General features: G+C 39.9%; 9 protein-coding genes and 1 pseudogene across 11 annotated transcripts; 1 reads left to right on the top strand and 9 right to left on the bottom strand.

Annotated features, from left to right (window-relative positions):
* Positions 1 to 4,192: 4,192 nt before the first annotated feature.
* LOC136279145 (ATP-binding cassette sub-family C member 4-like) lies at positions 4,193 to 11,845 on the bottom strand. Its single transcript, XM_066162637.1, has 6 exons — positions 11,315 to 11,845; positions 10,425 to 10,807; positions 8,396 to 9,744; positions 7,415 to 7,985; positions 5,379 to 5,515; positions 4,193 to 5,061 (listed from the first exon to the last, which is right to left on the bottom strand). Exons 1-6 carry the CDS (start codon positions 11,843 to 11,845, stop codon positions 4,193 to 4,195), a joined length of 3,840 nt encoding a protein of 1,279 aa, XP_066018734.1.
* A 9,955-nt stretch (positions 11,846 to 21,800) lies between these two features.
* On the bottom strand, positions 21,801 to 36,759 carry LOC131779739 (ATP-binding cassette sub-family C member 4-like). 2 transcript variants are annotated; one of them, XM_066162518.1, is made up of 11 exons: positions 36,631 to 36,749; positions 36,069 to 36,226; positions 34,270 to 34,308; positions 34,064 to 34,113; positions 32,666 to 32,793; positions 29,401 to 29,941; positions 28,515 to 28,897; positions 26,565 to 27,913; positions 25,415 to 25,985; positions 23,994 to 24,130; positions 21,801 to 23,547 (listed from the first exon to the last, which is right to left on the bottom strand). In XM_066162518.1, the coding sequence occupies exons 6-11, from the start codon at positions 29,929 to 29,931 to the stop codon at positions 22,679 to 22,681; spliced, it is 3,840 nt and encodes a 1,279-aa protein (XP_066018615.1). In that variant the 5' UTR covers positions 29,932 to 29,941; positions 32,666 to 32,793; positions 34,064 to 34,113; positions 34,270 to 34,308; positions 36,069 to 36,226; positions 36,631 to 36,749; the 3' UTR covers positions 21,801 to 22,678. The 2 variants fall into 2 exon arrangements, with proteins under 2 accessions (XP_066018615.1, XP_066018614.1); XM_066162517.1 differs by lacking the exon at positions 36,069 to 36,226 and having other exon boundaries at positions 36,631 to 36,759.
* Positions 36,760 to 44,750: 7,991 nt separating this feature from the next.
* On the bottom strand, positions 44,751 to 52,044 carry LOC136279097 (ATP-binding cassette sub-family C member 4-like). The gene is made up of 6 exons (XM_066162535.1): positions 51,514 to 52,044; positions 50,681 to 51,063; positions 48,681 to 50,029; positions 47,556 to 48,126; positions 46,129 to 46,265; positions 44,751 to 45,682 (listed from the first exon to the last, which is right to left on the bottom strand). Exons 1-6 carry the CDS (start codon positions 52,042 to 52,044, stop codon positions 44,814 to 44,816), a joined length of 3,840 nt encoding a protein of 1,279 aa, XP_066018632.1. The 3' UTR covers positions 44,751 to 44,813.
* Positions 52,045 to 58,564: 6,520 nt separating this feature from the next.
* On the bottom strand, positions 58,565 to 59,676 carry LOC136279019 (uncharacterized). Its single transcript, XM_066162358.1, has 2 exons — positions 59,569 to 59,676; positions 58,565 to 59,026 (listed from the first exon to the last, which is right to left on the bottom strand). The coding sequence occupies exons 1-2, from the start codon at positions 59,674 to 59,676 to the stop codon at positions 58,565 to 58,567; spliced, it is 570 nt and encodes a 189-aa protein (XP_066018455.1).
* Positions 59,677 to 64,145: 4,469 nt separating this feature from the next.
* Positions 64,146 to 75,855, bottom strand: LOC131776039 (ATP-binding cassette sub-family C member 4-like). 2 transcript variants are annotated; one of them, XM_066162439.1, is made up of 7 exons: positions 75,715 to 75,855; positions 70,822 to 71,354; positions 69,945 to 70,327; positions 68,010 to 69,358; positions 66,869 to 67,439; positions 65,448 to 65,584; positions 64,146 to 65,014 (listed from the first exon to the last, which is right to left on the bottom strand). In XM_066162439.1, the coding sequence occupies exons 2-7, from the start codon at positions 71,350 to 71,352 to the stop codon at positions 64,146 to 64,148; spliced, it is 3,840 nt and encodes a 1,279-aa protein (XP_066018536.1). In that variant the 5' UTR covers positions 71,353 to 71,354; positions 75,715 to 75,855. The 2 variants fall into 2 exon arrangements, with proteins under 2 accessions (XP_066018536.1, XP_066018535.1); XM_066162438.1 differs by lacking the exon at positions 75,715 to 75,855 and adding an exon at positions 73,520 to 73,696 and having other exon boundaries at positions 70,822 to 71,362.
* Positions 75,856 to 81,947: 6,092 nt separating this feature from the next.
* On the bottom strand, positions 81,948 to 93,619 carry LOC136279095 (ATP-binding cassette sub-family C member 4-like). The gene is made up of 7 exons (XM_066162527.1): positions 93,515 to 93,619; positions 88,658 to 89,190; positions 87,780 to 88,162; positions 85,810 to 87,158; positions 84,669 to 85,239; positions 83,250 to 83,386; positions 81,948 to 82,816 (listed from the first exon to the last, which is right to left on the bottom strand). The coding sequence occupies exons 2-7, from the start codon at positions 89,186 to 89,188 to the stop codon at positions 81,948 to 81,950; spliced, it is 3,840 nt and encodes a 1,279-aa protein (XP_066018624.1). The 5' UTR covers positions 89,189 to 89,190; positions 93,515 to 93,619.
* A 3,114-nt stretch (positions 93,620 to 96,733) lies between these two features.
* LOC131776049 (uncharacterized) lies at positions 96,734 to 97,660 on the top strand (annotated as a pseudogene).
* Positions 97,661 to 101,272: 3,612 nt separating this feature from the next.
* Positions 101,273 to 108,556, bottom strand: LOC136279076 (ATP-binding cassette sub-family C member 4-like). Its single transcript, XM_066162482.1, has 6 exons — positions 108,026 to 108,556; positions 107,196 to 107,578; positions 105,196 to 106,544; positions 104,071 to 104,641; positions 102,779 to 102,915; positions 101,273 to 102,332 (listed from the first exon to the last, which is right to left on the bottom strand). The coding sequence occupies exons 1-6, from the start codon at positions 108,554 to 108,556 to the stop codon at positions 101,464 to 101,466; spliced, it is 3,840 nt and encodes a 1,279-aa protein (XP_066018579.1). The 3' UTR covers positions 101,273 to 101,463.
* Positions 108,557 to 115,523: 6,967 nt separating this feature from the next.
* LOC136279018 (uncharacterized) lies at positions 115,524 to 116,111 on the bottom strand. Its single transcript, XM_066162355.1, has one exon. The coding sequence runs from the start codon at positions 116,109 to 116,111 to the stop codon at positions 115,524 to 115,526; it is 588 nt and encodes a 195-aa protein (XP_066018452.1).
* A 4,896-nt stretch (positions 116,112 to 121,007) lies between these two features.
* On the bottom strand, positions 121,008 to 128,304 carry LOC136279066 (ATP-binding cassette sub-family C member 4-like). Its single transcript, XM_066162452.1, has 6 exons — positions 127,774 to 128,304; positions 126,899 to 127,281; positions 124,929 to 126,277; positions 123,788 to 124,358; positions 122,364 to 122,500; positions 121,008 to 121,930 (listed from the first exon to the last, which is right to left on the bottom strand). Exons 1-6 carry the CDS (start codon positions 128,302 to 128,304, stop codon positions 121,062 to 121,064), a joined length of 3,840 nt encoding a protein of 1,279 aa, XP_066018549.1. The 3' UTR covers positions 121,008 to 121,061.
* Between the last annotated feature and the right edge of the window lie 3,421 nt (positions 128,305 to 131,725).

Raw genomic sequence — 131,725 nt, 5'->3', positions numbered from 1 at the left:
TCCTTCCCTCATTTTTGTTTGAAATTTTGCGCGGGATATTTGCGCGCGGCCGGCCAAAATTGATCCCCTCGCCTGGGTGAGCCTGTTGAGTTCCAGGCTCCCTCTACATGGAGACCAAATAACGGGTGAACAATATCTTGCAATTATTTGAAGAAGCGGCGTAGAGCCAAATTTCCATTCCGAATGGAGTTTCAACAATTTTTCGCGATTCCGCTTTACTTCTAGTCTCCTATAAGCAAGAACTTGTCACATACATGACAAACTTATTAATCACAAAAATAAATCAATAATTGTAACTAATCAACGCAAACATAACCAGGAGAGGAGTGGACCAGAATTTTTGACTTTTTGTTAATATAAAGTGCAAACATTAAACTCCTCTGTTTCCTGCGTCGACGCCTGGTCTTCTAATTCTTCACCTTCGACCACGAGTTCGAATCACTTTTTGACCTGAGAAGCCACAGGCACGGAATGGGTTTCATCGGTCATTTAACGTCCACCGAGACGTAAAATAGATTTCATAAGCGAGAAAACGTTTTATTTCTCTCACGCTGAAAATGACCGCGTAATATTGCGTGATAGGTCATGAATGAATTTCTCAGTGTCTCGCGAACTGAAACATTCGAAATTCTCGAGCGGACAAAGCGCGGTTTGCACGGTCTGCAGTCTGCAATCTGCAATCTACAAGACGAAAAATGTCGATACAGAGCTGTTATCGGCCGCGTAATAGTAATCTATATGGATGGAATCCTACTGACAGTTTCGTGTAAAAACTATTAAGTTTGCAAGTGGCTGTGCGATAAAAATTTGAGGAAGCTGCAACTCTCTGTAGCTTACCTTGCAAATTTGCCTCATTAGACAGGAATTCGCCAAAATACCGGTAATATTGCCGTTCCTTGCTATTTACAGGCCACACCTACTGCACGAGCGAGGAGGTTTAGACAGATTTCTAAATATAGAAAAAAAATCGATTAGACGATGTTTAGTGAGACAGATCAGTCGTATTTTGAAACAATAGGATCACAAAATTGGTGTTTACCACATTGACTCCTTCTTTTCCCAAGGGCCCTATCTTCACCACGCTGAATGAAAGGGCACTTGTTTGGAAAGTTTTAGAAGGGCATTTTCTAAATACATTTTGAGACTGAGGACGGAAAACAAGTCGAAAACGGAGCACTTCGAAAACGCTATGACTAAATGTCCGGCAGCCGGACACGGTCTCAAGAAAACTTAATGCCCGACAGTCAGAATTTCTCACAGAATTTCCACCGAAATTAAGGTTCTTTCAAACTTCTTAGGAATATCAGATGTTTGCTCAGAAATTTTAAGCCTCTTAATAATTCCAAAAATTAATTTGGTCCTTTAGTGGACTAATTCTTCGAGCTTGTGTAAACTATAATATCGCTCGGTTGTCGACCCTTCTGATCAGACTGCAGGTCACGGTCTCGAAAATCCTAAATGCCCGGCGGTCAGAAATTTTCTCCAAAGTACCACTAAATTGCTCCTTAAAACCTCTAAAACTTATCAGATATTTGTCTAGAAATGTCAAGCGACTCCAAAAATTAACTTGGTTTTTTAGTGGAAAAATTATCCGAGCTAGTGAAAACAATAACATCAATGCTCTTTCAATTTTTTGGCGGTTTAACTAAGATCTTGTTATGCACATGATTAAGGTCCATTCAAATATCTCTGCTGCCTTTGACGACTGTTACAGTGTGAGCGGAAAATATTCCTTGCGTTTTTTATGTTTACAAATAATTTGGAAATGTTGTCTGGAAATTTTGTCCATTGAAGAATGGACCGTAGCGCGACTTTAATTAATGGTTCATAATTCGAACTTTCAAGTTCAGTTGTTATCTCAATAATACCGCGCCATAGATTCTTTCGCTCTAAATAAGTTTGACAAATCATTCATTATGAGTCTGAAGTCCTGTCCATAATTTTCTAAGAGTATAGTAAACTTAACCTTAATTTCAATCGCACTTAGCTTGACTTGCGCTGATTCAGGACTCAACCTCGCATAAGAGTAATTTAAAACAAAAACGTTTCTCAAAAGTGACAGAAGCCTCTCGACGTTTTCCCTTTATTCTGAGGCACCACTGCTTTCCATGGGAGCGATTACAACTCACCCTACGCTTTTCCTAAGGTTTCCTCGTCTTATCATAGGTATCAATAAACTCCCTAGTGCTGGGATGCACTTTGAGAGTGAAGTGTATCCAATGCACAAACGCAGAAACCAAGCACCTTAAAGACCCGTAACTTTCAGGGCGCTAATTAATCCCATTGATTAATGTATGCTACTATAATTTTTATTATGGTGAGGGTTCTTCGACAAAATTTTTAATGATGATCAACTTACCAGGAGTAAGCCAACTTTACAGGCTCCGCATTTAACTTCGTTTGCGTAAAGATACCTCTCTGTAATGCCGCTCGCTATGACATAACCGACAGCACTATTAAACATTGTTTGCGGTTGAATGAATTTCCGAATGAATTTCTTTCCCGCCAGTTCAGTTTACTCACTGTCCTTATTATCGGCTTGATAATGAAGATAATCTTTATAAGTGAGCTACGCACGCTACGCTACGATTACGAGCAGTTTATCATTTGATCACTAAGTTCAGCTGTATGAAACCAAAACAGCAACTGCAAGAAAGAGTTGATTCAGTCACTGATCGCGTGCTTTTTAACATTGCATGTCTTTTACATTGCCTAAGAAATATTCAGGCCCAAAATACTATTAACAATGATTCTGGGAGATAAACGTTAATTTAATTTTATTGAGAGATTTTTCTTAGTCTTAATCAAGTGCGTATTAAGACGAAAAACGAAACATAAACTCCGACGTTTCGGAGTGTTCATGACCCCTTCATCAAGGTCTAAATTGCTTAGGGTTATCCTAACCCTCGCAAATATTTAAGATCATGCAAATTACAGCATTTAAAGCGATTTTGGCGCGAATAATTAACGTGAAAGAATTAACATCAAAGGGTGCGAAGATTATGAAAATACTTTCGCCCGAATGCAGTCTGATTGCACGTTGAGATTTGGCTTTAAAGCTGTTCTAAAAAGCATTCCGTACATTAAACTGTCAAATTTGTTTCTGCATTTCCTGAGCACTTCGACACGCGAAAGCAGATAGTGCACGTCACGCTCTATGGTTAATGCAATGCACATTTGAACTAAAAATTTAGTTTATTTGCTCGCGGCTTTCAGATGTAAATAATAGGTTTTCCACTCATTTCCCACACCTTCAAAGCCTATGGTTTCCAACTATTTAACCTATGGTTACTACTACTGTTACATTGTTGAAAAGTTCTCTGAGAAAAGTTAGTTTGGACGCGTCTAAAGTCCGCGCGAAAGCAGATAATGCTATGTCACGCATAAGTGATTATTCATCTTTGAGGTAATATGTTTAGGAGAGACTGTAATGAGTTATTTATCTTACATGGAATTTAACTAATCTGTGCTGCTATCTCGTAGACCTGCATCTACTCTCATTCTATCCGCTTGTCCAAGAAGACCTTAATTTATACCTAACGTGAATTGATGTTTATATGCTCATCCGAGGAGATCTAAATTTACACCCAAAGTGATTGTTGACATGACAACCTGTTACTCTGATATACGGCCCTAAATCTGGACATAGCTAGGCTGCTGAACGGTTTCCCATTTCTGAATAAACTGCTATCTTGTTTTTTGAGTGCATTGTGTTGGGTGGTGAGCGGCGCGCGTAAATTGGTCCTAAGGCATCTGCATTAGTTTTTTACATATGATCAGCTGGGGGACAGACGGATAAGTGACGTCCACATGAGAAAAATTTTGCTTTGTTTATCACATAAAACAAATGTAATCTGCGCTATGGTGGGCCTGTTCATTAATAGATCACAGAGGACGTCATAGAGCAGTAGGAACATCAGTGACACACTCGCCTGCGCCTAGTGTGCAGGATTTTCTGTTCTTACCATAATTTGACTTCAGACCCACGGAAAATGGACGTTGCGTGACACCCCGAAACATGACAGCGAGAGAAATTTTAAAAATGCATAGGAGTCAAAACCGAGCAAAACATCAAATGTAATTCTTTTCCAATATGTAAAATTAGAGCTCTGGAGAAGATTATAATCTGTATAACATCTAATGTTCTGCAAGACTTACGTGACAATCGAAGTATTTCAACCTTGGCGGCATATCACTTAATGTTAATTATTGACTCAAATTTGTCAAGTCCTTTAATTTTTCCATCTTTCAAGACCAAAATCTTCTCACAGTCTTTTATCGTGTTCAAACGGTGGGCTATAGTGATGACAGTGGACTCCTTCAGTTTGTCCCGCACTACATTCCAAATCGTCTGCTCTGTGTCTGGGTCAACATGTGCAGTTGGCTCGTCCAAGATGACGATTTTACTTCGCTGTAGCAGCACACGAGCCAAGCAAATTAACTGCCGCTCACCGACACTCACATTAGCGCCATGTTCCAGAAGTTCGTGATCCAGCTTGGCGTCAAGCCTCCCGACAAAATCTTTCAGTTGCACATCCTCTAAAGCCTGCCATATTTCAGCGTCTTGAAACTTGTCTAAAACGTCGAGATTTTTCCTCAAAGATCCGCTAAAAAGAACAGGACTTTGGCCAAGAACCGAAATACCTCGTCGGGCTTGTTGGAGGCCTCTCTCTTTAATTGGAACATCGTCGATGATTATCTCTCCATCACCATCAGGCATCCGCACGAGAGCTGCTACAAAAGATGACTTCCCAGCTCCCGTACGGCCGGCCACTCCGATCTTTTCTCCCCCTTTAATGCTAAGATTGATGTTCTTCAGCACTTGAGGCCCCCCCGGATAGTGCGTTAATGACACATTTCTCAAAACAATACTTCCTCTCCGAGGCCAGTCTTTTGGCGGCGTTCGTTCTTCCTTGTATCCAGGCTCCCGTTCAAGTTTAGTGTAGGTCATAACTCGCTCAACTGACGTCATGTACTTTTCCACTTCAGAAGTTTTTCTAACAGCGTATTGAGTCATGGTCAGAGTTTGGATGACGTAAACAAGAGCGAGACCAGCGTAAGCTGAAAAGAAAAATTGGAACTTAAGTCCATAAATTCCGGACTTGTTACTTATTTCCTCTCGATAGCTCAAAACATATAACGAAAACATTACAGGGCTAGGTTACCTAACCTAGACACTTGAAAGTTTTCTCAGCATTTAAGCCACCCGAGTGACTCTCACGTTTCTGTCGTGTTTAAAAACCACCCGTTAATGACAGAGCACGTATAGTCACAGTTATTTTATTATTCAGCTGTTCATGCTTTGTTAATACACGACTATATAGATTCTTACTTTACACAGAAAGACTCAAAATCGTTACAAAGAATCTTGAGCTTACCGGCATCTTGGGATACCAAAATTGCAGCCAGAGCAACTGCACCGACTAACAAGGAAGCGAGACAATCCAAACGTGCACCAAGCCACCTACCGCTGGCCATCACCATAATGTACGCCTGATTATGAACATCTTGATATCTGAGTGGAAGAGTTTTTATCACAACAAGTTTTAATAATGGAGTGATTTTTTTAGTTGACTGTTGAAAATAAACCGAATTCTATCAGCTTTGTATTACTTTACTAAGTGATTTGTCCAGTAAACTTGCGCAAAACCAACGGCCTACTAGTCGAACGCGTTTTTCTGCGCTCAATGCCGTTTCCTTGTTAAAAAGTTAAGTCCTCTTTCACTACCTGTGATCTTTTCTTTTGTTTTGATTATCTTGTTATTATCAAATTGTATTTTTTTAAGACGATCACTCCAAAAAACCCTCAGAGAGATTACATCGGGTCTGCACACTGAAGTGAGACCAGAGTCTCCTTCGGCCTGACAATGTAACGGAGCCCTTCAACAAATACCGCCCGACACCCCACTCCCTTAAAAAAAAAGATGTTACTCTCCAAGAAACATCCGTAAGCTTCCAGCTAACTGTCCGAAAGATCATTTCTGTAATCACATCTCATTCTTAGGTATTCTCCATTCGCCCAGATAAAGTAAGCCGCTAGAGCCGCATTTGTTAACGATATGGATACTTTTCCATTGAAAATAGTAAATTCTCCAAAAAAGCCAATTCTTAATTGTTCACTATCACAACTACATCTTGCATATTAAGTATAACATTTATCAGAAGGAGAAGACCAGTGGCACTTGTCTGTATTTCCGGTTAAACTCATAATGGAGTCCAATTTGGTCAGTAATCAAACGAGTGTATTAACAAAATTGGACGACTGCCAAGCGGGAGTCTGATATTTTTAACCACGAGTACTATTAAGGACAGAATTGAACGACATGACGTTGTCTTTATAACTAATCAGAACTATGACAAAATTAGAGAAAGAAACTAGACAACAATTATACGTTTTCATAAAAAAAAACTCAGCGAAATTCGCGACAACAGCGCGCGCATACACTTACACGCAGGCATGTCTTGTCAACTGTCCTATTAAAATAATTACGAGCATGACACTTACACTGTCGGACCGGTGATAACCATTCACATTCGATAGATTTGTTAAAGTTTTGATTAATCGTGAAATTTCTGCGTTGCGCGATCCTAATGATTGACCGTCCATATTATGCGTCTGTTTAAATCCTGAGAAGGACGAAAACCACTGGTAATGCCCTTCATGCTTCTTTCGGATAGCTTCGCTCCGCGACCGTGCCTCGTATACGGAAAGGTCCACTTGCTGATCAGAGTCTCAGCACATACCAGACAGGATCATAAGAGACACGTAATACAATTTCGTGTATGGGCGGTATTAACTATTAAAGACAGAATTGAGCGACATGACGTTGTCTTTATAATTAATCAAAACTATGACAAAATTAGAGAAAGAAACTAGACAACAATTATACGTTTTCATAAAAAAACTCAGCGAAATTCGCGCCAACAGCGCGCGCATACACTTACACGCAGGCATGTCTTGTCAACTGTCCTATTTCAATAATTACGAGCATGACACTTACACTGTGATAACCAACCACATTCGATAAATTTGTTAAAGTTTTGATTAATCGTGAAATTTCTGCGTTGCGCGATCCTAATGATTGACCGTCCATATTATGCCTCTGTTGAAATCCTATCAGAAGGACGAAAACCAGACAGAGCAATTACTGTAGTCTTACCACTGGTAATGCCCTTCACGCTCCTTTCGGATAGCTTCGCTCCGCGACCGTGCCTCGTATACGGAAAGGTCCACTTGCTGATCAGTGTCTCAGCACATACCAGATAGGATCACAAGAGACACGTGATACAATTTCGTGTATAGGCGGTAGATAAAGAATAAATACCTCATACAAAATGAGCAATTATAACTCATTTGTGCTCTGTGCATTTATCGGCTCTCACACCACACGCTGAATCAATGTCTCACACATACCTGTACAGTGCATCCACAAAATCTCTCTGTCTTCCTCTCGTACGAATCGTGTCCAGTCCTATCAGGGTCTCCGAAAAATGAGCGAACACTGGGCTTCGGGTTATCGACTCTAACCTCTTTAGTTCTCTGGCAGTCTTCAAGTAATAATTGGATAGAAAACCGACCAACATGGAAATTGGAACAACAAGAAACATCAGCCAAACATTTGTGGCAACTGTTACCAGAATTTGGGCAAATATCACCAAGAGCATCTGCACTGTCGTCAGGAATGTTTTGGGTAACATCTCATCTACGCAGCCAATATCATTGGAGAAGCGATTTAGGATTCTTCCCACTGGATTTGAATCAAAGAACAGGACAGGTGCTTGTAAAATGGCCACAAGCATTTTATCGTGAAGGCGCTCGGCGCACTTTAGACAAACATGGAAGAATCCATAAGCCCGAACGATAGTAAATATAAAACACGCGCCAACCAGACAGGCGAAGACAGATAGATAAGTCTTGTTCTTCTGATCCTCTTGGTTTAGCCTTGCAAGAAACGAAAGCCACAAGTCTGGAGCAACTATAATGGCTGAAAGAAACAACATTAATATGTAGTGGTTGAAATGTATTTCTATATGATCACTCGGTTGTACATTGTAAGATTTATTGGGCCTAGACACAACTAGCCTTGATTTTTTTTTAACTTTTTCAGGCGAGTGGAGACAAGTGCAAGGCAAACGCGAGGAGAAAAACACCGGCTCTTCCTTTCGCGCGTGACTCGCCATTCACTCGCGCTTTGTCGCACTTGTACGAGCAAGTGAGATATCAAGAACATGGTCAGAAATTTCTGCAGTGTCTCTTAACTCTACCGTCTAATCTCAAAAACAACGCGTATTCTTGGTCAAAACCATAGTCATTGTGAAATGATTTGCACGAAATAGAATAAAAGAAATTAGGGCTTAACCCAAGGTTTGTAACTCACTCTAACAATAAGTTTACCTTGAGTAATGAGACTTAAACCAACCATTCCAGTTATCATCAAAGGATGTGCTCCACTTCTGAAATAGTCCCAATAAAGCCTGGATGTCACAACTCCGATTGCCCGATCCTCTTTTGCTATCTCCAAACTCTTCGCCTCATTGGTCAGGGGATGTGTTATCTGGCACTTTTCAGTATCATCATGTTCCTCCTTATATTCCCAGCAGAACGGCTTAGATGAGTCCGTTTTGTCCTTCAGAGCTGCTTTATAAAGCGGGTCAACGGTTGAATTGATAACACCTTTTTTGTGCAGCTCAGTAAAGCGTCCCTTGTCGAGGATACGCCCTTTGTACAACACAATCACTTCATCAGCATTTTCCATGTGCTGTTGCTGATGAGAGGCGAACAGAACAATTTTATCCCCTAGTAAATCTTTGATGCACTTGTTAAAGATGTGTTGGCCAACTTTAAAATCGACAGCACTCAGCGGATCATCCAATAGATAAATATTTCCTTCAGCATAAACTGCACGAGCTAAACTTACTCTCGCCTGTTGTCCTCCACTCAGAACCTCGCCGCGTTCTCCAACAACTGTTTGATCACCATCAGGTAGCCGCTGAAAGTCTTCTTTCAGAGCGCAGACGTCGACTATTCTTTCGTACTTGGACTCCTCGAAGGGTTGACCAAACAGAACGTTTTCTTTTATCGTTCCCGAGAACACCCAAGCAGTCTGAGGCAAGTAAATGACAGAGCCTTGATAATCAATCGTCCCACCGACGTTCGAAATTTCACCAGCGATCGCCGAGAGCAGAGTAGACTTACCACTTCCAACCGGGCCGGTGATGACTGTTAAACTCTTTGAAGGTGCAAAGAAGTTGATATCCTCAAGAATAAATTCATCTTCACGATGCGTTTTTGCGTAGCTTAAATTTGACACACGTAGAATAGTAGGTCCTATTTCTGTTGCTTCACGAGACGGCGAAACTTTCTCCCTATTTTCCTCTTCTTTTTTCAAGTAACTGGGACTTTGGTTAGTTAAGGTCATTTTCGTTTTTTGTTGGGGCTCGTTGCTTTCATCACTCTCCGAGGCTTTTAACAGATTTTCCAAAAGAAGGAATTCTTCGATTCTTCCGAGCGAAACGTAGGCGTCATACGTTACCATTAAACCATATGTCATATTCAACGTGCCACGCAATTTTATAACATTCATAAACGACAGAAGCATAAAAACATTGGCGGGCGTGAGGGTCTGACCAGTAAGTACCATAATAATTACTGACACCAGAGTGGCCAGTGGCGTTACACTGTATAACAAGGCATCGATACTTGACTGAATGGTCGTCCTCTTCGAAATGACCCTGATTTCATTTCTGAAGATAGAAGGTTATCATAAGTTATGTGGGCATTCTGTCGAACCAGCTCGTCGTCAGTGTTCTCTTTAACTTGAAATATTAACAAGGTGAGCGAGCGGCAAGTGCACCCTTATAACAGCGTATAAAAAATAATACTAACTTGAAGACAAGTTAGACTCGACGAGATGTTCTACCTATAATAATGATCGATTATTCTCTGAAGTGGAGGTGATATCCACCCCCTTTCACCGACACTGAGGTAAAAACGATTACAATATTTTTGGCGCAACTCCCGCGCGAGTCGATCGAAGGTGAATTGCAAAGGCTATTCGGAGTTTGAGTAGCCAATCATGTCAGAGTGCACTTTTAACACTATCTACTCAGTATATACTGGTATTTTCTTAACTGACCGGCCAGTTTTTCGGTTATGATATGGGTTACAAGAGACAATTAATATTCTTGAAAAGAGGCATTCTGCTTGGCTCATACAGCGGTCCAAAGAGGGGGGGAGGGGGGGGGGCATGTTTAAACTGCCTAGCTATCAGAAGCTTTCAGTGGAGACAAAACAGATTTGTGGTTATCTATTTCCGAGGTTTGAATAATTTGGGTCAACAATTACGGGAATGAATCACAATTACAGGAATGAATTAAGCTAGTTGTTGGAGCCTACTTCTGAATAAAAATGATAATTACCTTACCTTCTCACATTTTTTATCTTCCGTCCATATTCGTCTTCCCACGCATGCATTTTGACCGCGCGGATCCCGGAAACTACTTGATTCATTAGGGAGATTCGCTCATCGGATACTACAGCTGTGCGCAAGCGCAGCTTAGCATTAGCATAGGACAAGACGGCAAAGTATGGCATGAGAATACACAGGAGGAACACACCCATAACAGCCTGCCAACCAATCAGATTGTAAATAAGGAATGTGGCCCCTGCATAAACAGGGACTGCGAAAACGGCTGAGAAAAAAATATTGACTGTCTCTTCTTCCATTCTTTTAACATCATTGGATATCAGATCGAATAAGCGTCCAGCAGTGAACCTCAGTAACGTCTTCTTACTGAGTAGAAGCGTCTGAAAGAAAGTACAGGTTAGACATTAAAGACGAAATAAGTTCCAAAAACTATCTAAGCCTAATCTCCTGCATAAAGATATTCGTGACTGCGTTTCGAGACGAGAGTAACCAAACCTCTACCAAATTATCTTTAAATGTGTAAAAAGGGCGACAACTCAGGCGCCATTTTGAGCCTCGTTCATAAGCGCGGCCGTATACGTTATGGTTTCTGTAGCCTGCTTAACTGCAGGCTAAATAACTGTTTGTTTCTTTGATTCTTTTGTTGGTGAGCAGGATTGCTTGCTCCCGCAGAAGCAGCAACCAGCGATGATGTTTAATAACCCTCTCCTTCTAGGTCTCCATGGCATAAGCCGATGGCAGTCGATCAGATTTCTAGAAAAATCATTTTATATCGGATAGATACTTGTGTTCAAGTTTGTTTGGCTTAATTTGGGGTGTTAAGGATATTAGAAAAATCGGTTGAGCCTTTGAAAAATGCAAAGAATGCTCTTTAGGATCGTGCCTACCTTGTGGTACACCAGTCCCCTTAGGGCGCTTCCTATTTTGATCCCCAATATCTCACATCTGTAGTCTCGCTGGTGCATACCAAAACCACTAATCAAACCATTGAGACACATAGCTAATGCGCAGGTGTAGAGCCGATGAGTATTCTCTACCTCAGTTGACATTAGCTCAGAAACAAGATACCCGAGAAACAGTGGAAAGAGAAGGCGAGAAGTTGTAGACAATATATACCCCGTCAAAATGATGATAACATCTTTGGCAGAAAGCATATCAAATACGCTTTTCCAAAGTTTAGGCCTTTTCCCATGCATCTTGCAATGATGTTTCTCGCTTTCCCAGCTTTTTCGAAGCTTGTCGGTGACAAAACGGCCAGAGTTCTCGTCTGACAAGGGTAAAAAGTCATTTTGATCCAAAGGTCTTTGACTGCCCTTTTCAAGGACTTCGTTCATCCAACAAAAAAAAAGTGAAGATACAAAACTGACTTTTTTATCTTCATCACCAGAGATTTTCATGTAACCGCTTTTTGCTGCCATCACTTGAGACCTACAAAATACATAGCCATTATTAGCATGTTCAACGCAATGACCAAATGTCTTTGCATGTTGTTCCAGGATTTCAGAACCAACTTGCCCTCTAAGAGTTGTAAACTTACATAAAATCGAATAAGTCACGGTGTTTTGTAGAACCTCATGACTTTTATATAGCCTAAAATGATGTAGCCTAAAACAAAATGGTAAATAATCAGGATACCCGTCATTGAATAAGTTTTGTGCTCGAAGAGTGTCGAGTTTTGCTTTCTCTACTTTTTATGAACGTTTAATTTTCTTGGCATAGTTTCCGTGACATTGGTTGCTACCTTTGTTTTTGTTTAAAATTTTGCGCGGGATATTTGCGCGCTGCCGGCCAAAATTGATCCCCTTGCTTGAGGGAGCCTGTTGAGTTCCCGGCTCCCTCTAAATAGAAACCAAATAACAAGAGAACATTATCTTGCAATTATTTGAGGAAGCGGCGTGCAACCAACTTTTCATTTCGAATGGAGTTTCCACAATTTTTCGCTATTCCGCTTTCCTTCTTGTCTCCCATAAGCAAGAACTTGTCGCATACATGACAAACTATTACTCATAAAAATAAATCAATTTTTTTTTACTTTCATTTCACGTCCACTGAGGCGTAAAATAAAATTTCATAAGCGAGAAAACGTCATTTCTTCTAAAGCTGAAAATAACCGCATGATACCGTAAAATTGGATACCTATCGAAGTCGATTGCGTGATAGGTCATGAATGAATTTGTCAGTGTCTCGCATAATGAAACAGTTGAAATTCTGGAGCCAACAAATCGCGGTCTGCACTGTCTTCGCGGTCTGCACAGTTTGTAGTCTGCAGCATAACATCTCCTGTGATCTAGCCCACTCAATCAAAGCTTTTAGCCAAACGATACATATATAAAATGTCAACACAGCGCTGTTATAGGCCTTGTAATTACAATCTATATGGATGGAATCGTACTGACAATTTGGTGTGAAAAATTTTACGTTTGCAACTGGCTGTGCGATAACAATTTGAGGAAGCTGCAACTTTGTGTAGCTTACTTTGCAACTTTGTCTCATTATACAAGAATTCACCAAGACACCGCTAATATTGCCGTTCCTTACTATTTGCAAGCCATATCTTTTGCACGGGCGAATAGGTTTTGAGAGATTTCTAAATATACAAAAAAAAATCGACTAGACTGTATAATAAATCGACTCCTGTATAATAAGACAGATGTCGTAATTTGAAACGAGAGGATCACAAAATTTCCCGAGTACCCTCTCTTCACCATGCTGAGTGAAAGGGGGCTTGTTTTGAAAGTTTTGAAATGCAGTTTCAAAATAAATTTTAAAACTCTGGGGACAGAAAACAAGTTGAAAACGGACTAACTGCCCGGCGGCCGGACACAGTCTCCAGAAACGTAAGTACTGAAACATGGAATGACCTACAACCACCTAGAACCACTTACAACCACCTAAAACCACCTACAGCTACCTAAAACAACTTAAAATCACCTACAATAAATGATATTTGAAAATATTTGAGCCTGCGACCCTCTCGAGACATTGACTGGTCAGAAGTCGCCTTCTATCATGAAGGAACAGCGCTCCTTTCCAGAGACTTTTCGCGCGCCTCAAAATGAAGATTAACCGAGGCACCCAGGGTAAGCCGAGAACTAAAAAGGGAACAAATTTATGCCAGCATGTCGTAAGTTCTGATAGCTGATTGACTCGATCTATTTCGCGTTTGGGACTCGTAAGGATACTGCTTGTACATGCACCTCGCGAGATTTGCAAGTTCTGTTTATCACACATCGTTGCAAATGTCACTGTTCTTTTCGTGGTATCCTGTTCTCAGTCAATTTCCTTTTTTTTCTCTGAATAATATCAACTTATTATAAAATGTAATTTCTGACGGTTGAGTGACTAGGAACGAATTAGTCAGAAATTACTATTCTGATGGCACGATTGAGAGGTTTTAGTATTCTCAGGGGAGAGTTTTGAGTATTTAATGTTTTAGCGGGGAATATTAATCATTCTAGCTCAGTCAGTCTTTCTGTTTGCTGTTGTCAATTTAGTTAAATTTTTTCTATGGAGTTATGGGTTTGTTTGTACCTCTTCCCCGAGGTTCCGTGCCACTGTATAAGATGGGGAATACGTTTCCACATATTTTTTGGCCACATCTAAAGAGTGGTTTTTTAGTGGTTTTTCGTATCTGGCGTGGTACACTTAATTTTTCAAGCTTTTCAAGTTAGACTTGCTAGCATATTCTATGTTGTAATAAGTATATGTTACGATACATTGTTGTTGTCGGATGACTGACTGACCATTCCTCAATAAACTATTTCACATTGAATGTTTCGTGATAGTGTAGTCAGAATACTGTTTTGTTTTCTTTGTTGTACGCTCGCTTCACTGCCCGATTTGAAGCAATTTCAGATGGTTAGGGTCGCTCGGATTTCCCTGAAACACGTTACCCCTGATGTTATATTACACAACCTTATCAGATTTCCCACTACCTGCTTGGTGTCCCGTTGACCTCTGTCAGACGCTGAAAAAAGCAGACCTCAAAAACACTGACCTTGAAAACGTAGTCTATGTATTACTCGAAAAGCCTTGAGGTTCTCAGTGCTGCTCCTGTGTGAACAATTTTCCTTGTGTTTTTCCTTCTTTGTATTTTTCCAATGGTTCATGTGAGCCATTGGATGGGCAAATGTCGCAGACAGTCACTTTATTTCAGGGGTATTAGTTTTCGCTACCGCTGGGAACTCAAAAAACAATACAACATTTCCCGTGTGTATTAACATTTGTCAATCAAATTGTCTGTATTTAATTTTTCGATAGGGAAAATACCTTGACTGAATTTTGAACGGTATGTTACGCCATAGTTTTAGGTGGTTGTATATGGCGTAACATATGGCGTAACATACTGTTCAAAATTCAGTCAGGGTATTTTCCCTATCGAAAAATTAATTTTCGTGTCGGAAATCAATTAACAGGGCCCGTTATTGTTTGCCTCTTTCAGACCTCCTCATTGTCTGCTATTTTCCGTGTCTAATATTATTTCCCGTGTCTAATATTATTTCCCGTGTCTAATATTATTTCCCGTGTCTAATATTATTTCCCATGTCTGTATTTACGTAATGGATTTCGACTTATCGCCGAGCCCAACATTATTAATCGAGGCCTATAATAACCTACATCACTAATCGAGTGTCTGATCGAGTTTGATTAATTCCTCAATTCCAAGTCATACTATCCAGGGTTGACTCTGTCCCAGACCTCCCACGGTACACCGTTGGCTAGGGGTAGTTGTTCACTTAGTTTACAAAAACGATATGCGCCACTTCTTCGCAAGTATTGAAGCAAGCTCTGATTTGGAGGTAGGGTTATGACATCTCTACTCGTATATACGTAGTACCCATACGTAGTATGGGTAAAATTTCCGCCCAGCCCCATACTACATTATGCATTCAGTTCTTGGATAGAAAAAACAATAACAAAAACAATACATTGCAATTTGGAATACAGATTTGTTTTACAACAGCATGGGGCTGTGCGGAAATTTTACCGTAGTATGCACATAGAATTTAGCCACTAGTTATGTTATACCTTTGTGTAGCAAACTCTTGAACTTTGTGTACCTGGCACACGCGGTTACACAAGCTGATAATTGAAAGCCGAAATACATTAAATGTACGAATATTGTATGCTTGTACACTAGTTTTAAACCAGAAAAATTTTCGTATTTTTCACAAATCTAGCCTTCCACGGTACAACGAACGTCAAACTAAATATTATGCATTTGCTGTTGCTCAGTAAATGCGTAATTTGACAGCACTATTTCAAGCACGGTCCACGACAATGCTACATTCCGGTCATCATTACGTGTTTCCATCAGTGACCCCTTAAAACCCCAAAGTGCGACTGGCTTCTCCTTTCTGCTTACAGTATCACCCTTGGATCAAATGTAAAGGTCAAGACAATAGTGGAAATTAACTCCAATTTAAGAGGCTCCTGATTGTCAAACAAATTCTCCTTGTCCGTACTATAAGAAATGGGATCCAAGGGAATGCAAAGAAGACAGGGTAGAGAATATAACTGACAATGTAAGAGTGTTAAGGGTTAACCACTTGACCAACTCAAACTAAGCAAGGGATCAGTAACCACTCAACCGGAATTCATTGTATAAAGCCCATCTTTTATTTTAAAACAACAAGGTTATTAATGACATGTTATGGTCTCTCTGTCTTTTGTATTAATGGTTACATATTTAAAGCAAAAAGTTGTCTTGCAAACAAAGTACAATTCAGCAGACATCAGGTAAAAATCTTGAATTAAAAGAATGACATTAAACATCATCATCAGTGAAAAAATCTTAATTTACAACTGTTGCTTTGAAATCAAACTAAACAAATTATGCAATGACATTCGGTATTTTAGAGTGGTGATGATAAATTAATTCCCTACAAATGAGATATGAAAACAATGAATGGACCCTTTAAGTGATTCACATAAGACTTCTCCCTACAATATTCATACATTATTCAGCAAACAGATAATGAGAACATTTAATCTTATCAGTTAGAAGCCACTATCTTGATCTAGCAGCAAGTTCTCATAACTAATTAACGAGGAAATGAGTAGCGGCTACAGGGGAGAATTAACTATTAGATCTTGTGAGTAAATGGGTTAAGACTCTTGATTTCAGTTCATTAAATGTTGTAGCCAAAATGTGAGGAAGCAAGTCGCAATGCGACTCGTTCTCTCACATTTGTGTTGCGTAACTAGCTAAGGTCCATAAAAAGCTTCCTTTTTTCAAGTTTACTTTAGAGAAAAATAGCTAAAAAATATGTGTTCATGGAAATACATATATATATATATATATGGTCACTTGTGATAAAACCTAAGATAGATTTTCCTACTTATTAGTTTTACTTTTCTTTTTTTCTTTAGCTCTTAACCTTCTCATTTGATGTCTACTTATTTTGTTCATTTCAATATCATCTTCTTTGGCTTTCATTTTTTTTGCATTTAAGTTTGACTTGTTGTTGCCTTCTGGTTTTCTCTTTCTTTTCCTCTTTTTGTCATCTGTGTCTTTTGATTTCCCTTTTGTTGCCTTTTTGTCCAGTTCTTTTATTCTCCTCTTCATCTTCTTAACTTTCTTTCCAATGCTCTTGTTACTATCATCTGCTGAATTGAATTTTTAAAGTATTGTTAAACTAGTAAGTAATGTTATTAACTTGTATTTCTTCAATCAAGTCATGGCTATTGACCACACTATTTTTGTGGTCATCCTGATTATAGAAGTTTGAAAAATTGATGACCTGAACTTCGAAATGATGAGGACATTCTTTAATTTCTTTAATGTCTACCAAAGTCAATTAATATTCCAATATTATCTGCAGATAAATTGCTGCCAACTTTGTACAGTTGATGGTTTTCACTTGGCTTTGCTTTGTAATAATCAAGGTATCTACAGATAAAAAGCACAGGTACCAAGATGACTTATTAATAATATGTAAAAGCAATCAAACCAGTGAACTTACAATCAAACCCTGAAGACAGTAGAGACCCAACTAGTTAAGTTTTTAAATAGTATTTATCACGCATTTTAAACATTAATAGAAGCTACTTGTAGACTTTATTTTATTAATTGTAGTATTTTAAGTTTTCTAAGTAAATGTATTAATGCCTTATCTAGTTAATATTTTTAGATTATTATGGTATTGTTTTTGTAATTATTGTATTTTTTTTTCTGATGAAAAATTGTACTATTCTTTAAAAAAAGCGTAGTATGCAACGAGAGAGAGCTTGATACGTAATCATGCATAGAAAGAGGCTGTCTAATTAGTTGGTTGGTATTGACACTTGGAGTTGGTGTTCTATGGGATTAAATATCACCTAAACCTCAAGTTTTTGAAAAACTGTTACAAGGGCTTATATTCAGCATTGAATGGAAGATCAAATTAATTAAAAAAAGAAACGCAGACGACGAAATTTTGTTGTCCATTGATCATCAAAAACCGCGGTCTAAATTGGACTGCACTTGAATGACCCTTCGGGTCAGCCATTTACACTTTATTTTGCCCTCTTGACACTGCCAGTCACAAAAATTAAGCCTACTTCACATTGATCTCTCGACTTAAGAAATCTCGATTTAATCCTCAACTTTGTGTGGTTGTGAATAACGGGGATAGGTTTCTATAGAAATTTTGGTTTTGCGTCGTTAGGAGAGTATAACAGGGTAATTTAGTATCATCAACTGAGATGCAAATCAGTTTATAATACTGAATTACAATTTTGTGTGGTTATGTTAGGATGATTGTCTGGAAATTGTTGAATTTTTTGCCGGCGTGTTTGATTAAAGACTATTTTGTTCGTAGTGTTTTTTCAGGTTTTTCAGGTTATCTTAAAATAAGAGTTTTAAGTCTTGTCAAATGAAGTTATCGTAGAATAAAGGTTTTAAGTTTTGTCAAATGAAATAAATGAGTTTGAAATAGACTTTATGTTAGTAGCGCAACCCTCTCATTGATTTGCGGTGGAATCCCTGAGGAATTCACAGACGCCCCTATGCTGGTCTCAAATGTAACATCAACATCATATCCGAAATGATGATTACTGGAGGTGTCACATTTCTAATTTTTCTTTTTTCATAATAACGTGAATTTAGGATCCAAGGCTTTGCACGAGCTGGTTAACATTCTTGAGATTTTATAAAATTACACGTCAGTCATTTCAGATTCGATGAATGGATTTTATGAATATAATTTGCTTCCGTACTCCAAGTCAGAGTTACGAGTTTGTAACTCCAGGAAATCGTTATGTCACTTGTAGTTAATTTCTTACAAAGAGCTGAGGCACAACAGAGAAAAACCTTTTGTTTTAATTTAATTTCACTGCGGGACTTGTGCTATGAATCATTCACAAGGTCCCCGTTTGTTAAAATTATAGAAAACTCGAAGTACAATTGACGATAAATTGTCGTAAAATTAAAGGGAACTATAACTGCCCGTCTCGTGGAAGGAAAACCTCTCTTTCAACGCTACGATGCATGTAAACAAGTTTTCCTGGTATAGATTTCTTTCCTGGTGTCTTGTAATTGGCATCCTTCAACCCGCATCAGGTAGGTAATTTACATTGCATGCTTGACTGTTCACTAGTTTATCAGGCTTCTTTCCAAGAACACTTACTCAAACGCCATTGTGGTCATTATGTGAATAGTATTCGTATTCCACTGCTTCTTCTTCGATCTACAAGGGCGCAAATTATTTTGATCGAGAAAACAAAGGACAAAATGTATTGAGCGGCACGCCAACTTCATGCAACCCAAGCTTCTTTTTGAAGGGAGAAAAAGAGGCGCAAGGTCATTTTCATTAATCGTAGACGAGCAGATGCGCACAAGCTTAAAACCGGTTAGGCTATCTGGGTAGGCTGCTTATAAATTAGCCGCAGTTGTTAGTTTCGGGCAAATGAAGTTCCTAGTGTTAACCTTAGGCCGGAAAATCAGGCTCTTGGCGTTCGCTGATGATTTATCTGTGCTTTCGCAAATCCTTTCAAAATGAAATTACGTGTCAGCTTTTCCAAAAAAGGCTATCACTGGACTGTAGATGCGATATAAACTGATAAAGCAGTGTTCCTTGTTAAATACTGCTCTTTCAGCAATATCAATGATCGTTTGCTACGCAATCTTGTGTTTTGGTGATCATTTCCTAGTCACTATTAGGGGTTAAAGGATTAATTGGTGGCATAACTGATTTGTAATATTTAGAACGACAGAAGCAGTTAAAATGCTTTAAGCTTTTTCCTATTCACCAGTGAGTTAATTAGATTTTGGATTCTACGTTCAAACTGGGTGAGATTAATTTATTCATGTCATGTTTCATCACATGAAATGGTTTTTTTACATGGAAAGGTAATTGTTATTATAGCTTCACAGATGTTTTGATTGTCGTCGCAATTAACATTCGTAAAAAAGTTTTTTTTAACATAGAATGTTTCAAGAACTTTCTTCCTTTCTTTTCAATACCATTTGCTATTTCTGGAGCACAATTCAGGGAAGCAGGTTATTCAAATATAACTTTTAATTCAGGTAATTATTTGATTATGTGAGTAACATTTGATGTTTCCACATATAACAGGATGATCAAGCTGACGATAGGTTCCAAAAGGAGCGAACTCCACTGTGACAATTAGGTGGCTAATTTGGAAGCTTGAGCACTTGATAAATACGTCCTTGGCTTGCAATTCTGATGATTACAGTTTGCTGAGGTAATTGAAATGTCAGTCTCCATGCAGGGAATCTCCACTTGACCTGTACAGTCATATGCTATGCGATAACTTTAGAAAAATGCATTTGTGTCAATAGAACTATTGTAAGTATGGTACTACCTACTTTAGTAGCGACAAAAATTTACGATTTCCTGTAGGCATGAACATTTGAGAGAAGTTATGGTGGTAATTGACCCTTTCTTTGCTAGGATGCATAGGGCATGATGATTATAAAGTATATCTTTAAGCTTTCAAACTTTCAACTTTGTATTAATTGTAACTGTTTGCCATATTTATTTCTCTGTTCCCTAAGCCCTCAAAGTTGAAGCAGGTGAGTCAATAACCTGACTTCTTTTGCTTGGAATTCTGTGATTACATAATTTTCCTGTGTTGGTTAATGTAACATGTAATTTTATTACTTAGATTACATTAAACACTCTTGCTCAAGCTTTCATTAATGCATTCTGTTTCTTTCCAATGCTCATGTCCAAACTAAACACTGATATAAGGAATTGGTCTCAAGATATGTGAGTTTTAAAGGGTTGGAATCTGGAAAAGCAAGGGTCCTCCTTTAATTAGGACTGAAATTACTGGGGGCCCTGTTATTTTCATTCATGTTTTTTCTTTGACCTGCCTTCTCCCCCGTAATGTTTAGGGCACATAGATGAAGAGAACATTTTTTGTATTTTAACGCATGAAAGTTAAATGAATTGGCGTCCACATAATGCACAAAGCAAGAATATAAATGCCTCAGCTTTATAGGTTAAAAAATAAAAACAAGAGGGCTGTGCAGACCATATCTTACTTTTTAGCCCCCTCTGGATATTTATTCAAATAACATAGTCACTATCGGTTTCATTCACTCTCACTTTCCACTGAGCTTGTGGAAAGATGATAACCTCAGTATATCTTTGAATGAAAAGAGGAAAGCCTGCCCTCTTACCACAGATAGTTCTTTTGTAGAAACCTGGTCTAATTTGTAGACGAAGGTGATTGCTCTAGGTAGGTTAACCTTATAAATTGGTTGTGGAAATTTCTTAAATCTGTCGTCCTATTACTTTTTTTTTTTCAATTTTACCTCACTAACCTAAACTGAATAAATAGAAACTTGAAATTTATTTGTCATGCTTTTGAGGTGTGCATCAAAATTCGAAGGCTCAAACACGAGTTGAAAATTACTTCTCTTTTCAATTTTCTACGCTGAAGAGAGGAGGCTAAGACGTTACGGAAAAACGGTGGGGTAAGCGGTCATACCTGGTAATTTCAAGAGAAGATATGAGACAAGCCCGTACGATTCAGCCGTTGTGTTTTACTGACTCGCTGTCCTCACTCTTCAATCGACCAATCGTCTTAACGCAAAGTAGTTTACCGTCGTTTCTTTCGATTTTGGCTCAATTTCCCAAACGAAGTTATAAGTCACGCTCAATAGAATATAATTTCGACTGATTCTGACATCATACACTTCATCTGAAGAAGGAAACATTCCCTAATCTTCGAAAATTTGCTCAAAACACCAGGAACAACGAAGGTCCTAAGCTGTTTGAAGATACCGCTGACTAGCATGCGTGTTGATCGCCTTGCAAGTTGTGAGAACATCATCCCCATGTTCCAGACTTCGTCAATGGTTCCCCCGTCCCCAACCCCCGGACTGGTCCCTATTTTCCCTGGAAGAAACTCTTCTACAGCTAGTGCTAAGGAGTTTTATTACAGTTTTTACTCAGAATAATGAAGGGCTGGAAAATAAATTGACGAGAGCTCCGCTTTTAGGCTTGGCTAAATCTATATATTAGAGTTATTATTTATCTTATATGGACTTTAAAAAATCTGTGCCGCTATCACGTAGACCTGCATCTCCTCTCATTCTTCCCACTTGTCCGATAAGATCTTAATTTATACCCAACGTGAATGCTGACATGCTCATCCGAGGAGATCTAAATTTATACCCAAAGTGAATGTTGACATGACAACTTGTTACTCTCTGATATCGGACCCTAAATCTGGACATAGCTAGGCTGCTGAACAGTTTCCTATTTCTGAATAAACTGTTATCTTGTTTCTTGTGCGCATTGCGTTGGGTGGTAAGTGGCGCTCGTAAGTCGTTCCCAGGGCATCTCCATTGGTCTTTTACTTATGATCAGTTGGGGAACAGACGGATAAGTGACGTCCACATGAAAAAAAAATTTGCTTTGTCTATTACATAAAACAAATGTAATCTATGCTATGGTGGTTCTGTTCATTAATATATCACAGAGGACGTCATAAAGCAGTTGGAACATCAGTGACACACTCGCCTGCGCCTAGTGTGCCGTTTAGCTGTTCTTACCACATTGTGACTTCGTCCGTGATCTAATACTAAACAGAACCAGGGAAAATTGGACGTTGCGTGACACCGCGAAACATGACAGCGAGAGAGATTTTAAAGATGCATAGAAGTATAAAGGAGCCAAAACCGAACAATAACATCAAATGCCAGCTCTAGAAAAGATTATAAACTGTATAATATCTTGAGCTCTGCAGGATCAGACCTGCGTGACATTCGAGGTATTTCAAGCTAAGATCGCATCTCACTTAATGTTCATTATTGAGTCAAAATTGTAGAATCCTTTAACTTTTCCATCTCTCAAGACCAAAATCTTCTCGCAGTCTTTTATCGTGTTCAAACGGTGAGCTATAGTGATGACAGTGGACTCCTTCAGTTTGTCCCGAACTACATTCCAAATCGTCTGCTCTGTGTCTGGGTCAACATGGGCAGTTGGCTCGTCCAAGACGACGATTTTGCTTCGCTGTAGCAGCACACGAGCCAAGCAAATTAACTGCCGCTCTCCAACACTCACATTAGCACCATGTTCCAGCAGTTCGTGATCCAGCTTGGACTCAAGCCTCACGACAAAATCTTTCAGTTGCACATCCTCTAAAGCCTGCCATAATTCAGCGTCTCGAAACTTGTCTAAAATATCGAGATTTTTCCTCAAAGATCCGCTAAAAAGAACAGGACTTTGGCCAAGAACTGAGATACCTCGTCGAGCTTGTTGGAGGCCCATCTCTTTAATTGGAACATCGTCGATGACTATCTCTCCATCAGCATCAGGCATGCGCATGAGAGCTGCTACAAAAGATGACTTCCCAGCTCCCGTACGGCCGGCAACTCCGATCTTTACTCCTCCTTTCATGCTAAGATTGATGTTCTTCAGCACTTGAGGTCCCCCCGGATAGTACGTCAATGATACATCTCTCAACACAATACTTCCTCTCCGAGGCCAGTCTTTTGGCGGTGTTCGTTCTTCTTCGTATCCAGGCTCCTGATCGAGTTGGGTGTAGGTCATTACTCGCTCAACTGACGTCATGTAGTTTTCAACTTCAGACGTTTTTCTAACAGCGTATTGAGTCGCGCTCAGAGTTTGGATGACGTAAACAAGAGCGAGACCAGCGTAAGCTGAAAAGAAAAATTAGAACTTAAGTCTATAAATTCCGGACCTGTTTTTTCGCGATAGCTCAAAACATATAACGAAAGCTTTACAAGGCTAGGTTACCTAGCCTAGTCCAGGCAGTCACTTAATAAGAAGGAATAAATAAAGCGTCTTTTTTACATCTTTCTCAGTATCGTTGTTTTGACTCCGAGCTTAGTAGGTGCAGAGGAGTTATCAGCACAATTTTCCTGTTTTGAATCACAGAAGACACTTGAAAGTTTGCTCAGCAATTAAGCCACCCGAATTGATTCTCACGTTTCTGTCGTGATTAGAAAACACCCGTTCATGAGTGAGCACGTATAATCACACCTATTTTATTATTCAGTTGTTCATGCTGTGTTAATACACGACTATATAGAGTCTTACTTTACATAGAAAGACTCAAAAATGTTACTAAGAATCTTGAGCTTACCGGCATCTTGAGATACCAAGATTGCAGCCAGAGCAACTGCACCGACTAACAAGGAAGCGAGACAATCCAAACGTGCACCGAGCCACCTACCGCTGGCCATCACCATAATATACGCCTGATTATGAACATCTTGATATCTGAGTGGACAAGTTTTTATCACAATAAGTTTTAATAATGGAGTTATTTTTTAATTGACTGTCGAAAATAAACCGGGTTGTATCAGCTTTGTATTACTTTGATTGGTGATTGGTCCAGCAAACTTGCGCAAGACCAACCGCCCGTTGGTCGAACGCGTTTCTCAGTGTTCAATGCCGTTTCCTTGTTTTTGAGTTAAGTCCTCTGTCACTACTAGTGATCTTTTCTTTTGTTTTGATTGGCTTGTTATTATAAAATAATATTTTCCTTACGACAATCACTCTAAAAAGACCTCAAAGAGATTACATCGGGTCTGCACACTGAAGTGAGACTAGTGTCTCCTTTGGCCTGACAATATAACAGAGCCCTTCAACAAATTCCGCCCGACGCCCCAGCCCCTCAAAAAGATTTTACTCTCCAAGGAACATCCGTAAGCTTCTTGCTAAGTATCCGAAAGATCATTTCCGTAACCATATCTCATTCTTAGGTATGCTTCATTCGTCCAGATGAAGTGAGAGCCGCTAGAGCCGAGTTTCTTAACGATATGGTATGGGAAAATGGTAAATTCGCCAAAAACAGACCAGTTCTTAATTGTCAAATATCACAACTACATCTTATATGCTAAGTATAACATTTATCAGAAGTAGAAGACGAGTGGCACTCGTCTGTATTTCCTGTTAATTAAACTGATAATGGTAATAGGACTGAGTGGAGTCCAATTCGGCCAGTAATCATACGATTGATTAACAAAAGGGGACGACTGCGGGGCGGGAGTCTGGTTTTTTTAATCACGAGTATTATTAAAAGGCAGAATTGTACGACATGACGTTCTCTTACCAATTGATCAAAACTGTGGCAAAATTAGAGAAAGAAACTAACACTGATCGCTTATACGTTCCATACATTTGTTATAGTTTCGACTAATTGTGAAATTTCTACGTCAAGCAATCTTGTTGATTGACGGTTTATATTATGCGACTGTTGAAACCCTATCAGAAGGATGAAACCGCACAGAGCAATAACTGTAGTCTCACAACTTGTAATACCCCTCGTGCCTCTTTCGGATAGCTTCGTTTCGCCACCGTGCCTCGTACCGAAAGGTCCACTTGCTGACCAGTGTCTCAGCACGTACCGGATAGGATTACAAAAGACACGTGATGCCATTTCGCGTATTGCCGGCAAATTAAAAAAAAATAGCTCACAGAAAACGAGCGATTATAAGTCATTTTTGCCCTGTGCATTTATCGGCTCTAACACCACAAACTGAATCAATGTCTCTAACATACCTGTAGAGTGCATCCACAAAATCGGTCTGTCTTCCTCTCGTACGAATCGTGTCCAGTCCTATCAGGGTCTCCGAAAAATGAGCGAACACTGGGCTTCGGGTTATCGACTCTAACCTCTTTAGTTCTCTGGCAGTCTTCAAGTAATAATTGGATAGAAAACCGACCAACATGGAAATTGGAACAACAAGAAACATCAGCCAAAAATTTGTGGCAACTGTTACCAGAATTTGGGCAAATATCACCAAGAGCATCTGCATTGCCGCCAGGAATGTTTTGGGTAACAACTCATCTAGGCAGCCAATATCATTGGAGAAGCGATTTAGGATTCTTCCCACTGGATTTGAATCAAAGAACAGGACAGGTGCTTGTAAAATGGCCACAACCATTTTATCGTGAAGACGCTCGGCGCACTTCAGACAAACATGGAAGAATCCATAAGCCCGAACGATAGTAAATATAAAACACACGCCAACCAGACAGGCGAAGACAGATAGATAAGTCTTGTTATTCTGATCCTCTGGGTTTAGCCTTGCAAGAAACGAAAGCCACAAGTCGGGAGCAACTATAATGGCTGAAAGAAACACTATTAATATGCAGTGGTTGAAAACTACTTTTCTATAATCACTCAGTTGAACACTGTAAGATTTATTGAGCCTAGACACAACTCGCCTGGATTACCTACTACCGTTAATGTCTTGGGGATGTTTATGCAAGCACCACAACGTCACAGAATAAATAAAGAAGTCAACCATGTTACACATAAATATTGTTAAGAAACTGCTTTTGGTCTCAGAAAGTTAGTCTGTAGAGCGAGTGATTTTTTGACCTTTTCATGCGCGTGGAGGCATGGTAAGGCAAACACGAGGAGAAAAACACCAGCTCTTCCTTTCGCGCGTAACTCGCCATTCACTCGCGCTTGTGCAAGCAAGTGAGATATCGGGAACATGGTCAGAAGTTTGCGTAGTGTCTCACAACGCTACCTGCTAATCTAAAAAGAACGTTTATTCTTGGTTAAAAGCATAGCCATTGTGAAATGACTTGCACAAAAATAAAAAAAAGAATAGAAGAAAAGAAATATAGAAAAAAGGTTGCTCTATTCCCTATTAGAGCCTGACCCAAGGTTTGTAACTCAGCCTAACAATAAGTTTACCTTGAGTAATGAGACTTAAACCAACCATTCCAGTTAGCATCAAAGGATGTGCTCCACTTCTGAAATAGTCCCAATAAAGCCTGAATGTCACAACTCCGATTGTACGATCCTCCTTTTCTGTCTCCAAACTCTTCGCTTCATCGGGCAGAGGATGTATTTTCTGGCATTTTTCAGCATCATCGTGTTCCTCCTTATCTTCCCAGCAGAACGGCTCAGATGAGTCCGTTTTGTCTTTCAGAGCTGCTTTATAGAGCGGGTCAGCAGTTGAATTGATAACACCTTTTTCGTGCAGCTCAGTAAAGCGTCCCTTGTCGAGGACACGCCCTTTGTACAACACAATCACTTCATCAGCATTTTCCATGTGCTGTTGCTGATGAGAGGCAAACAGAACGATTTTATCGCCAAGTAGATCTTTGATGCACTTGTTAAAGATGTGTTGGCCAACTTTAAAATCGACAGCACTCAGTGGATCATCCAATAGATAAATATCTCCTTCAGCATAAACTGCACGAGCTAAACTTACTCTCGCCTGTTGTCCTCCACTCAGAACCTCTCCGCGTTCTCCAACAACTGTTTGGTCACCATCAGGTAACCGCTGGAAGTCTTCTTTCAGAGCGCAGACGTCGATTATTCTTTCGTACTTGGACTCCTCGAAGGGTTGACCAAACAGAATGTTTTCTTCTATCGTTCCCGAGAACACCCAAGCAGTCTGAGGCAAGTAAATGACAGAACCTTGATAATCAATCGTCCCAATGGTGTTCCAAATTTCACCAGCGATCGCTGAGAGCAGAGTAGACTTACCACTTCCAACCGGTCCGGTGATGACTGTTAAACTCTTTGAAGGTGCAAAGAAGTTGATATCCTCAAGAATAAATTCCTCTTCATGATGCGTTTTTGCGTAGCTTAAATTTGACACACATAATATAGTAGGCCCTAATTCTCTTGATTCACGAGAGAGGGAAACTTTCTCCGTATTTTCCTCTTCTTTTTTCAAGTAACTGCGACTTAAGTAAGTTGCGGTACTTTCCGCTTTTTGTTGAGGCTCGTTGCTTACATCACTCTCCGAGGCTTGCAACAGATTTTCTAGAAGAAGGAATTCTTCGATTCTTCCGAGCGAAACGTAGGCGTCATACGTTCCCATTAAACCTGATGTCATATTCACCATACCACAAAATTTTATAACACCCATAAACGACAGCAGCATGAAAACATTGGCGGGCGTGAGGGTCTGGCCTGTAAGTACCATAATAATTACTGACACCAGAGTGGCCAGTGGCGTTGCACTGTATAACAAGGCATCAATCCTTGACTGAATGGCTGTCCTCTTCGAAATGACGCTGATTTCATTTCTGTAGATAAAAGTCGTTCATTAGTTATGTGGGCATTCTGTCGAACCAATTCGTCCTCTGTGTTCTCTCTAATTTGAAATATAAAGGAGGTGAGCGGGCAGCAAGCGCACCCTTCCTCATCGTTCACTTCTTTGTGAAGGTACGTCTTTTGCGAACCCACGACAGCGTATGAAAAATAATACCAACTGAACTCATTTAGACTCAATGAGATGTTCTACCTATGACAATGAACGGTTATGCTCCGAAGTGGAGGTGATAACCACCCTTTTTCACCGACACTGAAGTAAAAACGATTACAATATTTTCGGGTGCAAATCCCGAACAGGTCGCTCGAAGATGAATCGCAAAGGATATTCGGAGTTTGAGTAGCCAATCAGAGTGCACTTTCAACACTTTTTACTCAGTAGATACTGATATTTATTAACTGACCGGCCAGTCCTCCGGTTATGAAATGGGTTACATGAAACTACTTAGCTAATAAAGCTCTCAGTGGAGACAAAACATATTTGTGGATTTTGAATAGTTTAGGCCAATAATTAAGGGGATGAATAAAGGTAGTTGTTTTAGCCTACTTCTGATGAAAACTGACAATTTACCTTACCTTCTTACATGTTTAATCTTTCGTCTATATTCGTCCTCCCACGCATGCGTTTTGACCGCGCGGATCCCGGAAACTACTTGATTCATTAAGGAGATTCGCTGATCGGACACTGTAGCTGTGCGCAAACGCAGCTTAGCATTAACATAGGACAAGACGGCAAAGTATGGCATAAGAGTACACAGAAGGAACACACCCATAACAGCCTGCCAGCCAATCAAATTGTAGATGAGGAATATTGCCCCTACATAAGCAGGGACTGCGAAAACGGCTGAGACAAAAAACCTGACTGTCTCTTCTTCCATTCTTTTAACATCATTGGATATCAAGTCAAATAAGTGTCCTGCAGTGAATTTCAGTAACGTCTGCTTGTTGAGAAGAAGCGTCTGAAAGAGAGCACAGATTAGACATTAGAGAAGTATGTTCCATAAACCATATGATTTTAATCTACGGCATTAAGACACCCGTTCCTACGTTTCGAGACGAGAGTAAACAAACCTCTAACAAATTATCTTTAAATGTGAAAAAAAGCCACAACTAAGGCGCCATTTTGAATCTCGCTAAGAAGCGTGGCCTTATGCGTTCTGTTTCTGTAGCCTACTTCCCCGTTAACTGCAGGCTACATAACTGTTTGTTTCTTCGATTTTTTTTGTTGGTGAGCGGGATTGCTTACTCTCGCAGAAGCACCGGCAATCATGTTCAACCACCCTCTCCTTCAGGGTCTCCATATGACATAAGCTGATTACAATCGATCAGATTTCTGGAAAAAATATCTCTGGATCGGATAGATAAAGGTGTTTTTTCGGCTTAGTTTGGGGTGTTTAGGGTATTAGAAAAATCAGTTGAGCATATGACAAGTGCATAGAATACTCTTTAGGATCGTGCCTACCTTTTGGTACACCAGTCCCCTCAGGGCGCTTCCTATTTTGATCCCCAATATTTCACATCTGTAGCCGTCCTGGTGCATACCAAGACCACCGATCAAACCATTGAGACACATAGCTAATGCGCAGGCGTAGAGCCGATAAGTATTCTCTGCCTCAGTTGACATAAGCTTAGAAACAAGATACCAGAGAAACAGTGGAAAGAGAAGGCGAGAAGTTGTACACAATATATTCCCCATCAAAATGATGATAACATCTTTGGCAGATAGCATATAAAACACGCTTTTCCAAAGTTTGGGCCTTTTCCCATTCATCTTGCAATGATGTCTCTCGCTCTCCCAGATTTTTTTAAGCTTGTCGGTGACAAAACGGCCAGAGTTCTCGTCTGACAAGGGTAAAAAGTCATTTTGATCCAAAGGTCTTTGACTGCCCTTTTTAAGGACTTCGTTCATCCAACGAAAAAAAAGTGAAGATACAAAACTGACTTTTTTATCTTTATCACCAGAGATTTTCATGTGACCGCTTTTTGCTGCCATCACTTGAGACCTACAAAATACATAGCCATCATTAGCATGTTCAACGCAATGAACAAATGTCTGTACAAATGTCTGGGTCTTCGCGGTCTGCACAGTTTGCAGTCTGTAGTCTGCAGTCTACGTTTTAGCATAACATCTCCTGTGATCTAGCCCACTCAATCAAAGTTTTTAGCTAAACAATACATATATAAAATGTCAACACAGCGCTGTTATCGGCCTTTTAATTACAATCTATATGGATGGAATCGTACTGACAATTTGGTTTGAAAAGTTTACGTTTGCAACTGGCTGTGCGATAATAATTTGAGGAAACTGCAACTTTGTGTAGCTTACTTTGCAACTTTGTCTCATCATACAGGAATTCACCAAGACACCGCTAATATTGCCGTTCCTTACTATTTGCAAGCCATATCTTTTGCACGAGCGAATAAGTTTTGAGAGATTTCTAAATATACAAAAAAAATCGACTAGACGATGTTCCTGTATAATAAGACAGATGTCGTAATTTGAAACGAGAGGATCACAAAATTTCCCGAGTACCCTCTCTTCACCACGCTGAGTGAAAGGGAACTTGTTTTGAAAGTTTTGAAATGCAGTTTCAAAAAAAATTTTAAAACTCTGGGGACAGAAAACAAGTTGAAAACGGACTAACTGCCCGGCGGCCGGACACAGTCTCCAGAAACGTAAGTACTAAAACATGGAATGACCTACAACCACCTAGAACCACTTACAACCACCTAAAACCACCTACAGCTACCTAAAACAACTTAAAACCACCTACAATAAATGATTTTTGAAAATACTTGAGCCTGCGACCCTCTCGAGACATTGACTGGTCAGAAGCTGCCTTCTATTAAAGGAACAGCGCTCATTTCCAGAGGCTTTTCGCGCGCGTCAAAATAAAGACAACCCGAGGCACCCAGGGTAAGCCGAGAACTAAAAAGGGAACAAATTTATGCCAGCATGTCGTAAGTTCTGATAGCTGATTGACTCGATCTATTTCGCGTTTGGGACTCGTAAGGATGCTGCTTGTACATGCACCTCGCGAGATTTGCAAGCTCTGTTTATCACACATCGTTTCAAATGTCACTGTTCTTTTCGTGGTATCCTGTTCTCAGTCAATTTCCTTTTTTTTTCTCTGAATAATATCAACTTATTATAAAACTGTTTTGTTTTCTTTGTACGCTCGTTCCGCTGCCCGATTTGAAGCAATTTCAGATGGTTAGGGTCGCTCAGATTTCCCTGAAACACAGTTATATTACACAAACTAATCAGATTTCCCACTACCTGCTTGGTGTCTCGTTGACCTCTGTCAGACGTTGAAAAAAGCAGACCTCGAAAACACTGACCTTGAAAACGTAGTCTATGTATTACTCGAAAAGCCTTGAGGTTCTCGGTGCTGCTCCTGTGTAAACAATTTTCTTTGTGTTTTTCCTTCTTTGTATTTTTCCAATGGTTCATGTGAGCCATTGGATGGGCAAATGTCGCAGACAGTGACTTAATCTCAGGGGTATTAGTTTTCGCTGCTACTACCCAAAAAACAATACAACATTTCCCGTGTGTATTCTCATTTGTCAACCAAATTGTCTGTATTTAATTTTTCGATAGGGAAAACACCTTGACTGAATTTTGAACGGTATGTTACGCCATAGTTTTAGGTGGTTGTATATGGCGTATATCACATTAAAAGAGGCCTTCAGATGGCGGTGATTGTGATTTTAAAGGCTTTACAGACTCTTTCTTCTGCAGAGAGAGACATGTTGAGGTAGCTATGATTATCATTTTAATAAGTATCGGGAATGTTTTTCAATATCTCTATTTTCTACATATGTATCCATACCCATACATACTGTTCAGTTACCACATCTCCCACTCTATGTATTCCTTAAGCATTTCAAATTTCTTATTTTTTGGTTATACAGTGACCTGAATAATGCCGTCATAAATGGAGATTTTCCCGAGGATTGCCTCTTCTGGATATCTTGCATTGATTCCATGGATGGAAAAGAAGGTACATACATGATATAGGGCCACTAATGAACTACATTATTTCCCTGAACAAGTGCCCGGGTGCTTATTTAAAACTATCAGCTAAAAGGGGAGGTGCTTATTTGAAGGAAGGTGCTTAATTGAGATAAGTTTTCCTTTCAACAAACTGTATCTTTATTTCAACTAAATCTTAAACAGAAAATAAAATGCTATACTGTTATTCATGTAGATGTTAAGTCAGTATTAACTGAGCTGTCATTATTTATCAACTGTTTTCTTCAAATGCATCCCAATAACTTTATAATCAATGAAATTACAGGTCTCTGTAGAATAGAGAATAGTGTAGTTGAGGCTGGGAAGGCTAGAGTATTTACCAAGGGCAGGGAAATAGGACAAAAATGAAAAGAACGGATAATGCACAGAAAAGAACTCTGTAAGCACATGATGAAGGAAATAAATAGAAGTGAGTAAAGGAAAAGGAAGTACTTTTCTTTACTGATTCTGCTGAAGTTGAAGGTTAAATAAATTGGCCATAAAAACAGGTTTTCCCTGTATCCCTGCTAATTTAAGAAATTGAGAGGGGGGGGGGGACTTATTTGACATTTAGGCCCAGGGGGTGGCTTTTTATTCAGAGGAGGGGGCATTTATTAGGGCATGGGCACTTATTCAAGGAAATGCAGTAACCAAACACCAAAAATGATATTAAGCTTTTACATAAATTGTGTAGATCCCAAGCTAGTCTTACCATTAGGAGGAAATTAAATGATTTTTTTTTTTTGTGTCTAGCCATGCAGGCACTCAGTGGCCAAACTCTTGGTGTACCTCAGATTATTCTGTGTACACCATCCATGGGGGGGTCAAGCCAACCCATACCTGTGGAGAGATATGCAGGTAAAAAATTCAATTGAGTTTTGCTTTACTCTAAGATAACTTCTATTCTGGAAAAGCCTCAGCCATTAACTGAAAATTTGAAGGTTACTGTAGGAACTCTCTTGATGCAAAAGTACGGGTATTTCCTCATAGTGCATACAAAACAAGAAAATCAAAGCTAAAGCTATTATAATTAGCTTTTTTTGTTATTTTTACAGGGAGCTTTTTTGACTTTTCCCAAATAAGTGAGGCAGTGCAAAGGGCAGCAGAAGCCGTGGAAATTGCACATGCCAACTGGTAATAGATCTTTCTGGAGTCCCTTTCTTGTTGGACAAAGCTTTAATTTTATGTGCACCATGATATTACAATATGGTATAATTTTGTCTGATACATGGAAAAAATTGATTAAAGACCTCATGTAATAAAAATAGTGCTCAAAAAATTGTTGTCAACAGTACTGAGCAACTTACTGGACATATTTTAATAGCCCAGGCTTGCATAATTGTCAGGCTGAAAGAAATGTTCATTTTGCCTAAAAATGGCCATAACTTGGATCAAGTTGTAATCAAATAAATTAAACCAAGCTTGCATCGCAGAAAAAACTGTTAAGTCCTGAAATCAACTATACCTGTCACTCTGATGAAGGGCAAACACTCAAAAGGCAAGCGTAGAAACTCTTTACAGTGTCCAATTTGCATTTATTTAAGATTATCTTGTTTTACCCTATAATGTGTCAATTGTCTCTAAACATATTTGATTACTGCTAGGAGGAAGATTTTGGAATCACGAGCTTTACAGAGAGAACAAGATGAGGTGTTCCATGCAGCTCAGGAAGCAGATGCTTCTAAAGTATGGTTATTTCAACAGATTTTTACCTTAAAACAAGGAGATTTCTTTAGCCTTCCTCTGCCTTAACCTTCATTATCACAGTGGTTGATACAGCCTTTATTTTCATACATGCAAGTTATAGATTGATTGGCTAGTGGGCAACAGGTTAAATGTTTTTTGATAATTATATGCACCAAACTAGTTAGCAAGAAGGGAAAAAGGATTGAATGGTAATTTAGAATTTGATTGCATCAACCATTACAAATGCAATCAAATAAAATGATACGAATCCCAGCATATCAATGAACACATTTGCATTCTTCCAAATGATGAAAAAATTTATTTCTTTTTAGAACCAGCTGCAAACAAATATTTCTGTCAATAACACTTAAAGTTAGAGGCTTAAATTTGGTATCAGCTACATCTTAATTAAAAATGTTCTTACTTAACAACAGAGTAACCAACAACAAGGTGCAGCAAGGCCAACATTTCAACCTACAGAAAGAAAAGACAGAGAATTAAGCCTGCCCAAAAATGATATGGTAAGTGCTTCATATCTGAAATAATTAAGACTGTATTTGTGTTGTTTTAAAATGCTCTTTCATATAATGCAAACCCTTTTGCAGCTTACTTAAATGGGTTTATACATACATTTCAACTCTCACAGCCAGCAAACATGCTCAATGAGATCTGGAAAAACATAATTATAAGAAGAAATAGATAAAATATTTCAAAGGTATACATTTTCTATCATTATATTGTCTTTTTCAAGATACAAGTAGCTCTTAAGATTTAATGAATGGAAAACAAATATGTTTCTGACACAGGCTGCAGAAATACGCAATTTGCGAGAAAATCGGATGAGAAAAGGACCAAAAGATGGTGTAAAGATTAAAGTTACAAGTAGATGATTTTTTCCCAATATTGGAATATTATTTGACTTTGGTATACATTAAAGAATGTCCTCATCATTTGGAAGTTCAGGTCATCAGTTTTTCAAACTTCTATAATCAGGGTGACCACAAAAATAGTGTGGTCAATAGCCAGGACTTGATTGAAGAAATACAAGTAAATAACATTACATATTAGTTTAACAATACTTTAAAAATTCAATTTAGCAGATGATAGTAACAAGAGCATTGGAAAGAAAGTTAAGAAGATGAAGAAGAGAATAAAAGAACTGGACAAAAAGGCAACAAAAGAAAAATCAAAAGACACAGATGACAAAAAGAGGAAAAGAAAGAGAAAACCAGAAGACAACAACAAGTCAAACTTAAATGCAAAAAAAAATGAAAGCCAAAGAAGATGACATTGAGATGAACAAAATAAGTAGACGTCAAATGAGAAGGCTAAGAGCTAAAGAAAAAAAGAAAAGTAAAACTAATAAGTAGGAAAATCTATCTTAGGTTTTATTGCAAGTGACCATCTATATCTATGTATTTCCATTAAAACATTTTTTAGCTATTTTTCTCTAAAGTAAACTTGAAAAAAGGAAACTTTTTATAGACCTTAGCTAGTTATACAACACAAATGTGAGAGAACGAGTCGTACTGCGACTTGCTGACCCTCACATTTTGGCTACAACATTTAATGAACTGAAATCAAGAGTCTTAACCCTTTAAATCCCAAGATCTGATAGTTAATTCTCCCCTGTAGCTGCTACTCGTTTCCTCATTAATTAGTTATGAGAACTTGCTTCTAGATCAAGATAGCAGCTTCAACCTGATAAGATTGAATATTCACATTATCTGTTTGCTGAATAATGTATGGATATTGTAGGGAGAAGTTTTATGTTAATCACTTCCAGGAGTTAAAGGGTTAATGCATTGTTTTTATATCTCACTCGTAGGGAATTAATTTATCATCACCTCTCTAAAATACTGAATGTCATTGTATAATTTGTTTAGTTTGATTTCAAAGCAACAGTTGTAAATTAAGATTTTTTCACTGATGATGATGTTTAATGTCGTTCTTTTTATTCAAGATTTTTACCTGATGTCCGCTGAATTGTACTCTGTGTGCAAGACAACTTTTTGCTTCAAATACACAACCATTAATACAAAAGAGAGCCCATAACGTGTCATTAACCTTGTTGTTTTAAAATTTTTTGCCACCAGAGCGAACAATGGATATGCTACGTAAGAGGCGCCATAATTATATTCTCCCGCTTGTCAGAACTGAACGTTTCAAAAGGACCTTTATTAATAGATGTTTGTTCTCTTATTAGTTATTCAGTTAGTAATTTAGTTAGTTTATTAGTTTTATACTTGCTGATTTCATATCATTGTAACTAAACACGTTTGTTGTTTAGAGTGCTTAATAAAGACTTATTATTATTATTATTATTATTATTATTAAAATAAAAGATGGGCTTTTGAATTCTGGTTGAGTGGTTACTGATCCCTTGCTTAGTTTGAGTTGGTCAAGTGGTTAACCCTTTACACTCTTACGTTGTCAGTCATATTCTGTACCCTGTCTTCTTTGCATCCCCTTGGATCCCATTTCTTATAGTACAGACAAGGAGAATTTGTTTGACAATCAGGAGCCTCTTAAATTGGAGTTAATTTCCACTATTGTCTTGACTTTTACATTTGATCCAAGGGTGATACTGTAAGCAGAAAGGAGAAGCCAGTCGCACTTTGGGGGTTTTAAGGTTTCACTGATGGAAACAGTGAATGATAACCGAAATTTAGCATTTTCGTAGACCGTGCTTGAGATGGTGCTGTCAAATTACGCATTTACTGAGCAACAGCGAATGCATAATATTTAGTTTGACGTTCATTGAGCCGTAGAAGGCTAGATTTGTGAAAAATACGAAAATTTTTTTGGTTTAAAACTAATGTACAAGCACACAATATTCGTACATTTTTATGTGTTTCGGCTTTCAATTATCAGCTTATGTAACCGCGTGTGCCAGGTACACAAAGTTCAAGAGTTTGCTACACAAAGGTATAACATAACTAGTGGCTAGATTCTATGTGCATACTACGAGTAGAGATTTCATAACCCTACCTCAACAGTCATAACCTCCAAATCAGTGCTTGCTTCAATACTTGCGAAGAAGTGGTGCTTATCGTTTTTGTAAACTAAGTGAACAACTAGGTCAGCATTAGATTCCATCCACCAAAACCACCTTGGTCGAGAGGGACTGAGATGGAATGATGGACAACTCATGACTTGTTATACTAAATGAAAATTACGAAGCTACGACAACATGCCGACTTATCCCGATGACCTAAGTGTATCATTTGTTTGGGAAATTGCGTCAAAACTTTTTACTCAAGAAATGGTAAGTATTAATTTATTGTTCGATTGTAGTATTATAAAACATTTTATGCAGATATTTCACGTATTTAAAAGGTGCCCAGATGTTACGTAGTTTTGGTGGATGTCATTAGGGAACATCCACCAAAACTTTGACCAAAACCATCAACAATATATTTTTTAAATTTTATCTATAGCCACTGTTAGATGTTTAGGGAGACAAAAGATTTATACCACTAATTAGCAGTTAGTGCTCTGGCTAATTATTTTTTATGGTGCACAATTGCTGACCGACCAATAATGATTATCATAACTCTTAACACATAGAATAAAGTGGTTTTGGTGGATGTTTCTCTCCATCCACCAAAACCACCATAGCAATTTCTGCTACTTCCTTACAGAAGACTGATGTGACCTGCTATTTGGAGTACATAACCACAATCTATTTCTTTGTATGTAGAGATATTTTGCAAAGTTCTTGAGTCAGCACCTTTTATTATTGAAACCATAATCATAACATGGTGCACAATATAGAATACAAAAGGTTCTGGTGTGGTAATCATGTAATCTTGAAACAGGAGAGTTTTTAACTGACTTAAACTGATTTAAACAGACATTTGCAACAAAATTCCAGGTCCAGAAATTTCTTCCACTATTTCCGCTAAAATCATAACCTTTAAGTACAACAAATCAGCACATTAGTAATTGTTATCAGGAGTCTGAAAATCCTATTTCAAGTAACCTTTAATTTCACATGGATGAATAAGTATACGTTCAAGATGCAGAATGTCTTACATTTTACAAACTATTTCCCTTTTTATGGATAGACAGTGAAAGGCCTTTGCCACATTGGTGAATCAAACCATTGTATACCATGCATTTTGTGATAATTGTTTGTTTTTGCTCACAATATCCAGGAAAATGGAGGGGATAAATTTAAATAGCAAATTCTATTAAAATGGTTAAAATTAAATAACATTGGAAGATCAAATTAACTTTGTACTGTTTAAAATTCAGTTTTGGTTTCTTGCTTATTCCAGCCTCTTAATATTCAAAAACATTCCTTGTCATTTTTGTGCTCTTCTGTGTACATGACGTGAAAAATAAACAAAGAGAAAGGAAACCACAAAGGATTAAACTTGAAGCTAAAGCAAAGTTTAAGTTGAGCCATAGCTGATCCAAATACTGAGCACTTTGTATTGTAACCCATTTAGCAGTAAAGTTTATCTATATGTCTGCCAGCTTGTCACAAGTCTTACCCCTCTCCTTTAAAAGTCTCTTTAAATAAATTTTTCTTTGTGGTCCCTAATTGATGATAAGTATATTACAGCTCCTCAATTTTCCTCTCTCAAGACAAGGTTACTCTAAATTTAACAAAGTAATGGACTTGATAAACTCAAACTATAACTCAGCTGGCTGCTACTTGCAACCTTAATTTCTAGATATTAGTATACAATAATCAATATGTTATAAATAAGAACCCTAATGCTTAATTTTGCAGTGATCACCTTCCTCCTTTTCATTTGCAGACCAGACTGGAACCTCTATAGGTGTGTTTGCTTGTTTTGAGTGGGGATGGAAGAAAAGGAGTCATGCCGCATATCTGATTTATTAAATCGCATTTGTCCTGTTTATACATGAGTAGAACTACCTTGTTCTCTGAAAAAAATAAAATTTCTTGCATTTTTATCTGTGCTTTGCAGTCAAACTTCCTTGTGTCTTGGACAAGAAATCTTATTTTCTTGAAAACAAAATCTTTGTTTCCAGCCTTCTGTAATAGGTAAATATAACAGTGTAAGATGAGTGACAGTGTATTTCTCAAGTTATTTTTTGGAATGTGACAAAACGGAAGTGTCATAGCGTGATAAGGAGCAAACATATGATTGCTTGATAGAAAGCAAAAAATGCAGAATTGCATATATTTTCTCCTTTGTCAGCAGCATATGTTAGTGAAAAGTTCTTATAATTGTTAACTTCTAAACCATCTTCAATTTAGCCGAGATTGAACTGTTATCACGTTTGTCATAAAAGTATTCTGAGATCAATGTCATATGACCCATTCAAGTATTTGACCTTTCGAATTAGCAAGCCATAGTTGACAGAAACACAAAGCTTGAGGATAAAAAGAAATTATTATATACAGTGCTTCTTCTGCATCTTTTCGTTTCCTTTTCTCTCCAGCTGTTCTATCTATGCCGTGCTGGCAATTGAACACTTTCCTTCCCAAAATTAGGAAAGGCACACCAGGCTCCTTATATATCTCATGCATCTTCCCCCAGTATTTTGTGACTTCTGTCCGAGGAAGGAGGTGTAAGCATTAAATTAACCCGAATGATTCCACAATTGTGGTATCATCCAAGCCATGCCAGAGGACTTGAACTAGATAAACTAGTGAGAATGCACAATAGCGATAGCAAAGCTTTGTAATGCTAAAGAGCTATATCAATATATATATATATGTGTGTTCCCGAAACCTTTGACAGCTTTAAAGAAAGAAAACTGCGTCGTCAATCCTTTTTCAAATTCCACAATAAGTTTATGCGCCTCATCAACAGAATTTACGTATCCTAAATTATCTGCATGTCTACCATCAATGGTTCGCGACTTAAAATTCTCGCTATGCTGTTTCTGTTTGTTCCTCAAGAATCATGGGATTTACAGCTTTTGATGTTCGGCTACATCACTTGCGGATTTCCGAGAATCTTCGGTTATGTTTTGCAAGTCATTAAATATTCCATCTCATTCCCTCTCGACCGAGGTGGTTTTGGTGGATGGAATCTAATGCTGACCGAACAACTACCCCTAGCCAACGGTGTACCGTGGGAGGTCTGGGACGGAGTCAACCCTGGATAATCCGACTCATGATTGAGGAATTAATCAAACTCGATCAAACACTCGATTAGTGATGTAGGTTATTATAGTCCTCGATTCTCGATAAGTCTTGTTAGGCTCGGCGATAAGTCGAAATCCATTTAAATAGTAAATACAGACATGGGAAATAATATCAGACACGGGAAATAGTAGACAATGAGGAGGTCTGAAAGAGGCCAACAATAACGGACCCTGTTAATTGATTTCCGACACGAAAACTAATTTTTCGATAGGGAAAATACCCTGACTGAATTTTGAACATACCGTTCAAAATTCAGTCAGGGTATTTTCCTTCGGGTCAGCTGTCTACACTTTATTTTGCCCTCTTGACACTGCCAGTCACAAAAATTAAGCCTACTTCACATTGATATCTCGACTTAATAAATCTCGATTTAATCCTCAACTTTGTGGGGTTGTGAATAACGGGGATAGGTTTCTATAGAAATTTTGGTTTTGCGTCGCTAGGAGAGTATAAATGGGTAATTTAGTATCATCAACTGAGATGCAAATCAGTTTATAATACTGAATTACAATTTTGTGTGGTTATGTTAGGATGATTGTCTGGAAATTGTTGAATTTTTTGCCGGCGTGTTTGATTCATGACTGTTTTGTTCGTAGTGTTTTAAGTTAGCCATCAGGTTATCTTAAAATAAGGGTGTAAGTCTTGTCAAATGAAGTTATTGTAGAATAAAGGTTTTAAATTTTGTCAAATGAAATAAATGACTTGAAATAGACTTTATCTTACTAGCGCAACCCTCTCATTGATTTGCGGTGGAATCCCTGAGGAATTCACAACATAAAAACATGCGATTAGCGCTGCTCCAGAAACATCAGTCCAGAACAACCAACTGATATTTTTTTACCACATTTATGGCAAACTGTCTTACTCACCTGGTCGCCGTGATTTCGGGAATTTCGTTTTAGGTGCGCCACCATAGCGTCTCCGCAAAGCCTCTGGTTGAACTTGACCTTTTTGCCATCTGGGGCAAGAGTTGGGTTTTGACTTACTTGCGCAATGTCGTCCACCAAAACAAATGTTCGGTAAGGCTTCGCGCCCGGTAGCCAGCCTGCAATTTGTGAGTCCTGTGAACCAACTTGTGCATTAGGGCCAAAATTGGCCCGATGGCTCTTACGCTGTGATCACCAGACATTTGAAGAACAAGCTGTTGCAAGGAGCGAAAAGAAACTTCCCTCGTTCATATGAAAAGTAGTGTCACTTATAGAGACGCCCCTATGCTGGTCTCAAATGTAACATCAACGTCATATCCGAAATGATGATTACTGGTGGTGTCACATTTCTAATTTTTCTTTTTTCGTAATAAGGTGAATTTAGGATCCAAGGCTTTGCACGAGCTGGTTAAAGCTCTTGACATTATGAATATAATTTGCTTCCGTACTCCAAGTCAGAGTTACGAGTTTGTAACTCCAGGAAATCGTTATGTCACTTGCAGTTAATTTCTTACCAAGAGCTGAGGCACAACAGAGAAAAGCCTTTTGTTTTAATTTAATTTCACTGCGGGACATGAGCTATGAATTATTCACAAGGTCCCTGTTTGCTGTTAAAATTATAGAAAACTCGAAGTACAATTGGCGATAAATTGTCAAAAAATTAAAGGGAACTATAACTGTCCGTCTCGTGGATGCATGCACTGATAAACAAGTTTTCCTGGTATAGATTTCTTTCCTGGTGTCTTGTAATTGGCATCCTTCAACCCGCATCAGGTAGGTAATTTACATTGCATGCTTGACTGTTCACTAGTTTATCAGGCTTCTTTCCAAGAACACTTACTCAAACGCCATTGTGGTCATTATGTGAAAAGTATTCGTATTCCACTACTTCTTCTTCGATCTACAAGGGCGCAAATTATTTTGATCGAGAAAACAAAGGACAAAATGTATTGAGCGGCCCGCTAACTTCATGCAACCCAAGCTTCTTTTTGAAGGGAGAAAAAGAGGCGCAAGGTCATTTTCATTAATCGCAGACGAGCAGATGCGCACAAGCTTAAAACCGGTTAGGCTATCTGGGCAGGCTGCTTATGAATTAGCCGCAGTTGTTAGTTTCGGGCCAATGAGGTTGCTAGTGTTAACCTTAGGCCGGAAAATCAGGCTCTTCGCGTTCGCTGATGATTTATCGGTGCTTTCGCAAATCCTTTCAAAATGAAATTACGTGTCAGCTTTTCCAAAAAGGGCTATCACTGGACTGTAGATGCGATATAAACTGGTAAAGCAGTGTTCCTTGTTAAATACTGCTCTTTCAGCAATATCAATGATCGTTTGCTACGTAATTTTGTGTTTTGGTGATCATTTCCTAGTCACTCTTAGGGGTTAAAGGATTAGTTGGTGGCATAACTGATTTGTAATATTTAGAATGACAGAAGCAGTTAAAATGCTTTAAGCTTTTTCCTATTCACCAGTGAGTTAATTAGATTTTGGATTCTACATTCAAACTGGGTGAGAGTATGATTATGAGAGTAACATTTGATGTTTCCACATATAACAGGATGATCAAGCTGACGATAGGCTCCAAAAGGAGCGAACTCCACTGTGACAATTAGGTGGCTAATTTGGAAGCTTGAGCACTTGATAAATACGTCCTTGGCTTGCAATTCTGATGATTACAGTTTGCTGAGGTAATTGAAATGTCAGTCTCCATGCAGGAAATTTCCTTTTGACCTGTACAGTCATATGCTATGAGATAACTGTAGAAAAATGCATTTGTGTCAATAGAACTATTGTAAGTATGGTACTACCTACTTTAGTAGCGACAAAAATTTACGATTTCCTGTAGGCATGAACATTTGAGAGAAGTTATGGTGGTAATTGACCCTTTCTTTGCTAGGATGCATAGGGCATGACGATTATAAAGTATATCTTTAAGCTTTCAAACTTTCAACTTTGTATTAATTGTAACTGTTTGCCATATTTATTTCTCTGTTCCCTAAGCCCTCAAAGTTGAAGCAGGCGAGTCAATAACCTGACTTCTTTTGTTTGGAATTGTGTGATTATATAATTTTGCTGTGTCGGTTAATGCAACATGTAATATTATTACTTAGATTACATTAAATAATCTTGCTCAAGCTTTCATTAATGCATTCTGTTTCTTACCAATGCTCATGCCCAAACTAAACACTGATATAAGGAATTGGTCTCAAGATATGTGAGTTTTAAAGGGTTGGAATCTGGGAAAGCAAGGATCCTCCTTTAATTAGGACTGAAGTTAATGGGGGCCCTGTTATTTTGATTCATGTTTATACTTTGACCTGCCTCCTCCCCCGTAATGTTTAGGGCACATAGATGAAGAGAACATTTTTTGTATTTTAACGCATGAAAGTTAAATTAATTGGCGTCCACATAATGCACAAAGCAAGAATATAAACGCCTCAGCTTTATAGGTTAAAAAATTAAAAGCAAGAGGGCTGTGCAGACTATATCTTACTTTTTAGCCCCGTTTGGATATTTATTCAAATAACATAGTCACTATCGGTTTAATTCACTCTCACTTTCCACTGAGCTTGTGGAATGAAAAAAGGAAAGCCTGCCCTCTTACCACAGATAGTTCTTTTGTGCATTATCCAGTACAAACCTGGTCTAATTTGTATTGATTGTTCTAGGTAGGTTAACCTTATAAATTGGTTGTGAAAATTTCTTAAACCCGTCGTCCTATTATTTTTTTGGATTCAATTTTACCTCACTAACCTAAACTGAATAAATAGAAACTTGAAATTTATTTGTTATGCTTTTGAGGTGTGCATCAAAATTTCGAAGGCTCTAACACGAATTTAAAGTTACTTCTCTTTTCAATTTTCTACGCTGAACAGAGGAGGCTGAAACGTTAGGGAAAAACGGTGGGGTAAGCGGTCATACCTGGTAACTTAAAGAGAAGATATGAGAGAATCCCGTACGATTCAGCCGTTGTGTTTTACTGACTCGCTGTCCTCACTCTTCAATCGACCAATCGTCTTAACGCAAAGTAGTTTACCGTCGTTTCTTTCGATTTTGGCTCAATTTCCCAAACCGAAGCTATAAGTCACGCTCAATAGAATATAATTTCGACTGATGCTGACATCATACACTTCATCTGAAGAAGAAAACATTCCCTATCTTCGAAAATTTGCTCAAAACATCAGGAACAACAACGAAGGTCCTAAGCTGTTTGAAGATACCGCTGACTAGCATGCGTGTTGATCGCCTTGCAAGTTGTGGGAATATCGTCCCCATGTTCCAGACCTCGTCAATGGTTCCCCCTTCCCCAACCCCCGGACTGGCCCCTAATTTCCCTAGAAGAAACTCTTCTACAGCCAGTGCTAAGGAGTTTTATTACAGTTTTTACTCAGAATAATGAAGGGCTGGAAAATAAATTGACGAGAGCTCCGCTTTTAGGCTTGGATAAATCTATATATTAGAGTTATTATTTATCTTATATGGACTTTAAAAAATCTGTGCCACTATCACGTAGACCTGTATCTCCTCTCATTCTTTCCACTTGTCCAATAAGATCTTAATTTTTCCCTAACGTGAATGCTGACATGCTCATCCGAGGAGATCTAAATTTATACCCAAAGAGAATGTTGACATGACAACTTGTTACTCTCTGATATCGGGCCCTAAATCTGGACACAGCCTGGCTGCTGAACAGTTTCCTATTTCTGAATAAACTATTATCTTTTTTCTTGTGCGCATTGCGTTGGGTGGTAAGTGGCGCTCGTAAGTCGTTCCCAGGGCATCTCCATTGGTCTTTTACTTATGATCAGTTGGGAAACAGACGGATAAGTGACGTCCACATGAAAAAAAATTTGCTTTGTTTACTAAATAAAACAAATGTAATCTATGCTACGGTGGGTCTGTTCATTAATATATCACAGAGGACGTCATAAAGCAGTTGGAACATCAGTGACACACTCGCCTGCGCCTAGTGTGCAGGTTTTGCTGTTCTTACCACATTATGACTTCGTCTGTGATCTATTACTAAACAGAACCACAGCAAATAATAATATAATATCTTGAGCTCTGCAGGATCAGACCTACGTGACATTCGAGGTATTTCAACCTAAGATTGCATCTCACTTAATGTTCACTATTGAGTCAAAATTGTCAAATCCTTTAACTTTTCCATCTTTCAAGACCAAAATCTTCTCGCAGTCTTTTATCGTGTTCAAACGGTGAGCTATAGTGATGACAGTCGACTCCTTCAGTTTCTCCCGCACTACATTCCAAATCGTCTGCTCTGTGTCTAGGTCAACATGCGCAGTTGGCTCGTCCAAGACGACGATTTTACTTCGCTGTAGCAGCACACGAGCCAAGCAAATTAACTGCCGCTCTCCAACACTCACATTAGCACCATGTTCCAGCAGTTCGTGATCCAGCTTGGCCTCAAGCCTCCCGACAAAATCTTTCAGTTGCACATCCTCTAAAGCCTGCCATAATTCAGCGTCTCGAAACTTGTCTAAAATATCGAGATTTTTCCTCAAAGATCCGCTAAAAAGAACAGGACTTTGGCCAAGAACTGAGATACCTCGTCGAGCTTGTTGGAGGCTTATCTCTTTAATTGGAACATCGTCGATGACTATCTCTCCATCAGCATCAGGCATGCGCATGAGAGCTGCTACAAAAGATGACTTCCCAGCTCCCGTACGGCCGGCAACTCCGATCTTTGCTCCTCCTTTAATGCTAAGATTGATGTTCTTCAGCACTTGAGGTCCCCCCGGATAGTACGTCAATGATACATCTCTCAACACAACACTTCCTCTCTGAGGCCAGTCTTTTGGCGGTGTTCGTTCTTCTTCGTATCCAGGCTCCTGATCGAGTTGGGTGTAGGTCATAACTCGCTCAACTGACGTCATGTAGTTTTCAACTTCAGACGTTTTTCTAACAGCGTATTGAGTCGTGCTCAGAGTTTGGATGACGTAAACAAGAGCGAGACCAGCGTAAGCTGAAAAGAAAAATTAGAACCTAAGTCTATAAATTCCGGACCTGTTTTTTCGCGATAGCTCAAAACATATAACGAAAGCTTTACAAGGCTAGGTTACCTAGCCTAGTCCAGGCAGTCACTTAATAAGAAGGAATAAATAAAGCGTCTTTTTTACATCTTTCTCAGTATCGTTGTTTTGACTCCGAGCTTAGTAGGTGCAGAGGAGTTATCAGCACAATTTTCCTGTTTTGAATCATAGAAGACACTTGAAAGTTTGCTCAGCACTTAAGCCACCCGAATTGATTCTCACGTTTCTGTCCTGATTAGAAAACACCCGTTCATGAGAGAGCACGTATAATCACACCTATTTTATTATTCAGTTGTTCATGCTGTGTTAATACACGACTATATAGATTCGTACTTTACATAGAAAGACTCCAAAATGTTACTAAGAATCTTGAGCTTACCGGCATCCTGAGATACCAAGATTGCAGCCAGAGCAACTGCACCGACTAACAAGGAAGCGAGACAATCCAAACGTGCACCGAGCCACCTACCGCTGGCCATCACCATAATATACGCCTGATTATGAACATCTTGATATCTGAAGGGAAAAGTTTTTATCACAATAAGTTTTGATAATGGAGTTATTTTTTAGTTGACTGTCGAAAATAAACCGGGTTGTAACAGCTTGGTAATTACTTTGATAGGTGATTGGTCCGGCAAACTTGCGCAAAACCAACCGCCTATTGGTCGAACGCGTTTGTCAGCGTTCAATGCCGTTTCCTTGTTTTTGAGTTAAGTCCTCTTTCACTACTTGTGAAGTTTTCTTTTGTTTTGATTGGCTTGTTATTATATATATATATAATATTTTCCTTACGACAATCACTCCAAAAAAAGCTCAAAGAGATTACATCAGGTCTGTACACTGAAGTGAGACCAGTGTTTCCTTTGGTCTGACAATGTAACGGAGCCCTTCGATAAATTCCGCCCAACACCCCTGCCCCTCAAAAAGATGTTACTCTCCAAGGAACATCCGTAAGCTTCTAGCTAAGTATCCGAAAGATCATTTCCGTAACCACATCTCATTCTTAGTTATGCTCCATTCGTCCAGATGAAGCGAGAGCCGCTAGAGCCGAGTTTCTTAACGATATGAATACTTTTCCATTAAAAATGGTAAATTCGCCAAAAACAGACCAGTTCTAATTGTTCACTATCACAACTACATCTTGTATGCTAAGTATAACATTTATCAGAAGGAGAAGACGAGTGGCACTCGTCTGTATTTCCTGTTAATTAAACTCATAATGGTAATAGAACTGAGTGGAGTCCAATTCGGCCAGTAATCATACGAGCGATTAACAAAAGGGGACGACTGCGAGGCGGGAGTCTGGCTTTTTTTCACGAGTATTATTAAAGGCAGAATTGCACGACATGACGTTCTCTTACCAATTGATCAAAACTGTGGCAAAATTAGAGAAAGAAACTAACATCGCTTATACGTTCCATACATTTGTCATAGTTTCGACTAATTGTGAAATTTCTACGTCACGCGATCTCGTTGATTGACGGTTCATAGTACACGACTGTTGAAATCCTATCAGAAGGATGAAAACCGCACAGAGCGATTACTGTAGTCTCACAACTGGTAATACCCCTCGTGCCTCTTTCGGATAGCTTCGTTTCGCCACCGTGCCTCGTACCGAAAGGTCCACTTGCTGACCAGTGTCTCAGCACGTACCAGATAGGATTACAAAAGACACGTGATGCCATTTCGCGTATTGCCGGCAAATTAAAGAAAATAGCTCACAGAAAACGAGTGATTATGAGTCATTTTTGCCCTGTGCATTTATCGGCTCTGACACCACAAACTGAATCAATGTCTCTGACATACCTGTAGAGTGCATCCACAAAATCTGTCTGTCTTCCTCTCGTACGAATCGTGTCCAGTCCTATCAGGGTCTCCGAAAAATGAGCGAACACTGGGCTTCGGGATATCGACTCTAACCTCTTTAGTTCTCTGGCAGTCTTCAAGTAATAATTGGATATAAAACCGACCAACATGGAAATTGGAACAACAAGAAATATGAGCCAAACATTTGTGGCAACTGTTACCAGAATTTGGGCAAATATCACTAAGAGCATCTGCACTGTCGTCAGGAATGTTTTGGGTAACATCTCATCTACGCAGCCAATATCATTGGAGAAACGATTTAGGATTCTTCCCACTGGATTTGAATCAAAGAACAGGACAGGTACATGTAAAATGGCCACAACCATTTTATCGTGAAGACGCTCGGCGCACTTTAGACAAACATTCAAGAATCCATAAGCCCAAACGATAGTAACTGTGAAACACGCGCCAACCAGACAGGCGAGGACAAATAGACTTGTCTCGTTCTTCTGATCCTCTGGGTCTAGCCTTGCAAGAAACGAGAGCCACAAGTCAGGAGCAGCAATGATGGCTGAAAGAAACATGATTAATACGTAGTGGTTGAAATGTATTTCTATATCATCACTCGGTTGAACAATGTAAGATTTGTTGGGACTAGAAACAACTCGCCTGGATTAGTTACTACCGTAAGTGTCCTGGGAATGTTTTTGTAAACACCACAACGACACAGAAAAAAATGAAGCAGTCAACCATGTTACATAAAAATATTGTTAGAAACTACATTTTGTCTCATATAGTTAGTTTGTAGAGCGAGTGTTTTTTTTTTCAGGCGAGTGGAGACAAGTGCAAGGCAAACGCGAGGAGAAAAACACCGGCTCTTCCATTCGCGCGTGACTCGCCATTCACTCGCGCTTTGTCGCACTTGTACGAGCAAATGAGATATCAAAAACATGGTCAGAAATTTCTGCAGTGTCTCTTAACTCTACCGTCTAATCTCAAAAACACCGCGTATTCTTGGTAAAAAGCATAGTCATTGTGAAATGATTTGCACGAAATAGAATAAAAGAGATTAGGGCTTAACCCAAGGTTTATAACTCACTCTACTCACTCTAACAATAGGTTTACCTTGAGTAATGAGACTAAAACCAACCATTCCAGTTATCATCAAAGGATGTGCTCCACTTCTGAAATAGTCCCAATAAAGTCTGGATGTCACAACTCCGATTGTACGATCCTCCTTTGCTATCTTTAAACTCTTCGCCTCATTGGTCAGGGAATGTATTGTCTGGCACTTTTCAGCATCATCATGCTCCTCCATATCTTCCCAGCAGAACGGCTTAGATGAGTCCCTTTTGTCCTTCAGAGCTGCTTTATAGAGCGGGTCAACAATTGAATTGATAACACCTTTTTCGAGCAGCTCAGGAAAGCTTCCCTTGTCGAGAACACGCCCTTTGTAAACCACAATCACTTGATCAGCATTTTCCATGTGCTGTTGCTGATGAGAGGCAAACAGAACGATTTTATCCCCTAGGAGATCTTTAATGCATTTGTTAAAGATGTGTTGGCCAACTTTAAAATCGACAGCACTCAGTGGATCATCCAATAGATAAATATCTCCTTCAGCATAAACTGCACGAGCTAAACTTACTCTCGCCTGTTGCCCTCCACTCAGAACCTCGCCGCGTTCTCCAACAACTGTTTGATCACCATCAGGTAACCGCTGGAAGTCTTCTTTCAGAGCGCAGACGTCGATTATCCTTTCGTACTTGGACTCCTCGTTGGGTTGACCAAACAGAATGTTTTCTTTTATCGTTCCCGAGAACACCCAAGCTGTCTGAGGCAAGTAAATGACAGAACCTTGATAATCAATCGTCCCACTGGCATTCGAAGTTTCACCAGCGATCGCTGAGAGCAGAGTAGACTTACCACTTCCAACCGGTCCGGTGATGACTGTTAAACTCTTTGAAGGTGCAACGAAGTTGATATCCTCAAGGATAAATTCATCTTCACGATGCGTTTTTGCGTAGCTTAAATTTGACACACATAGTATAGTGGGACCTATTTTTGTTGCTTGACGAGAGAGGGAAACTTTCTCCGTATTTTCCTCTTCTTTTTTCAAGTAACTGGGACTTTGGTTAGTTAAGGTAATTTTCGTTTTTTGTTGGGGCTCGTTGCTTTCATCACTCTCCGAGGCTTTTAACAGATTTTCCAAAAGAAGGAATTCTTCGATTCTTCCGAGCGAAACATAGGCGTCACACGTTACCATTAAACCATGTGTCATATTCAACATGCCACTCAATTTTATAACACCCATAAACGACAGCAGCATAAAAACATTGGCGGGCGTGAGGGTCTGACCAGTAAGTACCATAGTAATTACTGACACCAGAGTGGCCAGTGGCGTTGCACTGTATAACAAGGCATCGATACTTGACTGAATGGTCGTCCTCTTCGAAATGACCCTGATTTCATTTCTGAAGATAGAAGGTTATTATAAGTTATGTGGGCATTCTGTCGAACCAGCTCGTCATCAGTGTTCTCTTTGATTTAAAATATTAACGAGGTGAGCGGGCGGCAAGCGCACCTTATAACAGCGTGTACAAAATAATAATAATTTGAAGACAAGTTAGACTAGATGAGATGTTCTGCCTATAATAATGATCGATTATTATCTGAAGTAGAGGTGATATCCACCCCCTTTCACCGACACTGAGGTAAAGACGATCACAATATTTTCGGGTGCAACTCCCGCGCGAGTCGCTCGAAAGTGAATTGCAAAGGCCATTCGGAGTTCGAGTAGCCAATCATTTTCAGAGTGCACTTTTAACACTATCTACTTAGTATTTACTGACCGCCCAGTCCTTCGGTTATGATATGGGTTACAAGAGACACTTATTTTTTGTGAAAAGAGGTATTCTGATAGGCTCATACAGCGGTCCAAACACTTTTTTTTTGGAGGGGGGGTGGCATGTTTAAATTGCCTAGCTAATGAAGCTTTCAGTGGAGACAAAACAGATTTGTGGTCATCTATTTCCGAGGTTTAAATAATTTGGGTCAACAACTACGGGAATGAATTAAGCTAGTTGTTGGAGCCTACTTCTGAATAGAAATTATAATTACCTTACCTTCTCACATGTTTTATCTTTCGTCCATATTCGCCCTCCCACGCATGCATTTTGACCGCGCGGATCCCGGAAACTACTTGACTCATTAGGGAGATTCGCTCATCGGATACTGTAGCTGTGCGCGAGCGCAACTTAGCATTAGCATAAGACAAGACGGCAAAGTATGGCATGAGAACACACATGAGGAACACACCCGTAACAGCCTGCCAACCAATCAAATTGTAGATAAGGAATATTGCCCCTGCATAAGCAGGGACTGTGAAAACGGCTGAGGAAAAAAACGTGACTGTCTCTTCTTCCATTTTTTTAACATCATTGGATATCAGATCGAATAAGCGTCCTGCAGTAAATCTATGTAACGTCTGCTTACTGAGTAGAAGCGTCTGAAAGAAAGTACAGGTTAGACATTAAAGACGAAGTAAGTTCCAAAAACCATCTAAGCTTAATCTCCTGCATATAGATATCCATGAATGCGTTTCGAAACGAGAGTAACCAAACCTCTACCAAATTATCTTTAAATGGGTAAAAAGAGGGACAACTCAGGCGCCATCTTGAGTCTTGTTCAGAAGCGCGGCCGTATACGTTATGGTATCTGTAGCCTACGTAACTGCAGGCTAAATAACTGTTTGTTTCTTCGATTCTTTTGTTGGTGAGCAGAATTGCTTGCTCTCGCAGAAGCAGCCACCAGCGTCGATGTTTAATATCCCTCTCCTTCTAGGTCTCCATGGCATAAGCCAGTTGCAGTCGATCAGATTTCTAGAAAAAATCATTCTATATCGGATAGATACTTGTGTTCAAGTTTGTTCGGCTTAATTTGGGGTGTTCGTGCCTACCTTGTGGTACACCAGTCCTCTCAGGGCGCTTCCTATTTTGATCCCCAATATTTCACATCTGTAGTCTCGCTGGTGCATACCAAGACCACAGATCAAACCATTGAGACACATAGCTAATGCGCAGGCGTAGAGCCGATAAGTATTCTCTACCTCAGTTGACATTAGCTCAGAAACAAGATACCCGAGAAACAGTGGAAAGAGAAGGCGAGTAGTTGTGCACAATATATTCCCCATCAAAATGATGATAACATCTTTGGCAGAAAGCATATCAAACACGCTTTTCCAAAGTTTGGGCCTTTTCCCATTCATCTTGCAATGATGTTTCTCGCTCTCCCAGATCTTCTGAAGCTTTTCGGTGACAAAACGGCCAGAGTTCTCGTCTGACAAGGGTAAAAAGTCATTTTGATCCAAAGGTCTTTGACTGCCCTTTTTAAGGACTTCGTTCATCCAACGAAAAAAAAGTGAAGATACAAAACTGACTTTTTCATCTTTATCACCAGAGATTTTCATGTAACCGCTTTTTGGTGCCATCACTTGAGACCTACAAAATACATAGCCATTATTAGCATGTTAAACGCAATGCCCAAATGTCTCTGCATGTTGTTCCAGGATTTCAGAACCAACTTGCCCTCTAAGAGTTGTAAACTTACATAAAATCCAATAATAGCTTAAAACAAAATGGTAAATAACCGTCATTGAATTAGCTTTGTGCTCGAAGAGTGTCGAGTTTTCCTTTCTCTACTTTTTATGAACGTTTAATTTTCTTGGCATAGTTTGCGTGACAGCGGTTGCTACTCTTGTTTTTGTTCAAAATTTTGCGCGGGATATTTGCGCGCGGCCGGCTAAAATTGATCCCCTTGCTTGGGTGAGCCTGTTGAGTTCCAGGCTCCCTTTAGATAGAAACCAAATAACAACAGAACATTATCTTGCAATTATTTGAAGAAGCGACGTGCAACCAACTTTTCATTTGGAATGGAGTTTCCACAATTTTTCGCTATTCAGCTTTCCTTCTTGTCTCCCATAAGCAAGAACTTGTCGCATACATGACAAACTATTACTCATAAAAATAAATCAAATTTTTTTTACTTTCATTTCACGTCTACTGAGGCGAAAAATAAAATTTCATAAGCGAGAAAACGTCATTTTTTTCTCAAGCTGAAAATAATCGCATAATATTGTAAAATTGGATACCTATCGAAGTCGATTGCGTGAGAGGTCATGAATGAATTTGTCAGTGTCTCACGAAATGAAACAGTCGAAATTCTGGAGCCAACAAAGCGCCGTCTGCACGGTCTGTACAGTCTGTACGGTCTACACGGTCTGCACGGTCTGCGCGGTCCGCACAGTTTGCGCGGTCCGCACAGTTTGTAGTCTGCAGTCTGCGTTTTAGCATAACATCTCCTGTGAGCTAGCCCACTCAATCAATGCTTTTAGCTAGACGATACATTTAAAAAATGTCAACACAGCGCTGTTATCGGCTTTGTAATTACAATCTATATGGATGGAATCGTACTGACAATTTCGTGTGAAAAGTATTACGTTTACAAGTGGTTGTGCGATAACAATTTGAGGAAGCTGCAACTCGGTGTAGCTTACCTTGCAACTTTGTCTCATTATACGGGAATTCACCAAGACACCGCTAATATTGCCGTTCCTTGCTATTTGCAAGCCATATCTATTGCACGAGCGAATAGGTTTTGAGAGATTTCTAAATATACAAAAAAATTCACTAGTCGATGTTCCTGTATAATAAGACAGATGTCGTATTTTGAAACGAGAGGATCACAAAATTTCCCGAGTACCCTCTCTTCACCACGCTGAGTGAAAGGGAACTTGTTTTGAAAGTTTTGAAATGCATTTTCAAATAGATTTCAAGACTCTGGGGACAGAAAACAAGTTGAAAACGAACTAACTTCCCTGCAGCCGGACACGGTCTCCAGAAACGTAAGTAGTAAAATGGAATGACCTACCTAAAACCACTTACAACCGCATAAAACCACCTACAGCTAACTAAAACAACTTAAAAACCACCTACAATCAATGATTTTTGAAAATACTTGAGCCTGCGACCCTCTTGAGACATTGACTGGTCAGCATCCGCCTTCTATTAAAGGAACAGCGCTCCTTTCTAGAAGCTTTTTTCGCGCGTCAAAAAAAAGACTAACCGAAACCGGAAAACGCGCATGAAAAGCCTATCGCACCCAGGGTAAACCAAGAACTAAAATCGGAATAGTTATAGTAAAATAGTATTTGAAAGGTAGTTTTAGGTGGTTTTAGGTGCTTTTAGGTGGTGTTAGGTGTTGTAGGTGGTTTTGATGGATCTAGGTCATTCCATGTTTTAATAACGACCTCTCAAGAAGACGAAATGCCCAGAAGTCAGAATTTTTCACAAAATTTCCACCGAAATATCAGATGATTGCTTAGAATTGTTAAGCGATTCAAAAAATTAACTTGCTCTTTTAGTGGACAAATTCCTCGAGCTTGTAATGTTGCTGGGTTGTCGACGCTTCTGATCAGACTGCTGGGCACGGTCACGTAAACGCTAAATGCCCGGCAGTCAGAAATTTTCTCCACAGCGCCACTAAATGTTTTCTTGAAACCTCTAAAGAGAATCAGAGTGTTTGTTTATAAAAGCCATGCGATTTCAAAAATTCCCCGAGCTAATGAAAAAACTGACATCAATGCTCTTTCAATTTTTTGACGGTTTAACGAAGCTTTTGGTAAAAACATGATCAAGGTCCGTTCAAATCTGTCTGCCGCCGTTGACGACCGTTGTAGTGTGAGCGTAAAACACTCGTTTCTCTTTTTACTTGGCTAGAAATAATTTGGAAAACGTTGTCTGGAAATTTCTTCCAATGAAGAATGGACCGCAGCATGACTTTAATTAATAGTTCATATCGAAATTTTCGACTTCAGTTGTTATCTGAATAGTCCCGCGCTATAGATTCTTTCGTTCTAATGAGTTTGACAAATCATTCGTTGAAAGTCTGAAGTCCTACTCAAAGTATTCTAAGAGTATAGTAAACTGGACGCTTTCCGTGGGAGCGATTATAACTCACCCTCCGCTTTTCCTAAGGTTTCCCTGTCATACCGTAGATATCATTGTACTCCCTTTTGCTGGGATGCACTTTGAGAGTGAAGTTTGGACTTGACACCGTGCGGGCGTCCGTATAAATGAAACACCTCACCCCTGGTGTTATATTACGCAACCTCATCAAAATTTCCCACTATCTACTAGGTGTTCCGTTGACCTCTATCAGACGTTGAAAAAAGCAGACCTCGAAAACACTGACTTCGAAAACGTAGTCTATGTATTACTCGAAAAGCCCTAAGGCCCTTGGTGCTGCTCCTGTGCTAACAATTTTCAGCAGTCAGAATTTCTCACAGAATTTCCACCGAAATTAAGGTTCTTTCAAACTTCGTAGGAATATCAGATGATTGCTTAGAATTGTTAAGCGATTCCAAAAATTATCTTGCTCTTTTGGTGGACAAATTCTTCGAGGTTGTAATATTGTTCGGTTGTCGACGCTTCTAAATGCCCGGCAGTCAGAAATTCTCTCCACAGTGCCACTTAATGGTTCCTTGAAACCTCTTAACAGTATCAGAGCGTTTGTTTAGAAATATCATGCGATTCCAAAAATTTACTTGGTTTTTTAGTTGACGAATTCTCCGAGCTAGTGAAAAAACTAACATCAATGCTCTTTCAATTTTTTGGCGGTTTAACTAAGCTCTTGGTAATTACATGATCAAGGTCCATTCAAATCTGTCTGCCGCCGTTGACGACCGTTGTAGTGTGAGCGGTAAACATTCGTTCCTCTTTTTTTTTCGGCTAGAAATAATTTGGAAATGTCGTCTGGAAATTTCTTCCAATGAGGAATGGACCGCAGCAGGACTTTAATTAATAGTTCATATTCAAATTTTCGACTTTAGTTTTATATAAATAGTTCTTCGTCATAGATTCTTTTGTTTTAATAAGTTTGACAAATCATTCATTAAAAGTCTGAAGTCCTACTCAAAGTTCTCTGAGAGTATAGTAAACTGGACCTTAATTTTAATCGCACTAAACTTGACTTGCACTGATTCTGGACTCCCCCGCACAAAAATAATTTAAAACAAAAATGTTCCTCAAAAGTGACATCAGCCTCTAGAGGTATCACTGCTTTCCGTGGGAGCGATTATAACTCACCCTCCCCTTTTCCTAAGGTTTCCCCGTCATACCGTAGATATCGTTGTACTCCCTTTTGCTGGGATGCACTTTGAGAGTGAAGTGTATTCAATTTATAAACACAGAAACCAAGCACTTTGAGACCCGTAACTTTAAGCGCTAATTCATCCCTTTGATAAATGAGTGCGACGATAATTTTCATCATGACGAGGGCTCCTCACTAAACCAAATGTTGATGATGATAAACTTATCATGTTATCTGTTCATGAAACAGGCATCAAAATGCAGCTTGTATACATCCGTAAAACCTTGGCGCAGTAAATTCGCAATTTAAGATACCGTGTCGAACCAGTATTTAGTGGTTACCCACGGGGAATAACGGGTTTACCGCTCGAAACAGGTTTACAGGTCGCTTGAAAACGACAAAAAACGCCATGTTTTGTCATGATAGACCACTTTTTTTTACAAAAACTCGCCCAAAAGTTCTACTAACATTGACTCTGGGAGATATACGTGGATTTAAAAGTAGTATTCTGAAGGTGAAGGTGAAGGCGCTGTCGTCAACAAAATAACGCAAATTAATGGTGAAATGATCACTGTAAATTATTTACGTGGTTTTGCTTGAGTGTTGGGAGCTGTATGATACGTTAATTATTCTTAATTTGATTGACATTTATAAGTGATTTTCTTCGCTCTGACGAAGGGCTAAAACTCAAAACGTTACTTTAGAATCTCTTTTAGACGGCCAATAAGTAAAAACATGGCTTACCGTTGATGAGGATATGGAAAGCTTTGCTCTTCAACCTTGCCTCTTACATAAAAGTTCGCTTGCCGGCCATTGCGGCGACATTGGTTTGAGGAAATGAAGAGGAACGATGCTACAGAAAACTCTGTTAGGAAAATAATGTGTATCAAACTCTTACAGAATAAGCCTCCGATTCAACGTGCTCGTGCTCAGTTGTCAGGACAACTAAATGTGTGACACAAAGCTCGGGGTATAGCAGATAAGTTAGTGTTAACAACTGAGTTGAAAACGTATCGAGTCGCTTTGACGAAGGGCTAACGCTCGAAACGTCAGCTTTTTTACCCTTTACGGTGGCTAGTTTACGTTTTCAACTCAGTTGTTAACACTCAATTACCTAATAGATGTGAGGCCGCGTAAGCAAATAATTAGCAACATGCGTTTTGAGCGGGAAATCAAAATAGTTGAGCTTGTATTTGAACAGTAATTCTCAGTATTTTGCAACTTTTAATTAGCTCGCAAAGCAACACACCGGCAGAACTAAAGCTTTATCAACCGCAGGAAATTGTTATAATTCAAGTTTGTGGAGAAAAGGTTTCCAGAAAACAGACTAAAAAGGGGTCATCAACAAAGAGAAGCGAACTACGAAGGATCCGAGAAAGAAGAGGAGGTAAGTCGTGTCTTATCTGGGTTTTCTCTTGCGCTAAGGCCCAGAAAAATTCAAACCTTGTTTTTCCCAATCTTCGTTTGATACTAGCTTCATTGTATAATTCAAATCACGTTTCGGTAAAACAATGACTTTTACATTCACCGCTGTAAAACCCTCGCGTCGGTTCATCGCTCGAATAACAATTCAAAGTGTTTGCATTCTTAAAATTATTTCTTGTCCTACCTTTTGGAATGTTTAATACAGTCGTGGTCTTTAGGGAAGATAAGTTATCTTAAGGATAATTTTTTTCCTGGAAAGTTTTAAAATGATAGCGAACGGAGTGAGCAAGTTTCCATCGTTCTCTCTTCAGCTAGCTGTCGCATGGTTTACTTTATTCATTTAGAGAATAGTCTTTCCCAAAATTGAAATAATGAACGAAACTGAGTCAGCGATGTTCATGATTCTCATGTGAGAACCCGTCAAACATCTGAGAACTTAATTACCGAGCGCAAATATGTGGTGCAAACAAACTTACGATTAAAATGGAGTTTATCCTACTGCAGGAGAAGTGAACTTCATTGTTTGCTCATGGTACTTTTCAGTGCGATGTATTCATGCTTTCTACTCGATTTGTTCAAAGTTCAAGAAATGGTTTGTCTCACAAAACATGGCGCCACTTTATCTTCGCTCGACATCTCAAGCCGTACTTAATGCTCGGGTTATGATGAACATGCTTGTGATACGATAATTTTTTTCCTAATGCTGGAAACTGAAGAATCAATCTCTGAAATTGATAGTCATCACATTTTTCAAGAAGCGTCCGAGTTGTGATCGTGTAATTAAACGGGGTCCTGGCAATTTGAACTCACAAGTGCGCAGGTAATCACATGGTTAGCGTAAATAATTGTTATTTACAGTTGTCGAATTCGAGTTTTTGAGAGTCCTTTTCTGTAACCTTCATGGATATTTTCTGTTGAATTCCTTGAGGTACAATCTCCGAATTTCATACGCGATTATGAACGATAAGTTCGTATCGGCATCATAATTTTAGGGAGTTTTGTTCACACATTATCAGTTTACAATTCGTTAACCATTTCCGAAACCTGCTTGGATATTTGCTTTTGAATTAATTGAGTCACACTCTCGGAATTTCATCAGTAATTAAGAAAGACAGATCCGTATATGTAACACAAGTGAAGCGCATTTTAAAATTTCCATAAGATTTTGGCAAACTATATATACTTAATTTCGTAAAAAAGGCTGCGGTTATTCATCGTGGTGAATAACAATAAAAGCTAATTAGTTTTCCGTTTGTCTCACGATGTAGTCACGTGTGATGTAGATTGCGACGTTCGACTCCTACTGATACTGCTAGTCTTCTTCAGGCGATGAGGTCGATTGGTCATGCGTGATCTTATAAAGCATGATGCTCTGCTGTGATTAGCTGTTTTTTTCAACTGCTCTGATTGGTGCATTTCGGACCTTACTGTTTCACTCAGTGATTTGCTCCCTCGGCTCTCTTGTTGTTGTGTTTTTTGATCGTGGGCATCCACGCTTCTGGAATTTCTATTCCACTATCCCTGTTGATGTTGTCAGGGTGAAGTCTTACATCAATTCCCTCTTTGATCCTGCGCATGTAGTAATAAGAGTCACGATCCAGAAACTTTATTTCGTTCCAGAGTGGCTTGTGTCCAGTGTTGTAGGCATGCTCTGAAACGGCAGAGGTCTCGGTACGGGCGAGTCGGATGTCTCGATCGTGCTCCTTAATTCTGTCTTGCATGGGTCTTCCGGTCTCTCCGATGTACACCTTGCCGCATTCACAGGGAATCCTGCAAAATACGCCATCTTTTTTAGCTGGGTCGGCAGCGTCTTTGGGTCGTACTAGCTGAGATCTTAGCGCAGTCTCCGACTTGAAAACAGCGCGTACGCCTTGTTGTTGCTGTAAGCAACGGCGAAGCTGTTCGGACAGACCTTTGACATAAGGTAAAACCGCAGTAGCTTTGAACTCGTTGGCTTGTTCGGCACTGTTGTTTGGTTTTCCGGTCTTGGTAAGTTCCTGCAAGAAAGAAAAAAGGATAATCATTAGAAACCAGTACAGATGACAGTTTTTTTTTTCTCCTTGGAGATGTTAGAGGGTTTTGTTACGAGACGTTTGGCGCGCTCGTAAAGGCAGTTAACAATACCGCGTTTTATTGATTGAGGGTGGTGTGAATCATACGCTAGGTATTGATCGGTGTGCACGGGCTTCCTGTATACGCTGGTGGTGAGGCGGCCGTCGGGTTCTCTTAAAACCTTGGTGTCTAGGAAGGCGAGTTTTTTGTCATTCTCTGTCAGTCCATGGTGAAGCGGATGGAAGGCTGCTGGTTGTTAAGATACTGTAAGAAGTCATACACGTTTCCGCGATTCAAGATGGTAAAGGTATCATCCACGTAACCTGGCTACACGTGGATACCGGCGGCTGTGTCAGCGGTTGATACACCGTATGTTGACAAAACTAACTGGGTTATTAACTTCTTCTAGGTCCCTTAGCGATGCCGAGAAAGCCCTACTGAAGAAAGGACTGAACTTCGCCGTAACTCCTGCGAATATTCCTGCCACAGAGATCATCGCCAAGGTCGAAGCAGCCGTAAGACAACTCGACACCGAACAAGCAGATACTGTCAGAAGAGCTGTTAACGGTATCCTTTAACAGGCAGAACCACCAGAGCCTAACATCACGAAAGAGATGCGAGATGCACTTAAAAGCCTCAAAGAAGACGAGAAGACGTAAGCACCTTTGCATATGATTTATCCGCTTACTTAGCCAACATCTTGTCTCCTTTAACAGGAAACTCAGAGTAAACGGTAACCAATTCAGCTCGCTTCGTATCCACCGTCAGCAATGAGACGACCCTAGACAACGAGATCATGGTATCTTTTGACGTAGAGTCGCTGTTTACCAACGTTCCTATCGACGCCGCTGTACAAGCCGCACCTCAGAAGATCGAGAATGACCCTTGCCTTGCAGACCGCACCACGCTAATGTCTGCACAGATCGCTGACCCTTTGACCTTCGTATTGAGATCCACGTACTTCCAGTATAACGGATTCATTTGCGAACAAAAAGACGGCGCCACCTTAGGGAGTCCGGTTTCCACTGTTTTCATCCATGTAAAGAGATATTAAACATTTCTTACACTAAAATCTGAATCATGACGTCAACTGAATTGTACATAAGAACACTTTACTGGAGTATGTTACATTTATTTGCTGTCTTTCTGGTACATATGATTACATAACCCTTTAACTTTCAAGATTTCATGAGTAATTCTCTTTACTGTCTGCCATACAATTTATGTGATTAAGAAAGATGTTTTTTCGTCTTGTCACTAGCGTGGGACAAAGAAGAAATTCTGAGTCCCCATGAGGAATCGAACCTCAGACTATCGGATTTGCGCAGCGATGCTCTACCACTGTGCCACAGAGACTCTACGGTGGGCTAGGTCTATTACGAAGTTCATATGACACGCGTCCTGCATACTGCTAGGATCAGCAATGTCCATAGCGTACTATTTTTAGATAGAAATAGTAGAGATGGTAAGTTATGAGCTCGGTAAAGAATTAAGAAAGATGTTTTTTCGTCTTGTCACGAGCGTGGGACAAAGAAACAATTCTGAGTCCCCATGAGGAAATTGGGGGTGCGGCTTATCTGCAGGAACATTTGAAAAAGGTGTCCGATGTTCGCGTCCGATCTAATGCCTGGTTACTAAGCTTCGACTGTTGCGCCCATGTTCTTGTTGTAATGCAAAATTCTATGGAAAAACTGTGTTGAATGAAAAAATTCCTATCAACAAATACCAGAAAAAGATCAATCATATGTCAAAGTTGGTAGAAACGACGTTCATTATATTAAATTTCTAAAATTGTGGGTAAGACTTGAAGTGTTTTCCGTTGCAATGTTGATGGTGAGTTCACGTTCGATGAACAGTGGATGAAGAAGACTTCTTAAGACTCGACTTTGGATTTCTTTTGATTTCTTTTAGAAGACTTTTTTCCAAAATTTGAACTGCTAAATTCAGGGTGCAGCTTATCTGCGGGGCTTTACGGTAATTAGATTTTGGATTCTACATTCAAACTGGGTGAGATTATGTCATGCTTCATTATGGTTTGTTTACATGGAAAGGTAATTGTTATTATGGCTTCACAGATGTTTTGATTGCCGTCGCAATTAACATTCGTAACAAAGTTTTATTTAACATAGTATATTTTAAGAACTTTCTTCCTTTCTCTTCAATACCATTTACTATTTCTGGAGCACAATTCAAGGAAGCAGGTTATTCAAAATATATAACTTTTAATTCAGGTAATTATTTGATTATGTCAGTAACATTTGATGTTTTACATGTAACAGGATGATCAAGCTGACGATAGCCTCCAAAAGGAGTGAACTCCACTGTGACAATTAGGTGACTAATTTGGAAACTTGAGCACTTGATAAATACGTCTTTGGCTTGCAATTCTGATGATTAGAGTTTGCTGAGGTAATTGAAATGTCAGTCCCCACGCAGGAACTTTCTTGACCTCAGTACTATGAGATAACTTTAGAAAAATGCATTCGTGTCAGTAGAACTATTGTAAGTATAGTACTACCTACTGACAAAAATCAACCATTTCCTGTGAGCATGAACATTTGAGAGAAGTTATGGTGGTAATTGACCCTTTTTTTGCTAGGATGCATAGGGCGTGATAATTGTAAAGTATATCTTTTAGCTTTCAAACTTTCAACTTTGTATTAATTGTAACTGTTTGCCATATCTATTTCTCTGTTCCTTAAGCCCTCGAAGTTGGAGCAAGTGATAACCTGACTTCTTTTGTTTGGAATTGTGTGATTACATAATTTTGCTGTGTAAGTTACCACTTTGTAACATGTAATATTATTATTTAGATTGCATTAAATACTCTCGCTCAAGCTTTTATTAATACATTCTGTTTCTTTCCAATGCTCATACCCAAACTAAACACTAATATAAGGAATTAGTCACAAGATATGTGAGTTTTAAAGGGTGGAAATCTGGAGAAGCAAGGATCCTCCTTTAATTAGGACTGAAATTAATGGGGGCCCTGTTATTATGATTCATGTTTTTACTTTGACCTGTCTCCTCCCCCGTAATGTTTAGGGCACATAGATGAAGACAACATTTTTTGTATTTTAACGCATGAAAGTTAAATTAATTGGCGTCCACATAATGCACAAAGCAAGAATATGTACGCCTCAGCTTTATAGGTTAAAAAATAAAAACAAGAGGGCTATGCAGACCATATCTTACTTTTTAGCCCCCTCTGGATATTTATTCAAATAACATAGTCACTATCGGTTTCATTCACTCTCACTTTCCACTGAGCTTGTGGAAAGATGATAACCTCAGTATATCTTTGAATGAAAGAAGGAAAGCCTGCCCTCTTACAACAAATAGTTCTTTTGCGCATTATCAGTACAAACCTGGTCTAATTTGTACACGAAGGTGATTGTTCTAGGTAGGTTAACCTTATAAATTGGTTGTGAAAATTTCTTGAACCTGTCGTCCTATTACTTTCTTTTTATTCAATTTTACCTCACTAACCTAAACTGAATAAATAGAAACTTGAAATTTATTTGTAATGCTTTTGAGGTGTGCATCAAAATTTCGAAGGCTCAAACACGAGTTGAAAATTACTTCTCTTTTCAATTTTCTACGCTGAACAGAGGAGGCTGAAACGTTAGGGAAAAACGATGGGGTAAGCAGTCATACCTGGCAACTTCAAGAGAAGATATGAGAGAAGCCCGTACGATTCAGCCGTGGTGTTTTACTGACTCACTGTCCTCACTCTTCAATCGACCAATCGTCTTAACGCAAAGCAGTTTACCGTCGTTTCTTTCGATTTTGGCTCAATTTCCCAAACCGAAGTTATAAGTCACGCTCAATAGAATATAATTTCGACTGATGCTGACATCATACACTTCATCTGAAGAAGAAAACATTCCCTAATCTTCGAAAATTTGCTCAAAACATCAGGAATGACAACGAAGGCCCTAAGCTGTTTGAAGATACCGCTGACTAGCATGTGTGTTGATCGCCTTGCAAGTTGTGAGAACATCATCCCCATGTTCCAGACTTCGTCAATGGTTCCCCCGTCCCCAACCCCCGGACTGGTCCCTATTTTCCTTGGAAGAAACTCTTCTACAGCCAGTGCTAAGGAGTTTTATTACAGTTTTTACTCAGAATAATGAAGGGCTGGAAAATAAATTGACGAGAGCTCCGCTTTTAGGCTTCGCTAAATCTATATATTAGAGTTATTATTTATCTTATATGGACTTTAAAAAATCTGTGCCGCATCACGTAGACCTGCATCTCCTCTCATTCTTTCCACTTGTCCGATAAGATCTTAATTTTTCCCTAACGTGAATGCTGACATGCTCATCCGAGGAGATCTAAATTTATACCCAAAGTGAATGTTAACATGACAACCTGTTAATCTCTGATATCGGACCCTAAATTTGGACATAGCTAGGCTGTTAAACAGTTTCCTATTTCTGAATAAACTGTTATCTTGTTTCTTGTGCGCATTGTGTTGGGTGGTAAGTGGCGCTCGTAAGTCGTTCCCGGGGCATCTCCATCGGTCTTTTAATTATGATCAGTTGGGGAACAGACGGATAAGTGACGTCCACATGAAAAAAAAATTAGCTTTGTCTATTACATAAAACAAATGTAATCTATGCTACGGTGGGTCTGTTCATTAATATATCAAAGAGGACGTCATAGAGCAGTTGGAACATCATTGACACGCCTGTGCCTAGTGTACCGTTTTCCTGTTCTTACCACATTATGACTTCGTCTGTGATCTAATACTAGACAGAACCAGGGCAAATTGGACGTTGCGTGACAACGCGAAACATGACAGCGAGAGAGATTTTAAAGATGCATAAGAGTATAAAGGAGCCAAAGCCGAACAATAACATCAAATGCCAGCTCTAGAAAAGATTATAAACTGTAAATTTTTTTAGCTCTGCAGGATCAGACCTGCGTGACATTCGAGGTATTTCAACCTAAGATCGCATCTCACTTAATGTTTATTATTGAGTCAAAATTGTCAAACCCTTTAACTTTTCCATCTTTCAAGACCAAAATCTTCTCGCAGTCTTTTATCGTGTTCAAACGGTGAGCTATAGTGATGACAGTCGACTCCTTCAGTTTGTCCCGCACTACATTCCAAATCGTCTGCTCTGTGTCTGGGTCAACATGCGCAGTTGGCTCGTCCAAGACGACGATTTTACTTCGCTGTAGCAGCACACGAGCCAAGCAAATTAACTGCCGCTCTCCAACACTGACATTAGCACCATGTTCCAGCAGTTCGTGATCCAGCTTGGCCTCAAGCCTCCCGACGAAATCTTTCAGTTGCACATCCTCTAAAGCCTGCCATAATTCAGCGTCTCGAAACTTGTCTAAAATATCGAGATTTTTCCTCAAAGATCCGCTAAAAAGAACAGGACTTTGGCCAAGAACTGAAATACCTCGTCGAGCTTGTTGGAGGCCTATCTTTTTAATTGGAACATCGTCGATAACTATCTCTCCATCAGCATCAGGCATGCGCATGAGAGCTGCTACAAAAGATGACTTCCCAGCTCCCGTACGGCCGGCAACTCCAATCTTTGCTCCTCCTTTGATGCTAAGATTGATGTTCTTCAGCACTTGAGGTCCCCCCGGATAGTACGTCAATGATACATCTCTCAACACGATACTTCCTCTCCGAGGCCAGTCTTTTGGCGGTGTTCGTTCTTCTTCGTATCCAGGCTCCTGATCGAGTTGGGTGTAGGTCATAACTCGCTCAACTGACGTCATGTAGTTTTCAACTTCAGACGTTTTTCTAACAGCGTATTGAGTCGCGTTCAGAGTTTGGATGACGTAAACAAGAGCGAGACCAGCGTAAGCTGAAAAGAAAATTAGAACTTAAGTCTATAAATTCCGGACCTGTTTTTTCTCGATAACTCAAAACATATAACGAAAGCTTTACAAGGCTAGGTTACCTAGCCTTGTCCAGGCAGTCACTTAATGGGAAGTATCAAATAAGGCATCTTTTTTACGTCGTTGTTTTGACTCCAAGCTAAGTAGGTGCAGAGGAGTTATCAGCACAAGTTTCCTGTTTTGAATCATAGAAGACACTTGAAAGTTTGCTCTGCACTTAAGCCACCCGAGTTGACTCTCACGTTTCTGTCGTGTTTAGAAACCACCCGTTCATGAGAGAGCACGTATAGTCACACTTATTTTATTATTCAGTTTTTCATGCTGTGTTAATACACGACTATACAGATTCTTACTTTACATAAAAAGACTCAAAAATGTTACTAAGAATCTTGAGCTTACCGGCATCTTGAGATACCAAGATTGCAGCCACAGCAAATGCACCGACTAACAAGGAAGCGAGACAATCCAGACGTGTACCGAGCCACCTACCACTGGCCATCACCATAACATACGCCTGATTATGAACATCTTGATATCTGAGGGGACAAGTTTTTATCACAACAAGTTTTAATAATGGAGTTATTTTTTAGTTGACTGTCAAAAATAAACCGAGTAGTATCGGCTTGATAATTACTTTGATTGGTGATTGGTCCGGCAAACTTGCGCAAAACCAACCGCCTATTGGTCGAACGCGTTTCTCGGCGTTTAGTGCCGTTTCCTTGTTTTTGAGTTAAGTCCTCTGTCACTACTTGTGATCTTTTCTTTTGTTTTGATTGGCTTGTTATTGTAAAATAATATTTTCGTTACGACAATCACTCCAAAAAAATCTCAAAGACATTACATCGGGTCTGTACACTGAAGTGAGACCAGTGTCTCCTTTGGCCTGACAATGTAACGGAGCCCTTCAATAAATTTCGCCCGACACCCCTGCCCCTCAAAAAGATGTTACTCTCCAAGGAACATCCGTAAGCTTCTTGCTAAGTATCCGAAAGATCATTTCCGTAACCACATCTCATTCTTTGGTATGCTCCGTTCGTCCAGATGAAGTGAGAGCCGCTAGAGCCGAGTTTCTTGACGATATGGATACTTTTCCATTAAAAATAGTAAATTCGCCAAAAACAGACCAGTTCTTAATTGTTCACTATCACAACTCCATCTTGTATACTAAGTATAACATTTATCAGAAGGAGAAGACGAGTGCCACTCGTTTGTATCTCCTGTTAATTAAACTCATAATGAGGACTGAGTGGAGTTCAATTCGGCCAGTAATCATACGAGTGATTAACAAAAGGGGACGACTGCGAGGCGGGAGTCTGACTTTTTTAATCACGAGTATTATTAAAGGCAGAATTGCACGACATGACGTTCTCTTACCAATTGATCAAAACTGTGACAAAATTAGAGAAAGAAACTAACATCGCTTATACGTTTCATACATTTGTTATAGTTTCGACTAATTGTGAAATTTCTACGTCACGCGATCTTGTTGATTGACGGTTCATATTATGCGACTGTTGAAATCCTATCAGAAGGATGAAAACCGCACAGAACAATTACTGTAGTCTCACAACTGGTAGTAAACCCTCGTGCCTCTTTCGGATAGCTTCGTTTCGCCACCGTGCCTCGTACCGAAAGGTCCACTTGCTGACCAGTGTCTCAGCACGTACCGGATAGGATTACAAAAGACACGTGATGCCATTTCGCGTATTGCCGGCAAATTTTAAAAAATAGCTCACAGAAAACGAGCGACTATAAGTCACTATTGACCTGTGCATTTATCGGCTCTGACACCACAAACTTAATCAATGTCTTTGACATACCTGTAGAGTGCATCCACAAAATCTGTCTGTCTTCCTCTCGTACGAATCGTGTCCAGTCCTATCAGGGTCTCCGAAAAATGAGCGAACACTGGGCTTCGGGATATCGACTCTAACCTCTTTAGTTCTCTGGCAGTCTTCAAGTAATAATTGGATAGAAAAACGACCAACATGGAAATTGGAACAACAAGAAACATCAGCCAAACATTTGTGACAACTGTTACCAGAATTTGGCCAAATATCACCAAGAGCATCTGCATTGCCGCCAGGAATGTTTTGGGCAACATCTCATCTACGCAGCCAATATCATTGGAGAAACGATTTAGGATTCTTCCCACTGGATTAGAATCAAAGAACAGGACAGGTGCTTGTAAAATGGCCACAACCATTTTATCGTGAAGATGCTCGGCGCACTTCAGACAAACAAGGAAGAATCCGTAAGCCCGAACAATAGTAAATATAAAACACGCGCCAACCAGACAGGCGAAGACAGATAGATAAGTCTTGTTCTTCTGATCCTCTGGGTTTAGCCTTGCAAGAAACGAAAGCCACAAGTCGGGAGCAACTATGATGGCTGAAAGAAATACCATTAAAATGCAGTGGTTGAAATGTACTTTTGTATGATCGCTCAGTTGAACATTGTAAGATTTATTGGGCCTAGACACAACTCGCCTGGATTACCTTCTACCGTTAACGTCTTGGAGATGTTTATGTAAGCACCACAACGTCACAGAATATATGTGGCAGTCAACCATGTCACACATAAATATTATTAAAAAACTGCTTTTGGTCTCAGAAAGTTAGTCTGTAGAGCGAGTGGTTATTCGACCTTTTCATGTGAGTGGAGGCAAGTGTAAGGCAAACGCGAGGATAAAAACACCAGCTCTTCCTTTCGCGCGTAACTCGCCATTCACTCGCGCTTGCCTCGCGCTTGTACGAGCAAGTGAGATATCGGGAACATGGTCAGAAGTTTGCGCAGTGTCTCTCAACGCTACCTGCTAATCTAAAAAGAACTTTTATTCTTGGTTAAAAGCATAGCCATTGTGAAACGATTTGCACGAAACAGAATAAAAGAATAAAAGAAACGAAATATAGAAACAAGGCCTGACCCAAGGTTTGTAGCTCAGTCTAACAATAAGTTTACCTTGAGTAATGAGACTTAAACCAACCATTCCAGTTAGCATCAAAGGATGTGCTCCACTTCTGAAATAGTCCCAATAAAGCTTGGATGTCACAACTCCGATTGAACGATCCTCCCTTGCTATCTCCAAACTCTTCGCTTCATTGGGCAGAGAATGTATTTTCTGGCACTTTTCAGCATCATTGTCTTCCTCTTTATCTTCCCAGCAGAACGGCTCAGATGAGTCCGTTTTGTCCTTCAGAGCTGCTTTATAGAGCGGGTCAACAGTTGAATTGATTACACCTTTTTCTTGCAGCTCAGTAAAGCGTCCCTTGTCGAGGACACGTCCTTTGTACAACACAATCACTTCATCAGCGTTTTCCATGTGCTGTTGCTGATGAGAGGCAAACAGAACGATTTTATCGCCAAGTAGATCTTTGATGCACTTGTTAAAGATGTGTTGGCCAACTTTAACATCGACAGCACTCAGTGGATCATCCAATAGATAAATATCTCCGTCAGAATAAACTGCACGAGCTAAACTTACTCTCGCCTGTTGTCCTCCACTCAGAACCTCTCCGCGTTCTCCAACGACTGTTTGGTCACCATCAGGTAACCGCTGAAAGTCTTCTTTCAGAGCACAGACGTCGATTATTCTTTCGTACTTGGACTCCTTGTAGGGTTGACCAAACAGAATGTTTCCTTTTATCGTTCCCGAGAACACCCAAGCAGTCTGAGGCAAGTAAATGACAGAACCTTGATAATCAATCGTCCCACTGGTGTTCGAAATTTCACCAGCGATCGCTGAGAGCAGAGTAGACTTACCACTTCCAACCGGTCCGGTGATGACTGTTAAACTCTTTGAAGGTGCAAATAAGTTGATATCCTCAAGAATAAATTCCTCTTCATGATGCGTTTTTGCGTAGCTTAAATTTGACACACATAATATAGTAGGCCCTAATTCTCTTGACTCACGAGAGTGGGAAACTTTCTCCGTATTTTCCTCTTCTTTTTTCAAGTAACTGCGACTTAAGTAAGTTGCGGTACTTTTCGCTTTTTGTTGAGGCTCGTTGCTTACATCACTCTCCGAGGCTTGCAACAGATTTTCCAGAAGAAGGAACTCTTCGATTCTTCCGAGCGAAACGTAGGCGTCATACGTTACCATTAAACCTGATGTCATGTTCACCATACCACTAAATTTTATAACACCCATAAACGACAGCAGCATGAAAACATTGGCGGGCGTGAGGGTCTGGCCTGTAAGCACCATAATAATTACTGACACCAGAGTGGCCAGTGGCGTTGCACTGTATAACAAGGCATCAATACTTGACTGAATGGCTGTCCTCTTCGAAATGACGCTGATTTCATTTCTGCAGATAAAAGTTGTTTGTGAGTTATGTGGGCATTCTGTCGAACCAATTCGTCCTCTGTGACCTCTCTAATTTGAAATATAAAGGAGGTGAGTGGGCAGCAAGCGCACCCTTCCTCATCGTTCACTTCTTTGCGAAAGTGCGTCTTTTGCGAACCCACGACAGCGTATGAAAAATAATACCAAATGAAGTCAAGTTAGACTCAATGAGATGTTCTACCTATGATAATGAACGATTATGCTCCGAAGTGGAGGTGATATTACAATATTTTCGGATGCAAATCCCGAACGAGTCGCTCGAAGATGAATTGCAAAGGATATTCGGAGTTTGAGTAGCCAATCAGAGTGCACTTTTAACACTTTCTACTCAGTAGATACTGATATTTTTTGACTAACCGGCCAGTCCTATGGTTATGAAATGGGTTACATGAGACATTTTTTTTTTGTTTGAACTGCTTAGCTAATAAAGCTCTCAGTGGAGACAAAACATATTTGTGGATTTTGAATAATTTAGGTCAACAATCAAGGGGATGAATAAAGATAGTTGTTTTAGCCTACTACTGATGAAAACTGACAATTTACCTTACCTTCTTACATGTTTTATCTTTCGTCTATATTCGTCTTCCCACGCATGCGTTTTGACCGCGCGGATCCCGGAAACTACTTGATTCATTTGGGAGATTCGCTGATCGGACACTGTAGCTGTGCGCAAGCGCAGCTTAGCATTAACATAGGACAAAACGGCAAAGTACGGCATAAGAACACACAGAAGGAACACACCCATAACAGCCTGCCAGCCAATCAAATTGTAGATAAGGAATATTGTCCCTACATAAGCAGGGACTGCGAAAACGGCTGCGACAAAAAACTTGACTGTCTCTTCTTCCATTCTTTTAACATCATTGGATATCAGGTCGAGTAAACGTCCTGCAGTGAATTTCAGTAACGTCTGCTTGCTGAGTAGAAGTTTCTGAAAGAGAGCACAGATTAGACATTAGAGAAGTATGTTCCTTAAACCATATGATTTTAATCTACGGCATAAAGACATCCGTTCCTACGTTTCGAGACGAGAGTAAACAAACCTCTAACAAATTATCTTTAAATGTGAAAAAGAGCCACAACTAAGGCGCCATTTTGAATCTCGCTAAGAGAGGGTCCTTATGCGGTATGGTTTCTGTAGCCTACTTCCCCGTTAACTGCAGGCTACATAACTGTTTGTTTCTTCGATTCTTTTTTTTGGTAAGCGGGATTACTTGCTCTCGCAGAAGCACCAGCAATGATGTTCAATTACCCTCTCCTTCAGGGTCTCCATATGGCATAAGCTGATTACAATCGATCAGATTTCTGGAAAAATTATTTCTGGATCGGATAGATAAAGGTGTTTTTTCGGCTTAGTTTGGGGTGTTTAGGGTATTATATGAGTCTATCACAAGTGCATAGAATACTCTTTAGGATCGTTCCTACCTTTTGGTACACCAGTCCCCTCAGGGCGCTTCCTATTTTGATCCCCAATATTTCACATCTGTAGCTATCCTGGTGCATACCAAGACAACCGATCAAACCATTGAGACACATAGCTAATGCGCAGGCGTAGAGCCGATAAGTATTCTCTGCCTCAGTTGACATAAGCTTAGAAACAAGATACCCGAGGAACAGTGGAAAGAGAAGGCGAGAAGTTGTGCACAATATATTCCCCATCAAAATGATGATAACATCTTTGGCAGAAAGCATATAAAACACGCTTTTCCAAAGTTTGGGCCTTTTCCCATTCGTCTTGCAATGATGTTTCTCGCTTTCCCAGCTTTTTCGAAGCTTGTCGGTGACAAAACGGCCAGAGTTCTCGTCTGACAGGGGTAAAAAGTCATTTTGATCCAAAGGTCTTTGACTGCCCTTTTTAAGGACTTCGTTCATCCAACGAAAAAAAAGTGAAGATACAAAACTGACTTTTTCATCTTTATCACCAGAGATTTTCATGTAACCGCTTTTTGGTGCCATCACTTGAGACCTACAAAATACATAGCCATTATTAGCATGTTAAACGCAATGCCCAAATGTCTGTGCATGTTGTTCTAGGATTTCAGAATCAACTTGCCCTCTAAGAGTTGTAAACTTACATAAAATCCAATAATAGCTTAAAACAAAATGGTAAATAACCGTCATTGAATAAGCTTTGTGCTCGAAGAGTGTCGAGTTTCCTTTCTCTACTTTTTATGAACGTTTAATTTTCTTGGCATAGTTAGCGTAACAGCGGTTGCTACTCTTGTTTTTGTTTAAAATTTTGCGCGGGATATTTGCGCGCGGCCGGCTAAAATTGATCCCCTTGCTTGGGTGAGCCTGTTGAGTTCCAGGCTCCCTCTAGATAGAAACCAAAGAACAGGAAAACATTATCTTACAATTATTTGAGGAAGCAGCGTGCAACCAACTTTTCATTTGGAATGGAGTTTCCACAATTTTTCACTATTCCGCTTTCCTTCTTGTCTCCCATAAGCAAGAACTTGGCGCACACATGACAAACTATTACTCATAAAAATAAATTAAATTTTTTTACTTTCATTTCACGTCCACTGAGGCGTAAAATAAAATTTCATAAGCGAGAAAACGTCATTTTTTTCTCAAGCTGAAAATAACCGCATAATACTGTAAAATTGGATACTTATCGAAGTCGATTGCGTGATAGGTCATGAATGAATTTGTCAGTGTCTCGCGAAATGAAACAGTCGAAATTCTGGAGTTCGTATTCGTATTTTAAAACGAGAGGATCACAAAATTTCCCGAGAGCCCTCTCTTCACCACGCTGAGTGGAAGGGGACTTGCTTTGAAAGTTTTGAAATGCATTTTCAAGTAGATTTTAAGACCCTGGGGACAGAAAACAAGTTGAAAACGGACTAACTTCCCTGCAGCCGGACACGGTCTCCAGAAACGTAAGTACTAAAACATGGAATGACCTACCTAAAACCACTTACAACCGCATAAAACCACCTACAGCTAACTAAAACAACTTAAAAACCACCTACAATCAATGATTTTTGAAAATACTTGAGCCTGCGACCCTCTTGAGACATTGACTGGTCAGCAGCCGCCTTCTATTAAAGGAACAGCGCTCCTTTCCAGAAGCTTATTTCGCGCGTCAAAAAAAAAGACTAACCAAAACCGGAAAACGCGCATGAAAAGCCTATGGCACCTAGGGTAAACAAAGAACAAAAATCGGAATAGTAATAGTAAAATAGTATTTGATAGGTGGTTGTAGGTGGTTTCAGGTGCTTTTAGGTGATGTTAGGTGTTGTGGGTGGTTTTGATGGATCTAGGTCATTCCATGTTTCAATAACGACCTCTCAAGAAGACGAAATGCCCAGAAGTCAGAATTTTTCACGAAATTTCCACCGAAATATCAGATGATTGCTTAGAACTGTTAAGCGATTCAAAAAATTAACTTGCTCTTTTAGTGGAAAAATACTTCGAGCTTGTAATGTTGCTGGGTTGTCGACGCTTCTGATCAGACTGCCGGGCACGGTCACGTAAACGCTAAATGTCCGGCAGTCAGAAATTTTCTCCAAAGTGCCACTAAATGATTCCTTGAAACCTCTAAAGAGAATCAGAGTGTTTGTTTAGAAATGTCATGCGATTTCAAAAATTCTCCGAGCTAGTGGAAAAGCTAACATCAATGCTCTTTCAATTTTTTGGCGGTTTAACGAAGCTCTTGGTAAAAACATGATCAAGGTCCGTTCAAATCTGTCTGCCGCCGTTGACGACCGTTATAGTGTGAGCGGAAAACATTCGTTCCTCTTTTTTCTTGGCTAGAAATAATTTGGAGACGTTGTCTGGAAATTTTTTCCAATGAAGAATGGACCGCAGCATGACTTAAATTAATAGTTCATATCGAAATTTTCGACTTCAGTTGTTATCTGAATAGTGCCGCGCCATAGATTCTTTCGTTCTAATAAGTTTGACAAATCATTCGTTAAAAGTCTGAAGTCCTGTTCAAAGTTTTCTATGAGTATAGTAAACTGGACCTTAATTTCAATCGCACTAAACTTGACTTGCACTGATTCTGGACTCCCACGCATAAAAATAATTTAAAACAAAAATGTAATGTAGCCTCTAGAGGCTACCTCTTGAGCCTCTAGAGGTATCACTGCTTTCCGTGGGAGCGATTATAACTCACCCTCCGCTTTTCCTAAGGTTTCCCTGTCATACCGTAGATATCATTGTACTCCCTTTTGCTGGGATGCACTTTGAGAGTGAAGTTTGGACTTGACACCGTGCGGGCGTCCGTATAAATGAAACACCTCCTCCCTGGTGTTATATTACGCAACCTCATCAAAATTTCCCACTATCTACTAGGTGTTCCGTTGACCTCTATCAGACGTTGAAAAAAGCAGACCTCGAAAACACTGACTTCGAAAACGTAGTCTATGTATTACTCGAAAAGCCCTAAGGCTCTTGGTGCCTCTTCTGTGCTAACAATTTTCTTTGTGTTTTTCCCTCTTTGTGTTTTTCCAATACTTTCATGCGAGCCGTTGGATGGGCAAATGTCGCAGACAGTGACTTAATTTTAAAGAGTGCTGGTTTTCGCTATTGATGGGAACCTGCAAAACAAGACAACAATTTCCCGTGTGTATTTGTCAACAAAATTGTCACAAAAATGCCTCAAAAGGATAAAAATAGTATTCTGAACGTGGTTTAAGGTGGTTTTAGGTGGTTTTAGATGGATGGAGATTCCATGTTTTGATAACGACCTCTCAAGAAGACGAAATACCCGGCAGTCAGAATTTCTCACAGAATTTCCACCGAAATTAAGGTTCTTTCAAACTTCGTGGGAATATCAGATGATTGGTTAGAATTGTTAAGCGACTCCAAAAATTATCTTGCTCTTTTGGTGGACAAACTCTTCGAGGTTGTTCGGTTGTCGACGCTTCTAAATGCCCGGCAGTCAGAAATTTTCTCCACAGTGCCACTTAATGGTTCCTTGAAACCTCTTAACAGTATCAGAGCGTTTTTTTAGAAATGTCATGCGATTCCAAAAATTTACTTGGTTTTTTAGTAGACAAATTCTCCGAGCTAGTGAAAAAACTAACATCAATGCTCTTTCAATTTTTTGGCGGTTTAACTAAGCTCTTGGTAATTACATGATCAAGGTCCATTCAAATCTGTCTGCCGTCGTTGACGACCGTTGTAGTGTGGGCGGAAAACATTCGTTCCTTTTTTTTTTGGCTAGAAATAATTTGGAAAACGTTGTCTGGAAATTTCTTCCAATGAAGAATGGACCGCAGCATGACTTTAATTAATAGTTCATATTCAAATTTTCGACTTCAGTTTTATATAAATAGTTCCTCGCCATAGATTCTTTTGTTCTAATAAGTTTGACAAATCATTCATTAAAAGTCTGAAGTCCTACTCAAAGTTCTCTGAGAGTATAGTAAACTGGACCTTAATTTCAATCGCACTAAACTTGACTTGCACTGATTCTGGACTCCCACGCATAAAAATAATTTAAAACAAAAATGTTCCTCAAAAGTGACATAAGCCTCTAGAGGTATCACTGCTTTCCGTGGGAGCGATTATAACTCACCCTCCGCTTTTCCTAAGGTTTCCCCGTCATACCGTAGATATCATTGTACTCCCTTTTGCTGGGATGCACTTTGAGAGTGAAGTGTATTCAATTTATAAGCACAGGAAGCAAGCACTTTGAGACCCGTAACTTTAAGCGCTAATTCGTCCCTTTGATAAATGAGTGCGACGATAATTTTCATCATGACGAGGGCTCTTCACTAAACCAAATGTTGATGATGATAAACTTATCATGTTATCTTTTCATGAAACAGGCATCAAAATGCAGCTTGTATACATCCGTAAAACCTTGGCGCAGTAAATTCGCAATTTAAGATACCGTGTCGAACCAGTGTTTAGTGGTTACCCACGGGGAATAGTGAGTTTACCGCTCGAAACAGGTTTACCGCTTTAAAACGACAAAAAACGCCATGTTTTGTCATAATAGACCACTTTTTTTACAAAAACTCGCTCAAAAGTTCTACTAACATTGACTCTGGGAGATAAACGTGGATTTAAAAGTAGTATTCTGAAGGTGAAGGCGCTGTCGTCGACAAAATAACGCAAATTAATGGTGAAATGATCACTGTAAATTATTTCGTGGTTCAACACTCAAGCATAGTTTGCTTGAGTGTTGGGAACTGTATGATACTTTAATTATTCTTAATTTGATTGACATTTATAAGTGATTTTCTTCGCTCCGACGAAGGGCTAAAACTCAAAACGTTACTTTAGAATCTCTTTCAGACGGCCAGTAAGTAAAAACCATAGTTAGTAGAGGAGACTAACTATGGTAAAAACATGGCTTACCGTTGATGAGGATACGGAAAGCTTTGCTCCTCAACCGTGCCTTTTACATAAAGGTTCCCTTGCCGGCCATTGCGGCGACATTGGTTTGAGGAAATGAAGAGGAACGATGCTACAGAAAACTCCGTTAGGAAAATAATGGATATCAAACTATTACAGAATAAGCTTCAGATTCAACGTGCTCGTGCTCAGTTGTCAGGACAACTAAATGTGTGACACAAAGCTCGGGGTATACCAGATAAGTTAGTGTTAACAACTGAGTTGAAAACGTATCGAGTCGCTTTGACGAAGGGCTAACGCTCGAAACGTCAGCTTTTTTACCCTTTACGGTGGCTAATTTACGTTTTCAACTCAGTTGTTAACACTAAATTACCTAATAGATGTGAGGCTGAGTAAGCAAATAATTAGCAACATGCGTTTTGAGCGGGAAATCAAAATAGTTGAGCTTGTATTTGAACAGCAATTCTCAGTATTTTGCAACTTTTAATTAGCTCGCAAAGCAACACACCGGCAGAACTAAAGCTTTATCAACCGCAGGAAATTGTTATAATTTAAGTTTGTGGAGAAAAGGTTTCCAGAAAACAGACTAAAAAGGGGTCATCAACAAAGAGAAGCGAACCACGAAGGATCCGAGAAAGAAGAGGAGGTAAGTCGTGTCTTATCTGGGTTTTCTCTTACGCTAAGGCCCAGAAAAATTCAAACCTTGTTTTTCCCAATCTTCGTTTGATACTAGCTTCATTGTATAATTCAAATCACGTTTCGGTAAAACAATGACTTTTACATTCACCGCTGTAAAACCCTTGCGTCGGTTCATCGCTCGAATAAAAATTCAAAGTGTTTGCATTCTTAAAATTATTTCTTGTCCTACCTTTTGGAATGTTTAATACAGTCGTGGTCTTTAGGGAAGATAAGTTATCTTAAGGATAATTTCTTTCCTGGAAAGTTTTAAAATGATAGCGAACGGCGTGAGCAAGTTTCCATCATTCTCTGTTCAGCTAGCTGTCGCATGGTTTACATTATTCATTTATTATTTATTATAACAATTTATTATTATTTATTTTATATACTCTTAATTTATTATTAATCTATATTAATCTTATTAATCTATACTCTTAATTTATTATTTATTATTATTATTATAATTATTTATTATTATCATTATTCAAATCGGGCTCTGTTAAAAATGTTTTGTTTTACCCTAAGAACGAAGTAATAGTCTTTCCCAAAATTGAAATAATGAACGAGATTGAGTCAGCGATGTTCATGATTCTCATGTGAGAACCCGTCAAACATCTGAGAACTAAATTACCGAGCGCAAATATGTGGTGCAAACAAACTTACGATTAAAATGGAGTTAATCCTACTGCAGGAGAAGTGAACTTCATTGTTTGCTCATGGTACTTTTCAGTGCTATGTATTCATGCTTTCTACTCGATTTGTTCAAAGTTCAAGAAATGCTCTGTCTCACAAAACATGGCGCCACTTTATCTTCGCTCGACATCTCAAGCAGTACTTAATGCTCGGGTTATGATGAACATGCTTGCGATACGATAATTTTTTCCTAATGCTGGAAACTGAAGAATCAATCTCTGAAATTGATAGTCATCACATTTTTCAAGAAGCGTCCGAGTTGTGATCGTGTAATTAAACGGGGTCCTGGCAATTTGAACTCACAAGTGCGCAGGTAATCACATGGTTAGCGTAAATAATTGTTATTTACAGTTGTCGAATTTGAGTTTTTGAGAGTCCTTTTCTGTAACCTTCATGGATATTTTCTGTTGAATTCCTTGAGGTACAATCTCCGAGTTTCATACGTGATTATGAACGATAAGTTCGTATCGGCATCATAATTTTAGGGAGTTTTGTTCACACATTATCAGTTTACAATTCGTTAACCATTTCCGAAACCTGCTTGGATATTTGCTTTTGAATTAATTGAGTCACACTCTCGGAATTTCATCAGTAATTAAGAAAGACAGATCCGTATATGTAACACAGGTGAAGCGCATTTTAAAATTTCCATAAGATTTTGGCAAACTATATATACTTAATTTCGTAAAAAAGGCTGCGGTTATTCATCGTGGTGAATAACAATAAAAGCTAATTAGTTTTCCGTTTGTCTCACGATGTAGTCACGTGTGATGTAGATCGCGACGTTCGACTCCTACTGATACTGCTAGTCTTCTTCAGGCGATGAGGTCGATTGGTCATGCGTGATCTTATAAAGCATGATGCTCTGCTGTGATTAGCTGTTTTTTTCAACTGCTCTGATTGGTGCATTTCGGACCTTGCTGTTTCACACGTACTTCCAGTATAACGGATTCATTTGCGAGCAAAAAGACGGCGCCACCTTAGGGAGTCCGGTTTCCACTGTTTTCATCCATGTAAAGAGATATTAAACATTTCTTACACTAAAATCTGAATCATGACGTCAACTTAATTTCAATGAGTTTGAAACTTCATTGTACATAAGAACACTTTACTGGAGTATGTTACATTTATTTGCTGTCTTTCTGGTACATATGATTACATAACCCTTTAACTTTCAAGATTTCATGAGTAATTCTCTTTACTGTCTGCCATACAATTTATGTGATTAAGAAAGATGTTTTTTCGTCTTGTCACTAGCGTGGGACAAAGAAGAAATTCTGAGTCCCCATGAAGAATCGAACCTCAGACTTTCGGATTTGCGCAGCGATGCTCTACCACTGTGCCACAGAGACTCTACGGTGGGCTAGGTCTATTACGAAGTTCATATGACACGCGTCCTGCATAATGCTAGGATCAGCAATGTCCATAGCGTACTATTTTTAGATAGAAATAGTAGAGTAAGTTATGAGCTCGGTAATGAATTAAGAAAGATGATTTTTCGTCTTGTCACGAGCGTGGGACAAAGAAACAATTCTGAGTCCCCATGAGGAAATTGGGGGTGCGGCTTATCTGCGGGAACATTTGAAAAAGGTGTCCGATGTTCGCGTCCGATCTAATGCCTGGTTACTAAGCTTCGACTGTTGCGCCCATGTTCTTGTTGTAATGCAAAATTCTATGGAAAAACTGTGTTGAATGAAAAAATTCCTATCAAAAAATATCAGATAAAGATCAATCATATGTCAAAGTTGGTAGAAACGACGTTCATTATATTAAATTTCTAAAATTGTGGGTAAGACTTGAAGTGTTTTCCGTTGCAATGTTGATGGTGAGTTCACGTTCGATGAACAGTGGATGAAGAAGACTTCTTAAGACTCGACTTTGGATTTCTTTTGATTTCTTTTAAAAGACTTTTTTCCAAAATTTGAACTGCTAAATTCAGGGTGCGGCTTATCTGCGGGGCTTTACGGTAATTAGATTTTGGATTCTACATTCAAACTGGGTGAGATTATGTCATGCTTCATTATGGTTTGTTTACATGGAAAGGTAATTGTTATTATGGCTTCACAGATGTTTTGATTGCCGTCGCAATTAACATTCGTAACAAAGTTTTATTTAACATAGAATATTTTAAGAACTTTCTTCCTTTCTCTTCAATACCATTTACTATTTCTGGAGCACAATTCAAGGAAGCAGGTTATTCAAAATATATAACTTTTAATTCAGGTAATTATTTGATTATGTCAGTAACATTTGATGTTTTACATGTAACAGGATGATCAAGCTGACGATAGCCTCCAAAAGAAGTGAACTCCACTGTGACAATTAGGTGACTAATTTGGAAACTTGAGCACTTTATAAATACGTCTTTGGCTTGCAATTCTGATGATTACAGTTTGCTGAGGTAATTGAAATGTCAGTCCCCAAGCAGGAACTTTCTTGACCTCAGTACTATGAGATAACTTTAGAAAAATGCATTCGTGTCAGTAGAACTATTGTAAGTATAGTACTACCTACTGACAAAAATTAACGATTTCCTGTAAGCATGAACATTTGAGAGAAGTTATGGTGGTAATTGACCCTTTCTTTGCTAGGATGCATAGGGCGTGATGATTGTAAAGGATATCTTTTAGCTTTCAAACTTTCAACTTTGCATTAATTGTAACTGTTTGCCATATCTATTTCTCTGTTCCTTAAGCCCTCGAAGTTGGAGCAAGTGATAACCTGACTTCTTTTGTTTGGAATTGTGTGATTACATCATTTTGCTGTGTAAGTTACCACTTTGTAACATGTAATATTATTATTTAGATTGCATTAAATACTCTCGCTCAAGCTTTTATTAATGCATTCTGTTTCTTTCCAATGCTCATACCCAAACTAAACACTAATATAAGGAATTAGTCACAAGATATGTGAGTTTTAAAGGGTGGAAATCTGGAGAAGCAAGGATCCTCCTTTAATTAGGACTGAAATTAATGGGGGCCCTGTTATTATGATTCATGTTTCTACTTTGACCTGCCTCCTCCCCCGTAATGTTTAGGGCACATAGATGAAGAGAACATTTTTTGTATTTTAACGCATGAAAGTTAAATTAATTGGCGTCCACATAATGCACAAAGCAAGAATATGTACGCCTCAGCTTTATAGTTTAAAAAATAAAAACAAGAGGGCTGTGCAGACCATATCTTATCCATAACATAGTCACTATCGGTTTCATTCACTCTCACTTTCCACTGAGCTTGTGGAAAGATGATAACCTCAGTATATCTTTGAATGAAAGAAGGAAAGCCTGCCCTCTTACCACAGATAGTTCTTTTGCGCATTATCAGTACAAACCTGGTCTAATTTGTACACGAAGGTGATTGTTCTAGGTAGGTTAACCTTATGAATTGGTTGTGAAAATTTCTTGAACCTGTCGTCCTATTACTTTTTTTTTATTCAATTTTACCTCACTAACCTAAACTGGATAAATAGAAACTTGAAATTTATTTTTTATGCTTTTGAGGTGTGCATCAAAATTTCGAAGGCTCAAACACGAGTTGAAAATTACTTCTCTTTTCAATTTTCTACGCTGAACAGAGGAGGCTGAAACGTTAGGGAAAAACGATGGGGTAAGCAGTCATACCTGGCAACTTCAAGAGAAGATATGAGAGAAGCCCGTACGATTCAGCCGTGGTGTTTTACTGACTCACTGTCCTCACTCTTCAATCGACCAATCGTCTTAACGTAAAGCAGTTTAGCGTCGTTTCTTTCGATTTTGGCTCAATTTCCCAAACCGAAGTTGCTGACATCATACACTTCATCTGAAGAAGAAAACATTCCCTAATCTTCGAAAATTTGCTCAAAACATCAGGAATGAAAGAAAAGACCTAAGCTGTTTGAAGATACCGCTGACTAGCATGCGTGTTGATCGCCTTGCAAGTTGTGAGAACATCATCCCCATGTTCCAGACTTCGTCAATGGTTCCCCCGTCCCCAACCCCCGGACTGGTCCCTATTTTCCCTAGAAGAAACTCTTCTACAGCCAGTGCTAAGGAGTTTTATTACAGTTTTTACTCAGAATAATGAAGGGCTGGAAAATAAATTGACGAGAGCTCCGCTTTTAGGCTTGGCTAAATCTATATATTAGAGTTATTGTTTATCTTATATGGACTTTAAAAAATCTGTGCCGCATCACGTAGACCTGCATCTCCTCTCATTCTTTCCCTAACGTGAATGCTGACATGCTCATCCGAGGAGATCTAAATTTATACCCAAAGTGAATGTTAACATGACAACCTGTTACTCTCTGATATCGGACCCTAAATCTGGACATAGCTAGGCTGCTAAACAGTTTCCTATTTCTGAATAAACTGTTATCTTGTTTCTTGTGCGCATTGTGTTGGGTGGTAAGTGGCGCTCGTAAGTCGTTCCCGGGGCATCTCCATTGGTCTTTTAATTATGATCAGTTGGGGGACAGACGGATAAGTGACGTCCACATGAAAAAAAAATTAGCTTTGTCTATTACATAAAACAAATGTAATCTATGCCACGGTGGGTCTGTTCATTAATATATCACAGAGGACGTCATAAAGCAGTTGGAACATCAGTGACACGCCTGCGCCTAGTGTACCGTTTTGCTGTTCTTACCACATTATGACTTCGTCTGTGATCTAATACTAAACAGAACCAGGGAAAATTGGACGATGCGTGACACCGCGAAACATGACAGCGAGAGAGATTTTAAAGATGCATAAGAGTATAAAGGAGCCAAAGCCGAACAATAACATCAAATGCCAGCTCTAGAAAAGATTATAAACTGTAAATTTTTTTAGCTCTGCAGGATCAGACCTGCGTGACATTCGAGGTATTTCAACCTACGATCGCATCTCACTTAATGTTCATTATTGAGTCAAAATTGTCAAACCCTTTAACTTTTCCATCTTTCAAGACCAAAATCTTCTCGCAGTCTTTTATCGTGTTCAAACGGTGAGCTATAGTGATGACAGTCGACGCCTTCAGTTTGTCCCGCACTACATTCCAAATCGTCTGCTCTGTGTCTGGGTCAACATGCGCAGTTGGCTCGTCCAAGACGACGATTTTACTTCGCTGTAGCAGCACACGAGCCAAGCAAATTAACTGCCGCTCTCCAACACTCACATTAGCACCATGTTCCAGCAGTTCGTGATCCAGCTTGGCCTCAAGCCTCCCGACAAAATCTTTCAGTTGCACATCCTCTAAAGCCTGCCATAATTCAGCGTCTCGAAACTTGTCTAAAATATCGAGATTTTTCCTTAAAGATCCGCTAAAAAGAACAGGACTTTGGCCAAGAACTGAGATACCTCGTCGAGCTTGTTGGAGGCCTATCTCTTTAATTGGAACGTCGTCGATGACTATCTCTCCATCAGCATCAGGCATGCGCATGAGAGCTGCTACAAAAGATGACTTCCCAGCTCCCGTACGGCCGGCAACTCCAATCTTTGCTCCTCCTTTGATGCTAAGATTGATGTTTTTCAGCACTTGAGGTCCCATCGGATAGTACGTCAATGATACATCTCTCAACACAATACTTCCTCTCCGAGGCCAGTCTTTTGGCGGTGTTCGTTCTTCTTCGTATCCAGGCTCCTGATCGAGTTGGGTGTAGGTCATAACTCGCTCAACTGACGTCATGTAGTTTTCAACTTCAGACGTTTTTCTAACAGCGTATTGAGTCGCGTTCAGAGTTTGGATGACGTAAACAAGAGCGAGACCAGCGTAAGCTGAAAAGAAAATTAGAACTTAAGTCTATAAATTCCGGACCTGTTTTTTCTCGATAACTCAAAACATATAACGAAAGCTTTACAAGGCTAGGTTACCTAGCCTTGTCCAGGCAGTCACTTAATGGGAAGTACCAAATAAGGCATCTTTTTTACGTCGTTGTTTTGACTCCAAGCTAAGTAGGTGCAGAGGAGTTATCAGCACAAGTTTCCTGTTTTGAATCATAGAAGACGCTTGAAAGTTTGCTCTGCACTTAAGCCACCCGAGTTGACTCTCACGTTTCTGCCGTGTTTAGAAACCACCCGTTCATGAGAGAGCACGTATAGTCACACTTATTTTATTATTCAGTTTTTCATGCTGTGTTAATACACGACTATACAGATTCTTACTTTACATAAAAAGACTCAAAAATGTTACTAAGAATCTTGAGCTTACCGGCATCTTGAGATACCAAGATTGCAGCCACAGCAAATGCACCGACTAACAAGGAAGCGAGACAATCCAGACGTGTACCGAGCCACCTACCGCTGGCCATCACCATAACATACGCCTGATTATGAACATCTTGATATCTGAGGGGACAAGTTTTTATCACAATAAGTTTTAATAATGGAGTGATTTTTTAGTTGACTGTCAAAAATAAACCGAGTAGTATCGGCTTGATAATTACTTCGATTGGTGATTGGTCCGGCAAACTTGCGCAAAATCAACCGCCTATTGGTCGAACGCGTTTGTCAGCGTTTAGTGCCGTTTCCTTGTTTTTGAGTTAAGTCCTCTGTCACTACTTGTGATCTTTTCTTTTGTTTTGATTGGCTTGTTATTATAAAATAATATTTTCCTTACGACAATCACTCCAAAAAAATCTCAAAGACATTACATCGGGTCTGTACACTGAAGTGAGACCAGTGTCTCCTTTGGCCTGACAATGTAACGGAGCCCTTCAATAAATTTCGCCCGACACCCCTTCCCCTCAAAAAGATGTTACTCTCCAAGGAACATCCGTAAGCTTCTTGCTAAGTATCCGAAAGATCATTTCCGTAACCACATCTCATTCTTTGGTATGCTCCATTCGTCCAGATGAAGTGAGAGCCGCTAGAGCCGAGTTTCTTGACGATATGGATACTTTTCCATTAAAAATAGTAAATTCGCCAAAAACAGACCAGTTCTTAATTGTTCACTATCACAACTCCATCTTGTATGCTAAGTATAACATTTATCAGAAGGAGAAGACGAGTGCCACTCGTCTGTATCTCCTGTTAATTATAATGGTAATAGGACTGAGTGGAGTTCAATTCGGCCAGTAATCATACGAGTGATTAACAAAAGGGGACGACTGCGAGGCGGGAGTCTGACTTTTTTAATCACGAGTATTATTAAAGGCAGAATTGCACGACATGACGTTCTCTTACCAATTGATCAAAACTGTGACAAAATTAGAAAAAGAAACTAACATCGCTTATACGTTTCATACATTTGTTATAGTTTCGACTAATTGTGAAATTTCTACGTCACGCGATCTTGTTGATTGACGGTTCATATTATGCGACTGTTGAAACCCTATCAGAAGGATGAAAACCGCACAGAACAATTACTGTAGTCTCACAACTGGTAATACCCCTCGTGCCTCTTTCGGATAGCTTCGTTTCGCTACCGTGCCTCGTACCGAAAGGTCCACTTGCTGACCAGTGTCTCAGCACGTACCAGATAGGATTACAAAAGACACGTGATGCCATTTTGCGTATTGCCGGCAAATTTAAAGAAATAGCTCACAGAAAACGAGCGACTATAAGTCACTATTGACCTGTGCATTTATCGGCTCTGGCACCACAAACTTAATCAATGTCTTTGACATACCTGTAGAGTGCATCCACAAAATCTGTCTGTCTTCCTCTCGTACGAATCGTGTCCAGTCCTATCAGGGTCTCCGAAAAATGAGCGAACACTGGGCTTCGGGATATCGACTCTAACCTCTTTAGTTCTCTGGCAGTCTTCAAGTAATAATTGGATAGAAAACCGACCAACATGGAAATTGGAACAACAAGAAACATCAGCCAAACATTTGTGACAACTGTTACCAGAATTTGGCCAAATATCACCAAGAGCATCTGCATTGCCGCCAGGAATGTTTTGGGCAACATCTCATCTACGCAGCCAATATCATTGGAGAAACGATTTAGGATTCTTCCCACTGGATTAGAATCAAAGAACAGGACAGGTGCTTGTAAAATGGCCACAACCATTTTATCGTGAAGATGTTCGGCGCACTTCAGACAAACAAGGAAGAATCCGTAAGCCCGAACAATAGTAAATATAAAACACGCGCCAACCAGACAGGCGAAGACAGATAGATAAGTCTTGTTCTTCTGATCCTCTTGGTTTAGCCTTGCAAGAAACGAAAGCCACAAGTCGGGAGCAACTATGATGGCTGAAAGAAATACCATTAAAATGCAGTGGTTGAAATGTACTTTTGTATGATCGCTCAGTCGAACATTGTAAGATTTATTGGGCCTAGACACAACTCGCCTGGATTACCTTCTACCGTTAACGTCTTGGAGATGTTTATGCAAGCACCACAACGTCACAGAATATATGAGGCAGTCAACCATGTCACACATAAATATTATTAAAAAACTGCTTTTGGTCTCAGAAAGTTAGTCTGTAGAGCGAGTGGTTATTCGACCTTTTCATGCAAGCGGAGGCAAGTGTAAGGCAAACGCGAGGAGAAAAACACCAGCTCTTCCTTTCGCGCGTAACTCGCCATTCACTCGCGCTTGCCTCGCGCTTGTACGAGCAAGTGAGATATCGGGAACATGGTCAGAAGTTTGCGCAGTGTCTCTCAATGCTACCTGCTAATCTAAAAAGAACTTTTATTCTTGGTTAAAAGCATAGCCATTGTGAAACGATTTGCACGAAACAGAATAAAAGAATAGAAGAAACGAAATATAGAAACAAGGTCTGACCCAAGGTTTGTAGCTAAGTCTAACAATAAGTTTACCTTGAGTAATGAGACTTAAACCAACCATTCCAGTTAGCATCAAAGGATGTGCTCCACTTCTGAAATAGTCCCAATAAAGCTTGGATGTCACAACTCCGATTGAACGATCCTCCCTTGCTATCTTCAAACTCTTCGCTTCATTGGGCAGAGAATGTATTTTCTGGCACTTTTCAGCATCATTGTCTTCCTCTTTATCTTCCCAGCAGAACGGCTCAGATGAGTCCGTTTTGTCCTTCAGAGCTGCTTTATAGAGCGGGTCAACAGTTGAATTGATTACACCTTTTTTTTGCAGCTCAGTAAAGCGTCCCTTGTCGAGGACACGTCCTTTGTACAACACAATCACTTCATCAGCGTTTTCCATGTGCTGTTGCTGATGAGAGGCAAACAGAACGATTTTATCGCCCAGTAGATCTTTGATGCACTTGTTAAAGATGTGTTGGCCAACTTTAACATCGACAGCACTCAGTGGATCATCCAGTAGATAAATATCTCCGTCAGAATAAACTGCGCGAGCTAAACTTACTCTCGCCTGTTGTCCTCCACTCAGAACCTCTCCGCGTTCTCCAACGACTGTTTGGTCACCATCAGGTAACCGCTGAAAGTCTTCTTTCAGAGCACAGACGTCGATTATTCTTTCGTACTTGGACTCCTTGTAGGGTTGACCAAACAGAATGTTTTCTTTTATCGTTCCCGAGAACACCCAAGCAGTCTGAGGCAAGTAAATGACAGACCCTTGATAATCAATCGTCCCACTGGTGTTCCAAATTTCACCAGCGATCGCTGAGAGCAGAGTAGACTTACCACTTCCAACCGGTCCGGTGATGACTGTTAAACTCTTTGAAGGTGCAAAGAAGTTGATATCCTCAAGAATAAATTCCTCTTCATGATGCGTTTTTGCGTAGCTTAAATTTGACACACATAATATAGTAGGCCCTAATTCTCTTGATTCACGAGAGAGGGAAACTTTCTCCGTATTTTCCTCTTCTTTTTTCAAGTAACTGCCACTTAGGTAAGTTGCGGTACTTTTCGCTTTTTGTTGAGGCTCGTTGCTTAAATCACTCTCCGAGGCTTGCAACAGATTTTCCAGAAGAAGGAATTCTTCGATTCTTCCGAGCGAAACGTAGGCGTCATACGTTACCATTAATCCTGATGTCATATTCAACATACCACTAAATTTTATAACACCCATAAACGACAGCAGCATGAAAACATTGGCGGGCGTGAGGGTCTGGCCTGTAAGCACCATAATAATTACTGACACCAGAGTGGCCAGTGGCGTTGCACTGTATAACAAGGCATCAATACTTGACTGAATGGCTGTCCTCTTCGAAATGACGCTGATTTCATTTCTGCAGATAAAAGTTGTTTGTGAGTTATGTGGGCATTCTGTCGAACCAATTCGTCCTCTGTGTTCTCTCTAATTTGAAATATAAAGGAGGTGAGCGGGCAGCAAGCGCACCCTTCCTCATCGTTTACTTCTTTGTGAAAGTGCGTCTTTTGCGAACCCACGACAGTGTATGAAAAATAATACCAAATGAAGTCAAGTTAGACTCAATGAGATGTTCTACCTATGATAATGAACGATTATGCTCCGAAGTGGAGGTGATAACCACCCTTTTTCACCGACACTGAAGTAAAAACGATTACAACATTTTCGGATGCAAATCCCGAACGAGTCGCTCGAAGATGAATTGCAAAGGATATTCGGAGTTTGAGTAGCCAATCAGAGTGCACTTTTAACACTTTCTACTCAGTAGATACTGATATTTATTGACTAACCGGCCAGTCCTATGGTTATGAAATGGGTTACATGAGACATTTTGTTTTTGTTTGAACTGCTTAGCTAATAAAGCTCTCAGTGGAGACAAAACATATTTGTGGATTTTGAATAATTTAGGTCAACAATCAAGGGGATGAATAAAGATAGTTGTTTTAGCCTACTACTGATGAAAACTGACAATTTATCTTACCTTCTTACATGTTTTATCTTTCGTCTATATTCGTCCTCCCACGCATGCGTTTTGACCGCGCGGATCCCGGAAACTACTTGATTCATTAGGGAGATTCGCTGATCGGACACTGTAGCTGTGCGCAAGCGCAGCTTAGCATTAACATTGGACAAAACGGCAAAGTACGGCATAAGAACACACAGAAGGAACACACCCATAACAGCCTGCCAGCCAATCAAATTGTAGATAAGGAATATTGTCCCTAAATAAGCAGGGACTGCGAAAACGGCTGCGACAAAAAACTTGACTGTCTCTTCTTCCATTCTTTTAACATCATTGGATATCAGGTCGAGTAAACGTCCTGCAGTGAATTTCAGTAACGTCTGCTTGCTGAGTAGAAGTGTCTGAAAGAGAGTACAGATTAGACATTAGAGAAGTATGTTCCATAAACCATATGATTTTAATCTACGGCATTAAGACATCCGTTCCTACGTTTCGAGACGAGAGTAAACAAACCTTCACCAAATTATCTTTAAATGTGAAAAAGAGCCACAACTAAGGCGCCATTTTGAATCTCGCTAAGAAGCGTGGCCTTATGCGTTAAGGTTTTTGTAGCCTACTTCCCCGTTAACTGCAGGCTACATAACTGTTTGTTTCTTCGATTCTTTTTTTTGGTAAGCGGGATTGCTTGCTCTCGCAGAAGCACCAGCAATGATGTTCAATTACCCTCTCCTTCAGGGTCTCCATATGGCATAAGCTGATTACAATCGATCAGATTTCTGGAAAAATTATTTCTGGATCGGATAGATAAAGGTGTTTTTTCGGCTTAGTTTGGGGTGTTTAGGGTATTATATGAGTCTATCACAAGTGCATAGAATACTCTTTAGGATCGTTCCTACCTTTTGGTACACCAGTCCCCTCAGGGCGCTTCCTATTTTGATTCCCAATATTTCACATCTGTAGCTATCCTGGTGCATACCAAGACCACCGATCAAACCATTGAGACACATAGCTAATGCGCAGGCGTAGAGCCGATAAGTATTCTCTGCCTCAGTTGACATAAGCTTAGAAACAAGATACCCGAGGAACAGTGGAAAGAGAAGGCGAGAAGTTGTGCACAATATATTCCCCATCAAAATGATGATAACATCCTTGGCAGAAAGCATATAAAACACGCTTTTCCAAAGTTTGGGCCTTTTCCCATTCATCTTGCAATGATGTTTCTCGCTTTCCCAGCTTTTTCGAAGCTTGTCGGTGACAAAACGGCCAGAGTTCTCGTCTGACAAGGGTAAAAAGTCATTTTGATCCAAAGGTCTTTGACTGCCCTTTTTAAGGACTTCGTTCATCCAACGAAAAAAAAGTGAAGATACAAAACTGACTTTTTCATCTTTATCACCAGAGATTTTCATGTAACCGCTTTTTGGTTCCATCACTTGAGACATACAAAATACATAGCCATTATTAGCATGTTAAACGCAATGCCCAAATGTCTGTGCATGTTGTTCTAGGATTTCAGAATCAACTTGCCCCCTAAGAGTTGTAAACTTACATAAAATCCAATAATAGCTTAAAACAAAATGGTAAATAACCGTCATTGATAAGCTTTGTGCTCGAAGAGTGTCGAGTTTCCTTTCTCTACTTTTTATGAACGTTTAATTTTCTTGGCATAGTTTGCGTGACAGCGGTTGCTACTCTTGTTTTTGTTTAAAATTTTGCGCGGGATATTTGCGCGCGGCCGGCTAAAATTGATCCCCTTGCTTGGGTGAGCCTGTTGAGTTCCAGGCTCCCTCTAGATAGAAACCAAAGAACAGGAAAACATTATCTTACAATTATTTGAGGAAGCAGCGTGCAACCAACTTTTCATTTGGAATGGAGTTTCCACAATTTTTCACTATTCCGCTTTCCTTCTTGTCTCCCATAAGCAAGAACTTGGCGCACACATGACAAACTATTACTCATAAAAATAAATCAAATTTTTTTACTTTCATTTCACGTCCACTGAGGCGTAAAATAAAATTTCATAAGCGAGAAAACGTCATTTTTTTCTCAAGCTGAAAATAACCGCATAATACTGTAAAATTGGATACTTATCGAAGTCGATTGCGTGATAGGTCATGAATGAATTTGTCAGTGTCTCGCGAAATGAAACAGTCGAAATTCTGGAGTTCGTATTCGTATTTTAAAACGAGAGGATCACAAAATTTCCCGAGAGCCCTCTCTTCACCACGCTGAGTGGAAGGGGACTTGTTTTGAAAGTTTTGAAATGCATTTTCAAGTAGATTTTAAGACCCTGGGGACAGAAAACAAGTTGAAAACGGACTAACTTCCCTGCAGCCGGACACGGTCTCCAGAAACGTAAGTACTAAAACATGGAATGACCTACCTAAAACCACTTACAACCGCATAAAACCACCTACAGCTAACTAAAACAACTTAAAAACCACCTACAATCAATGATTTTTGAAAATACTTGAGCCTGCGACCCTCTTGAGACATTGACTGGTCAGCAGCCGCCTTCTATCAAAGGAACAGCGCTCCTTTCCAGAAGCTTTTTTCGCGCGTCAAAAAAAAAGACTAACCAAAACCGGAAAACGCGCATGAAAAGCCTATGGCACCTAGGGTAAACAAAGAACAAAAATCGGAATAGTAATAGTAAAATAGTATTTGGTAGGTGGTTGTAGGTGGTTTCAGGTGCTTTTAGGTGATGTTAGGTGTTGTGGGTGGTTTTGATGGATCTAGGTCATTCCATGTTTCAATAACGACCTCTCAAGAAGACGAAATGCCCAGAAGTCAGAATTTTTCACGAAATTTCCACCGAAATATCAGATGATTGCTTAGAACTGTTAAGCGATTCAAAAAATTAACTTGCTCTTTTAGTGGAAAAATACTTCGAGCTTGTAATGTTGCTGGGTTGTCGACGCTTCTGATCAGACTGCCGGGCACGGTCACGTAAACGCTAAATGTCCGGCAGTCAGAAATTTTCTCCAAAGTGCCACTAAATGATTCCTTGAAACCTCTAAAGAGAATCAGAGTGTTTGTTTAGAAATGTCATGCGATTTCAAAAATTCTCCGAGCTAGTGGAAAAGCTAACATCAATGCTCTTTCAATTTTTTGGCGGTTTAACGAAGCTCTTGGTAAAAACATGATCAAGGTCCGTTCAAATCTGTCTGCCGCCGTTGACGACCGTTATAGTGTGAGCGGAAAACATTCGTTCCTCTTTTTTCTTGGCTAGAAATAATTTGGAGACGTTGTCTGGAAATTTTTTCCAATGAAGAATGGACCGCAGCATGACTTAAATTAATAGTTCATATCGAAATTTTCGACTTCAGTTGTTATCTGAATAGTGCCGCGCCATAGATTCTTTCGTTCTAATAAGTTTGACAAATCATTCGTTAAAAGTCTGAAGTCCTGTTCAAAGTTTTCTATGAGTATAGTAAACTGGACCTTAATTTCAATCGCACTAAACTTGACTTGCACTGATTCTGGACTCCCACGCATAAAAATAATTTAAAACAAAAATGTAATGTAGCCTCTAGAGGCTACCTCTAGAGCCTCTAGAGGTATCACTGCTTTCCGTGGGAGCGATTATAACTCACCCTCCGCTTTTCCTAAGGTTTCCCTGTCATACCGTAGATATCATTGTACTCCCTTTTGCTGGGATGCACTTTGAGAGTGAAGTTTGGACTTGACACCGTGCGGGCGTCCGTATAAATGAAACACCTCCTCCCTGGTGTTATATTACGCAACCTCATCAAAATTTCCCACTATCTACTAGGTGTTCCGTTGACCTCTATCAGACGTTGAAAAAAGCAGACCTCGAAAACACTGACTTCGAAAACGTAGTCTATGTATTACTCGAAAAGCCCTAAGGCTCTTGGTGCCTCTTCTGTGCTAACAATTTTCTTTGTGTTTTTCCCTCTTTGTGTTTTTCCAATACTTTCATGCGAGCCGTTGGATGGGCAAATGTCGCAGACAGTGACTTAATTTTAAAGAGTGCTGGTTTTCGCTATTGATGGGAACCTGCAAAACAAGACAACAATTTCCCGTGTGTATTTGTCAACAAAATTGTCACAAAAAGGCCTCAAAAGGATAAAAATAGTATTCTGAACGTGGTTTCAGGTGGTTTTAGGTGGTTTTAGATGGATGGAGATTCCATGTTTTGATAACGACCTCTCAAGAAGACGAAATACCCGGCAGTCAGAATTTCTCACAGAATTTCCACCGAAATTAAGGTTCTTTCAAACTTCGTGGGAATATCAGATGATTGGTTAGAATTGTTAAGCGACTCCAAAAATTATCTTGCTCTTTTGGTGGACAAACTCTTCGAGGTTGTTCGGTTGTCGACGCTTCTAAATGCCCGGCAGTCAGAAATTTTCTCCACAGTGCCACTTAATGGTTCCTTGAAACCTCTTAACAGTATCAGAGCGTTTTTTTAGAAATGTCATGCGATTCCAAAAATTTACTTGGTTTTTTAGTAGACAAATTCTCCGAGCTAGTGAAAAAACTAACATCAATGCTCTTTCAATTTTTTGGCGGTTTAACTAAGCTCTTGGTAATTACATGATCAAGGTCCATTCAAATCTGTCTGCCGTCGTTGACGACCGTTGTAGTGTGGGCGGAAAACATTCGTTCCTTTTTTTTTTGGCTAGAAATAATTTGGAAAACGTTGTCTGGAAATTTCTTCCAATGAAGAATGGACCGCAGCATGACTTTAATTAATAGTTCATATTCAAATTTTCGACTTCAGTTTTATATAAATAGTTCCTCGCCATAGATTCTTTTGTTCTAATAAGTTTGACAAATCATTCATTAAAAGTCTGAAGTCCTACTCAAAGTTCTCTGAGAGTATAGTAAACTGGACCTTAATTTCAATCGCACTAAACTTGACTTGCACTGATTCTGGACTCCCACGCATAAAAATAATTTAAAACAAAAATGTTCCTCAAAAGTGACATAAGCCTCTAGAGGTATCACTGCTTTCCGTGGGAGCGATTATAACTCACCCTCCGCTTTTCCTAAGGTTTCCCCGTCATACCGTAGATATCATTGTACTCCCTTTTGCTGGGATGCACTTTGAGAGTGAAGTGTATTCAATTTATAAGCACAGGAAGCAAGCACTTTGAGACCCGTAACTTTAAGCGCTAATTCGTCCCTTTGATAAATGAGTGCGACGATAATTTTCATCATGACGAGGGCTCTTCACTAAACCAAATGTTGATGATGATAAACTTATCATGTTATCTTTTCATGAAACAGGCATCAAAATGCAGCTTGTATACATCCGTAAAACCTTGGCGCAGTAAATTCGCAATTTAAGATACCGTGTCGAACCAGTATTTAGTGGTTACCCACGGGGAATAGCGAGTTTACCGCTCGAAACAGGTTTACCGCTTTAAAACGACAAAAAACGCCATGTTTTGTCATAATAGACCACTTTTTTTACAAAAACTCGCTCAAAAGTTCTACTAGCATTGACTCTGGGAGATAAACGTGGATTTAAAAGTAGTATTCTGAAGGTGAAGGCGCTGTCGTCGACAAAATAACGCAAATTAATGGTGAAATGATCACTATAAATTATTTCGTGGTTCAACACTCAAGCATAGTTTGCTTGAGTGTTGGGAACTGTATGATACTTTAATTATTCTTAATTTGATTGACATTTATAAGTGATTTTCTTCGCTCCGACGAAGGGCTAAAACTCAAAACGTTACTTTAGAATCTCTTTCAGACGGCCAGTAAGTAAAAACATGGCTTACCGTTGATGAGGATACGGAAAGCTTTGCTCCTCAACCGTGCCTTTTACATAAAGGTTCCCTTGCCGGCCATTGCGGCGACATTGGTTTGAGGAAATGAAGAGGAACGATGCTACAGAAAACTCCGTTAGGAAAATAATGGATATCAAACTATTACAGAATAAGCTTCAGATTCAACGTGCTCGTGCTCAGTTGTCAGGACAACTAAATGTGTGACACAAAGCTCGGGGTATAGCAGATAAGTTAGTGTTAACAACTGAGTTGAAAACGTATCGAGTCGCTTTGACGAAGGGCTAACGCTCGAAACGTCAGCTTTTTTACCCTTTACGGTGGCTAATTTACGTTTTCAACTCAGTTGTTAACACTAAATTACCTAATAGATGTGAGGCTGAGTAAGCAAATAATTAGCAACATGCGTTTTGAGCGGGAAATCAAAATAGTCGAGCTTGTATTTGAACAGCAATTCTCAGTATTTTGCAACTTTTAATTAGCTCGCAAAGCAACACACCGGCAGAACTAAAGCTTTATCAACCGCAGGAAATTGTTATAATTTAAGTTTGTGGAGAAAAGGTTTCCAGAAAACAGACTAAAAAGGGGTCATCAACAAAGAGAAGCGAACCACGAAGGATCCGAGAAAGAAGAGGAGGTAAGTCGTGTCTTATCTGGGTTTTCTCTTACGCTAAGGCCCAGAAAAATTCAAACCTTGTTTTTCCCAATCTTCGTTTGATACTAGCTTCAGTGTATAATTCAAATCACGTTTCGGTAAAACAATGACTTTTACATTCACCGCTGTAAAACCCTCGCGTCGGTTCATCGCTCGAATAACAATTCAAAGTGTTTGCATTCTTAAAATTATTTCTTGTCCTACCTTTTGGAATGTTTAATAGAGTCGTGGTCTTTAGGGAAGACAAGTTATCTTAAGGATAATTTCTTTCCTGGAAAGTTTTAAAATGATAGCGAACGGCGTGAGCAAGTTTCTATCGTTCTCTCTTCAGCTAGCTGTCGCATGGTTTACATTATTCATTTAAAGAAATCGCGCTCTGTTAAAAATTTTTTGTTTTACCCTAAGAACGAAGTAATAGCCTTTCCCAAAATTGAAATAATGAACGAGATTGAGTCAGCGATGTTCATGATTCTCATATGAGAACCCGTCATACATCTGAGAACTTAATTACCGAGCGCAAATATGTGGTGCAAACAAACTTACGATTAAAATGGAGTTAATCCTACTGCAGGAGAAGTGAACTTCATTGTTTGCTCATGTACTTTTCAGTGCTATGTTTTCATGCTTTCTACTCGATTTGTTCAAACTTCAAGAAATGGTTTGTCTCACAAAACATGGCGCCACTTTATCTTCGCTCGACATCTCAAGCCGTACTTAATGCTCGGGTTATGATGAACATGCTTGCGATACGATAATTTTTTCCTAATGCTGAAAACTGAAGAATCAATCTCTGAAATTGACAGTCATCACATTTTTCAAGAAGAGTCCGAGTTGTGATCGTGTAATTAAACGGGGTCCTGGCAATTCGAACTCACAAGCACGCAGGTAAGCACATGGTTAGCGTAAATAATTGTTATTTACAGTTGTCGAATTCGAGTTTTTGAGAGTCCGTTTCTGTAACCCTCATGGATATTTTCTGTTGAATTCCTTGAGGTACAATCTCCGAATTTCATACGTGATTATGAACGATAAGTTCGTATCGACATCATAATTTTAGGGAGTTTTGTTCACACATTATCAGTTTGCAATTCGTTAACCATTTCCAAACCTGCTTAGATATTTGCTTTTGAATTAATTGAGTCACACTCTCGGAATTTCATCAGTAATTAAGAAAGACAGATCCGTATATGTAGCGCAAGTGAAGTGCATTTTAAAATTTCCATAGGATTTTGGCAAACTGTATATGCTTAATTTCGTAAAAAAGGCTGCTGTTGTTCATCGTGGTGAATAACAATAAAAGCTAATTTTTCCGTTTGTCTCACGATGTAGTCACGTGTGATGTAGATCGCGACGTTTCGACTGCTACTGATACTGCTAGTCTTCTTCAGGCGATGAGGTCGACTGGTCATGCGTGATCTTATAAAGCATGATGCTCTGCTGTGATTAGCTGTTTTTTTCAACTGCTCTGATTGGTGCATTTCGGACCTTGCTGTTTCACTCAGTGATTTGCTCCCTCGGCGGTCCGCTGTCCCACGGCTCTCTTATTGTTGTGTATTTTGATCGTGGGCATCCACGCTTCTGGAATTTCTATTCCACTATCCCTGTTGATGCTGTCAGGGTGAAGTGTTACATCAATTGCCTCTTTGACCCTGCGCATGTAGTAATAAGGGTCACGATCCAGAAACTTTATTTCGTTCCAGAGTAGCTTGTGTCCGGTGTTATGGGCATGCTCGAAACGGCGGAGGTCTCGGTACGGGTGAGTCGGATGTCTCGATCGTGGTCCTTAATTCTGTCTTGCATGGGTCTTCCAGTCTCTCCGATGTACACCTTGCCGCATTCACAGGGAATCCTGCAAACTACGCCATCTGTTTAAGCCGGGTCTACAGCGTTTTTTGGTCGTACTAGCTGAGATCTTAGCGTAGTCTCCGACTTGAAAACAGCGCGTACGCCTTGTTGTTGTAAGCAACGGCGAAGCTGTTCGGACAGACCTTTGACATAAGGTAAAACCATAGTAGCTTTGAACTCGTTGGCTTGTTCGGCACTGTTGTTTGGTTTTCCGGTCTTGGTAAGTTCCTGCAAGAAAGAGAAAAGGATAATCATTAGAAACCAGAACAGATGACAGATGTTTTTTTCTCCTTGGAGATGACGAGACGTTTGGCGCGCTCGTAAAGGCACTTAAACCGCGTTTTACTGATTGAAGGTGGTGTGAATCATACGCTAAGTATTGATCGGTGTGCGTGGCCTTCCTGCGTACGCTGGTGGTGAGGCGGCCGTCACGTTCTCTTAGAACTTCGGTGTCTAGGAAGGCGAGTTTTTTGTCATTCTCTGTCTCCATGGTGAAGCGGATGGAAGGCTGCTGGTTGTTTAGATGCTGTAAGAAGTCATACACGTTTATGCGATTCAAGACGGTAAAGGTATCGTCCACGTAGCCAGGCTAAACGTGGATACAGGCGGCTGTGTCACCGGTTGATACACCGTATGTTGACGAAACTAACTGGGTTATTAATTTATCTTCTAGGTCCCTTAGCGATGCCGAGAAAGCCCTACTGAAGAAAGGAATGAACTTTGCCGTAACTCCTGCGAATATTCCTGCCACAGAGATCATCGCCAAGGTCGAAGTAGCCGTAAGACAACTCGACGCCGAACAAGCAGATACTGTCAGAAGAGCTGTTAACGGTACTCTTCAACAGGCAGAACCACCAGAGGCTAACATCACAAAAGAGATGCGAGATGCACTTAAAAGCCTGAAAGAAGACGAGTATATCATGGTTCTCCTAGTAGACAAAGGGCGCGCTAGCGTAGTCATGGATACCGACACCTACCGAGCTAAGATGTCTACGCCTATTGAGAACGGACCGTACCAGCTCCTCAATAAAGATCCGACAGACTGTCTGACCTGCAAGTTGTCGGAAAAGCTACTTACCTTGAAGTGAAGCGGATATCTATCAGACGCCGTTTGCAACAAGATCAGACCCCGACACGAACAGCCGCCTAGAATCAACGGTTTACCGAAGATTCATAAGGCCGATGTACCGCTGAGACCTATTGTGTCGTGCCTAAACACCTTTGCATATGATTTATCCGCTTACCTAGCCAACATCTTGTCTTCTTTAACAGGAAACTCAGAGTATACGGTAACCAATTCAGCTCACTTCGTCTCCACCGTCAGCAATGAGACGATCCTAGACAAAGAGATCATGGTATCTTTCGACGTAGAGTCGCTGTTTACCAACGTTCCTATCGACGCCGCTGTACAAGCCGCACTGCAAAAACTCGAGAATGGCCCTTGCCTTGCAGACCGCACCACGCTAACGCCTGCACCGATCGCTGACCTTTTGACCTTCGTACTGAGATCCACGTACTTCCAGTATAACGGATTGATTTACGAGCAAAAAGAAGGCGCCACCATGGGGAGTCCGGTTTCCGCTGTTTTCATCCTTGTAAAGAGATATTACACATTTCTTAAACTAAAATCTGAATCATGACGTCAACTTAATTTCAATGAGTTTGAAACTTCATTGTACATAAAAACACTTTACTAGAGTATGTTACATTTATTTGCTGTCTTCCTGGTACATATGATTACATAACCCTTTAACTTTCAAGATTTCATGAGTAATTCTCTTTACTGTCTGCCATACAATTTATGTGATTAAGAAAGATGTTTTTTCGTCTTGTCACGAGCGTGGGACAAAGAAGAAATTCTGAGTCCCCATGAGGAATCGAACCTCAGACTATCGGATTTGCGCTCCCGTGCCCTACCACTGAGCCACAGAGACTCTACGGTGAGAAAGGTCTATTACGAAGTTCATATGACACGCGTCCTGCATACTGCTAGGATCAGCAATGCCCATAGCGTACTGTTTTTAGATAGAAATAGTAGAGATGGTAAGTTATGAGCTCGGTTAAGAATTAAGAAAGATGTTTTTTCGTCTTGTCACGAGCGTGGGACAAAGAAACAATTCTGAGTCCCCATGAGGAAATTGGGGGTGCGGCTTATCTGCGGGAACATTTGAAAAAGGTGTCTGATGTTCGCGTCCGATCTAATGCCTGGTTACTAAGCATCGACTGTTGCGCCCATGTTCTTGTTGTAATGCAAAATTCTATGGAAAAACTGTGTTGAATGAAGAAATTCCTATCAACAAATACCAGAAAAAGATCAATCATATGTCAAAGTTGGTAGAAACGACGTTTGATGAACAGTGGATGAAGACGACTTCTTAAGACTCGACTTTGGATTTCTTTTGATTTCTTTTAAAAGACTTTTTTTCCAAAATTTGAGCTGCTAAATTCAGGGTGCGGCTTATCTGCGGGGTTTTACGGTAATTAGATTTTGGATTCTACATTCCAACTGGGTGAGATTATGTCATGCTTCATTATGGTTTGTTTACATGGAAAGGTAACTGTTATTATGGTTTCATAGATGTTTTGATTGCCGTCGCAATTAACATTCGTAACAAAGTTTTATTTAACATAGAATGTTGTAAGAACTTTCTTCCTATCTCTTCAATACCATTTACTATTTCTGGAGCACAATTCAAGGAAGCAGGTTATTCAAAAATATATAACTGTTAATTCAGGTAATTATTTGATTATGTCAGTAACATTTGATGTTTCCACATGTAACAGGATGATCAAGCTGACGATAGCCTCCAAAAGGAGTGAACTCCATTGTGACAATTAGGTGACTAATTTGGAAACTTGAGCACTTGATAAATACGTCCTTGGCTTGCAATTTTGATGATTACAGTTTGCTGAGGTAATTAAAATATGTCAGTCCCCACGCAGGAACTTTCTTGACCTGTAGAGTCATATGCTATGAGATAACTTTAGAAAAATGCATTTGTGTCAGTAGACACAAATTAACGATTTCCTGTAAGCATGAACATTTGAGAGAAGTTATGACGGTAATCGACCCTTTCTTTGCTATGATGCATAGGGCGTGATGATTGTAAAGTGTATCTTTTAGCTTTCAAACTTTCAACTTTGTATTAATTGTAACTGTTTGCCATATCTATTTCTCTGTTCCTTAAGCCCTGGAAGTTGAAGCAAGTGATAACCTGACTTCTTTTGTTTGGAATTGTGTGATTACATAATTTTGCTGTGTAAGTTACCACTTTGTAACATGTAATATTATTATTTAGATTGCATTAAATACTCTTGCTCAAGCTTTTATTAATGCATTCTGTTTCTTTCCAATGCTCATACCCAAACTAAACACTAATATAAGGAATTGGTCACAAGATATGTGAGTTTTAAAGGGTGGAAATCTGGAGAAGCAAGGATCCTCCTTTAATTAGGACTGAAATTAATGGGGGCCCTGTTATTTTGATTCATGTTTTTACTTTGACCTGCCTCCTCCCCTGTAATGTTTAGGGCACATAGATGAAGAGAACATTTTTTGTATTTTAACGCATGAAAGTTAAATTAATTGGCGTCCACATAATGCACAAAGCAAGAATATAAATGCCTCAGCTTTATAGGTCAAAAAATAAAAATAAGAGACTTGTGTGGACCATATCTTACTTTTCATCCCCCTTTGGATATTTATTCAAATAACATAGTCAGTATCGGTTTCATTTACTCTCACTTTCCACTGAGCTTGTGGACAGATGATAACTTCAGTATATCTTTGAATGTAAAAAGGAAAGCCTGTCCTCTTACCACAGATAGTTCTTTTGTGCATTATCAGTACAAACCTGGTCTAATTCGTACACGAAGGTGATTGTTCCACGTAAGTTAACCTTATAAATTGTTTGTGAAAATTTCTTGAACCTGTCGTCCTTTTTATTCAATTTTACCTCACTAACCTAAACTAAATAAATAGAAACTTGAAATTTATTTGTTATGCTTTTGAGGTGTGCATCAAAATTTCGAAGGCTCAAACACGAGTTGAAAATTACTTCTCTCATCAATTTTTTACGCTGAACAGAGGAGGCTAAAACGTTCCGGAAAAACGGTGGGGTAAGCAGTCATACCTGGCAACTTCAAGAGAAGATATGAGAGAAGCCCGTACGATTCAGCCGTAGTGTTTTACTGACTCGCTGTTCTCACTCTTCAATCGACCAATCGTCTTCACGCAAAGCAGTTTACAGTCGTTTCTTTCGATTTTGGCTCAATTTCCCAAGTCAATTATAAGTCACGCTCAATAGAATATAATTTCGACTGATGCTGACATCATACACTTCATCTGAAGAAGAAAACATTCCCTAATCTTCGAAAATTTGTTCAAAACATCAGGAACAACAACGAAGGTCCTAAGCTGTTTGAAGATACCGCTGACTAGCATGCGTGTTGATCGCCTTGCAAGTTGTGAGAACATCGTCCCCATGTTCCAGACCTCGTCAATGGTTCACCCCTCCCCAACCCCCAGACTGGTCCCTAATTTCCCTGGAAGAGACTCTTCTACAGCCAGTGCTAAGGAGTTTTATTACAGTTATTACTTAGAATAATGAAGGGCTGGAAAATAAATTGACGAGAGCTCCGCTTTTAGGCCTGGCTAAATCTATATATTAGAGTTATTATTTATCTTATATGGACTTTAAAAAATCTGTGCCGCTATCACGTAGACCTGCATCTCCTCTCATTCTTTCCGCTTGTCCGATAAGATCTTAATTTATACCCAACGTGAATGCTGACATGCTCATCCGAGGAGATCTAAATTTATACCCAAAGAGAATGTTGACATGACAACCTGTTACTCTCTGATATCGGACCCTAAATCTGGATATAGCTGGGCTTCTGAACAGTTTCCTATTTCTGAATAAACTGTTATCTCGTTTCATGTGCGCATTGCGTTGGGTGGTAAGTGGCGCTCGTAATTCGTTCCCAGGGCATCTCCGTTGGTCTTTTACTTATGATCAATTGAGGGACAGACGGATAAGTGACGTCCACATGAAAAAAATTAGCTTTGTTTATTACATAAAACAAATGTAATCTATGCTACGGTGGGTCTGTTCATTAATATATCACAGAGGACGTCATAGAGCAGTTGAACATCAGTGACACACTCGCCTGCGCCTAGTGTGCAGGTTTTGCTGTTCTTACCACATTATGACTTCGTCTGTGATCTAATACTAAACAGAACCACAGCAAATTGGACGTTGCGTGACACCGCGAAACATGACAGTGAGAGAGATTTTAAGGATGCATAGGAGTATAAAGGAGCCAAAGCCGAACAATAACATCAAATGCCAGCTCTGGAAAAGATTATAAACTGTATAATATCTTGAGTTCTGCAGGATCACACCTGCGTGACATTCGAGGTATTTCAACCTTAAACCGCATCTCACTTAATGTTCATTATTGAGTCAAAATTGTCAAACCCTTTAACTTTTCCATCTTTCAAGACCAAAATCTTCTCGCAGTCTTTTATCGTGTTCAAACGGTGAGCTATAGTGATGACAGTCGACTCCTTCAGTTTGTCCCGTACTACATTCCAAATCGTTTCCTCTGTGTCTGGGTCAACATGCGCAGTTGGCTCGTCCAAGACGACGATTTTACTTCTCTGTAGCAGCACACGAGCCAAGCAAATTAACTGCCGCTCTCCAACACTCACATTAGCACCATATTCCAGCAGTTCGTGATCCAGCTTGGTCTCAAGCCTCTCGACAAAATCTTTCATTTGCACATCCTCTAAAGCCTGCCATAATTCAGCGTCTTGAAACTTGTCTAAAATATCGAGATTTTTCCTTAAAGATCCGCTAAAAAGAACAGGACTTTGACCAAGAACCGAGATACCTCGTCGGGCTTGTTGGAGGCCTATCTCTTTAATTGGAACATCGTCGATGATTATCTTTCCATCAGCATCAGGCATGCGCATGAGAGCTGCTACAAAAGATGACTTCCCAGCTCCCGTACGGCCGGCAACTCCAATCTTTGCTCCTCCTTTCATGCTAAGATTGATGTTTTTCAGCACTTGAGGTCCCCCTGGATAGTACGTCAATGATACATCTCTCAACACAATACTTCCTCTCCGAGGCCAGTCTTTTGGCGGTGTTCGTTCTTCTTCGTATCCAGGCTCCTTATCGAGTCGGGTGTAGGTCATAACTCGCTCAACTGACGTCATGTAGTTTTCCACTTCAGACGTTTTTCTAACAGCGTATTGAGTCGCGCTCAGAGTTTGGATGACGTAAACAAGAGCGAGACCAGCGTAAGCTGAAAAGAAAAATTAGAATTTGAGTCTATAAATTCCGGACTTGTTTTCTCTCGATAGCTCAAAATATATAACGAAAGCTTTACAAAGCTAGGTTACCTAGCCTAGTCCAGGCAGTCACTTAATGGGAAGGAATAACTAAAGCGTCTTTTTTACATCTTTCTCAGTGTCGTTGTTTTGACTCTAAGCTTCGTAGGTGCAGAGGAGTTATCAACACAATTTTCCTGTTTTGAATCATAGAAGACACTTGAAATTTTGCTCTGCACTTAAGCCACCCGAGTTGACTCTCACGTTTCTGTCGTGTTTAGAAACCACCCGTTCATGACAGAGCACGTATAGTCACACTTATTTTATTATTCAGTTGTTCCTGCTGTGTTAATACACGACTATACAGATTCTTACTTTACATAAAAAGACTCAAAAATGTTAGTAAGAATCTTGAGCTTACCGGCATCTTGAGATACCAAGATTGCAGCCAGAGCAACTGCACCGACTAACAAGGAAGCGAGACAATCCAAACGTGCACCGAGCCACCTACCGCTGGCCATCACCATAATATACGCCTGATTATGAACATCTTGATATCTGAGGGGACAAGTTTTTATCACAATAAGTTTTAATAATGGAGTTATTTTTTAGTTGACTGTCGAAAATAAACCGGGTTGTATCAGCTTTCTATTACTTTGATTGGTGATTGGTCCAGCAAACTTACGCAAAACCAACTGCCTATTGGTCGAACGCGTTTCTCAGTGTTCAATGCCATTTCCTTGTTTTTGAGTTAAGTCCTCTGTCACTACTTGTGATCTTTTCTTTTGTTTTGATTGGCTTGTTATTATAAAATAAATAAATAAATAAATAAAGATGTTACTCTCCAAGGAACATCCGTAAGCTTCTTGCTAAGTAATCCGAAAGATCACTTCCGTAACCACATCTCACTCTTAGGTATGCTCCATTCGTCCAGATGAAGTGAGAGCCGCTAGAGCCGAGTTTCTTAACGATATGAATAATTTTCATTAAAAATGTAAATTCGCCAAAAACAGACCAGTTCTTAATTGTTCACTATCACAACTACCTCTTGTATGCTAAGTATAACATTAATCAGAAGGAGAAGACGAGTGCCACTCGTCTGTATCTCCTGTTAATTAAACTCATAATGGTAATAGAACTGAGTGGAGTCCAATTCGGCCAGTAATCATACGAGCGATTAACAAAAGGGGACGACTGCGAGGCGGGAGTCTGGCTTTTTTTCACGAGTATTATTAAAGGCAGAATTGCACGACATGACGTTCTCTTACCAATTGATCAAAACTGTGGCAAAATTAGAGAAAGAAACTAACATCGCTTATACGTTCCATACATTTGTCATAGTTTCGACTAATTGTGAAATTTCTACGTCACGCGATCTCGTTGATTGACGGTTCATAGTATACGACTGTTGAAATCCTATCAGAAGGATGAAAACCGCACAGAGCGATTACTGTAGTCTCACAACTGGTAATACCCCTCGTGCCTCTTTCGGATAGCTTCGTTTCGCCACCGTGCCTCGTACCGAAAGGTCCACTTGCTGACCAGTGTCTCAGCACGTACCAGATAGGATTACAAAAGACACGTGATGCCATTTCGCGTATTGCCGGCAAATTAAAGAAAATAGCTCACAGAAAACGAGTGATTATGAGTCATTTTTGCCCTGTGCATTTATCGGATCTGACACCACAAACTGAATCAATGTCTCTGACATACCTGTAGAGTGCATCCACAAAATCTGTCTGTCTTCCTCTCGTACGAATCGTGTCCAGTCCTATCAGGGTCTCCGAAAAATGAGCGAACACTGGGCTTCGGGATATCGACTCTAACCTCTTTAGTTCTCTGGCAGTCTTCAAGTAATAATTGGATATAAAACCGACCAACATGGAAATTGGAACAACAAGAAATATGAGCCAAACATTTGTGGCAACTGTTACCAGAATTTGGGCAAATATCACTAAGAGCATCTGCACTGTCGTCAGGAATGTTTTGGGTAACATCTCATCTACGCAGCCAATATCATTGGAGAAACGATTTAGGATTCTTCCCACTGGATTTGAATCAAAGAACAGGACAGGTACATGTAAAATGGCCACAACCATTTTATCGTGAAGACGCTCGGCGCACTTTAGACAAACATTCAAGAATCCATAAGCCCAAACGATAGTAACTGTGAAACACGCGCCAACCAGACAGGCGAGGACAAATAGACTTGTCTCGTTCTTCTGATCCTCCGGGTCTAGCCTTGCAAGAAACGAGAGCCACAAGTCAGGAGCAGCAATGATGGCTGAAAGAAACATGATTAATACGTAGTGGTTGAAATGTATTTCTATATCATCACTCGGTTGAACAATGTAAGATTTGTTGGGACTAGAAACAACTCGCCTGGATTAGTTACTACCGTAAGTGTCCTGGGAATGTTTTTGTAAACACCACAACGACACAGAAAAAAATGAAGCAGTCAACCATGTTACATAAAAATATTGTTAGAAACTACATTTTGTCTCATATAGTTAGTTTGTAGAGCGAGTGTTTTTTTTTTCAGGCGAGTGGAGACAAGTGCAAGGCAAACGCGAGGAGAAAAACACCGGCTCTTCCATTCGCGCGTGACTCGCCATTCACTCGCGCTTTGTCGCACTTGTACGAGCAAATGAGATATCAAAAACATGGTCAGAAATTTCTGCAGTGTCTCTTAACTCTACCGTCTAATCTCAAAAACACCGCGTATTCTTGGTAAAAAGCATAGTCATTGTGAAATGATTTGCACGAAATAGAATAAAAGAAATTAGGGCTTAACCCAAGGTTTATAACTCACTCTACTCACTCTAACAATAGGTTTACCTTGAGTAATGAGACTAAAACCAACCATTCCAGTTATCATCAAAGGATGTGCTCCACTTCTGAAATAGTCCCAATAAAGTCTGGATGTCACAACTCCGATTGTACGATCCTCCTTTGCTATCTTTAAACTCTTCGCCTCATTGGTCAGGGAATGTATTGTCTGGCACTTTTCAGCATCATCATGCTCCTCCATATCTTCCCAGCAGAACGGCTTAGATGAGTCCCTTTTGTCCTTCAGAGCTGCATTATAGAGCGGGTCAACAATTGAATTGATAACACCTTTTTCGAGCAGCTCAGGAAAGCTTCCCTTGTCGAGAACACGCCCTTTGTAAACCACAATCACTTGATCAGCATTTTCCATGTGCTGTTGCTGATGAGAGGCAAACAGAACGATTTTATCCCCTAGGAGATCTTTAATGCATTTGTTAAAGATGTGTTGGCCAACTTTAAAATCGACAGCACTCAGTGGATCATCCAATAGATAAATATCTCCTTCAGCATAAACTGCACGAGCTAAACTTACTCTCGCCTGTTGCCCTCCACTCAGAACCTCGCCGCGTTCTCCAACAACTGTTTGATCACCATCAGGTAACCGCTGGAAGTCTTCTTTCAGAGCGCAGACGTCGATTATTCTTTCGTACTTGGACTCCTCGTTGGGTTGACCAAACAGAATGTTTTCTTTTATCGTTCCCGAGAACACCCAAGCTGTCTGAGGCAAGTAAATGACAGAACCTTGATAATCAATCGTCCCACTGGCATTCGAAGTTTCACCAGCGATCGCTGAGAGCAGAGTAGACTTACCACTTCCAACCGGTCCTGTGATGACTGTTAAACTCTTTGAAGGTGCAACGAAGTTGATATCCTCAAGGATAAATTCATCTTCACGATGCGTTTTTGCGTAGCTTAAATTTGACACACATAGTATAGTGGGACCTATTATTGTTGCTTGACGAGAGAGGGAAACTTTCTCCGTATTTTCCTCTTCTTTTTTCAAGTAACTGGGACTTTGGTTAGTTAAGGTAATTTTCGTTTTTTGTTGGGGCTCGTTGCTTTCATCACTCTCCGAGGCTTTTAACAGATTTTCCAAAAGAAGGAATTCTTCGATTCTTCCGAGCGAAACATAGGCGTCACACGTTACCATTAAACCATGTGTCATATTCAACATGCCACTCAATTTTATAACACCCATAAACGACAGCAGCATAAAAACATTGGCGGGCGTGAGGGTCTGACCAGTAAGTACCATAGTAATTACTGACACCAGAGTGGCCAGTGGCGTTGCACTGTATAACAAGGCATCGATACTTGACTGAATGGTCGTCCTCTTCGAAATGACCCTGATTTCATTTCTGAAGATAGAAGGTTATTATAAGTTATGTGGGCATTCTGTCGAACCAGCTCGTCATCAGTGTTCTCTTTGATTTGAAATATTAACGAGGTGAGCGGGCGGCAAGCGCACCTTATAACAGCGTGTACAAAATAATAATAACTTGAAGACAAGTTAGACTAGATGAGATGTTCTGCCTATAATAATGATCGATTATTATCTGAAGTAGAGGTGATATCCACCCCCTTTCACCGACACTGAGGTAAAGACGATCACAATATTTTCGGGTGCAACTCCCGCGCGAGTCGCTCGAAAGTGAATTGCAAAGGCCATTCGGAGTTCGAGTAGCCAATCATTTTCAGAGTGCACTTTTAACACTATCTACTTAGTATTTACTGACCGCCCAGTCCTTCGGTTATGATATGGGTTACAAGAGACACTTATTTTTTGTGAAAAGAGGTATTCTGATAGGCTCATACAGCGGTCCAAACACTTTTTTTTTGGAGGGGGGGTGGCATGTTTAAATTGCCTAGCTAATGAAGCTTTCAGTGGAGACAAAACAGATTTGTGGTCATCTATTTCCGAGGTTTAAATAATTTGGGTCAACAACTACGGGAATGAATTAAGCTAGTTGTTGGAGCCTACTTCTGAATAGAAATTATAATTACCTTACCTTCTCACATGTTTTATCTTTCGTCCATATTCGCCCTCCCACGCATGTATTTTGACCGCGCGGATCCCGGAAACTACTTGATTCATTAGGGAGATTCGCTCATCGGATACTGTAGCTGTGCGCGAGCGCAACTTAGCATTAGCATAAGACAAGACGGCAAAGTATGGCATGAGAACACACATGAGGAACACACCCGTAACAGCCTGCCAACCAATCAAATTGTAGATAAGGAATATTGCCCCTGCATAAGCAGGGACTGCGAAAACGGCTGAGGAAAAAAATGTAACTGTCTCTTCTTCCATTTTTTTAACATCATTGGATATCAGATCGAATAAGCGTCCTGCAGTAAATCTATGTAACGTCTGCTTACTGAGTAGAAGCGTCTGAAAGAAAGTACAGGTTAGACATTAAAGACGAAGTAAGTTCCAAAAACCATCTAAGCTTAATCTCCTGCATATAGATATCCATGAATGCGTTTCGAAACGAGAGTAACCAAACCTCTACCAAATTATCTTTAAATGGGTAAAAAGAGGGACAACTCAGGCGCCATCTTGAGTCTTGTTCAGAAGCGCGGCCGTATACGTTATGGTATCTGTAGCCTACGTAACTGCAGGCTAAATAACTGTTTGTTTCGATTCTTTTGTTGGTGAGCAGAATTGCTTGCTCTCGCAGAAGCAGCCACCAGCGGCGATGTTTAATATCCCTCTCCTTCTAGGTCTCCATGGCATAAGCCAGTTGCAGTCGATCAGATTTCTAGAAAAAATCATTCTATATCGGATAGATACTTGTGTTCAAGTTTGTTCGGCTTAATTTGGGGTGTTCGTGCCTACCTTGTGGTACACCAGTCCCCTCAGGGCGCTTCCTATTTTGATCCCCAATATTTCACATCTGTAGTCTCGCTGGTGCATACCAAGACCACAGATCAAACCATTGAGACACATAGCTAATGCGCAAGCGTAGGGCCGATGAGTATTCTCTACCTCAGTTGACATTAGCTCAGAAACAAGATACCCGAGAAACAGTGGAAAGAGAAGGCGAGTAGTTGTGAACAATATATTCCCCATCAAAATGATGATAACATCTTTGGCAGAAAGCATATCAAACACGCTTTTCCAAAGTTTGGGCCTTATCCCATTCATCTTGCAATGATGTTTCTCGCTCTCCCAGATCTTCTGAAGCTTGTCGGTGACAAAACGGCCAGAGTTCTCGTCTGACAAGGGTAAAAAGTCATTTTGATCCAAAGGTCTTTGACTGCCCTTTTTAAGGACTTCGTTCATCCAACGAAAAAAAATTGAAGATACAAAACTGACTTTTTCATCTTTATCACCAGAGATTTTCATGTAACCGCTTTTTGGTGCCATCACTTGAGACCTACAAAATACATAGCCATTATTAGCATGTTAAACGCAATGCCCAAATGTCTGTGCATGTTGTTCCAGGATTTCAGAACCAACTTGCCCTCTAAGAGTTGTAAACTTACATAAAATCCAATAATAGCTTAAAACAAAATGGTAAATAACCGTCATTAAATTAGCTTTTTAGCTCGAAGAGTGTCGAGTTTTCCTTTCTCTACTTTTTATGAACGTTTAATTTTCTTGGCATAGTTTGCGTGACAGCGGTTGCTACTCTTGTTTTTGTTTAAAATTTTGCGCGGGATATTTGCGCGCGGCCGGCTAAAATTGATCCCCTTGCTTGGGTGAGCCTGTTGAGTTCCAGGCTCCCTCTAGATAGAAACCAAATAACAAGAGAACATTATCTTGCAATTATTTGAGGAAGCAGCGTAAAACCAACTTTTCATTTGGAATGGAGTTTCCACAATTTTTCGCTATTCCGCTTTCCTTCTTGTCTCCCATAAGCAAGAACTTGTCGCATACATGACAAACTATAACTCATAAAAATAAATCAAATTTTTTTTACTTTCATTTCACGTCCACTGAGACGTAAAATAAAATTTCATAAGCGAGAAAACGTCATTTTTTTCTCAAGCTGAAAATAATCGCATAATATTGTAAAATTGGATACCTATCGAAGTCGATTGCGTGATAGGTCATGAATGAATTTGTCAGTGTCTCGCGAAATGAAACAGTCGAAATTCTGGAGCCAACAAAGCGCGGTCTGCACGGTCTGTACGGTCTGTACGGTCTGTACGGTCTGCACGGTCTGCGCAGTCCGCACAGTTTGCGCGGTCCGCACAGTTTGCAGTCTGCAGTCTGCGTTTTGCATAACATCTCCTGTGAGCTAGCCCACTCAATCAAAGCTTTTAGCTAGACGATACATTTAAAAAATGTCAACACAGCGCTGTTATCGGCTTTGTAATTACAATCTATATGGATGGAATCGTACTGACAATTTCGTGTGAAAAGTATTACGTTAACAAGTGGTTGTGCGATAACAATTTGAGGAAGCTGCAACTCTGTGTAGCTTACCTTGCAACTTTGTCTCATTATACGGGAATTCACCAAGACACCGCTAATATTGCCGTTCCTTGCTATTTGCAAGCCATATCTATTGCACGAGCGAATAGGTTTTGAGAGATTTCTAAATATACAAAAAAATTCACTAGTCGATGTTCCTGTATAATAAGACAGATGTCGTATTTTGAAACGAGAGGATCACAAAATTTCCCTAGAGCCCTCTCTTCACCACGCTGAGTGAAAGGGGACTTGTTTTGAAAGTTTTGAAATGCATTTTCAAATAGATTTCAAGACTCTGGGGACAGAAAACAAGTTGAAAACGGACTAACTTCCCTGCAGCCGGACACGGTCTCCAGAAACGTAAGTACTAAAATGGAATGACCTACCTAAAACCACTTACAACCGCATAAAACCACCTACAGCTAACTAAAACAACTTAAAAACCACCTACAATCAATGATTTTTGAAAATACTTGAGCCTGCGACCCTCTTGAGACATTGACTGGTCAGCATCCGCCTTCTATTAAAGGAACAGCGCCCCTTTCTAGAAGCTTTTTTCGCGCGTCAAAAAAAAGACTAACCGAAACCGGAAAACGCGCATGAAAAGCCTATCGCACCCAGGGTAAACCAAGAACTAAAATCGGAATAGTTATAGTAAAATAGTATTTGAAAGGTAGTTTTAGGTGGTTTCAGGTGCTTTTAGGTGGTGTTAGGTGTTGTAGGTGGTTTTGATGGATCTAGGTCATTCCATGTTTTAATAACGACCTCTCAAGAAGACGAAATGCCCAGAAGTCAGAATTTTTCACAAAATTTCCACCGAAATATCAGATGATTGCTTAGAATTGTTAAGCGATTCAAAAAATTAACTTGCTCTTTTAGTGGACAAATTCCTCGAGCTTGTGATGTTGCTGGGTTGTCGACGCTTCTGATCAGACTGCCGGGCACGGTCACGTAAACGCTAAATGCCCGGCAGTCAGAAATTTTCTCCACAGCGCCACTAAATGTTTTCTTGAAACCTCTAAAGAGAATCAGAGTGTTTGTTTATAAAAGCCATGCGATTTCAAAAATTCCCCGAGCTAATGAAAAAACTGACATCAATGCTCTTTCAATTTTTTGGCGGTTTAACGAAGCTTTTGGTGAAAACATGATCAAGGTCCGTTCAAATCTGTCTGCCGCCGTTGACGACCGTTGTAGTGTGAGCGTAAAACACTCGTTTCTCTTTTTACTTGGCTAGAAATAATTTGGAAAACGTTGTCTGGAAATTTCTTCCAATGAAGAATGGACCGCAGCATGACTTTAATTAATAGTTCATATCGAAATTTTCGACTTCAGTTGTTATCTGAATAGTCCCGCGCTATAGATTCTTTCGTTCTAATGAGTTTGACAAATCATTCGTTGAAAGTCTGAAGTCCTACTCAAAGTATTCTAAGAGTATAGTAAACTGGACCTTAATTTCAATCGAACTAAACTTGACTTGCACTGATTCTGGACTCCCCCGCATAAAAATAATTTAAAACAAAAAATGTTCCTCAAAAGTGACATAAGCCTCTAGAGGTATCACTGCTTTCCGTGGGAGCGATTATAACTCACCCTCCGCTTTTCTTAAGGTTTCCCTGCATACCGTAGATATCATTGTACTCCCTTTTGCTGGGATGCACCTTGAGAGTGAAGTTTGGACTTGACACCGTGCGGGCGTCCGTATAAATGAAACACCTCACCCCTGGTGTTATATTACGCAACCTCATCAAAATTTCCCACTATCTACTAGGTGTTCCGTTGACCTCTATCAGACGTTGAAAAAAGCAGACCTCGAAAACACTGACTTCGAAAACGTAGTCTATGTATTACTCGAAAAGCCCTAAGGCCCTTGGTGCTGCTCCTGTGCTAACAATTTTCTTTGTGTTTTTCCCTCTTTCTGTTTTTCCAATACTTTCATGCGAGCCGTTGGATGGGCAAATGTCGCAGACAGTGACTTAATTTTAAAGAGTGCTGGTTTTCGCTATTGATGGGAACCTGCAAAACAAGACAACAACTTCCCGTGCGTATTTGTCAACAAAATTGTCACAAAAATGCCTCAAAAGGATAAAAATAGTATTCTGAACGTGGTTTCAGGTGGTTTTAGGTGGTTTTAGATGGATGGAGGTTCCATGTTTTGATAACGACCTCTCAAGAAGACGTGATGTCCGGCAGTCAGAATTTCTCACAGAATTTCCACCGAAATTAAGGTTCTTTCAAACTTCTTAGGAATATCAGATGATTGCTTAGAATTGTTAAGCGATTCCAAAAATTATCTTGCTCTTTTGGTGGACAAATTCTTCGAGGTTGTAATATTGTTCGGTTGTCGACGCTTCTAAATGCCCGGCAGTCAGAAATTTTCTCCACAGTGCCACTTAATGGTTCCTTGAAACCTCTTAACAGTATCAGAGCGTTTGTTTAGAAATATCATGCGATTCCAAAAATTTACTTGGTTTTTTAGTAGACGAATTCTCCGAGCTAGTGAAAAAACTAACATCAATGCTCTTTCAATTTTTTGGCGGTTTAACTAAGCTCTTGGTAATTACATGATCAAGGTCCATTCAAATCTGTCTGCCGCCGTTGACGACCGTTGTAGTGTGAGCGGTAAACATTCGTTCCTTTTTTTTTTTGGCTAGAAATAATTTGGAAATGTCGTCTGGAAATTTCTTCCAATGAGGAATGGACCGCAGCAGGACTTTAATTAATAGTTCATATTCAAATTTTCGACTTTAGTTTTATATAAATAGTTCTTCGTCATAGATTCTTTTGTTTTAATAAGTTTGACAAATCATTCATTAAAAGTCTGAAGTCCTACTCAAAGTTCTCTGAGAGTATAGTAAACTGGACCTTAATTTTAATCGCACTAAACTTGACTTGCACTGATTCTGGACTCCCCCGCACAAAAATAATTTAAAACAAAAATGTTCCTCAAAAGTGACATCAGCCTCTAGAGGTATCACTGCTTTCCGTGGGAGCGATTATAACTCACCCTCCGCTTTTCCTAAGGTTTCCCCGTCATACCGTAGATGTCATTGTACTCCCTTTTGTTGGGATGCACTCTGTGAGTGAAGTGTATTCAATTTATAAACACAGAAACCAAGCACTTTGAGACCCGTAACTTTAAGCGCTAATTCATCCCTTTGATAAATGCGTGCGACGATAATTTTCATCATGACGAGGGCTCTTCACTAAACCAAATGTTGATGATGATAAACTTATCATGTTATCTGGTCACGAAACAGGCATCAGAGTGCAGCTTGTATACATCCGTAAAACCTTGGCGCAGTAAATTCGCAATTTAAGATACCGTGTCGAACCAGTATTTAGTGGTTACCCACGGGGAATAACGGGTTTACCGCTCGAAACAGGTTTACAGGTCGCCTGAAAACGACAAAAAACGCCATGTTTTGTCATGATAGACCACTTTTTTTTACAAAAACTCGCCCAAAAGTTCTACTAACATTGACTCTGGGAGATATACGTGGATTTAAAAGTAGTATTCTGAAGGTGAAGGTGAAGGCGCTGTCGTCAACAAAATAACGCAAATTAATGGTGAAATGATCACTGTAAATTATTTCGTGGTTTTGCTTGAGTGTTGGGAACTGTATGATACGTTAATTATTCTTAATTTGATTGACATTTATAAGTGATTTTCTTCGCTCTGACGAAGGGCTAAAACTCAAAACGTTACTTTAGAATCTCTTTTAGACGGCCAATAAGTAAAAACATGGCTTACCGTTGATGAGGATACGGAAAGCTTTGCTCTTCAACCTTGCCTCTTACATAAAAGTTCGCTTGCCGGCCATTGCGGCGACATTGGTTTGAGGAAATGAAGAGGAACGATGCTACAGAAAACTCTGTTAGGAAAATAATGTGTATCAAACTCTTACAGAATAAGCCTCCGATTCAACGTGCTCGTGCTCAGTTGTCAGGACAACTAAATGTGTGACACAAAGCTCGGGGTATAGCAGATAAGTTAGTGTTAACAACTGAGTTGAAAACGTATCGAGTCGCTTTGACGAAGGGCTAACGCTCGAAACGTCAGCTTTTTTACCCTTTACGGTGGCTAATTTACGTTTTCAACTCAGTTGTTAACACTAAATTACCTAATAGATGTGAGGCCGCGTAAGCAAATAATTAGCAACATGCGTTTTGAGCGGGAAATCAAAATAGTTGAGCTTGTATTTGAACAGTAATTCTCAGTATTTTGCAACTTTTAATTAGCTCGCAAAGCAACACACCGGCAGAACTAAACCTTTATCAACCGCAGGAAATTGTTATAATTCAAGTTTGTGGAGAAAAGGTTTCCAGAAAACAGACTAAAAAGGGTCATCAACAAAGAGAAGCGAACTACGAAGGATCCGAGAAAGAAGAGGAGGTAAGTCGTGTCTTATCTGGGTTTTCTCTTGCGCTAAGGCCCAGAAAAATTCAAACCTTGTTTTTCCCAATCTTCGTTTGATACTAGCTTCATTGTATAATTCAAATCACGTTTCGGTAAAACAATGACTTTTACATTCACCGCTGTAAAACCCTCGCGTCGGTTCATCGCTCGAATAACAATTCAAAGTGTTTGCATTCTTAAAATTATTTCTTGTCCTACCTTTTGGAATGTTTAATACAGTCGTGGTCTTTAGGGAAGATAAGTTATCTTAAGGATAATTTCTTTCCTGGAAAGTTTTAAAATGATAGCGAACGGCGTGAGCAAGTTTCCATCATTCTCTCTTCAGCTAGCTGTCGCATGGTTTACTTTATTCATTTAGAGAAATCGTGCTCTGTAAAAAAATTTTTTGTTTTACCCTAAGAACGAAGTAATAGTCTTTCCCAAAATTGAAATAATGAACGAGATTGAGTCAGCGATGTTCATGATTCTCATGTGAGAACCCGTCAAACATCTGAGAACTTAATTACCGAGCGCAAATATGTGGTGCAAACAAACTTACGATTAAAATGGAGTTAATCCTACTGCAGGAGGAGTGAACTTCATTGTTTGCTCACGGTACTTTTCAGTGCGATGTATTCATGCTTTCTACTCGATTTGTTCAAAGTTCAAGAAATGGTTTGTCTCACAAAACATGGCGCCACTTTATCTTCGCTCGACATCTCAAGCCGTACTTAATGCTCGGGTTATGATGAACATGCTTGCGATACGATAATTTTTTCCTAATGCTGGAAACTGAAGAATCAATCTCTGAAACTGATAGTCATCACATTTTTCAAGAAGCGTCCGAGTTGTGATCGTGTAATTAAACAAGCAATAAGCAATTTGAACTCACAAGTACGCAGGTAATCACATGGTTAGCGTAAATAATTGTTATTTACAGTTGTCGAATTCGAGTTTTTGAGAGTCCTTTTCTGTAACCTTCATGGATATTTTCTGTTGAATTCCTTGAGGTACAATCTTCGAATTTCATACGTGATTATGAACGATAAGTTCGTTTCGGCATCATAATTTTAGGGAGTTTTGTTCACACATTATCAGTTTACAATTCGTTAACCATTTCTGAAACCTGCTTGGATATTTGCTTTTGAATTAATTGAGTCACACTCTCGGAATTTCATCAGTAATTAAGAAAGACAGATCCGTATATGTAACACAAGTGAAGCGCATTTTAAAATTTCCATAAGATTTTGTCAAACTATATATGCTTAATTTCGTAAAAAAGGCTGCGGTTATTCATCGTGGTGAATAACAATAAAAGCTAATTAGTTTTCCGTTTGTCTCACGATGTAGTCACGTGTGATGTAGATTGCGACGTTCGACTCCTACTGATACTGCTAGTCTTCTTCAGGCGATGAGGTCGATTGGTCATGCGTGATCTTATAAAGCATGATGCTCTGCTGTGATTAGCTGTTTTTTTCAACTGCTCTGATTGGTGCATTTCGGACCTTACTGTTTCACTCAGTGATTTGCTCTCTCGGCTCTCTTGTTGTTGTGTTTTTTGATCGTGGGCATCCACGCTTCTGGAATTTCTATTCCACTATCCCTGTTGATGTTGTCAGGGTGAAGTCTTACATCAATTCCCTCTTTGACCCTGCGCATGTAGTAATAAGGGTCACGATCCAGAAACTTTATTTCGTTCCAGAGTGGCTTGTGTCCAGTGTTGTGGGCATGCTCTGAAACGGCGGAGGTCTCGGTACGGGCGAGTCGGATGTCTCGATCGTGCTCCTTAATTCTGTCTTGCATGGGTCTTCCGGTCTCTCCGATGTACACCTTGCCGCATTCACAGGGAATCCTGCAAAATACGCCATCTTTTTTAGCTGGGTCGGCAGCGTCTTTGGGTCGTACTAGCTGAGATCTTAGCGCAGTCTCCGACTTGAAAACAGCGCGTACGCCTTGTTGTTGCTGTAAGCAACGGCGAAGCTGTTCGGACAGACCTTTGACATAAGGTAAAACCGCAGTAGCTTTGAACTCGTTGGCTTGTTCGGCACTGTTGCTTGGTTTTCCGGTCTTGGTAAGTTCCGGCAAGAAAGAAAAAAGGATAATCATTAGAAACCAGTACAGATGACAGTTTTTTTTTTCTCCTTGGAGATGTTAGAGGGTTTTGTTACGAGACGTTTGGCGCGCTCGTAAAGGCAGTTAACAATACCGCGTTTTATTGATTGAGGGTGGTGTGAATCATACGCTAGGTATTGATCGGTGTGCACGGGCCTCCTGTATACGCTGGTGGTGAGGCGGCCGTCGGGTTCTCTTAAAACCTCGGTGTCTAGGAAGGCGAGTTTTTTGTCATTCTCTGTCAGTCCATGGTGAAGCGGATGGAAGGCTGCTGGTTGTTTAGATGCTGTAAGAAGTCATACACGTTTCCGCGAATCAAGATGGTAAGGGTATCATCCACGTAACCTGGCTACACGTGGATACCGGCGGCTGTGTCAGCGGTTGATACACCGTATGTTGACAAAACTAACTGGGTTATTAACTTCTTCTAGGTCCCTTAGCGATGCCGAGAAAGCCCTACTGAAGAAAGGACTGAACTTCGCCGTAACTCCTGCGAATATTCCTGCCACAGAGATCATCGCCAAGGTCGAAGCAGCCGTAAGACAACTCGACACCGAACAAGCAGATACTGTCAGAAGAGCTGTTAACGGTATCCTTTAACAGGCAGAACCACCAGAGCCTAACATCACGAAAGAGACGCGAGATGCACTTAAAAGCCTCAAAGAAGACGAGAAGACGTAAGCACCTTTGCATATGATTTATCCGCTTACTTAGCCAACATCTTGTCTCCTTTAACAGGAAACTCAGAGTAAACGGTAACCAATTCAGCTCGCTTCGTATCCACCGTCAGCAATGCGACGACCCTAGACAACGAGATCATGGTATCTTTCGACGTAGAGTCGCTGTTTACCAACGTTCCTATCGACGCCGCTGTACAAGCCGCACCTCAGAAGATCGAGAATGACCCTTGCCTTGCAGACCGCACCACGCTAATGTCTGCACAGATCGCTGACCCTTTGACCTTCGTATTGAGATCCACGTACTTCCAGTATAACGGATTCATTTGCGAGCAAAAAGACGGCGCCACCTTAGGGAGTCCGGTTTCCACTGTTTTCATCCATGTAAAGAGATATTAAACATTTCTTACACTAAAATCTGAATCATGACGTCAACTGAATTTCAATGAGTTTGAAACTTCATTGTACATAAGAACACTTTACTGGAGTATGTTACATCTATTTGCTGTCTTTCTGGTACATATGATTACATAACCCTTTAACTTTCAAGATTTCATGAGTAATTCTCTTTACTATCTGCCATACAATTTATGTGATTAAGAAAGATGTTTTTTCGTCTTGTCACTAGCGTGGGACAAAGAAGAAATTCTGAGTCCCCATGAAGAATCGAATCTCAGACTTTCGGATTTGCGCAGCGATACTCTACCACTGTGCCACAGAGACTCTACGGTGGGCTAGGTCTATTACGAAGTTCATATGACACGCGTCCTGCATACTGCTAGGATCAGCAATGTCCATAGCGTACTATTTTTAGATAGAAATAGTAGAGATGGTAAGTTATGAGCTCGGTAATGAATTAAGAAAGATGTTTTTTCGTCTTGTCACGAGCGTGGGACAAAGAAACAATTCTGAGTCCCCATGAGGAAATTGGGGGTGCGGCTTATCTGCGGGAACATTTGAAAAAGGTGTCCGATGTTCGCGTCCGATCTAATGCCTGGTTACTAAGCTTCGACTGTTGCGCCCATGTTCTTGTTGTAATGCAAAATTCTATGGAAAAACTGTGTTGAATGAAGAAATTCCTATCAACAAATACCAGAAAAAGATCAATCATATGTCAAAGTTGGTAGAAACGACGTTCATTATATTAAATTTCTAAAATTGTGGGTAAGACTTGAAGTGTTTTCCGTTGCAATGTTGATGGTGAGTTCACGTTCGATGAACAGTGGATGAAGAAGACTTCTTAAGACTCGACTTTGGATTTCTTTTGATTTCTTTTAAAAGACTTTTTTCCAAAATTTGAACTGCTAAATTCAGGGTGCGGCTTATCTGCGGGGCTTTACGGTAATTAGATTTTGGATTCTACATTCAAACTGGGTGAGATTATGTCATGCTTCATTATGGTTTGTTTACATGGAAAGGTAATTGTTATTATGGTTTCACAGATGTTTTGATTGCCGTCGCAATTAACATTCGTAACAAAGTTTTATTTAACATAGAATATTTTAAGAACTTTCTTCCTTTCTCTTCAATACCATTTACTATTTCTGGAGCACAATTCAAGGAAGCAGGTTATTCAAAATATATAACTTTTAATTCAGGTAATTATTTGATTATGTCAGTAACATTTGATGTTTCACATGTAACAGGATGATCAAGCTGACGATAGCCTCCAAAAGAAGTGAACTCCACTGTGACAATTAGGTGACTAATTTGGAAACTTGAGCACTTTATAAATACGTCTTTGGCTTGCAATTCTGATGATTACAGTTTGCTGAGGTAATTGAAATGTCAGTCCCCACGCAGGAACTTTCTTGACCTCAGTACTATGAGATAACTTTAGAAAAATGCATTCGTGTCAGTAGAACTATTGTAAGTATAGTACTACCTACTGACAAAAATTAACGATTTCCTGTAAGCATGAACATTTGAGAGAAGTTATGGTGGTAATTGACCCTTTCTTTGCTAGGATGCATAGGGCGTGATGATTGTAAAGGATATCTTTTAGCTCTCAAACTTTCAACTTTGTATTAATTGTAACTGTTTGCCATATCTATTTCTCTGTTCCTTAAGCCCTCGAAGTTGGAGCAAGTGATAACCTGACTTCTTTTGTTTGGAATTGTGTGATTACATAATTTTGCTGTGTAAGTTACCACTTTGTAACATGTAATATTATTATTTAGATTGCATTAAATACTCTCGCTCAAGCTTTTATTAATGCATTCTGTTTCTTTCCAATGCTCATACCCAAACTAAACACTAATATAAGGAATTAGTCACAAGATATGTGAGTTTTAAAGGGTGGAAATCTGGAGAAGCAAGGATCCTCCTTTAATTAGGACTGAAATTAATGGGGGCCCTGTTATTATGATTCATGTTTCTACTTTGACCTGCCTCCTCCCCCGTAATGTTTAGGGCACATAGATGAAGAGAACATTTTTTGTATTTTAACGCATGAAAGTTAAATTAATTGGCGTCCACATAATGAACAAAGCAAGAATATGTACGCCTCAGCTTTATAGTTTAAAAAATAAAAACAAGAGGGCTGTGCAGACCATATCTTACTTTTTAGCCCCCTCTGGATATTTATTCAAATAACATAGTCACTATCGGTTTCATTCACTCTCACTTTCCACTGAGCTTGTGGAAAGATGATAACCTCAGTATATCTTTGAATGAAAGAAGGAAAGCCTGCCCTCTTACCACAGATAGTTCTTTTGCGCATTATCAGTACAAACCTGGTCTAATTTGTACACGAAGGTGATTGTTCTAGGTAGGTTAACCTTATGAATTGGTTGTGAAAATTTCTTGAACCTGTCGTCCTATTACTTTTTTTTTATTCAATTTTACCTCACTAACCTAAACTGGATAAATAGAAACTTGAAATTTATTTGTTATGCTTTTGAGGTGTGCATCAAAATTTCGAAGGCTCAAACACGAGTTGAAAATTATTTCTCTTTTCAATTTTCTACGCTGAACAGAGGAGGCTGAAACGTTAGGGAAAAACGATGGGGTAAGCAGTCATACCTGGCAACTTCAAGAGAAGATATGAGAGAAGCCCGTACGATTCAGCCGTGGTGTTTTACTGACTCACTGTCCTCACTCTTCAATCGACCAATCGTCTTAACGTAAAGCAGTTTACCGTCGTTTCTTTCGATTTTGGCTCAATTTCCCAAACCGAAGTTGCTGACATCATACACTTCATCTGAAGAAGAAAACATTCCCTAATCTTCGAAAATTTGCTCAAAACATCAGGAATGAAAGAAAAGACCTAAGCTGTTTGAAGATACCGCTGACTAGCATGCGTGTTGATCGCCTTGCAAGTTGTGAGAACATCATCCCCATGTTCCAGACTTCGTCAATGGTTCCCCCGTCCCCAACCCCCGGACTGGTCCCTATTTTCCCTGGAAGAAACTCTTCTACAGCTAGTGCTAAGGAGTTTTATTACAGTTTTTACTCAGAATAATGAAGGGCTGGAAAATAAATTGACGAGAGCTCCGCTTTTAGGCTTGGCTAAATCTATATATTAGAGTTATTGTTTATCTTATATGGACTTTAAAAAATCTGTGCCGCATCACGTAGACCTGCATCTCCTCTTATTCTTTCCCTAACGTGAATGCTGACATGCTCATCCGAGGAGATCTAAATTTATACCCAAAGTGAATGTTAACATAACAACCTGTTACTCTCTGATATCGGACCCTAAATCTGGACATAGCTAGGCTGCTAAACAGTTTCCTATTTCTGAATAAACTGTTATCTTGTTTCTTGTGCGCATTGTGTTGGGTGGTAAGTGGCGCTCGTAAGTCGTTCCCGGGGCATCTCCATTGGTCTTTTAATTATGATCAGTTGGGGGACAGACGGATAAGTGACGTCCACATGAAAAAAAAATTAGCTTTGTCTATTACATAAAACAAATGTAATCTATGCCACGGTGGGTCTGTTCATTAATATATCACAGAGGACGTCATAAAGCAGTTGGAACATCAGTGACACGCCTGCGCCTAGTGTACCGTTTTGCTGTTCTTACCACATTATGACTTCGTCTGTGATCTAATACTAAACAGAACCAGGGAAAATTGGACGATGCGTGACACCGCGAAACATGACAGCGAGAGAGATTTTAAAGATGCATAAGAGTATAAAGGAGCCAAAGCCGAACAATAACATCAAATGCCAGCTCTAGAAAAGATTATAAACTGTAAATTTTTTTAGCTCTGCAGGATCAGACCTGCGTGACATTCGAGGTATTTCAACCTAAGATCGCATCTCACTTAATGTTCATTATTGAGTCAAAATTGTCAAACCCTTTAACTTTTCCATCTTTCAAGACCAAAATCTTCTCGCAGTCTTTTATCGTGTTCAAACGGTGAGCTATAGTGATGACAGTCGACTCCTTCAGTTTGTCCCGCACTACATTCCAAATCGTCTGCTCTGTGTCTGGGTCAACATGCGCAGTTGGCTCGTCCAAGACGACGATTTTACTTCGCTGTAGCAGCACACGAGCCAAGCAAATTAACTGCCGCTCTCCAACACTCACATTAGCACCATGTTCCAGCAGTTCGTGATCCAGCTTGGCCTCAAGCCTCCCGACAAAATCTTTCAGTTGCACATCCTCTAAAGCCTCCCATAATTCAGCGTCTCGAAACTTGTCTAAAATATCGAGATTTTTCCTTAAAGATCCGCTAAAAAGAACAGGACTTTGGCCAAGAACTGAGATACCTCGTCGAGCTTGTTGGAGGCCTATCTCTTTAATTGGAACGTCGTCGATGACTATCTCTCCATCAGCATCAGGCATGCACATGAGAGCTGCTACAAAAGATGACTTCCCAGCTCCCGTACGGCCGGCAACTCCAATCTTTGCTCCTCCTTTGATGCTAAGATTGATGTTCTTCAGCACTTGAGGTCCCATCGGATAGTACGTCAATGATACATCTCTCAACACAATACTTCCTCTCCGAGGCCAGTCTTTTGGCGGTGTTCGTTCTTCTTCGTATCCAGGCTCCTGATCGAGTTGGGTGTAGGTCATAACTCGCTCAACTGACGTCATGTAGTTTTCAACTTCAGACGTTTTTCTAACAGCGTATTGAGTCGCGTTCAGAGTTTGGATGACGTAAACAAGAGCGAGACCAGCGTAAGCTGAAAAGAAAATTAGAACTTAAGTCTATAAATTCCGGACCTGTTTTTTCTCGATAACTCAAAACATATAACGAAAGCTTTACAAGGCTAGGTTACCTAGCCTTGTCCAGGCAGTCACTTAATGGGAAGTACCAAATAAGGCATCTTTTTTACGTCGTTGTTTTGACTCCAAGCTAAGTAGGTGCAGAGGAGTTATCAGCACAAGTTTCCTGTTTTGAATCATAGAAGACGCTTGAAAGTTTGCTCTGCACTTAAGCCACCCGAGTTGACTCTCACGTTTCTGTCGTGTTTAGAAACCACCCGTTCATGAGAGAGCACGTATAGTCACACTTACTTTATTATTCAGTTTTTCATGCTGTGTTAATACACGACTATACAGATTCTTACTTTACATAAAAAGACTCAAAAATGTTACTAAGAATCTTGAGCTTACCGGCATCTTGAGATACCAAGATTGCAGCCACAGCAAATGCACCGACTAACAAGGAAGCGAGACAATCCAGACGTGTACCGAGCCACCTACCGCTGGCCATCACCATAATGTACGCCTGATTATGAACATCTTGATATCTGAGGGGACAAGTTTTTATCACAATAAGTTTTAATAATGGAGTGATTTTTTAGTTGACTGTCAAAAATAAACCGAGTAGTATCGGCTTGATAATTACTTCGATTGGTGATTGGTCCGGCAAACTTGCGCAAAACCAACCGCCTATTGGTCGAACGCGTTTGTCAGCGTTTAGTGCCGTTTCCTTGTTTTTGAGTTAAGTCCTCTGTCACTACTTGTGATCTTTTCTTTTGTTTTGATTGGCTTGTTATTATAAAATAATATTTTCCTTACGACAATCACTCCAAAAAAATCTCAAAGACATTACATCGGGTCTGTACACTGAAGTGAGACCAGTGTCTCCTTTGGCCTGACAATGTAACGGAGCCCTTCAATAAATTTCGCCCGACACCCCTTCCCCTCAAAAAGATGTTACTCTCCAAGGAACATCCGTAAGCTTCTTGCTAAGTATCCGAAAGATCATTTCCGTAACCACATCTCATTCTTTGGTATGCTCCATTCGTCCAGATGAAGTGAGAGCCGCTAGAGCCGAGTTTCTTGACGATATGGATACTTTTCCATTAAAAATAGTAAATTCGCCAAAAACAGACCAGTTCTTAATTGTTCACTATCACAACTCCATCTTGTATGCTAAGTATAACATTTATCAGAAGGAGAAGACGAGTGCCACTCGTCTGTATCTCCTGTTAATTAAACTCATAATGGTAATAGAACTGAGTGGAGTTCAATTCGGCCAGTAATCATACGAGTGATTAACAAAAGGGGACGACTGCGAGGCGGGAGTCTGGCTTTTTTTCACGAGTATTATTAAAGGCAGAATTGCACGACATGACGTTCTCTTACCAATTGATCAAAACTGTGACAAAATTAGAAAAAGAAACTAACATCGCTTATACGTTTCATACATTTGTTATAGTTTCGACTAATTGTGAAATTTCTACGTCACGCGATCTTGTTGATTGACGGTTCATATTATGCGACTGTTGAAACCCTATCAGAAGGATGAAAACCGCACAGAACAATTACTGTAGTCTCACAACTGGTAGTAAACCCTCGTGCCTCTTTCGGATAGCTTCGTTTCGCTACCGTGCCTCGTACCGAAAGGTCCACTTGCTGACCAGTGTCTCAGCACGTACCGGATAGGATTACAAAAGACACGTGATGCCATTTCGCGTATTGCCGGCAAATTTAAAGAAATAGCTCACAGAAAACGAGCGACTATAAGTCACTATTGACCTGTGCATTTATCGGCTCTGGCACCACAAACTTAATCAATGTCTTTGACATACCTGTAGAGTGCATCCACAAAATCTGTCTGTCTTCCTCTCGTACGAATCGTGTCCAGTCCTATCAGGGTCTCCGAAAAATGAGCGAACACTGGGCTTCGGGATATCGACTCTAACCTCTTTAGTTCTCTGGCAGTCTTCAAGTAATAATTGGATAGAAAAACGACCAACATGGAAATTGGAACAACAAGAAACATCAGCCAAACATTTGTGACAACTGTTACCAGAATTTGGCCAAATATCACCAAGAGCATCTGCATTGCCGCCAGGAATGTTTTGGGCAACATCTCATCTACGCAGCCAATATCATTGGAGAAACGATTTAGGATTCTTCCCACTGGATTAGAATCAAAGAACAGGACAGGTGCTTGTAAAATGGCCACAACCATTTTATCGTGAAGATGTTCGGCGCACTTCAGACAAACAAGGAAGAATCCGTAAGCCCGAACGATAGTAAATATAAAACACGCGCCAACCAGACAGGCGAAGACAGATAGATAAGTCTTGTTCTTCTGATCCTCTTGGTTTAGCCTTGCAAGAAACGAAAGCCACAAGTCTGGAGCAACTATGATGGCTGAAAGAAATACCATTAAAATGCAGTGGTTGAAATGTACTTTTGTATGATCGCTCAGTTGAACATTGTAAGATTTATTGGGCCTAGACACAACTCGCCTGGATTACCTTCTACCGTTAACGTCTTGGAGATGTTTATGCAAGCACCACAACGTCACAGAATATATGAGGCAGTCAACCATGTCACACATAAATATTATTAAAAAACTGCTTTTGGTCTCAGAAAGTTAGTCTGTAGAGCGAGTGGTTATTCGACCTTTTCATGCAAGCGGAGGCAAGTGTAAGGCAAACGCGAGGAGAAAAACACCAGCTCTTCCTTTCGCGCGTAACTCGCCATTCACTCGCGCTTGCCTCGCGCTTGTACGAGCAAGTGAGATATCGGGAACATGGTCAGAAGTTTGCGCAGTGTCTCTCAATGCTACCTGCTAATCTAAAAAGAACTTTTATTCTTGGTTAAAAGCATAGCCATTGTGAAACGATTTGCACGAAACAGAATAAAAGAATAGAAGAAACGAAATATAGAAACAAGGTCTGACCCAAGGTTTGTAGCTCAGTCTAACAATAAGTTTACCTTGAGTAATGAGACTTAAACCAACCATTCCAGTTAGCATCAAAGGATGTGCTCCACTTCTGAAATAGTCCCAATAAAGCTTGGATGTCACAACTCCGATTGAACGATCCTCCCTTGCTATCTTCAAACTCTTCGCTTCATTGGGCAGAGAATGTATTTTCTGGCACTTTTCAGCATCATTGTCTTCCTCTTTATCTTCCCAGCAGAACGGCTCAGATGAGTCCGTTTTGTCCTTCAGAGCTGCTTTATAGAGCGGGTCAACAGTTGAATTGATTACACCTTTTTCTTGCAGCTCAGTAAAGCGTCCCTTGTCGAGGACACGTCCTTTGTACAACACAATCACTTCATCAGCGTTTTCCATGTGCTGTTGCTGATGAGAGGCAAACAGAACGATTTTATCGCCCAGTAGATCTTTGATGCACTTGTTAAAGATGTGTTGGCCAACTTTAACATCGACAGCACTCAGTGGATCATCCAGTAGATAAATATCTCCGTCAGAATAAACTGCACGAGCTAAACTTACTCTCGCCTGTTGTCCTCCACTCAGAACCTCTCCGCGTTCTCCAACGACTGTTTGGTCACCATCAGGTAACCGCTGAAAGTCTTCTTTCAGAGCACAGACGTCGATTATTCTTTCGTACTTGGACTCCTTGTAGGGTTGACCAAACAGAATGTTTTCTTTTATCGTTCCCGAGAACACCCAAGCAGTCTGAGGCAAGTAAATGACAGACCCTTGATAATCAATCGTCCCACTGGTGTTCCAAATTTCACCAGCGATCGCTGAGAGCAGAGTAGACTTACCACTTCCAACCGGTCCGGTGATGACTGTTAAACTCTTTGAAGGTGCAAAGAAGTTGATATCCTCAAGAATAAATTCCTCTTCATGATGCGTTTTTGCGTAGCTTAAATTTGACACACATAATATAGTAGGCCCTAATTCTCTTGATTCACGAGAGAGGGAAACTTTCTCCGTATTTTCCTCTTCTTTTTTCAAGTAACTGCGACTTAGGTAAGTTGCGGTACTTTTCGCTTTTTGTTGAGGCTCGTTGCTTAAATCACTCTCCGAGGCTTGCAACAGATTTTCCAGAAGAAGGAATTCTTCGATTCTTCCGAGCGAAACGTAGGCGTCATACGTTACCATTAATCCTGATGTCATATTCAACATACCACTAAATTTTATAACACCCATAAACGACAGCAGCATGAAAACATTGGCGGGCGTGAGGGTCTGGCCTGTAAGCACCATAATAATTACTGACACCAGAGTGGCCAGTGGCGTTGCACTGTATAACAAGGCATCAATACTTGACTGAATGGCTGTCCTCTTCGAAATGACGCTGATTTCATTTCTGCAGATAAAAGTTGTTTGTGAGTTATGTGGGCATTCTGTCGAACCAATTCGTCCTCTGTGTTCTCTCTAATTTGAAATATAAAGGAGGTGAGCGGGCAGCAAGCGCACCCTTCCTCATCGTTCACTTCTTTGTGAAAGTGCGTCTTTTGCGAACCCACGACAGTGTATGAAAAATAATACCAAATGAAGTCAAGTTAGACTCAATGAGATGTTCTACCTATGATAATGAACGATTATGCTCCGAAGTGGAGGTGATAACCACCCTTTTTCACCGACACTGAAGTAAAAACGATTACAACATTTTCGGATGCAAATCCCGAACGAGTCGCTCGAAGATGAATTGCAAAGGATATTCGGAGTTTGAGTAGCCAATCAGAGTGCACTTTTAACACTTTCTACTCAGTAGATACTGATATTTATTGACTAACCGGCCAGTCCTATGGTTATGAAATGGGTTACATGAGACATTTTGTTTTTGTTTGAACTGCTTAGCTAATAAAGCTCTCAGTGGAGACAAAACATATTTGTGGATTTTGAATAATTTAGGTCAACAATCAAGGGGATGAATAAAGATAGTTGTTTTAGCCTACTACTGATGAAAACTGACAATTTACCTTACCTTCTTACATGTTTTATCTTTCGTCTATATTCGTCCTCCCACGCATGCGTTTTGACCGCGCGGATCCCGGAAACTACTTGATTCATTTGGGAGATTCGCTGATCGGACACTGTAGCTGTGCGCAAGCGCAGCTTAGCATTAACATAGGACAAAACGGCAAAGTACGGCATAAGAACACACAGAAGGAACACACCCATAACAGCCTGCCAGCCAATCAAATTGTAGATAAGGAATATTGTCCCTACATAAGCAGGGACTGCGAAAACGGCTGCGACAAAAAACTTGACTGTCTCTTCTTCCATTCTTTTAACATCATTGGATATCAGGTCGAGTAAACGTCCTGCAGTGAATTTCAGTAGCGTCTGCTTGCTGAGTAGAAGTTTCTGAAAGAGAGCACAGATTAGACATTAGAGAAGTATGTTCCATAAACCATATGATTTTAATCTACGGCATAAAGACATCCGTTCCTACGTTTCGAGACGAGAGTAAACAAACCTCTAACAAATTATCTTGAAAAGTGAAAAAAAGCCACAACTAAGGCGCCATTTTGAATCTCGCTAAGAAGCGTGGCCTTATGCGTTAAGGTTTCTTTCTACTTCCCCGTTAACTGCAGGCTACATAATTGTTTGTTTCTTCGATTCTTTTTTTTGGTAAGCGGGATTGCTTGCTCTCGCAGAAGCACCAGCAATGATGTTCAATTACCCTCTCCTTCAGGGTCTCCATATGGCATAAGCTGATTACAATCGATCAGATTTCTGGAAAAATTATTTCTGGATCGGATAGATAAAGGTGTTTTTTCGGCTTAGTTTGGTGTGTTTAGGGTATTATATGAGTCTATCACAAGTGCATAGAATACTCTTTAGGATCGTTCCTACCTTTTGGTACACCAGTCCCCTCAGGGCGCTTCCTATTTTGATCCCCAATATTTCACATCTGTAGCTATCCTGGTGCATACCAAGACAACCGATCAAACCATTGAGACACATAGCTAATGCGCAGGCGTAGAGCCGATAAGTATTCTCTGCCTCAGTTGACATAAGCTTAGAAACAAGATACCCGAGGAACAGTGGAAAGAGAAGGCGAGAAGTTGTGCACAATATATTCCCCATCAAAATGATGATAACATCTTTGGCAGAAAGCATATAAAACACGCTTTTCCAAAGTTTGGGCCTTTTCCCATTCGTCTTGCAATGATGTTTCTCGCTTTCCCAGCTTTTTCGAAGCTTGTCGGTGACAAAACGGCCAGAGTTCTCGTCTGACAAGGGTAAAAAGTCATTTTGATCCAAAGGTCTTTGACTGCCCTTTTTAAGGACTTCGTTCATCCAACGAAAAAAAAGTGAAGATACAAAACTGACTTTTTCATCTTTATCACCAGAGATTTTCATGTAACCGCTTTTTGGTGCCATCACTTGAGACCTACAAAATACATAGCCATTATTAGCATGTTAAACGCAATGCCCAAATGTCTGTGCATGTTGTTCTAGGATTTCAGAATCAACTTGCCCTCTAAGAGTTGTAAACTTACATAAAATCCAATAATAGCTTAAAACAAAATGGTAAATAACCGTCATTGAATAAGCTTTGTGCTCGAAGAGTGTCGAGTTTCCTTTCTCTACTTTTTATGAACGTTTAATTTTCTTGGCATAGTTAGCGTAACAGCGGTTGCTACTCTTGTTTTTGTTTAAAATTTTGCGCGGGATATTTGCGCGCGGCCGGCTAAAATTGATCCCCTTGCTTGGGTGAGCCTGTTGAGTTCCAGGCTCCCTCTAGATAGAAACCAAAGAACAGGAAAACATTATCTTACAATTATTTGAGGAAGTAGCGTGCAACCAACTTTTCATTTGGAATGGAGTTTCCGCAATTTTTCACTATTCCGCTTTCCTTCTTGTCTCCCATAAGCAAGAACTTGGCGCACACATGACAAACTATTACTCATAAAAATAAATCAAATTTTTTTACTTTCATTTCACGTCCACTGAGGCGTAAAATAAAATTTCATAAGCGAGAAAACGTCATTTTTTTCTCAAGCTGAAAATAACCGCATAATACTGTAAAATTGGATACTTATCGAAGTCGATTGCGTGATAGGTCATGAATGAATTTGTCAGTGTCTCGCGAAATGAAACAGTCGAAATTCTGGAGCCAACAAAGCGCGGTCTGCACGGCTGTACGGTCTGTACGGTCCGCACGGTCTGCGGGGTCCGCACAGTTTGCAGTCTGCAGTCTGCGTTTTAGCATAACATCTCCTGTGAGCTAGCCCACTCAATCAAAGCTTTTAGCTAGACGATACATATAAAAAAAGTCAACACAGCGCTGTTATCGGCTTTGTAATTACAATCTATATGGATGGAATCGTACTGACAATTTCGTGTGAAAAGTATTACGTTTACAAGTGGTTGTGCGATAACAATTTGAGGAAGCTGCAACTCTGTGTAGCTTACCTTGCAACTTTGTCTCATTATACGGGAATTCACCAAGACACCGCTAATATTGCCGTTCCTTGCTATTTGCAAGCCATATCTATTGCACGAGCGAATAGGTTTTGAGAAATTTCTAAATATACAAAAAAATTCACTAGACGATGTTCCTGTATAATAAGACAGATGTCGTATTTTAAAACGAGAGGATCACAAAATTTCCCGAGAGCCCTCTCTTCACCACGCTGAGTGGAAGGGGACTTGTTTTGAAAGTTTTGAAATGCATTTTCAAGTAGATTTTAAGATCCTGGGGACAGAAAACAAGTTGAAAACGGACTAACTTCCCTGCAGCCGGACACGGTCTCCAGAAACGTAAGTACTAAAACATGGAATGACCTACCTAAAACCACTTACAACCGCATAAAACCACCTACAGCTAACTAAAACAACTTAAAAACCACCTACAATCAATGATTTTTGAAAATACTTGAGCCTGCGACCCTCTTGAGACATTGACTGGTCAGCAGCCGCCTTCTATTAAAGGAACAGCGCTCCTTTCCAGAAGCTTTTTTCGCGCGTCAAAAAAAAAGACTAACCAAAACCGGAAAACGCGCATGAAAAGCCTATGGCACCTAGGGTAAACAAAGAACAAAAATCGGAATAGTAATAGTAAAATAGTATTTGATAGGTGGTTGTAGGTGGTTTCAGGTGCTTTTAGGTGATGTTAGGTGTTGTGGGTGGTTTTGATGGATCTAGGTCATTCCATGTTTCAATAACGACCTCTCAAGAAGACGAAATGCCCAGAAGTCAGAATTTTTCACGAAATTTCCACCGAAATATCAGATGATTGCTTAGAACTGTTAAGCGATTCAAAAAATTAACTTGCTCTTTTAGTGGAAAAATACTTCGAGCTTGTAATGTTGCTGGGTTGTCGACGCTTCTGATCAGACTGCCGGGCACGGTCACGTAAACGCTAAATGTCCGGCAGTCAGAAATTTTCTCCAAAGTGCCACTAAATGATTCCTTGAAACCTCTAAAGAGAATCAGAGTGTTTGTTTAGAAATGTCATGCGATTTCAAAAATTCTCCGAGCTAGTGGAAAAGCTAACATCAATGCTCTTTCAATTTTTTGGCGGTTTAACGAAGCTCTTGGTAAAAACATGATCAAGGTCCGTTCAAATCTGTCTGCCGCCGTTGACGACCGTTATAGTGTGAGCGGAAAACACTCGTTTCTCTTTTTACTTGGCTAGAAATAATTTGGAGACGTTGTCTGGAAATTTTTTCCAATGAAGAATGGACCGCAGCATGACTTAAATTAATAGTTCATATCGAAATTTTCGACTTCAGTTGTTATCTGAATAGTGCCGCGCCATAGATTCTTTCGTTCTAATAAGTTTGACAAATCATTCGTTAAAAGTCTGAAGTCCTGTTCAAAGTTTTCTATGAGTATAGTAAACTGGACCTTAATTTCAATCGCACTAAACTTGACTTGCACTGATTCTGGACTCCCACGCATAAAAATAATTTAAAACAAAAATGTTCCTCAAAAGTGACATAAGCCTCTAGAGGTATCACTGCTTTCCGTGGGAGCGATTATAACTCACCCTCCGCTTTTCCTAAGGTTTCCCTGTCATACCGTAGATATCATTGTACTCCCTTTTGCTGGGATGCACTTTGAGAGTGAAGTTTGGACTTGACACCGTGCGGGCGTCCGTATAAATGAAACACCTCCTCCCTGGTGTTATATTACGCAACCTCATCAAAATTTCCCACTATCTACTAGGTGTTCCGTTGACCTCTATCAGACGTTGAAAAAGCAGACCTCGAAAACACTGACTTCGAAAACGTAGTCTATGTATTACTCGAAAAGCCCTAAGGCTCTTGGTGCCTCTTCTGTGCTAACAATTTTCTTTGTGTTTTTCCCTCTTTGTGTTTTTCCAATACTTTCATGCGAGCCGTTGGATGGGCAAATGTCGCAGACAGTGACTTAATTTTAAAGAGTGCTGGTTTTCGCTATTGATGGGAACCTGCAAAACAAGACAACAATTTCCCGTGTGTATTTGTCAACAAAATTGTCACAAAAATGCCTCAAAAGGATAAAAATAGTATTCTGAACGTGGTTTCAGGTGGTTTTAGGTGGTTTTAGATGGATGGAGATTCCATGTTTTGATAACGACCTCTCAAGAAGACGAAATACCCGGCAGTCAGAATTTCTCACAGAATTTCCACCGAAATTAAGGTTCTTTCAAACTTCGTGGGAATATCAGATGATTGGTTAGAATTGTTAAGCGACTCCAAAAATTATCTTGCTCTTTTGGTGGACAAACTCTTCGAGGTTGTTCGGTTGTCGACGCTTCTAAATGCCCGGCAGTCAGAAATTTTCTCCACAGTGCCACTTAATGGTTCCTTGA

Source organism: Pocillopora verrucosa, chromosome 2 (genome assembly GCF_036669915.1).
Source record: "Pocillopora verrucosa isolate sample1 chromosome 2, ASM3666991v2, whole genome shotgun sequence".
NCBI classification, from domain to species: Eukaryota; Metazoa; Cnidaria; class Anthozoa; order Scleractinia; family Pocilloporidae; genus Pocillopora; species Pocillopora verrucosa.
The sequence above is the reverse complement of the archived record's forward strand: the minus strand, read 5'-3'. Positions and strand labels throughout refer to the sequence as shown.

Coding starts and splice junctions, on each gene's coding strand:
- LOC136279095 (XM_066162527.1), bottom strand. CDS start 89,188: ATGGAACCAAAAAGCGGTTACATGAAAATCTCTGGTGATAAAGATGAA. Junction 87,159..87,779: donor AAGATAAAACATGTAAGAAG/GTAAGATAAATT, acceptor TTTTATCTGCAG/AAATGAAATCAGCGTCATTT. Junction 82,817..83,249: donor CTTGGTATCTCAAGATGCCG/GTAAGCTCAAGA, acceptor TTTTCTTTTCAG/CTTACGCTGGTCTCGCTCTT.
- LOC131779739 (XM_066162517.1), bottom strand. CDS start 29,931: ATGGCAGCAAAAAGCGGTCACATGAAAATCTCTGGTGATAAAGATAAA. Junction 28,898..29,400: donor GGGGACTGGTGTACCAAAAG/GTAGGCACGATC, acceptor GCTCTCTTTCAG/ACGCTTCTTCTCAACAAGCA. Junction 23,548..23,993: donor CTTGGTATCTCAAGATGCCG/GTAAGCTCAAGA, acceptor TTTTCTTTTCAG/CTTACGCTGGTCTCGCTCTT.
- LOC136279076 (XM_066162482.1), bottom strand. CDS start 108,556: ATGGCACCAAAAAGCGGTTACATGAAAATCTCTGGTGATAAAGATGAA. Junction 107,579..108,025: donor GGGGACTGGTGTACCACAAG/GTAGGCACGAAC, acceptor ACTTTCTTTCAG/ACGCTTCTACTCAGTAAGCA. Junction 102,916..104,070: donor TTTGTGGATGCACTCTACAG/GTATGTCAGAGA, acceptor TTGTCCCCTCAG/ATATCAAGATGTTCATAATC.
- LOC131776039 (XM_066162439.1), bottom strand. CDS start 71,352: ATGGCACCAAAAAGCGGTTACATGAAAATCTCTGGTGATAAAGATGAA. Junction 69,359..69,944: donor AAGATAAAACATGTAAGAAG/GTAAGGTAAATT, acceptor TTTTATCTGCAG/AAATGAAATCAGCGTCATTT. Junction 65,015..65,447: donor CTTGGTATCTCAAGATGCCG/GTAAGCTCAAGA, acceptor TTTTCTTTTCAG/CTTACGCTGGTCTCGCTCTT.
- LOC136279145 (XM_066162637.1), bottom strand. CDS start 11,845: ATGGCAGCAAAAAGCGGTTACATGAAAATCTCTGGTGATGAAGATAAA. Junction 10,808..11,314: donor GGGGACTGGTGTACCACAAG/GTAGGCACGATC, acceptor ACTTTCTTTCAG/ACGCTTCTACTCAGTAAGAA. Junction 9,745..10,424: donor AAGATAAAAAATGTGAGAAG/GTAAGGTAATTA, acceptor TTCTATCTTCAG/AAATGAAATCAGGGTCATTT.
- LOC136279066 (XM_066162452.1), bottom strand. CDS start 128,304: ATGGCACCAAAAAGCGGTTACATGAAAATCTCTGGTGATAAAGATGAA. Junction 126,278..126,898: donor AAGATAAAACATGTAAGAAG/GTAAGGTAAATT, acceptor TTTTATCTGCAG/AAATGAAATCAGCGTCATTT. Junction 122,501..123,787: donor TTTGTGGATGCACTCTACAG/GTATGTCAAAGA, acceptor TTGTCCCCTCAG/ATATCAAGATGTTCATAATC.
- LOC136279097 (XM_066162535.1), bottom strand. CDS start 52,044: ATGGCACCAAAAAGCGGTTACATGAAAATCTCTGGTGATAAAGATGAA. Junction 51,064..51,513: donor GAGGACTGGTGTACCACAAG/GTAGGCACGAAC, acceptor ACTTTCTTTCAG/ACGCTTCTACTCAGTAAGCA. Junction 45,683..46,128: donor CTTGGTATCTCAGGATGCCG/GTAAGCTCAAGA, acceptor TTTTCTTTTCAG/CTTACGCTGGTCTCGCTCTT.
- LOC136279019 (XM_066162358.1), bottom strand. CDS start 59,676: ATGATCTCTGTGGCAGGAATATTCGCAGGAGTTACGGCGAAGTTCAGT. Junction 59,027..59,568: donor TAGAAGAAGTTAATAACCCA/GTTAGTTTTGTC, acceptor CTGTCCGAACAG/CTTCGCCGTTGCTTACAGCA.
- LOC136279018 (XM_066162355.1), bottom strand. CDS start 116,111: ATGATTATCCTTTTTTCTTTCTTGCCGGAACTTACCAAGACCGGAAAA.